Genomic DNA, 144179 nt, shown 5'->3' on the forward strand with positions numbered 1-144179 from the left:
CTGTCATGTAGCTCTATTTTCTTGTCATCTACATCCTTTTTGATAGTGTGTCAATATCTTTCTCTACTCTCCAATTCCTCTGGTTTCATCCCCATTAATTTCTTTGGTAAGGGCTATTAAACATGTAGACAAATTTATTCAAGCCTTAGGACTTCAATCCATTTGTTACTTCATAACTACATCTATACACTGTGCCTTATTATGCCCTGAAGTTTGGAAGGGACTCAGTTACCTACAGACCAGGAATGCATTTTTTCCCTTTATATTTTGGCCAACTGTCTTTCCTTATTGTATTTAGGAGCTTTAGTAGATGAAATATGTTCTCCATTTTATTCCATTTATATAAAAAATATTTTTCTACAAAAAATATTTCTATTTCTTAGGAAGCTACACAAGGATTGAGTTTCACCAGGGTGTTTCTTTCCCTTGCCTTCAAACAATTGACAAGTAACTTCCCACATTGACATTTTTCATTTCTCTGTAAGTGTTGATGTTAGAGGTATATGCAGTGTACTGGCATCAGTTTCACAGAAACCCTGCATCTTTGCATCTACTACTCTACCTATTTGATTACTACTCTATTCACATACTTCAGAAAGTTAGATGCATTGTTGTTAGCATGTAAGCGCAGATTTCTTTTGAATTGCTGGAAGGAGCTTAATGGTGTAAAACTCATGCACATGACACTGTTTTTTATGATCTCTGTTTGCCGTCCTTTAACAACAGCCCAGAATAAAAACCAGTTCTGACTGGGGCAAAGTCCTCAGCTCTGTCAATGAACCAACAGATTGTGGAGGTGAAAAACAGCATAAAGAGTAAAAGATGGGGAATGAAAAACTTTACAAATGTTCAGGCTGTTCTGATAGCCTAAGCAGACACCAGGAACCTAAGCATTTTGATCCCTTCTTAAAATCAACCATATATTTCTCATATAAATGCCTCTAAATGCAAGATCACCTGCACAGAATTACTAGGAATTTCTGGATTTTTGCAGCTGCAACATAAGCAAAGCTGCTCAGAAAATCTAGCCCTTTATTTTTAAAGATATCAGAAATCTATTAAGCATATCCACACAGAAGCTTATAAAAAATATTTGAATAGTAAATCAACACTTTGGAAGTAGATTTTGTATGTAGGTGTTGGGGTTTAGGACTCTTCCTTTTTTTTTCTTTCTCTCAGGGAACTGAGACAAAAGAAGTGGCCACAGCTCAGAGGAGGGGTCCAGCTGGCTACTCTCTCTTTTTGTGGTGGTGTATTTTGCTCATGTTTCTGTATGATTTGTTCGATAAGATTTTACATGATGGTTTGTTCTGTAACCCCCTATGTTTCCCCCTGTATGGTTTACCCCATGTTCAGTTTTATGTCACTCATTGGTTATATAACCTTCTGGTCCTGTCTGTCACTCTGGGGCCTCTCCCTGTGTCCAGAAATTTCCAGGGAAGGCGTCGAGTGATTGGGCAGGATCCAGACTTTCCCCTCCTATTGTGTTTTGTATGGTTGTTGCCCATGTCTATTATGTTAAGAGCCACACCTTTACTGTACCCCATTGGTCCCTGACTGAACCCTCCCCTGTGTCACACCCCCTGTTAAGAGTCACAGCACAGAGGGGCTCGTGTTCTCTCTGAGGCTGGTGTCCTGAGGTGAGGACTCCACGTCCGGAGCCTCCAATAAACTCGGTTGGATTTACCCCTTGAGAGTCCCTCCTTTCATTTCCTTTGCCACAGCCACGCTGCACTCCCGACAAGCCAAGAACCACTGTGTTGCTGTGGTGCCAGGGCTGGCTGGACAGGTGACACAGGCGCCCCCAGCAGGCACCCCCGCATCTTTTTACCTGGGGGTTTCTCTGAGAGGGACAGAGATACCAGGAGAATTGGGCTGGGAAAAAGGGGTTGAGTGCAGCTCCTACCTCTCTTGTGCTCTCAGCATTTGGAGGGGAGAGACATTATGGTCACTGTGAGGAGAATTCACCACTAGTGCTGGGCTCCATCTCCTGCTGCCTTTCTTCTACCCTTGCTGATTCCAAGGGACCTGCTGGGGCACCGGGATCGGGTGCCCCTGGGAGTTTGTAAAAAAAGATTTTCTTGCACCCCTTCCCCTCTTGGGCACCATTACCGCTCCCTGAGCCCACGCCACAGCGCCCCCTGCAGCCGCGGGGGAATCATCGCACTGCCCTGCCCACCGGGAGCCACCAGCGCCCCCGCTGGCTGCGACCGGAACTGCACCAACGGGAAAAGCAGTGTAGGAGTAGGAAGAGACTCCATTGGATTTTCTGGTTTTTGCCTTTTGTTTGTTATTGCTGCCATCATTGTTGTTTGTTTGGCTTGTTATACACATACATACTAGTAAAGAACTGTTTTTCTCATATCTTTGCCTGAAACCCCCTTAATTTCAAAGTTATAATAATTCGGAGGGAGGAGGGTTGTATCTTCCATTCCAAGGGAGGCTCCTGCCTTCCTTGGCAGACACCCGTCTTTCAAATCAAGACAGAAGGCTTAGCTTTTTTGCTCTTAACTGGAAATAACAGAAGCAGAAACTTGAGTGAGATGTTCACACAAGAAAATATTTTCAGACCTGACTGGAAGTGAGGAACTTATCCTAATAATTTCCCTCTTATTATTTCGAGAGAAGAGTTTTACGTCAGAAGTTTCTTGTGTCTTGTATTTCCTTTGTGTCAAACTGAGTGGAATTGTATGGCATTCTTCTTGATAAGAACCAGAGAGGAATCTCTAATTACCCTTTCCTAACCAGATTCCTGGGCTTCAGCTTTCCTTCCATCTCCCTGTATATGTGGATACCCACACTAGCAGGTTCCTATTTGCACAAGCGCTGACCCCAAGGATATCAACTGTGCAGGATTAACTGTTTGGGAATACTGCTAATGCAAGACACTTTGACTGTTACTCGTTTTCTCTGTGCATTTGAGAAGCAACATCTCAAGGCTGTCCGTACACTCTAGATTGTCATTACAGACCTTAGTATGGGAAACCTTTTAAAGCAGATATGAATTATATATTATTATGGAAAATACATGGAAACCTATTTTGGACAAGTTTAAGATATAATGGGTATTATGTAGGATTATGTCATCTGCCAAGTATTGATATGCAAAACTGCTGTAGAATCACACCGTGTTTACTTGTTAAAAAAACCCAAAAATTTCCTCATTCTGTACTGAATCCTGTAGAAATCAGTAATCAGTTAAAAACAAGTCCAGTCATAGAACCAAAATAGTTGAAAGAGACAGGAGACGCACAGAGCAGTGCAGTGCTAAATACAGGCAAGAGTTACAAATAGGGAATTTTTAAAAAGTGCTTTTCAACTAGTTCCCTGCTGTCTAAGCACCCACAAGAAAAAATTGAAAGGCTACATAAAGCTTTACAGAATGTTAAGCAGACAAGGATGAAGGCCAAATGGAAGATAACTGCTGATGCTATTCTAATATACAGCCAGAAGAGATGAAAAGTAGAAACTATTTTTGGTGTCCTCTGAAACATGAGTTCTCAAGGTTTACAGTGAATATGCAGGAGAGATTTGATAACAGGAAAAAATGACAGCAAAAAGAACAATCTTGATAACAGAGATTCAGAAATTGGTATTATTTTATCAACATTTTCTCCTTCAGGGCAATCTTCTTAAAAAGTAGATGTTCATCCTCTACATAAACATAAGTTATCCTATGTAAACCATGAACAAAATATAAAATTAGAGGTGTTGTTTCAATCTGTAGACTGGAAAACTGCACAAAAAGTGAAAAAGACAAGGTGCAAGTTGTACAGTAATTTTCCAAAATATCAAAGCATCTATAGACACTATCTTATGTAACAGGGTCCTGAGGGAACTAGCTGATGTTTTAGCCAAGACGTTTTCTATCACAATTGAAAAGCCATGGCAGCCAACTGAAGTTCACAGTGACTGGAAAAATAGAAACATTTTTCCCATGTTCAAAAAGTGGAGAAAGGAGGACACAGTGAACTACAGACTGGTGAGCCTCACCAGCTTGGCAAGATAATGGAGCAGATCCTGCCAGAAGATGTGCTGAGGCACGTGAAAGACAAGAAGGTGATCTGAGGCAGAGAGCACAACCCTTTCCTAAGGACACATCCTGCCTAACCAATTTTGGTAGCCTTCTATTACCGAATGATGGCAACAGTCAACAAGGGATGACTGACAGATATTATTTGTCTAGACTTTGGTAAGGCCTTCAATATTGTCCAACATGACATCCTCATCTCCAATTACAGAGTTCACTGATGGACAATTGTCCTAGGCTGCAAGGTAAGATGTAACCAAAAGCATGTATTCTATTACCATCTGTTAAAACCAGGTGCTACAGTGTTTCTTTATCTTTTCCATTCCTCATAACTCTGGGAAGGGTATCTTTTGTTAACGGGCCAGCTGTTAAAAACAGATGGGGCAGTGTTCTTTATCTCTTCCATGACCCATCCTCCCTCCAGGGGGATATCTTCTGTTAATGGGCCATTGAGTCTCACTGCATGACTGATAAAATTACATAATTCCGTTGTGAGACACTCCACCCAGGAGGAGAAGCCAGTTATTCCTATCTGGACAAAACCTGAGATTCAGAACACCATGGCAGCCTGTTTCCACTGGATTCCCAGAGGAAGACCAGACCCATCTCACCAACACTGGACTTTCAGAGGAAAATTCTGCCTTCTCCAGGATCATCTCTGCTCCAATAGAACCATTTCTGTCAGACCTGGAGGACTTGTTTGGACTGTGTCCTGGTTTAGGGCAAATTTGGGAGGAAACTTCCGAATGGGGTTCCTCTGGAGAGAAAAACCCTAACGGCCCCTTTCTTCAGCTGGTCCGGAAAAAAGAATTTCCTCAGAGAAAACTGGAAAAAACTATTTATTTAACAAACAAAATGCCCACAAGCATGGAGAATGAAAAAAATGAAACAATATGTATGAAACAGTATGTCCAGAAGAGGATCATGAAGATAATCAGTGGGCTAGAGCAACTCTCCTATGATGACAGACTGAGAGACCTGGGGTTGTTTAGCGTGGAGAAAAAAGGCTTTAGGCAGACCTCACAGTGGTCTTTCAGTACCCTAAAGTGCCTGATAAAGTGCCTTATGAAACAGGCGAGGGACATTTTTTTATGGGCAGAGCATGACAGGAAATGGGTAATGCATTTAAACTGAGAGAGAGGGCTGGTTTAGACTAAATATCAAGAAGAAATTCCTCATTCAGAGGGTGTTACAGCACTGGGACAGGTTGCCTAGAGAAGTTTTTGAGTCCACTCATTCCTTGAAATGTTCAAGGCTAGGTTAGACAGGGGTCTGAGCAACTTGGTATAGAAAAAGATGTCCCTTCTCTGTGGAGAGTTTTTTAGAGGAATGGCTGTGTAGTAAGGGCCACGATAAAATCAAGCTGGGTAAAGTGCAGCCATCAGCTACGTGACTGGTGGCAAGTATACATTACCCTTGAGAACGGATGTTAGTTAACAACAGGGATGTTGAAAATACATAGTATGCAGAAAGATACATAAAGCCAAGGAAGTTGCAACAGCAAGGCTAAACACAAAAGCTATATGCGTCATAGAAAGTATAAGCAATAATGAGCTGTATTTTTGCAATATGCATGAGCTAATTACTGTCTATATAAGTATGATAACTTTGGAAGCAATAAACTGAGACTTGTTGACCATGATAGCATGAGACTCGTCTCCTGCGACTCATTCCAACAAATGGTAACCCCAACAACGTCCAAAGAAAATGGGGGAGGACGCGCTACCACGGTTGGAGGCTGCGTTGGGTTCGGGTTCTTCTCTGCAGCCAGAAGGACGACGAAAGAGCACTAAAAAAAGGAGCTCCACGTCCCGAGTGACCACAGCGGTGGGCTCGGCCGATATGTGCCGCCGAAGCTTGGAGAGGCTGCAACAGCGCTGACGTAAGTATGGACAGACAAGCGGCATATAATTTATTCACAGCCTTTTTGAGGAAAAGGCAGATTAAAGGAATAGATTTAGACAAAGAACTCCCCTCCCTCCTGCAGTATGCCACTTCTTATAGGTTCTTTCTAAATCCCTATACAATCCATGAACTAAGAGACTGGCGCAGGTTTGGTGATAAGTTACAGGAAGCCCAGCACTGTCCAGCTGATACAAGAACAGCAGACAGCTGAGAGCCTGGAGGCGGGACCACCCGCTTTGCAAAGTGGAGCCGCGAAAGTTCACATTGAGTAGAGAAGACGGCTACAGTAAGCTGAACTTGCGAAACAAAGAAATAAAAGGGAAAAGCTATGGGTAAAATGTTTCAAACAGCTACCTAACTCATCTCAAATATTCTCTCTAAAAGAGATGAAACGATTAAAGACAATGACTGCCCTATGGGCTAGAGTGGAGAAAATAAGAAAAATACTGTGGGACTGTATAATTTGGAGGCGGAAAAGACAGAAAAACAGCTCGGGAGTTCGGTGTGGTTTGGGAAAAAAAGTTTAATTACCTGAGGACTTTCTCGGCCGAAAACAAAGGCTGCCGAGACTGCTAAAATCGCCATTCAGGTAAGAATGACGCAGTGAAATGCAAAAGTCCTCCAAAACTGCAAACTTTTTCAGTCTTTGTAACCCCTGTCCCAACAGACCACGTGGCTTTAGGAACAGAAGTTCTCTCGCCAGCTCCAAGAACAAACTGATCGATCAGGAAGTGGCGCAGCCGCCAGACCTTGAAGGCGTAGTGAAACACAAGAGGTCAGGCAAAGCGAAGAGTGACAAGGGGGGCTGGCAGCGAGAATGACACAAGAAGCGGAATGTGAGCTGGCGGTGAACGAGGAGCCCGGCCCCCTCCCCTCTCCCGGCAACTGGGATACGGCGAAGAGCAGGAAAGGGGAAGGCAGCGGCGAGGGAGGCAGTGGCTGCATCTCCCGCAGCGGTGGCGGCGAGAGAAGTGGCGGCGCAACCCCCTCGATTACAGCACAGCCCGGCACCGCAACAAAAGAGGGGGAGAGAGGCAGCGGCGAGAGAGGCAACAGCAAACGGTGTTCCCTCCCCCCACCATGATCACCCCCCACCATGATCAGGAATGGAAGAGTTCCAGCTTTTCAGTTTCAACACAGGAGTTGAGCCCCCACTCCTCATATATGAGAGGGAGAAATGTAAAAACCACTACATGCTTGCAATGAAGGTGCCATGATCACAAGCAAAGTACACAAAAGAAAATGCAGTAATCATTTATTTTTGTTGAAATAAAAGTAAATTTTTAATTGTAATGATTTGATGTACTTAAATCCAAGTTAGATTGTGTTTTAGTATTTTAGTAGTATTAAAAATTATTTTTATGTGGTTTGTTTTAGGTTTAAGGCTTTTAAGTTTAAAGTTTAAAATTTTTAAGTTTAAGACTTGTTAAGTATAAGTTACATTTAGGATTTATGAAGTTTAAGTAATAATAAAATTGATTTTAAGTTTAGGCTTTCATAAGTATAACTTAAGATTAAAGTTTTTAAAAGTTTAAGTAATAATAGAAGTTTAAGCTTCGATAAGTATAACCTGAAATTTAAATTTTTAGTTAATTATAAAATTTTTGTGTTTTAAGATAAAAAGTAAGTTAAGATAAGTAAAATAAGTAAGTTAAGTTTGAGATGGGTATTTGAAAAACATGACATTGACTGATTGAGTATTTTATTGTTGCTATTGGTAAGAGTTTTGTTTTACAAATGTTTTAAGAGATATCACTCTAAGATAAAGCCAAAGTCCTGGCCACACTTTGACTTTAACTAGAGAAGATGTTTTCATCAGCAAACCCAAATATTTTCTGCACAACAAAAACTAGTCACTTTGACTTGACAATTTGACCTTATATATATGACAGCTGAACAGACTTTTAAGGTAAACTTGGAAAGCCTTACTCGAGGAGGCTGCCTAAGCCCTGCCTGAAAAAAAGTTTTTCAGCTGTTGGAGAATCTAGGACAACGAGATAATATTTTGATAATTGACAACCAGAGAAAAAGGAACTTCATGTAGTCAGACACTTAACTAGCTGCTTTGCTGTAATGGGAGTATGTAAGCAAATAAAAACAGACAATGGGCCCTCCTATATTGGTCAGAGAGTTCAGAGATTTTTAGGTCAATGGAGAATTAAACATTTGACGGGAATACCCCACAATCCATGAGGACAAGCGATAGTGGAACGGGCTAATGGCACTATCAGGAGATATTTGGAAAAATTTAAGGATCTCTCGGATGTGCAAGAAAGATTGTCTAGAACATTGTTCGTATTGAACTACCTTTGCATTTTTAGGGCATCGAAAGTTCCAGCTGCTGTGGCTCATCGAGCAGACAATTCTATCAGTAATAAAAATGATCAGGCAGAGATGTGGGTCAATTACAAGTGTCTTAAAACAAAAAATATGGAAAGGCCCAGCTAAAGTACTCTATTTGGGTAGGGGTTATCTTTGTGTTTCCACCCCTACAAGTACTGAGTGGATCCCTGCACGCTGGGTCAAGCCAGCAAAGCCACTGCAAAGTGGAGACCATCAGGAACATACAGCTACATCTAAAGCTACTAATCCAGCCACATCGACCCTTTTTGCAAACCATTTTTAGCCCAGCCTTGGTGGACGTGCAGACACCGGATCAGCTGGATTACTTGCTTGCTTGGCTAACTATCGTATTCAAGAGCTAAGTCGTCATGCGTGGTTAAACTGTTGGGAGCAAAGTCATTGTGCTTGGTTGCTAATATATTGCAGGGGGTGTAATCAGAAGCTGTAAGTTCACCAAAGAGTGACTGTTGGGAAGACATGGTGTGCTGTGTGTAGAGAGCAATGAAGACGCAACACTGCTCGACGAGCACTTGAATTGAGTACTGGGTTATCGTTTGCTATAACAGTCCAGTTATTTGAGAGCCCAGAGCAACAAGCCTTGGCATATGCTCGTTGGGAACTTAGTCATTTGATAAGAAAAGCTAAGGCCCATAGTAAGTCCCAAGTGTTGCAGAAGCAGTGTGATAGCACCTGTAAAATCCCCCAACAGTGGATGGTGGAACCTGAGGATTGGGAGCGCCTTTGCCATAAATTTAGACAATTAGCAGCCAAAAGGCACAGGCAAAGGCGTAAAAGAAAGAGCAACAATAAAAATCACACTGAGTAACCTGATTCTGCTTATTATGATATTACAATATTGTAGTCTCGCTAGTGCCTTTTGGATACCCCCACAGCCAAAAGAAAACGTTTGGGTGACTTTGGCAAATAAAACAAAATAAGAAACCATATGTTTGGCGCTGTCCTCACCAGGTAACCCATTTTCTACTTGTTTGGTAGAAGTGCCCTTGGATGAACTGCCCTGTCCATCAGTGCCAATTTGTCAGCCAAATAACACAAAATCTTATGCTAATCAATAGGACAAAGTGATACCCTACTTCCCTGCAGCCCCCTTAGAGCCTCAAAAAAATTGAGATATTAAGATCCTTGAAAGCAGATTGGTGTATATATTTCAATTGGACAAGTGTATACCATGCCGGACCAGGGAGATCAGGTGTCAATCTATTACAACCAATAAATGTCAACTCTACATTGTTAATATACAAGAATGACACTCAATAGTGTAACTATACAAGTACCAAAATATCGAGATCATCTAATAGTCCCATAGCATTACCTTACAGGGTATTCCTCATCTGTGGTGATCGAGCCTGGGCCCAAATTCCCTCTAAATTGTTGGGAAGACCATGTACTTTGGGCCGCTTAACACTGCTTACACCAAACACTTCTGTGATTCTTCAAATGCACAAAAAACATCACAGAGTAAAAAGAATAGTGCATGCTTTTGCATCGAACTGTAATAATAAGGTAGATTTTTGGTCGACAAAAGAAAGGATAATAGGATCCCGTCTCTCGTCAATTAGTACAGCACATGCACTGTCTACACTAAATAGATTAGGCTGTTGGCTAGCAAAACAGTCAAATGCTACCTCAAAAGCATTATCTCAATCATTAATGAATGTAAACTCTGTAAGACATGCCACGCTCCAAAACAGGACTGCAATCGATTTTTTATTGTTAGCACAGGGCCATGGCTGTGAGGAATTTGAAAAGGTGTGTTATATGAACCTGTCAGATCACTCTAGCTCTATACATGCACAAATACAAACCCTACACACGTTAACCACACATTTGCAACAAGACAATAGCTTTAGACTTGATAATTAGCTAAAAGGATTAAGATTAGGGCCTTGGCTAACTTCTTTGCTACAACATTTGATTACAGTAGATATTGTGATTTTTGTAATATTGCTATTGTTACCTTGCCTTTTTAAGTGCCTGCAGAATGCGTTGATAAAGATAGTCACTGACAAGTAGAACACCACTCTGCTAGTGCAAAAAGAAAACGGGGGAAGTGTGGAGAGTTTGTCAGAGGAATGGCTGCGTAGCAAGGGCCACGATAAAATCAAGCTGGGTAAAGTGCAGCCATCAGCTACGTGACTGGTGGCAAGTATACATTACCCTTGAGAACAGATGTTAGTTAACAACAGGGATGTTGAAAATACATAGTATGCAGAAAGATACATAAAGCGAAGGAAGATGCAACAGCAAGGCTAAACACAAAAGCTATATGCGTCATAGAAAGTATAAGCAATAATGAGCTGTATTTTTGCAATATGCATGAGCTAATTACTGTCTGTATAAGTATGATAACTTTGGAAGCAATAAACTGAGACTTGTTGACCATGATAGCATGAGACTCGTCTCCCGTGGCTCTTTCCAACACCTGTCCATGGCAGAAGAGCAGGAACCAGATTATATTTAAGGTACCTTCCCAAGACATTTTATGATTCTGTGGTTCTACAAGACCCTGTATATTTTAATCTGGGTCTAGGATGACTTGCTGTCTTGCCACATCTTTAATTACAGACATACTCAAGAGCGTATTGAATATTGCTTGCTAAAACTTATTTTTCTCAGAAAAAATATGACTTATTTTGTTACAAACTGTCTCCAGTGGCCTTTTTTCTTAGAATACCGAGTCAGAGTAAAACACCTGAATAGAGTAAAAGTTTTAAATATTTTTCTAAAGCTAGACATACTAGTTTTTTTCAGGGTTTTGTTTGTTTGGTTTTTTCCTACTGAAACCCAGGAAAAAATGGCATATAGAATACATAAACAAGTAAAAACAGCAGTCTTTTTGCTTCAGTAGAACACTTTAAAACAAGATAGCAGCAGAACACTGAATTTATTCATTCTCCATTTTGGGTCAAAAGCATGAATTTAACAAAGAAAAGAAAAAAAAATATCCAGTGCTGAGCCATTTATATGTAAGGAATTAAAAATCACATTTAAAGGTAAGAAAAAGTTATCTCTCACAAAAAGGTAGAAAATATTTTGAAGCAAGGTAACGCCTCTTCTTTGACAATAACATAATCTCATGGAGGAAAAAGAACACCAGATAACATGACATAGATGATTTGGCCTATTTATTAAGTGGACCAAACCAGCAGGATAGACCATTAGGAAAAGGAGTGTGCACACATGTGCACATGCACAGAGTTTCATACTAGAAAGCTGAGGATGCAGAAAAAATTGACACAATCTAGTGGCTCTATGATGGGCTCTGCCTGAGGTCTTGGCAGACAATGTTCCAACAGCTGAATTCTGGATGTTCTGTTTCTTCATGCTGCCAGAGGTCCACATACCAGCTTCCTTAAGTTCTTATTGCTGGGGATATTTTTAGCCACATGCTGTCTCAAATGGATGCACAATGGTATCACACTAGGGCTTTCCAGCTGTTACAGAGATTGTTCTCCTTGCACTTTTTGATCCATGGTCTATACTATGTTCATTCCACTCAGTTGCTTGCTTGCCTGCCACCTGTGGCTTATTATGCTTTGGTACCTTAGGTAAATGGTTGCAATAATCCTGCAGCATATTAAAAATACTTTGAGACAAAATATCAAATATTTGGAAAAGAATGAAAATTTAAACACCTGTGGAAACAATTTGCTGTCTGCCACCTCAAGATATTTTGCAATCTGTACTGTCCAGAAGTTTTAAGAATCTATTGCAGCACAGAATATCCAAATAATCTGGCATTGAGACTGCACATTCTTTGGAAACCCTGTGTTTTGTAATCCAGAAGAGTTTAACTGTTAGGAATTCCCTTAGTTCTTTAGGAACAAGGAACAGGCTGATACAATTGCTGTCACTAATGATGCTTTGAAAGGACCAAGGAATAAAGACAGCAAAGATTGGCTGCTAGAAGGGATTTTCCAGAGCTCATCAACAAAACATTTCTACTCTGCACATTCATAATACTTGCAAGGAATGTGCTGACACTGTCATGCCTGGAGCAGAGCTTGTAAGCCTTCCCTCCTACAGTGGTGTGTGTGCTGGTGGGACCAGAAGCCTGTAACCATGGAGCTCTATCCCCACTCTTGTGCTCTTCACTCATTTTTCTTTCCCAATTAGGACAAAAAAAGACCTAGTTTCTTTTTGTCAGACTATTTTGTTTTCTTTTAAATCAATTCTAAATTTTAATGAATTCTAAATTCGTAACTCTAGGAATAGTGAAAGTCTAGGGAAAATGTGTCTCTGGGTGATGCTGGATAAAGACACATTTTACAAAGCATTGGCATTGATGATGACATTTGGCACTGAAAATGACATCTCGAGTGGAGTCATGCAGGGAATCAAGACAATGATTTGCTATTATTGCTCCTGTACCTTTGACATCATGTGTCTTTTCTGCCTCATCTATACCAAGTTTCCAGTGCCTTAATTTATTAGCCTCTGTCTTTGAAATTAATTATTTAATTAAATTATTTATTTAATTTTTAATTTATTATCCACTCACTTCTTCTGCAATTGGGCATAAGTTTGCTATGATTATAATCTAGTTGTGTGGATGGTTTTAAGATTTCTCATGAGGGGTACTTATCTCAGCATTTTTAAGAGGTATTTTGACCTTTGCTGTTCATCAGTAGGAATAACTTTAAGAATGTCCCTGGAGATTCAACTTTACTCATAAAACCACTTATTGTTCCTTATTCTCTCACTGGTATCTGGCAGTCAAGTTACAAATTAATTAAATTCTTAGACAGTATTAGTTCCCACACCTCCTCCTATTTGTAATGCATTTTTAGAGAAACAAAAGAAAACACGTTTGAAATTACCCTATGCTCACAGTGAGCACTGAGACAACAATTTCAAAACACACTTTGTAAAGAGAGGTTTTTAATCACTTATTCCTCAAGGGCTCAAATATAAACTCGTTACAACAATGAAAAAATTCTGCTACTAAAAGGGACCTCAATTAATATATGTGAAATATTCAGGGAACTTCAGATAAGAGGTGCTATGAAGTGTCAAAATTCTTGCTTTCTAATATATTCCTTGAGACAGTTTGGCCTAAAGTAAGCAACTGTCCTTCTAGCTTAAGGCTGACAGATGAATTTTGTGACAAATAGTTTGCGCATGAATGAACAATTTCAGAAGGTATTTGGATTTTTCTTTTTTATTTCATGTTTTCTGAAGGTGAATATCTGCAATTCTATTATTATATGGGGCAGAGAGGAGAAAAATCTTAGTTTAAGCGTGTATCTGAAATAATGAAGTTTTGTGCTGGAATGATTTGTAGTCAGCTGACAGCTAAAAATAATTATATACAGGACAGATTGGTGATGTGGATGCTATTCAACTGTTTTACTGGACTTTCCAACCTTAGATGGGTTTTATTAACCAATTCTGAAGGACAATGTGGCAAAAAACCTGCCTACATTATGAAAATGTGACAGATGAAAGTAAGTAGGTTGAGCTTTAGCAATTACCACAGCTTCGGCTTTTGTGTTGTCTAGGGAGTTTAAAATTCTATTATTCAGGTTTTGATTATATTGAAAAAGTAGACTTTCAAAATTGTCATTGTACAATGACTATTTTCTGTAGAAATCTCTATGTCTGCTAACAGTATCCTTTATCCTTTAAATACACTATTTCAGAGAGATAGTGTATCTAAGTTAGGAACACTAAAATTCAATGTCAGAGGGCCCTCTAATGGCTCACAGTAGTAGCACCAAAGTGCTACAGTAACAAAGATGAGGCATTTGTAATGCACTGTGGTCCAAAATAATTGAATTAATTTCAAGCATCTTGTACTTGTCAAAAACAGATTTACATCCTTCCCACATCTTGAAAAGGTGGTGGTACATAGGTTGTATCCAGCTTGAAGAAATAGATTGGTTTCTCCAGTGGCTGCTGAGTGCATGTCAGAATGAACCACAATCATAATGCATCAACAAGCTGCAAGGTTGTGCATCATCAACTGACAAAATGCTTTCCTGGGGATGAAAATAGAAACCAAGCATGTTCTGTTAAATTTTCTACATCTCGTGAGAGCCTACAAGTTCAGCAAGGATTGTGAAAATCCTGCTTCTGCATGATTTAGCTCCCCACAGGAGCTATGACAAAAATGGTCTGCTGACCTGTGTTAAGCCTAGAAAAAGGTGGACAGTTGCACATTATCAAGAGGGAAACAAACCTCGATCAAAAAAAGATGCCAAAGATACCAAGTGAACACTTCTTGTGCAAAACTTTTCCATTCCAAAATGGAAACATACGATCCAAAGTGGCAGCAGCTGATTGCAGACTGTCAGCATCCAGTGACTGACATGCAGAGGAAGATTTTAATACGTCTGTGCTTCCAGTTTCTACCAGGGTTTTAGTATTAGTATTAGAATTTGTATTTGTATTAGTATTAGTATCTCTCAAAGTGTACATGAAAGCCAGATAAGCAGACTTGTTTCTTTATACCTTTCTTCATACTTCAGTATTGCAGAGAAGCAGGAAGTGGGAGATTTTCTTCAGTTACAGAGAATTTTGGAATTCCATAAAGTTCCCTTAGACATAAAGAAATAAAAAATATTCAAGCTGGGCATTATTTATTACTTTTGCAAGCTGAGAATCAGAATAGAAAAGCACACTGATGCTTGTTGCAGTACTATTTTACAGGTCTTCTGACATGAAGGTGTGGAGAGCAAATCACCATTTAGCTGCACAGCCTAGTGAAGTGCTAATGTTCTGACCTCCAGATAACTATGAAATTGCAGTGCATTAATACTTCTTTGTTGCCAAACAGTATCCCAGTATTCAGTGGAAGACACCTTCAGCTTAATTCAGTTTTCAGACTCTAAGCTGAAGTTTAGAGTATGAATTCTTTCCTAATATTCTTAAACTGTCAAAAGTAAAATGCCTGGCCTTGAATAAATGCAGAAATTTTGTTCTGGCAGGATCAATACCATAGTTTTACAAAGGAAATAACAGATTTTTTTTTTCTCAAGTCCACAGTGTAAACTCTGAGAGGTTTATGCACATTCATATATATTGTCAACCACTCTGTGAAATATGGAATTGCTATCATCCCTATTGCACAGCTGGAGAATTAGAACTAAATGCCTAGGCAACAATTCTCTGTCAGCATGGGAAATCAAATCTATACTGAGTTCCATCCTAGAACCTAAAACTGATCAGCTACCATGTGACCTTCTGATTTTGGGAACCCCATGAGACACTGCTAGATTTCCAGGCCAAAGCAAACAGTGACTTCATGATGCTCCAAAGTGAAAGCAAGGAGTTTCTGGGAGAAGGAATGCTGAGGATATGGTGAAATGATATAAAATGTCCTACTTCTGGAAGCATACTCATTTTTAACAGCTATCCCAGATTTACACATAGCCAAGATACCAGTTCTATTCTGTCATATTGGACATTGTGATGTACCAGGCTTTCTATCCTCTTGATCAGAAGCATTAAAATGATGGGACAAACATTCCAGCTGCCTTTATTTCCTTTATATCTGTAGTTTGTTCTACTGCTGGAAGATGATACTTTAACGCAGCTGCTTAGAGGAGTTGCAGAGATTGATCTGCTGCCTTAGCACCGCTCTTCCCCATACCCCACAGAGGAACTGGGTACCACATTCCATCAGAAGATCACTGTAGGAATGATCAGGCTGATGCATCTGCAGCTTCCTCTAGGCTAATCACCACTGTGTGGTGATGCCTATCTTCATACTGTATCTTTTCCTCATGGTCCAAGTTTCCATTATAGTAACTGGAGCTGCTTACAAGCTATTGTGGTCTAATGCAAAAGGACTGCAAGAGGCCACATTTTTCCTCAAGCTGAAAAATTAAATTATGCTTGAAGGATTTTCCATTTATGATTATTTTTCTCTTTGTGCAGCTTTTTTTTCTAGGAGCATCACCTGATCATGTTTCACTTTCAGGCTAAAATCAGAGAAATTCCAGGAATACACATCCTTTATCTAGAAGAACAGAAGAGAAATAAAATTTCTCCCTCTTTTTCTTACTCTGCTCTTCCCTTATGATTTAGGAAGGGAACATTTCCAGCATCACCTGAATAGTAAACAATAAGAGAGTTCTGGTAAAACTTCCTAATTGCAGTTTGAACTTCCTTTCTTCCTCTTCTAAAGCTAAGAAGGCCTTGTTCATCATGGAACTCCATACATGGGCTGAAGCTCCAGGCATATGACACATTCCTACATATTCCTCCACATTCCTGGGTTCTTCCTACTGTTCCAGGCAGGTGAGGATATGAAATGTTTAACTGGGACTGCCCAGTTAGATTAAGTGCTACAATTTTTGCTCAACATTTTAGATGAAGATCAAATCTTCTCAAATCTTTGTTGAGATCAAAAGAGATCTCAACATGAGCTAAGAAAATGTAACTGCATGCTGCACTGAGTTTTACTTGCAGAACTGGCAGAGGATTATCTAGCTTATCAATTGCAAAGGGTCACAGATGAGTTTTACCAAGCTGTCACTGCTTCTGAATAAAAAACACAAATATTTGTGGAACTTTACAAACAAAACCTGTCAATGGGCACTTCAAGAAACCAAACTTTAAATACAGGCACTTCAAATGCATGTTAAATGTTTGAAACTTTGCCAAGGTATTTGTGGAATTCTTCTTCTGCAGTCAACTTGTGCAATTATGCAAGTTTTATATTGTCACATCCACCATTAGATGCCTCAGTACCCCTCAAATACTTCACAGTCAGCCATTATAACTGTAACAGTCACACAGAGTCATAATGCATAGCATATACCAGCTAACTTTTACAGTGCTATGAAACAGCAGAAACAAAAGATGTTCTTCCTCTCTTAAAATAAATTGGGAAAACTGTACCTCCAGCTGATGTATGTTCAAGACTTAACCAGACATGGTACTGAGCAGTATTATCTAATCATACCTCCTCTGAGAAGGAGGTTGAATTAAACTCAACAAATTTAAATTTTTTCCTTGGTTTTATGAAAATTTGTTTTCACCAACTAACATGAAAAGAGATTACATACTTAACTGTATTCAATATTTAAGAATCTTGCAATCATTTAAGTATCAAAGTGGTTTAGGATATCATGGTCTGCTCTACATACAGATAAGTGCTACAGAAATATATGTAATTTATTAGAGTCCTTTGATATAACATTCTCTGAAGTTTTACATCACAGTAGTCAAACTGATAAACTATGTCAGGGGACAGTGAGGCAGGTGGAACACTGAATGATTTGGCCCAGACAGCTGTGTTCAGTGGCACTGTGATCAGACATGAATGGTGTACACCAGTGACCATTGGTAATGGGTCCAATCTTGCTCAATTTGTTAATTTTCATTAAAGAAGGGCTGGAAGAGGGTCATGAACACAGCCAGAGGACTGGAGCACATCTTCTACAAGGAAAGGTTGAGAGGGTTTGGATTGTTCAGCTTGGAGAAGAGAAGACTCTAGGGAGATCTTATTGCAGCCTTTCAGCATATGAAAGAGGCTTATAGTAAAGATGGAGAGAGATTTTTTAAAAGGGCCTGTAGAGATAAGACAAAGGGCAAGTGGTCTAAATTGAAACAGGAAAATTCAAACTGGACATAAGAAAGTAATTGTTTTACAAGGAGGATGGTGAGACACTGGAGCAGATTGCCCAGAGTAGTTTCCTCATCACTGAAATTATTCAAACTCAGGTTGGACAGGTTTCTTAGCAACTTGATATAGTGGAAAGCCCATGGCAGGGTAGGGCTTGGAACTAAACAATCTTCAAAGCACCTTTTAAACCAAAGACATTCTATGACATTGTAATTTCATTATTAATAGTTTGGAAGATTAGGCCCTCTCCATAACTTTGAAGATGATACAAACCAGGGAGGAGTGGCTGATACAGAGGGTTGTTCTGGCATCTGGAGGGACCTGGACAGGTTGGAGAAATGGTCTTCATGAAGTTCAAGAAAGTGAAATACCTTTCAGATGGTCTTTGTGGTGTGGAAGCACAGCACAGCTAACAGCTATAAGAAGTCACTCTTGCAGCCCATGGAGGGTGGTGTTGGTGCTTACCGCAGTGGGGAGGTGAAATGGGAAATAGCTCTGGGGTGCCAAGTCCAGGGCACTATACCCATAGTCCAGGTGTGTGGAGCCCCACAACACCCTGGCAGAGGGGCCCTATTTGAAGCCATGCTTTCTCTCTCTCTGCATCAGTCCTCATTTCCTTAGCAAACTTCTTGAAATACCTTGTAAACCTCTGGTCTGGGAGGAGACAGAGTGACTATAGGGATCATTAGAAATGCTACTAAACAGCTGTCTTGGTGCATTATAGCTACTGCTTACTGAAGGACCTTGCTGCCCATGTGATCCTCTGACCACAGGACATGCCACAAGTCAGTGACTTCTGAGGGACAGGAAAGTCCCTAGATAAGCACTGTTGATAGTAGTTGGATCAATTGCTGAATCCTCCAGTTTCGGACAGTGACCCAAAGAAGTACCAGCTGTATCTGTAGGTGGTGGGAAAGCAGACCTTGTCAGAGAGAGGGCCAGCCTCTCCTGGAACCTGTCATTCACAGATGTGGAGTGTCAGAGGACCTTGAACCCCCTTATCTTTCCCTGCATTGTTAGTGTTTCTTTTCAATCCCATGTTTTACAAAAGGTGGAAAGTGAAAGACACAAGCTCTAAGCACTGTGCAAGGGAGAACAAAAAGCATGATGCTGGCTGCCACTACCCCACCAAATGAGCTGTGGGCCAGGAGATGGCTCTCACTACAAGGACTTTAACTTCTCCACTGTTTGCCCTAGTGGCACATGAAAGGGAGAAGTATTCTGTGCATGTCCCAAAGCTATCAGAGCTTTCAAGAGCCAGCAGCTCTAAAAAGACATAGCAGAAGCTGCTGTTTCTTTGACTGCTCCACTATGCTGTATCTCCAAGTAAAAACTAACAAAGATAAACAGCTTAAAAAAATTTCTGTACATTACAGTGTACAGCAAGAATATGTATGAAAAATTTGTTCCCATCTTCTGCAATATGTTAGATCAAATTGCAAGGAAAGACAGCAAAGCCTTCTGGAAATTTTACCAAGTCAGTGCTTGAACTACCAGAGTGCTAAAAGTTCAAAAATGATAAAATAATAATTACAGAACATTCTAGACATTCTGAGCTTAGGTCTAAGACAACCAACTGTGCTTTACAGAGAATTAAACATATCTATTGAATGTACTTGCTTTTAATCTGAGTGTATGCCCAAATTCATTACATCATCTGCCTATCACAAAGTCAGCCTACTCCTGTGCTGGGAAGAAGATCCATCTCCACTGACCTACACACATCTGAATCCTTGCCCTCATGAGATATGAGAAACCTAAGATACATTCTGAAGCAGAAATATTACTCAATATACAAGTGGCCATAAAGATTTGCAAGACCTAGAAGCATGAAAAACTCACAGCATTTTTCAAGTCTTGTCAAAGTAGTTCATGTGGGAAAAGCCATATGACTGTCTTCAAAAGAAAAACTCTCTGTAAGCCAGATTTGAATACAAATTCTGGATGTTACTACCATCTTCTTTCTTTCTGGAGGGAAGAGGCTTTTAACATTCCAAAAGAAACATTTTAAAATAAGAAAACCCCCACATTTTCAATAATTTATTTATTTAAATGGAGAATAGTTTAGGGAGCTGTTGGGGTATTTTGCTATGTTTTTCACAAAGATTAACTCTGCAGTAAATAAAGCAGGCTAAGAACCTTACAGTTCAACAGAAAAGAAGAAACCAACATCAAACCTAAAACATTTAGCTATATTTGGCAGTTGATAGCTCAGTGCTGGCAGGGTTCCTAACTTCCTCTGTGAGGAGCAGCTCTGCAGCAAAGTTTGGTAACTAGGAACCCATATCATATTTTTATAATATTTCTGAAAACATACACAGGCAAGATGACAGTAAGTCTCCCAGAGAAAAAAGATTTTATGCCTCAACAATATATCTTATGTGATTCTAGAATGAAAGAGTCACAGAGCTCCACAGGTAAAGCTTTGAACTACCTCATATGCAAAGCAAACACCATCCTATTTCACTTTTTGGGTCACCATCTTTATCCTAGTACTGAAGATTTAGATGCAAACCTTTGTCAGCCCTTGTAATTCCTCTCTTAGCCAAGACAGATTTTGATCTTACATCTCAAGAATAAAGCGTTCTTTAGGTATTACCTGCAGGAGACACAGAACAGAGCAGTAAGGAAGTGCCAAGAATTGTGCAACGTGTCAAGACCAGGCCCATGTCACCATGATTACTATTCTGTACAATCCTTCTGGTCCTAGTCGTTGAAAGACACTACCATTCTCTACATCTTAAAAACCAGGGCCCCTCAGAAGGGTGGGACAGCACTACATGCCAACCACCTTTTTGCTCCAAATCATGGAAATTTATCTCTGAGTTTGTTGCCCTGTGGTTGCATGCTCTCCACAAATGCTACAGAATAATAATCTGACAAAACAGAGGTGTGCCAGTGCAGTACCTGTGACTGCTAGGCCTTGATAATTAACACAGTTAATAGTTCTGTAACTGTTTACAGTAATATTTAAAGTAACTGTAGTATGGCACCATTAACACACCTGTAAAAAGGTTTCTGGTCCATTGAGTTTGAAACAGATTTCCTCTCATCACTGACAGAAACTTCCTTAGTAGCCAGCCATAGGATATAGGACTGAACTTAAAAAGTTACAGTAATTGTATATGTATCTATATTTTTTAAATAGTTAAGGTTGGAAGAGACTGTAAAATGTCACCTAGTCCAAAACCCCTGCAATGAGTATCTTCAACTACACCAGTTTGCTCAGACCCCTGTCCAGCATGACCTTGAACTGAGCCTTGAATGAGGCTTGAATACCATCTCTGAAAGGCGGCTCTACTCTGTCAGTGTCTGTCAACATGCACTGGGACATGAACATATGGCAGAGAGCAGAAGAGAGAAAAAATAAGAGTGAAAAATACTCTTAGCAGAAGGAACACCAAGGTTGAAGAACGATGAGGTGGAGACAGTCCATGACACACCAGTAGATATTTGCAATGGATTCTGTGCTCAACTCACCACTTAAAAACGGGGAAAAAATGAGGAGGGAGAAACAGCAGAGAGGAGCTTTTATAGACATACTGTACACCTACAAGTACCAATGCCAATGAGCAGATGGTGGGGAGAGTCAGGAGTGAATTTGAGCTTGGGAACTGGGACAGGGAAAGTGAGTCTTTTTGTTCTTACTGCACAAAAATACTTGAATTGGTTTAAGTTAGTTTTTCTCCAAGTCCAGTCTGTTTTGCCTGTGACAATTTCTCTGGTTTTACTTAAAACCATAAATAAATTGTAAGTTACCAAGTCTTTAAGCTTCGTTAGCATTGCGGATACCAAGATTGTTTGATAAGAAATAACTTATGTCTACAAGACTGCATGCTAGTCATTGAGACATTAATTTAATGTGGTCAGTGTTAAGTTCATCCTGCTTGTAAAGGCCATTTTCTGCATGAGACTTGACTGAAGTAAAGTGATAATGCCAGAAAAAAAGAGAGATTTTTTGCATTTGCAGGAAATGAGGAATATGCTTCCTAAAATAAAATTCTTATTAGCTGAAGTTATCAAAAGACATTATAAAGCAAGAAAGCAAAAATCCACAATATGATTCTAGTTATTGTCTCAGCATTTATTTGAAATAACAATACTTTCCATGATATAGTTTATACATTAAGCAGTAGGGAATTGTCTTCATTTCACATCATCCAGTACTGAAGTGGCACATTCGAAGCAGCACATTAAACCTCTGATAGAGTCTGTACAATTTAGATAAATAGAACTCTGGATAACTAACAGAACTTATGCAACTGTTACCAAAAGAATGCCAAGAAGCTAGGCACAGCACTGTACACACCGAGTGCAGGGAGGAGGAACACAGGAGAACCAACTAAACAGATGGGAAATGTTTTTTGTATATACAGCCACATGTCTTCAGTTGCTCAACAAAAAAATAACATGTTTTATTTTATCCTCATTGAGGAGAGAGTATGCACAAAGGATGTTCAAAGAACACATGGCAGACAGAAACAAATTAAATGAGGGTTGTGTTTGGTTGGTTACTGTATTCCTCAGTGAATAAGTTAACAAAGGGTATCTGGTGCTTAAGCAGCAAGGTTTTGTGCCAAGACTTTACAAGAAACATTAAATAAATGCCAGTTTTATTCCCCATCTTGCCCATTTACTGGCATTTTGGTGAGCATGCTAAAAGTTCCTGAAGGGCAAATTCAGGTGGTTCGTGGTCCAACATTTCTACTACAGGAATCCCCATTTGATAGCTTACAGTTTACCTCTGGAGAGAAATAGGCCTTTTAACAATAATTAAGAATATAAAACTTAGCAGAGAGCAGCAGGACACACAGTACAGTGGTTCACTTTCTAAGAAACCAGAGGATCTACACTTATGCTCTCTCTGTGAGAACAGCCAGCCAGTTTGGTTGGAAGATACAATTCTGGTTAGTCAATGTTAGACCTGTGTGAACTGTATCATTAGAAAGGGAAAGATGGAATGGCAAGAACTTCTCCCTCTTTTTATAGAGAACTAAGACTGAAAAAGTAATACGGTGGTGACAGGCACCATCTTCCCACCACCACCTTCACTTCCTGCTACTGCACTATGAATTACCTGCTTTGCTTGCCATCATCTTCCCCGTTTCATCTCACTAATGGCTCTGGTTACTACCAGGCCAGCACAGTCAATAAACTAATCCACGCTGTGCTGGCTCTGAAGATACAACGCATTACCACCACACAGTATGACAACACGTAAACCAAAGATGCTCATTAGGAATTGGTAACTCTAACCACTGCAGTTTGCACTTGTAAGGTGTAAGAAGCAGCATTTTGAAAGCAGTGGTACTGACACAGGTATGTGTCAGAGGTGGTGGATCGGCATTCCTAATTGGGTAATGGAACCAGAATATCGACATAATTGATGGGGAAGAAACCTGACTGGCCATGAAGCATCCCCTCATACCAGTTTTCATCAATCTGGTTAGTGAGGGTAATAATATCACCCTCTTTAAATCCCAGCTCCCCTTCATTCTCTGGTTCAAAGTCATACAGAGCTCGGCAGCATGGCTGATCCATGTGAACACCTAAGGAGAAGAAACACAAAACCAACATGCTTAAAAATCTCAACACTTGAGAGTACCCAATTTACTACTGTATCTATGATTTCGCTGTTTCTGTTATCACTCATATTCTGATGACAGTTCTTCAATAATGTCTATATTTGGACTGCCAAACTTTGTTAGAAGAGAACTATTAGCTTCTGACAGTCTTCAGTTACTGTCAGTGCCCACTGGTAAAATCTGAGAATCCCAAAAGAACCAAGCTATAGTCAAGCCCAGGCTTGAAAGTACAACTATGATCAATTTGGGATCTAATTTTTATCTGTTTATAAAATGCAAAAAATTAAGCAAAACCCCCAACATATTTCCAGCTTTACTGGCAAAGAGATGCTTTGTCTATTTTCCTCAGGTAAGTAGTGTAAGTGGTAGCTGAAAACAACAGTGAAGATATAATGGTGTGTTTGCCCTTTGTTTAGAAATTTCACTGGTACAGCTATACCACTTCTATGCTCCTAGTCCTCTGAATTTTAGTATCACGTTTCCAAAGACTTTATTCCCCATTCCCACAAAACACTTTATTGCAGGGCCATTGGGATAGATTTGGAAAAAGCTGGAAATTGAGATACTGAGTTCATGAGCATCTGACCATCAACTCTTTAGGATGGCTAATGAATACAATTATAAGTCATTAGTTTGATTGGATTTTCATACTTGAAATCAACAAATACACTCCCTCTTCCCTCCCCTTGAAGTCTCTATAGCTTCAAGCCTACCAAAACCAAAATTGTTACTGGTCAAAATATTTAGGCTTTAGCAGCACTAAACTGTAAGAAATCATATCCTCACCTGAATTTTCATAGTAAAAGCTCATGCACTTCCATGGGTATAAATGAACCAACACATGCCACACCATGATAGTTCTAAAAATATATATTCTAGTTTTTCATGAATACTGGCTTTAAGATGAGTAAGTTTCAGATTCAAACATTCTGCATATTCATTTTGAACACTCACTCTGGTTAGAAAGCCCATGCTTGAGTTATGTTAGGACAAAAATTTGCCATTTCTGTAGATCTTAATAGAGCAAGTTTTCCAAATACCAGACTTAATTTATTAAATTCTACAGTGAAATCTTATTTTCTATTTTATCATCCAGTGTATTTTGGTTTCTTTGTCATAAAGACTACTGTGCTGACATCAAGCACTACAGCGTGTTTGGTATCCTCACTGCTACCAGCTGAAATTTAGAAGAATTAGCAAATAAACTCTTTGAATTAATCAGCCCAAACATATATTCAAGAATTTTCAAAGAAGGTGTTCCTCTGAAACCAATAAACACTTCAAAAAAAAGAATAAAACACCAATAAACACTTTCAAAAAAGAACCCCTATTGAAGAAAATGTTAAATACTGCTCTTTGAAGAGGGAAATATAAATGCTGGAGATATATGCATGAATATCAGTCTGCTCTGGCTTACCACAGACAAGTGTTCATAACACTACAAAAAAGGAGTGGAGAAGAAAATTACTGGTGGAATGAGGAGAACTCCAGCATGCAAGACTCGAGGCACACTCTTGCACACGGAATCTCTATTATATCCTTCTCCTTGTTAGCATAGTGGGGAGATTGCAAGGAGATTGCAAGCTTGTGTATTTCCAGTTGCCAGTGCCAAATGGAGATACTGTTCCTGTCTATATGTGAAAAAAATCAAACATTTACATCAGGATGTGACTGAAAGAAAGGAAATCCTGACTAAAGACTTAGAGAAAAAAATCTTGTCTTGCAAGGTGGAATGTGATAGCAATTGTTACTGAGGTAAACTAGAATAACTAAGATCAGAGTCTGGAAAGAGGCCAGCCCTCACCCTACCATGGAATAGCAGATCAATATTGTGCAAAAATCAAATAATAAGCCTTCTCTGGTATGTGCTGATATTAAATAAACTATTCTTTAAGACAGTAATTATGCACACTCATACTAGTGCTTAGTCTTGCTTGTACTGCTCCCACTCAGACAAAGAAAATAGCTCATATAGCTTAGTTTTTCATTTCAGTTATTTTTACTTTCAGGGTCATTGTTTTGTAATAGATGATTTTAAAATGCAGGATAGGGTTATGGAGGTCTGGCTGGCCTTAGGTTTCTGTATTTTCATGGAAAATTCTCAGCTGTTATTTTGGTTTTCTAAATGCCTATTTTGTAAAGATCTCAGGGTATCTCAGGGTAATCTTCTACAACAAAAGAAAATTTTCACCAAAAGACACATTTAAAGCAGTGGATAATCCATCTCTGTCCTCCTGCCTGAGGATATGAACGCTTCACAAACAAACAACAAACATTCAAACATTTCTCTCCTATATACTATCTCCTTTCTGATTTTCCCTCATGGAAAAACTAATCTTGAGAAGAAAGCAACTTCTGCATCGACACAAAACTCTTAACATTACCTGATGGTTTGGGTGTGGTGGCATGGGATATTCCTCCATTGTGCTGTGTGTTGTCACCAGTTGAGAAATCCAGGCTCATACGGGGTTTGGGCTGGTATTCTCGCCTGGGCTGAGATGATGCCTCTTTTATTCTGCCAAAACATGAAGGATAGATGTCAAGAGTTAATATCTTGTTAGCAGATTAGATGCACCAAATACCTTTATTTCCAAGGCTGAATTTCTCATCCACCAACCATCCATAGTAAGCAAGTTGAGACATTTGGAGTAGTTTTTTGTTTACAACAGTAGTTGAAATTACTAAAACCAGTCGATGTGTCATGAAATTGTCAGTTCTCCACCCCTTTTAGAAACCTAGCAATTTGTCTATCTTCCTTTCGCCTAACAAAAACAAAGAGCTCGTAATAAAGAAAAACTTGTTACGTGAACATCAGTGCTTAGAGAAGGGCTTTACAAACATTCATGTCCCCATTTTTAGCATGACTTTTTGCTTCTAACCCTTGCAAGCATTAATTATTCAGTTGATTGATGCCGACTCTTGTCATTTTGCAAGAAGACTCTGTGGGAATGTACTGACATCAGCTGCTTGCTTCATTAATTTGCAATTTGGAATACTGGTTTCACAAAGGGAAAAAAAATCCAGTCTTCCCGACTCTAAAAATAACCATTTATTTGTGATTAATTTCAACTTACTCTTGTAACTGAGAAATTTAGAGTTCATAGGGAAGGGTCTGTTTAGAGATTCCAGGGTAAAATCCAAGGAAGTAATATATAGAATGAGAACAGCTTATGCAGAACCACCACATGTATTTCTAATTCCACATATGAATAACATTTGATCTGTACTTAAAAAAGACAAGTTGATTTCTCTAACCTTTTCTATATCTACCCTGGACTTGCTGCTGGTAGCACATTTTGATTTATCTATTAAAAAGAACTGCATCTAACTTACTGACTTTTGATCCTCATAACAAGGTTTTCCTCACCATCCAAAATACCAGTATAAGTCAGTTCCCAGAAAGTGCTTTTCTTCCATATTAAAAAAACCAAACACATTAAAAAAAAACAACAAACAACCCCAAACCCCAAAACACTAAAATAATTGAAGTGGTTAAAATAAATAAAAAGCCTTTGTTTCGTTTCACTCTTTAGCAAAAGTTCTTTTTTCAAGACTTTTTGAAAAATTTTCAAAATTTTTAACAATTACTTAAACTAGTTCTGTTACACTTAATGCTTTCATGAAACAAACACTATATTTTTCAAATTATGAACTATAAGGTGACAGTTCTAGTGACTTGCTAAAAATTAGCCAAAAGGTCAGCATAAGCCATGTTTCTTAAGAAAAAAAATACGTCCATGGAAACCATTCCTGCTTCCCAGCTGCTCAGTCATGATACTGTGTTGGGAAAACTGCAACCTCAATTCACTTGGTGAAAAAAGGAATTTAAATAAGTATCTGCTGACCTTCCAGCTTTCGTTTATTTTACTAAAAGTTTCTCAATGTTTGCCAAGCTCCTAATGTTTCCCAGCTCCTGGAATCACAGCATTTTAAGGAAGTTTATGCCTTCCACTAATGGGTAGAAAAAAAATTTAATTCTTTCACTTGTACTTCCTGAAGGCAGTCTTGAAGTCTAATAATCTAAACAGCCCAAAAAGAACAGAAAAACAACAGAAAAAACAGAAGACAAATGCATTTTAAAAATTTTCATAGTTTTTGCAGTCTCTCTCATACTTTAAAAAAATATTTTGTGAATATGTTACACAGGATAGTCTTGGTAACTATAAGACAGTGTCCACCATGAACAGGTTCAATTTACTCTTTTAAAGAGTACCTAGAAAATGGACAATAAATGCTGTAGACATTACTGACAGTCAACAGTAAAAAAATTTGCTCAGCTTAAAAGTAAATAATAATTTATTTTCTGGTCCCTATAGTAAAAAAAACCCAAAACCCAACGAAACCCCTGGGGTTATGGGGTTTGTTTGCTACCTGCCTATTACCAGCAGGGAAAGACTAGTAGTTTGGATAGTAACAGCTCTACATCCCTGACTCATCTCTGGCATGAAAACATCACAGAAGTCAATTTGTGTCCAGTGGTGTGGATAAAGTATGATTTAGCCAGCAGCCTCTTTACAATTACAGATGCAAAAGTTAGTTCATTAGTTCAACTGAATTACCATAGCATTCTGATGCAAGGTCCTTGAAAACATAAATTCATTCACAGCTGAAACTTGAAGCAAAAAAACTGACCAGTTAGCAGAAATTTTGAAATGGCTAAGGATCGTGGGAATTGATACAGGAAGAGAAATCTATTGTAGAGATGTATATTCACTTAATGGCATAATTTATGGGCTACAGATAAAACACCTGTTCCTGAGGAATTTTAAATGCTTTTAATTTTTAATGCTTTTTTTAAAATTCCTGAGGAATTGTTTTAAAAAGTGAATTGCAGTACTCTTTTGCAAGTGCTAAAAATTGTTCTGTTAGCTGCTTAAACAGTAATGCAAACTGTATCCAGAAACAGTCAGCTGGACAGCCCATCCACTAAAGCAAGCACTGCTCCTAGTCACAAAGACCTTAAGACTCAGAACTGAATGAGGTTTTCAGGCCGCATGCTCTGAGAAAATTAATACTGACAGACCCAGCAGTATTAGCAACTTGATCTATACTAATGACATCAGAAAAGAGCTGCCTTCACACAGTATATGAACATTATCTCGTCTTGCAAATTATATCCAGATTTTACTAAGAGTCTGCCAGAACCATAGAGAAACTTTCTTAAATATTAAATTTCTTTGAAGAAGGATGCATGTGTGAGAAGCTGATCAATCTGTTTTGAAGGAAACAAAAATTTTAAAGTAAAAATTATGAAACTCTTACAAAAAAGATGTTGTAGGAATTCTGATAACATATACAGTTATACAAATGAAGAGGTAGCTCAAGTCATATCAAGTTTGATCTGATAATAGGAGGAATATTTAATAAAGTGGTTAATAATGAGGGTCTCACTACTGGCTCAGGAAGATCTTCAGGTAGATAAGAATGCAACAAGATAATCTTTTCCAAAATCTATTTTTAACATTTTTCAGAATGAACACACTTTGTGAATACATGCACAAACAGTAAGGAACCCAAAGTTGCAAGTGTCACAGAATTGAGTATTTATAAACACTTACTTTCAGCTAACTCATACTTAATAGCTTTACTCAGCTGAGGTGCTTTCCTGAACTCATACTCAGAAGTAGATGCATCTCCTAAACATTCAAAGCTCAGCTTGCAATCACCTAATGAAATGGCCCTTGATTTCACAAAAGTATGAATTCAAAGTCAAGAAGGATATCAGCATTACATTTTACTCACAGGTTTTCTACCTCTGTAGAACTAACAAACTTTTGAAGAAACTTTTAAAAAGTGCATTACCTATCTTCCAGTTTAGAAGTAACTCGCTGTAGGATCTGTGTGGCCTGCTTATGGTACTCCAGCTGTGCTTGCACAAGGGCAGAAAGTTGGCTCACTTGCTCAATCTGAGGATTGACATTAAAACATCAGATCTTAGGTGAATACTAACAGCTCAGGCAATAGAGAATAAAAGACCACTGTCCACTGAAAAGGCAGTTGACCTTATCTCTCTAAAGCCAATATTCATATTTGTAGTTAGAAGTAAATATTTGCATATTCTATTCAATTTTTATTCATTTCCACATCTGGTTATGACCTGATCTGGAATGGTAACTGCAACTCTTCTCCACTGATCATCGCTCCATGGATGATTTGCATGAAAAGCAGCCTACAGACCTACCACACTCAGCAAACGCTATGAAAGTAAAAACAAGACTGTAATGAGGGTATCATGCACCTTCTGCACCCCTGCCTTTGAAGGCTGCAGAACCATAGGGAGTATGGTCACGCTCCTGTTGTATTCTGACCCGTGAAGCAGACCAAAACAGAAAGATACTACATACTCTGGGACGCAGAATATCTGTAGTGCGGGCAGAGAGCATTCCACTTCATGAGGGAAAAAACACCCCGGCCCTCACAAAGATTAGAACAACAAACTTTTTACATTTCTTTCATTTCCATGTAGCTATATTTAACTCCTATGTAAATACTAAGTTCTATATGCAAATATTTTCAGGTTTGTTATAGCTCCTCTACAGCAATCTGGTAACAAAATGAGTAACAAAATGAGGAGTTGGAATAGGTGTATACTTAAAATAAGTCAAATAATTCACATCAACAAAAATACCTAAAATTAATTTCTGTTGACTACATACTCTATAAGACAGATCTTAGCTGATGTGTTATAGAGATGTTTTTTATAGAGATGTTGCTTAATTTTACAATTTCAACATTAACTATAAATAGAATATTAGATAAATCTAGGAAATGCTTAATCCTAACCAATCTACAAGCAAAAAAGCCTTGGCACAAACCCAAACAAGTAAACATAATTCGTTATATTTACGTATTTCAAAGAAGAACGATACTTATGATTTGTAAGTAATGCTTTGCAGTTAAGAAGCACATCAATGCTACAGAACACTTACATTCTCAAGCTCAGTTACCTATAAAATACCTAAGAAATACCACAAATACCTATTTGTTCCTATATGAACAAATACCACAAATACCTATTTGTTCCTATATGTTCCTATATGAACATACTGTACATTAATACAGCTTCTGAGCCTTTCACTGTGTTCAATATGGAGGGAAATGCTTCCACAATCTTTCTAAGGCTCTGGTTAAAGATTAACAAGTGTTATCTCACATCCATCTCCAGAAGGTTAAACATGCTTGACTCAGCAATTTCTTTTGATTCATCAAATTTCTCCAGAGCTTGACGAAGTTCTTCATCAGGGAGCTTGCCCTGTCTTTTCTTCTTGTAATCAAAATCCAGGCGTCGACCCTCCATTTTCTTCAGGTGATGCTAAAACACCAAAAACACACAAAAGCAGACAATAAAGGAGCTTCTCCAACTCTCCTGATATTGCATAGCAAGTAGGTACTCCATGCACACTTGGAAGCATACGTTATTTGTTGTCTACTAACCCTTTCTCAGTGGAGAGAAACACAGAACAATGAAATACATGAGTTATGTATCATTTAAGAAGCAGTGGCATCTAAATGACAGACCAGCACTAATAAAAGGCCATGCAGAGTGGACAACTTCAATTGCGATCTGTATAAAAGATATGGAGGTTTCTTGCTTTTAAGCTCTAATGAAGAATTACCTGAACACCATGTGTTTTTCCCTACATGTTCAGGAGAAAATTCTTTTAAAAGCACAACTTACTACATTTTTGCCTGTGTAACAACATTCATAAACAAAGCAACATGGAAAATATTTTTATCATTTCTATCAGATCACTGAATTATCTTAATGCTATCTCATACTGAAGATTTCCTGAACTGTTAACTGAGCTAACTTTCAGGTTCATCTGTTTAGTGGCTGCCATGTACAACTGGCATGTTGGAAGTTAACATTAACTGGAAATAAATTAACTGGTATTGACTGGAAGTTAATGCTACTGGCATGACCATGATTACTTGAGGTGTTTACTTTCTCTCAGAAGAATCAATTTATCATCCACTATGATATTTATAACTATTCATTTTCTAAATTATACCAAACAGTCCTAGATACCTTTCATCCACATATATTTAACAGTACAAAACCCTCACTGAGCTGAGAAGAGCAGCTACTTATGCAGACAAGCATTTGCCATGCACTAAAATGGAATGTAAACATCAGTACACCTATTTTGTGAAATGAGCTTTCAAATGGCAAGATACAAGTACTATGTTCATGCATGCACAAGACTGAAAATTTTGCCATCAAAAAATGTTCAAATTTTTCTCTTTCCCCTTCTAAAGCATTAACAAGAGACACAGAATTGAAAAGGAAAATTCAAGCCAAAAGAGACAAAAATCAGGTCATTTTGAAACCTGAATGCCCCATTGGAAACTATACAACTAACAAAAGTTCTAAACATATAGACACATTTGGCATTATTAAAATGCTGCATTGAGGGCAATACCTGTATTTCTCTCAGATCTTTGTCATGGAGATTTTGAAGTGGGTCAATGAAGTTTTGCTTCACTTCCATGTCTAATGAGTCCTTGACTTCAGAAAGCTCCTTCATAGCTTCTCCCACATCAACAAGTGCTGGTCCTGAAAGAAAAGATGCAGTCAAAATAACTTAGTTTTGAATCACAGTAGAATGAAACTGAGCCACGGAAACTTCATGGGAACTTCAGGTAGTATTTCATTTTAGGTCTTAAGTTTAGGAAGGAAACAGAGGATGATGCACTATTTGAAAAATCAACAGAGATTTTATGCTCCTGCAGCCATCAGAGTTCATTCCTTGTAATACAGATGAATTGGTGGTTCTATGCTGTGTCAAGACAGGCTCCCCCACATCCCTTTTTGGGATTGTTTATCGTTCATTTATTGCGATCCCTTATCGTTCATCCCTCACTCTGTTGAAATAAATATGCTAGACCAGAATTAATTGTATTTACTCAGTGGTATCATCACCACACTAAAAAATAGTTTTAATTCAAGTATAGGTCTCCCTATTTCTATTAGTGAGACTAGTGATAGTACAAAATGTGAAAATTCTTAACAATTTCATAGATTTTTTTTAATGAAAGTTTTTTTTTTATGAGACTATAGACTTCATAATACTACTACATTTGAGATGCCTACTACACAGACTACTCAAGCATAGGTGTATGAAGGTCATAAACTTCAATATTCCTACCTGCCTTTTGAAATTTCCTCCAAGATTAACTTGAGGGTCATAAAAATTACCACTCTGTTTTACTTCTGCTGCATAAAAAGAAAAGCACGAAGCTCAAACATACCCTCCCAGTTTGAGGCATAGGTTAGGGATAAAAAACCCAAAAACACTTTCAAAGAATAATGAAGGGTCTGAAAATCAAAATATGTGAGAAATCAGAAGAAGCATTGTCTCCCAAGCAGCAGATGCCAGTAATGTACTGCAAAATGAGAGAAACTTTCAGATTTGGACAAAGAGTGACAAACAGCCATAATAGCTCCTGTTATATAATAATGTGAAAATAATTGCCATATCTATTCTGCTGCATGGTAGTGCAGTTATCATAGAATATAAAGCAATTTGCAGAAACTAGATTATATTAGTTCTTCATTTTTTTTAAATCTGTTCCAAATTTAGTAAATGAGAGGCAACCAATTTAAAAAAAATCAGTAGTATTTAGTACAAATCAAACTACATCTGTCAAGCTTACTAGTGAATTAAATAAAACAAGTAAGAAAGTACTTTTTCCATTCTAAATGTCTTCATGTCAGGAAAAAAATTTATGATGGTTCAAATAGAGAATAGGATTTTTGCAGTCCCATTTGCGGGTCCTGTATGTTGTCACGTAAAAATGGCCACAGAGAAATCCACATAAACAAGATAGAAAAACAAAGAATGCTGTTGTGAATATCATCTTTTTATAATCACAACTCTACTGTTGAACATAGTTTTAAGAGTCAGTTTAACATATGTAACACAGACAGCTGTAAACTCATTTGGGCTTGGAGGGATAAGCAGTTAACAGATCAATCAGGAGTATTCACTAGTGCCATAAAATGTGAAATTTGGTCAGGAAAAAGGACTAAAACCTATTAAAAATCTTTTAGTTTTTATTCCTTGCCTGCAATGATGACAGTAACAGTTTAAGGATCCTGAAGATAAAAGCACTTTGTTCTATATATGCATAGACAACAATAAAATTTCTGTACATTTACATATTTCAATCCAACACAGCCACAGTATCACAATTTATGACAGAGAGCTAAAGCTGATGGGTCCAAATGGAAACAATTTAACTACCATTTATACAAAAAAATTTCTCTAGTCGAAATCTTCAAAAGACACTCAAAACAGGCCTAGACCAACCTTAAATGAAAAGCTGGATGAAGCGGAACTCCAACACTTCTTGCAGATGTTCTTCCTCTATAAGAGTACAGTCCTTTAATAATGAAAGCTATATGAAAAATTCCTACCATTTTTATTGCATTTTTATAACAGTAAGTGAAGTAAACAACTTACCAAAGTTGCATTCTTCACCAAGTTCTCGGCCAAATTTCAGCATTGCATCCGCCAGCAAGGCTTCTGCCTGAGGATAGCCTGGTCCCTTTTCCTGGCCTCGAATTTTCGACATAGTGTTGATCATGCTGAGTTTAGCTCTGGAAGCTGAAGAAGGCAAGTGACAGAGGTTACAGACATGCATTCGTTTGCCTATACAGGCATGAATCCATTCTTGTGTTAAATTTATCTGAGCAACTTAAAACTTATTTAAAAGACACTATGTAAGTGTAGGACTAAGCCCTGCCTTTCATCAGTTCTTTTTAGAGCAAAGGAATGAAATGTTGTTGGCCAATATAATTTTTATTTTCCTGGCAGACTAGAGAAGATTCTATCCTGAGCTTTCAAGTCAGAGCTTCCCTTGAAATGACTTGGACAGAAGTAAGCCCAGGAACATTTCCAAGACAGCACATTTTACATGTGACAGTGAAGAAAATCTTTAAGATATCTCCAAATTCTTCTTAATCATAAAATCTCTAGGTACCACGTGGATGACAGATTGAGCCAGCCTTTCCCTCAAGGAAAAGTCCAGACTAGGTATACTCAAGAATAAACTTGGGTGGTACCCGCCCATTTTTTAAATATTTGAAAGTTTTCCTGTTGTGGAACATTAAGAAAAGCCTATGTCCCCAAACATAATGTGCAGCAACCTTTGCACACTTAACTGCTTTTTAGGGGGATGTAGGGAAACTTCTACTTCAGAAAGGTTTTCAACTGTACTTTAGCTAGCATTTTATTTCAGACACACAACTGAAGAACAAATATTAAAAGAAAGGACACAAATATCATAATTGATGGAAATGAAGATAGCAAATATGAAACAACTAATTTGTTTGCTGATGTGCTTTAGTGAATTTTTGGAACTACAGCATGTGAATGGCCTGAAGAGTGTGAATTAGATAATGCCACTTGACTTCAAATTTCTCCAGCTAAATCCTATTGCCAACAATGCAGAGCATGTTTCCTATCTACATTACTGTGCCTGCTACTGGAAGGCTATACAGCTATGGAGGGCAGCTACCTTCCCCCTTGCAAATGCTTGACTTTTTAAGGTGTTCTTAAAATTAGTTTTCCCATTTACAAAACATTAATAGTTCACACTGTTGTGTGCTCACTTCATTGGTCAAAATTCAGCCTTGCACATATTACTTCAGCAAAATGAAATATTAGCAGATTGGAGTCAACAAATGTTTTTCATATATTTATTGTTAAAAGTGCAAATCAAGAGAGAGTTCTTGTTGAATATGTTGAATATGTTTCACTTTGCAGCTTATGTATCTGTTTGCACAGATACAGACACGGAAACAGACACAGGAAAATCACACACATCTCACAGTACTTATTTTGCCTGAGAAGCAGTTATGAAATAGCAAGGCATTTTTAACATTTGGTAATTATGGATTTTTTTAGGTTTCCCACTACCCTTGAGGGCCATCAGATTATCTCTTTCAACATCTGAATTTCTCGATGCCTTCTGTTTCTACCCACGACAGAACTACAGTCAGCAGACTTGCTGACTCTTCAGTTTAAGAAACTGCATTTTAATGACGTTGAATGTCATTGAAATGATGGTGGCAATAAGAAAATACAGAAGCACAAAAACAATAAGGCACAAACAAAATTAGTCAAGGGACTGAAGGCAGCAAGCTGAATTAAATCAGGAGCAAACGGGAGTATTTTCAAAAACTAAAGAAAGAAATATAAGAGGCAGTATGAAAGAATGAAGTGGCTACATTTTGGACACCAAGGTAAGAGTAGAAAGCAAAAGTTAGACAATGATGTATACTTCTTTTATTGATGTTTCAAAGCACCATGGACTCAGGTGATCTGTAGTATCACAGTACTATCTTATCCAAGTGTTTTCCAGGCACATCTGATTTATCAAGGAATGTGCGCTACATCCAAACTCCCCTTCTTCCTACCAAACCCAGATAAATTTTTAATCTTCTTTAAAATACTGATGTTAAAGGGTTTGTTTGCTGTTTGTGGCTTGTTTTCGGTTTGGATTGGTTTTTGTCTAAATTAAATTCGCTCCCCTTTCCCAATGTAATATTCCTAATTTTAATGACAGCGAGAAAGCAAATGGGAAATAGTAGAAACTGGCATTTTTGGTGACCCATGTAACAGGTACTACAGCTGTAGGAAGAATGTTCAAGAGAAAGCTTTTTATTTCATTGCAAAAATAAATTACAATTCTTCTCACTATAGGGAGCCCTTTTGCAACTGATATAAAACAATCTAAGATCAGGTGAGTGCTGAAAAGATTTAGTCCTCCTTTCCTCTTACCTGTGAAATGAACAATGTGAAGTGTTGAACAACAAAAGTGAATCTTCCTCCTGCCTATTACAATGTTAATTTTTTGATTCTACTTGCATCTGCCACAAGCAGATGAAGAGACATGAAGTTAGACTATGGAAACTGTTCTTTCAGGCAGCACTGCAAATTTACATCTGCCTGAAGTGCCTAAAATCACAACCCTAGCTACCTGCATAAATTTTACTCTCTGCTTTTGCTGTAAGCCTGTTTCCCAATTCACAGCAATCATAATGACTCAGATGTGTCAAGAAGGCAGTCAGAGAAGCACTAAACAGCCAAAGCTGATTACTCAGTCTACACAGTGTTGCTTAACAGCAGTTTGACAGCAGTTAACAATTTTATCACTATCCTCATAATGTTTGCCAATCCTGTTGCTTTTCCTGCAGTGTACATTGCTATAAGCAATGAAGCTGTGGACTCAAGTCATAAACAGAATTTCATCTGCTGGTATAGAAAGTCTTCTGTACATTTACGTATTATTATTATTTTCTCTCTAGCAGTTCTTGAACTTGTAAATACGAGTCCTATGTTTTGTTTTGTTTTATTTTATTCCACTGTCAGCATAATGAAAATATTATTTTTTCTTCTGTGGTAAAACATAAAAATATCACAAATTAATCTGTACCAGCAATAGTCCTTCAGCATACCACACTGGAGTTGAAATATTTCAGAGCAGTTCAGATTTATTTCCAGCTATTAGGAATGAAATTTCTCAGTGTAAATGTGTGAATTTGGTCTGTAGTTCCATGAAACTCTCAGTCACTTATGGTACACAGAAGACCTAACTTTACCTTCATGGAAGCAGTCCCAGAACCAGCCTGACAGAATTTGAGAAATGTTTGTACAACACTCTCAGGCATATGGTATGACTCTTGGGGATGCTGCTGTGCAGGGCCAGGACTCAATAATCCTTGAAGTTCCCTTCTGGGAACTTCCCCAGAGTTCACAGCTCTGGATATTCTGTGATTCTCTGGTTTATCACAAGCTAACTCCATTGACCTTACCAGTAATGCTGGCACTGATTTGCATTACTATCAAAACACTTATGTTCCTAGATCACTACAGAGATCTCCATAATATTCACTGTAATGGTTTACTTGTTTATTGCAGGTCCAGATCACCTCTCCCTGTGAGAAACCTTTGGCAAAAGAGCAACATGTAATTCTCCATCAGCCCAATCAAACGCCTTCTTTCATCTCCCTATGGAAAAGACTCACTGGTTTCTGTTTTGAGGGCTCAAATTAGACATGTTTGATAACACTTAATTTTCTGTTCTTTTCTCCAGTATGGCATCAACAGCTCCTTCACACCATCTCTTTTCTGTAATAAGGATGAGAAATTGCCAGAGGACCAGAGGAAAAGTGGTATCTCTTCTTATGCCATGAAGGAAGTTGATTTAGAACTTCACTTTTCCATGGTCTGCAAGGACTGCCTGGTTCCTTTTCCTTCACATGGCAAATGACTGAGAAGGTAAAGGAAAGATCTGCCTAATGCAGACAGTCCTACCATGCTTCTCCTGATCCTCAGGTGTGGGTTGATGGTGGGTCTTCACCTGCCCCATGCCCACAGCTTTGCCCAAAGCCAGGGCTGTAGCTGCCCAGTACCTCCAGCTCCTGGCTGGAGCCGAGGGATGGGTTCTGGCTGCAGGCCCTGCCCTGCTGCCCTGGGCAGCCACAGACATGGCCAGCTTCAAGGGAGTCCCCATGCTCATAGTATGGGAATACAGCTAGAGAGTGGGACTCAAAGCACTGCTCAGCTCGTTACAAATGTGCTAACCTTGGCGGGCCGAAAGCCCTGGCAGGTCATGACAGAATCTTGAAGGAGGAAGCAAAAGATAACGGTGTACTTTGTCTGGGACAAATCATGCAGGACCCTACATGGCCTGTGTGAGTCTGTGCAAAGCTATGATTTAGAAATGTTCCTAAGAGACGTGATTGTTGCTGATTTTAGCTATAGCTGAAAAGGTATATATATTAAGCTAGGTAATCAATAAAACTGGCTTCATGCATGCAAACCGTGGACCTCATCTCTTCAGTCGCCAACATCACAGTGCTGACACGCTGCTTCCTACAAGTGCACCTGGTTCTTGGGCATGTGCTGCCCACTAACCTAAAGAAAGAAGAATCAAAAGGGAAACAAGCCTTCCAAAGCCAATCTCCATTCACCATTATACCCCAAGATAGAGGCCTATATTCATCTCTGTAATTTGCTTTACAGCAACTTCACTAATTTTGTGTCAACCTTACTTGCACCAGCGAGGATGAGATCTGTCAGACTTAAGACTGGTGAGAAAAGCGTTTTCAAAAAGTTCTGTGAAATTGTAAAATTGTGAAACTAGGTTACCTGGATTTGGCTGAAGATACTCTATTGTCTTTGCCATAATTTCCACAACTGCCCTGCTGGTAACATCCACTTTCTAGAGGACAGAAAGTTAAACAAAAAGAAATATAAAAATTAGACAAAAGGAAGAAGTTTTTCTCTCATTTTGTTCTTATAAATTCTTTGAACTCTTCTTATAATTTTATTTTTATGTACTTCAGAACAGGCCTGGTACCAGAACGGTGGTAATACCCGAAAAAATACTAAAGCATGAGTCCACCATTTCAGTTTATAGCACATCCATTCTCAAGTAAGGCCATTACTAGAGTACCTCATAATGTGTTAGGAATTTGATATGTTGTCCAGTGTTATTAATATATTTGATCATTGTACAGTGCTAATTCTTTATATCACCCTGGGAACCATCCAGGTGATATAAATACCAGAACACTTTTTGATAGAACAGTGACTGACAACATTTTGGAGAACTATCTATCTTTGATTGTCTAATAATTGGCAAAATGAGAGGAAAGCAGAAATCACTGCTAACAATAAAGTGGACTGCTTACTCTTTCCAGAGGAAGGTCTGGTAAAATTGGGGTAAGGAAAACTAAATACCACTCAGTTCCCAGTTTCAAGAAACCTATCAGCATGACCGCACTGACCATTTATTTCTCCCTGGCTGATTCCCATATTCAGGATTTAAAAAAACTTAGAACTGAATAGCATTACTTTCTTCTACTTTATTTTGTAGTAAGAAGTCTTTCTTTCTTAGGAGGCAGTCCCCATCCACATCCTAGACTGAATGTAGCAAAGTATGCCACTATTCTTACTCCCAGAATCAGGTCTCAGAGAAAAAATTCTGCTTTGGCAGATCGGGGGATCCCGATAATGTCCTCTACTCAGTATTTAGAAGGACACATTGCATTTCTCTGCAGGGTTGCTTGTGTCCCACAGAGTGAACTCCTTTATCATAATGGCAAGTTCCTATTTTAAAAAAGAACACCTGAGATAGGTTGGTTGCAACATGCTGTCCTGATGTCTTTCTGTTTCCTGTTGCCACTGCCATCTGCCGGGTCTTGCTCTCTCCTTCACACAGAGAAGCAGGAGAGGTCTGCCAGACTTTGGTGAGTAAGTAGCTGAACTGCCTGGCAGGGAACACAGAAATGCCAGGAGGCTGTAGAGGATAGTGGGGGCGAGGAAACAGAAGGCCAAGGACATGCAGAAGGATCATGTCCATTGCCTGCAGGAAAACTGGCAGTGGACACAGAGCCAGGTGAGGAGTGTGGAGGCAACTGTAAGTTTACTCCACTCCCTCCTCAGCTTTCAGTGTTTCTGTCTCCTGGGCTGCCAACCCATCCTGCCCACAAGCAGGATGTGGGACCCACACCTGGCTGTTGCAATGTTTTGTTTTCCACTCTAAACTTTACTCAGTTTTCTGAATCCTTGTAAACATCTTTCAATAGGGATGCCTATACATTCCAACAGAAACTGAGGGAGAAATCAGCTCTATGCTCACTTTATTTTCCATCCAAGATTTTTTCCCCATCTCATTATACAAACATACAGATAAATAGCTTCTTTTTCTCTTAATCAGAGAAAAAGTACATATATCAGATATGTACTTTACAAATCCCCCAGGGCAAGCTTTTATTTCAAGATTTGGTAGTACCTTTCAAAGTTGAATTAGTGAAAAAATGCTGCCCCTACCGATCCTTTTAGGTGAATTACTGTCAATGCCACACATAGCTGTGCCTTTTTTTTTTTTTTCCCTCCACTGAGACACTCAGTGCTATCACTACTGGCTCACCAAGCAGCCTGTTGGAGGGTTAGACCCACCTACCTGAAGCATGTTGCCAATGAAAACTGCCTAACAGGACCTCTGAACACGTGAATGAATACCCCAGTGCCACTGTCAAGCCCAGTGCCTTGATACTCAAGGGGCCAAGAATTACCAACATCCCTTGCCACTTAAATGGCTGTCTTGTAGACTGACTCAGTTTTCAGAGATCCTCTACAATAATTTAAATGCAGCTAATTTGTAGCTAACTTCAGCCTCAATCTCTGAATGAAATATTTGCATTATAGAGTGCTATATGTTACATATCCTTTAGTTAGAAAACAAATAGAAAATGGGAAACTCAGCCCTCTCAGGCCCTGCTGAATAAAAGTTAAGTACTTCAAAATCTTCTGAGTGATTCCAGGACAAAATCTTTGAAATTCCTGTCCTAGAAAGAAAAAAATGCATGGTAATAATGAATATACAGTGTATTTAGACTTACCCTTTCCATTTCTTTAAAATCATCATCTAGCTTTGTTCCTTCTGCACCTCCTACTTTTTCACTCACTTTCTGCAAATATAGAAAGAACAACAAACAGATTCAGCAACAACTGAAAAATCTAGCTGCAACATTTACTTGCAGAAATGCTAGGGTTTTTTCCGCTAAGTCAGTACAACACTCAGACTTATTATTCCTTCTGATAAAACTTATTTCAAACACACTCTAAAGTTAGACACTTAGAAATAACATATTACTGCTTAAGCCTCAGAGACCCAAATCTTTGACCAAGGATGGAAACCACACCTAAGCACAAAGCAGTAAGAAGCTCCCAAGATGTGGCTCTAGCCATCCAGAATGCAAGAGGCACCCATGCCTGAGAACTTTCAGATATTGACTCAACCTGAAGTAGATCATCAATAAAAAAATCAAGAGTTTATATACAAACTTGATAGATAGAGGGATTGATTAAAAAAAAAACAACCCTATATTCACACAATGAAAGAGCTTGAGTGTTATGTAAGTAATACATAAAATACACAACTCACTTATCTAGAAAGAAAGAAATAAAGGGAACTCTGGTAGTATGACCTTAGCAAATACTCTGAGTTTTTTATAAAAAATTCAGTTTGAAAACTGATTGGAAAATTATATTGTGCTAATTTTTCATTTCCATGATACAATGTAATACATTGAACTATGTTTCCCTTTACAGTCAGTAATATTGACAATAATAGACTTGAATGGTAGCTGTTATGCAGCAGCATTCAAAATGGATTTTAACAACTGCATTGTCAGTCATGAAGTCTTTTAGTGGTATAATCCCTCAACTAAATCAGGTGCATATGACTCAGTGAATGTATTAATCTTTTACTGGGATGACATTTGTCATAAGAAATTAATCACCATGTAAGTTATTAACTACTGATTTCAGTGAAATCATTCCAGCAATAAACAAGAAGAAGGAAAAGAAAAATTTCACTTTTCCCCTCTTGATTGAACTGCTGTGGTAAGTTCTTTATACTATTTTTTTAGTATAAAGAGAAGTATCCACCGTCACTCACATGCAATTAGTAAAATCTAGACATCTGTATGGTTTTAGATTCACTTCAGTTCGCTACAAAAAAGCTGCAAGTGCATAATGGCCAAGCACTTACTAATGCAGGCTGTAATTATCTGTGCAATAGGAAATAGCTATGAGCTCTATTTTCTGTCAACATCTCACAAATTAGAAGCCAAAATGGTGCACTAATGAAACAACAATTCTATGACAAAAACAAGGAATCGTATTTATCCCATCTTTCCCTTACAAAAGGGATGTGCAAAACCATAGAGGCACCCTCTTATCAATAATCTGGATACAAATGAATTTGTGTGGTCTGTATTACCAAACTTGTGTCCTTCAGAGATAAGTGAAGAGCCCCAAGAGAATCAAACACAGTACTGTTAGGAGTAGTGGACAAGGGATAGTTTCAGTTTTCTAAAAGTTTTTATTAATTTTTAGTTTCATGAATGAATCTTCTGCAAATGGATATCCTAACTACAGACAATATGGCTAAACCTGCACAGGAGCTTCCTACCATAAAGATTTCACATCCCTGAAAATAACAGTATGGTAATATGCTAGCACTTAACTATTTAAAATAGATTTTTAATATTTGTAGTTAAACTCTAAGGCTAGAAAGTACTCAAAAGTAATTAATCTCCCAGCCCTTTTTGGCTGTAGCTCTGCATTTCATAATTTTGAAATATTTTCATGGTTTATGAGGATTTGCAAAGACATGTCTTCTCATCCCCACAGATGCCCTAAATGTCCTAATTCACATCTATAAACCACAGCAATTGCTCCTTTCTTTCACACTCATCACTACTCTAGCTGAGGAATGTATGACACTCAAAAGAACAGATCAACAGTTTTCTGGAGTGGTCATTGCATAGTCAAAAATGCAGGTCACCCCTCTCTTCTAAACTTGCTTTCAGTTTTTGCTCACCTTATCAATATTAGCCTCACAGTTACCATCAAGAGTCATTCATTTAAGTGGATAAAAAAACCATATGCTAAGCAGAAAATTAATTTGTAAAGCTCTGTGACAAGTACTGTTACTAACAGGGGTGAGTCAAAGCGGAGAGAGAGATAAGCTGTTAAGTCTTCAGGCCTTCTGGGCCTAGGAGTCTATTCTCTCAGGAGAGTTGCATCACAGGCCCTCAAGGGACTGTGTTCACCTCCATTACCCAGACAAACCTCTGGTTTGGAGAAGCACTGAGAGACCTCAGGAAAAAAACAGATGAACCAAAATGCCACTTAAAAATTTAAGTACTATTTGGTTTTGATTTTTTTCCTTGAAGATTACAGTCACTCAAGCACTCAGAGATGAGAACTCAAAAAAAGAATTCAGATTTAAGGATAAAAAATTTTTAAACCCTCAACAGTTCTTGTGCCTTAAGGTAGAAGGGGATAATCTGCTCAAAAGACGGTATCATACCCCCTTTTCAAGGTCAAAATCAAAAGTAGTCAGCTGGGACCTTTGGGCCTGAGAAAGGCATTTGCAATAGGGCCTACATCTACGCCATTGTAGTAGTATTGACTAAATTTAGATGCATTTTTCAGTCTGTTTATATTCATCCTCCAAATCAACTGTTGAAGCATTTCACTAAGGCTACCACTCTATCAGTATCTAAGATTGTCAGATTTGGTTATCCATAGGTAATGAAGCCACGCCAGCTTCCATCAGCTCAGGATCTGCTCTTGTGCCAAAGATTTCAAAAGCTCACAGGAACACCGTCAGCTAATAGCTACACCTACCCACAAACTAAAAGTCTTCCTAGTCACATCATTTCAAGGTATCAAAATTTTGGTTCTTGCTTTACAACAGATATAAAATTAGGCTCTTTAAGGAAGGAGGGAATATCCTGAAAACATTTTTATGAATCAAGAATATACAGACTTCTTCTACCCCTAATAATGTCATGTTTTACTGTTGGTAATAATACTTTATTTGACTGAAAACCAGTGGTATATAGCTGCTTAGAGTAAATTCCAATTTTATAAAGATCCTATTTCTACCCAGGTAGAATATGAACATCTGCTGGTCAGAATGGTTTCAGTAGAAACAAAAAAAATTAGCATGATTCTTACACTTAGGGGGAAAGAATAAACTTTTGTTCCCTGGTAGTTAATATTAAGAACACAGATTTTGATAAATGTTGACAGGAGCTGGAACATAAGGACAAAAGGATGCTCATGCACTCACTATGAATAGCTTGAAAATTCCAGTAACCTTCTGTGGAATACAGTGATGATCACCTACTCAATATCTCACACAGCACTCCTCTAAAGATGTGTTTGTTTCTAATGCTGTCATCTCTCACTAGTCACAAAATAATAATATAAATCAAGCACGCATTAGAGAGCTATTCCAGGACACTGCATTGTACCAGACTTCTGAACAACAAACAACCGTGACCAGAAAATCCTGAAGAGTATGGTATGACACCACCCAAACTTGAAGATGCAGTAAGACCTGCACTAAACTACACTAGAAGTCACCTGAGTTTGCAGCTCAATTAATTTAATGACATACTAGTTTGGCAGCAAGTATAGATAGCAGCTGTTGTTTCTATAGAGGAGGAGAAAAACAGCTTTAAATAGATTACCAGCACAATACACTGCCTTTCCCTATGATGCAGATTGAATGCTCTGTTTGCAAAGTAGTCATACCACAGTAAGACTGAAAAGTAACAGTTTCTTTATTGCATGCATTCCTAACTCCAAATACATATCCCATGGCACAATTGTCTATTCCTCAAAGGAAGGCTGTTGACAGCACAGTCCTATGAAATTGTCACACAGTGGACAGGTTGGTAGAAAGAAATTTTTTATTACTATGAAAGCTATGGAAAAAAGTAATTAATGAGGCTTACAAATTCACAATGGAGAAATACAATGCTCATGTTCATGCTCATTAAACTCAGGTCACCCTATTGACTTCTAATTCCTGATTGCTCAGTATTTCTTCCATAGATTTCTACAGCTTTTTCTTCTGTTTTCAACATTTTGAGTTTTTTTCTGTCACAACAAGGAAGCACAGTGACAGAATTATCTTCAGGTTTGTTAAAAATTTTCAAATAGGCTCTAAAATAGTGCGATGCTTTGTGAGCTTTTCAAACACAATGAAGGATATGGCTGAGTTGCAAAAGAAAGTAGTGAGAAGTACACATTTTAATGGGAAGAAGTCTGTGTATATACAGAGAAGATTTTCCAACATTGCAGGCTTTTCAAGAGAAAACAGTTGAAAAGGAACATTTTTATTTCAAAAAAAGCACAGTCTCTAACCAAGACTTTTTTTAAATTCTGTCACTCTACACACTACAGTAAGAAAAAACCTGCCACTTACAGGCCAATTTTTGTATCCGGCTGATCCTGCACTGTTTCACATTTATGGTATCAGTATTTGTTATCACAGAAAACATGTAACTTCTATGATTTAGATTTATAATCATGACCCTGGTTCATTGTAGGTTATGAAACCTCTTGTTCCAAATCATATTCTCAGCAATAACAGTCAGCAAGACAGGAGCTCTTCTGCTTTTTCAGATAAATTACAAGAGGAACTGTAAGAAAAACCCACTATAAAAGCACATGTAAATTAGCTGCATTTTTTTATTTTTTCATTCTCAGTTGGCATTAAAATATAGAATAACAAAAGCATTTTTTCAGATTAATATGGAGATACCTTATCTGAGAAACATTAAGAGGCTGTAGAAAACATCAGTGTTGATTCACAGCCTTCATCATATACTGAATATTATTTCAGCTGACATAGAGCAACCTCACTCGATTTTTCCAGAACCATCTAGATAAGGATAGTCCTCATTTATAAGCCAAACAAATGTGATAAATCTCACAAGAAGCCAAAAATGTGGGATAAGCCTTACATTCACACTGTAGTTATTTGCTAGTGAAATTGGGCAACCCCCACACTTCCATTAAACACAACAGATTTCACAAGTAAAATTTATCACACTCAAAGTTGCATTTAAAATTACTTGAATTTTATTCTATTTTTCTTTTAAATATGTAAACAACTTGTGCACTACAGAGACTGTCAATAGAACACAACACAAAGAGTCTAGAAAAGCCACTTTACTACCAAAAGTAGTAAAATGGAAATAGGATCCAGATTTAACCCACTTTTAAGTTACAAGGAGCCAAGGAGCCTTGTACATCTACATTAAGTTACAGTTATGTCCATCTACATTAAGTTACAGTTATGTCCATCTACATTTCATTAGTAAATTTCTCTTCTTCAGCTGTACAGCCACAATGGAAGGCCACCAAGCCAGCTGGAGCTCAGCACCAGATCTTTCCCATACAGAAATGAGGAGCACAGTGACACCACTGCTATCATAGAAGCTGTAACGGGTCATGAAGAGAGTGTGAAAGACAAAAGTAAAAAAGAAATACTAGAGATCTAGGAATCTCCAGAGAACTCAATTTTTATTTCCTGCTTTCACTGAGACTCTGATCACGCCTCTGCTTCCTCCACGGCAAAATGAAGAAATGCACTTATAAAGCACATAGGAAAATGGTTAGCATCAATTTGCACCTGCTACTGTTTGTCATCAGCAGCATATCTAACAGAAATGTTTATGATGTATTTTACGTAAGCATCTGCCAGACAAGCCTGAGATTATCTTTTCTTTTGCCCTTCTGTCACTCAGTTGATATATTTAATCAGGGAATAATATACTCTGTCCCCTGATGGAACTGAAATAATTTTCTTCCTGCTAGAAATCTTTGTTTGCTGACATGTTCCACCACAACACCAAACTAGCCACAGGCTGTCTAGCTTTATTCACCCTTAAAAGTTCCCTTGACTCTGCTGTTGGATTCAAAGTGTGAAGAATAAAGTGTGCTATTAAAAGAACAGGAAGTAAACTGAATTTTGGAAACTCAAGCAGGGAAGGACTGAACTCTAAAAGGCTTGCCTTCTTCTCTCACAAAGCATCTTCTAAATACCCTTTATTTATATACAATAGCTTCGCCTTGCTAGTCCTCACAGCTGGTAGTAGTAGGACCCATAGCCCTGTTTATGAGTTCCACTAACAGTCTGAAGGCAGGTCAGAAAGCCAGGGAAATTGGCTGCAGATGTGACATACATAAGACGTAAGAACTGTCAGTGCAAAAGACAAGCCACCGCTAAAGCCTGTCAAACCATGAATGAAACTCTTTGTGGGATAGGCTCTCCAGTAATGCCAGTGTGGAGCAAAAGCAAAATATCTCTGCTGAACCATTTCTCCTCAAGAAGGATACATAAAGGTCAGAATTCTGATCTCCCGCATTGTTAATAGTAAGAAATACGCATTGTGAACCTGTCTCATGTTCTTACTCTTTCCATTTAGATTCAATCCCTTTTTTCATTTTTAATCTTCAGCTAGAGTATTCAAAGGGGAGGGAAGAGGGTGGCTGGAACAATCCTTTCTTCAATCTGATGTAGCCTTTAGCTTTCTAACTACTGCCAAGGGCCATACTGCAGAATTTCTGCAACGCCAGCAATACAGGGGAAGTCATTCACATTCAGCGCTAGTGCACAATGTGAAAGTATGCCGCAAGCTTCTGCACTGACAGGAATTACTGCAGTCTCTGCTGCAATGCTGCTGCATTACACTGGAGGCTGTCCTCTGCTAAGTGAATAAAAGAGGGTGAGGGCAGGGAAGAAACTGCTGAGGACGTGCTGGTGTAGTACTGCCCCATGCTGTATCTCAGTAAGGGAAGTCCCTGCCTAGAGGCACTCACACCATGACAGAGAAGGAAGGTACTGCCCTATGGCTGACAAAAACTGAAATCAGTGTTACGCACTCCTGTGACAGAAGTGGGCCAGTAGCAGAGACACTGCAATGCATCCACACTAACAGAATTCATTTAATGCATTTAAACTTATTACTGAAGTCTTGTCTGTTTACCAAACACACACTTTAGGAGGCTGGCTCTCTGAGAAGTTTAAGTTCAACCAGAAAGCTGGTCACAACCCCAGCACCTCTGAAGTTTAGAGAGGCCCTGGGAGCTGACAAAGAAAAGCTGGCAGAAGCTCAAAAGCTGACAGAGAGCTGAAGACAGTCAGAACACTGTGTGCCTTTTTCAACACTCTCTGTCCTCAGCAGGACACCAGTATGAGAAAAGGAAGAAATTGGTATTAAGAAGGTGGCTGTTAACTGGAAGACAAGCCAATATCTGCTTTTTGCAGTACAGGAAAGGAGCAGAGAATCTATTATTTTATGGTATCTCTACTTCTGATTACAACAGTACCATGATTCCGGTCAGTCTTTATAGTGAACCTGTGGGGAATAAAATGCCTGCAAGATTTTCACTTTTGTGAAAAGGGATCTTAGGTCAGATCCTCATTTCTTACAAATTCACCACACACCAGTAGTGGGAGCCCTGTCCCACGCTGCACTGCCACAGAGAAAGAAGACATCTGTGCTATATTTCTCGAGTGACAAAAGATTTGGTAGCTACCTGTGCAACTACCAAATGTAAGTATGTAAGTAGCTCATTCAGCTGGGTGGTGATAAGGAAATTCTGAATGGCAAAACTAGTCCAAACCCACTAAAAATTTCTGGAGTTCTCAGGTTTCTTTCTTAGAAGAGTGCACACCACTGGCTTTCTCATCTGGAATGCTACCAGTTGCCAGCTCCTGACCTATCATGCTCTACTATCATGTATAAATATAGAGTTTGTATTTTAAAGAGCGTTCATCACAAAATTATATATTTATTCAAATTTCCATACCTCTCTCATGTCTCCAAAGCAATTTTATGAGGCTTTCGAAGGAAGCTGCTTCCTCTAGCTAGATAGAATTGCAGCTTCAAATTTTGTTGCTGTACTTCTGTGCAGATGAGTGGCACAAGTACAACATGACAATTTATGGAGTGGAAAAAGAGACAAAAAAGAACATGGACGAGGTATCCATCTAGTTAGCATCCTAATCTGGAGCACGTTTACGGGTTATGATCCATCTTAGCTAAATTACACACAATAACACATTTGCTTCATCCATGTAGTTTCTAAATTCAGCAAAAATAATGATCTCTGCCATCCCACTTCAATTTGGCACATGCCTACCTTATCACAAAGCAGATGCAAAACAGGAAATTGAAAGCATCCCATGCTTTCTTTAACTATGTCACCACACTGCTTGTCCTCACCTACTCCATTTCAGCACTGTGTTTCCTGCAGCAGTGCTTTAAGCTGCCAGCTGGGAGGCTGAGCTCCTGCTCACTCTTCATGAAGAATGTTTAGTCTTGGCTACTGATCCAGCTGACTTATATGTGCTAGACATCAACTTTGAAAAACACCGAAGTATTTCACAGGCAGTGAGAAAGAGTCATAGCAGGTAGAGACTGGTAGGGCACAGTCTACAGCTTGCTAAGATCTCCACAATACAGAGTCCAAATATTTGATCAGCATTATGCAAGCAGTGATGCAACAATAATATTGATTGGTAAAGCAGACATGACTTTGTTGGGCAAATCAACTGCCCATTTTTAAAGATCATTAAAGCAATGTAATTTTTCTTTCAATACAGGAATGAATTAAACTTTGCAGAAATACATAGGGCATAACCTGGTAAAAACAAAAACAAAACAAAACCAACCAAAAACCAGTGCCACCACCAGCAAAAAAAACCAAACCAAAAAACCTCCAACAACCAAAGAGCAGGAAAAACAACAGCATGAGAAATTTACAGCAACTAATTCCATTTAGGTCATACTTTACACCTCTACGTAATGTATATTAGTCTACATGCCTTCTGATGGGTGAAAGTTAGCCTAGTCTTTAACATCTGGAAACATGAGAATGCAGGGAACATTCAGAAGCTGCTAGAGAATAAGAGAACATGACTTAAATTTGATCCATCAGTTTAGCAGCCATACAAACTGTGCTATTGTGAAGTTGCTCTTGCTAAATTTGGAAAAGAGTTTGTTGGAAACTCGCACTGAATTAATTGTTATCCATCTAAGAGAAGATATTAAAAGAAATTTGTGAGGAAAATCCTGTCTTTAAGCTTTTGCTAGTACTCGTGTATCTTTTATTTCTGGTTTTCCTATTGCCACTGCATCTAAAAGGCAGTCTACAAAGCACAGCAAAGTGCCAGTCCAAACTATTTTCTTATGTTGATGGCAGTCAGTTTTGACAGCTTATTAACTACGTACATAACAAGCCAAACCCATCCAACACTTTCAGTTTGATGGCAGCACATTTAGAAATTTTTGAGATCTGCTTTAAGCTTCATTTTTTGGTTTTTGTTTTTTTTTTTTTTTTTTTTTTTTAATATGAGCACTATATAAATTAAACTGAATGCCTTCCCATTAAACTGATGTCCTGTGTCTCAACTCACCATGTAAGGGCAATATAACTCAAAGCACTTGCCTGTTCTTGGAGCTGGAGAGCACTACAATACAACAGTAATACTCCATCAGCCGCTGGGCATTTCTGGGGTGACCCCCTTGATGGACTGCAATGGTGGCATGACTTTTTGTGCTTCTGAGATGTATGCAAGAGAAAAAGTAGAGAAGGAGGACTGAGTGAGCTAGGACTGGATGAAACATGCCCAGATATAAGAAAATCACTGGAGGCACCACTTACTCTGACACTATACTGTGTTATGAGCATACTACACAGAGCAGAGGCAGCTTTTCTTTTGCTATGGGAAAAAGTAATGAATGAAGCTTAAAGCAGCTGCAGCAAGGTCAGCAGAGGGATTCTGTCAGTATCCCTGGCATAGAGGAAGAGCATACCCTTCCTACCAAAACAAAGGCATAGCCACAGCCTTAGAGATTAATACCTAAATTTGAAGATAGTAATTTTCCTCCTTTCAACACTGTGTGTATCAGCTACTGATGATAAAGGCCATTTTAAAATGTAAGGAAACAAAACCAGCATAAATAAACAAGAGACCCACCAGAAGCACCTCTGACATCCATGCAGCCACACAAACATATCTACATTAAGCTAAAGCAGAGATGAGTCTGCTGCTCTCTGAGTTACCAAAAAATGAGAAAAATGATCATAAAATCCCCGTGAAAAAAATAATACCGTAGCATTGATCTCACCAACTGGTTCTTTACTACTGTCACATCTGATCACAATGCAACACAGGAAAACATAACAAACTCTGCCCTAGTTGCAGTAGTGAGTCTATGGTTCTAGCTTGTATTCAAGATTTTCCATATCTTGTATTCTTTCCATCTTGTATTCAAGATTCAGGTTTTCCATACTGGTGAGTATTAAAGTATGTCATGAACTTTATGATAAAAACACATTGCTGTCTGCACAGGATACCAAAGCATGTATGATCCTTTATATTAATCTGCTAATTAAATAGAGAACATTTATGTTCAATATGAAATTTATCACACGTCCTTCTGTGGTTATGTAAAAGTAAAAAGTAACAAAAATGCAAACCAGAAGACGTTTTCAAATGTCAAAATTTAAACATCACAACCACAAATAAAGATACAGCAGTAGCCTCTTAATGTAATTAATGAATGAGACAAATTAGCCTAATTATCAATGTGTTCAGAGCTACCGTCCATTTTGCAGACAATTAACATGTTCATTTCACCCAAACAGTTTCACCTTGGGGAGGTGAGGGGAAGAATAAGTTGGATTGTGTTCTTACAGCCTCAATACATGTAGTTGGCAATAAAAGAAACACAGAGATAGAAAGGCCACTAAATACTTCACTGGTTTCCTCTGCCTTGGAAGTTGCTTAGCAGTATACACAATCTGAAGTAAAAAGTAATTCCTGAAAAGTCCTAAATGTTTTACACTGTTGTTTCTTGCTTTAAAATACTACATTCAAACTAGCTTCTGAAAGAAACGTGCAAGCTAAAATTATATCCAGAAGTGGTCAGCTTTGAACATCTTCATATGCTTTGTCAGTCTTGAACTGCCTTATCATCTTCCACCTAAAGAAAATCCTAGACCAGCCTGCAAAAACCATACAGTGACAGACAGAATACATATATTGTACCACCTGAAAGCTGTTGGGTCCATGAGGATCTTAGACTTTGCACTGTTATTTGCTTGTGATGTGTCTCATGTACACATGATTTAAAAAATATTTTAAACTCATTTATCCTCAAAGTCTTCAGAAAACCATTAAACAAGGAAACCCTGTATTACAGCTGAAACAGACATACTAAGATACCACTTCTCATATGTGGGTGGGTGCCACTGTGTTTGAAATGTTTTTACAGTGAGGTATCTCACTGAATGAGCATAATTCAAGCCAAGTCCTGTAATTACTTGCAACCAGATTTCAGCACACGCACATTCTTCCCTACACACCAGCAGAACGATGGATTAATGAGGATCCCAGTCACCACCACATCTTGGACTTAGAATGATTGTGAAGTACAAATTTTCTCAGTAGAAAGGCAGCAAACCTTGCTTCTTAGGAAACATGCCAAAAATGACCTTTTACCACAGAGATCAGCAGAAAAATTCTCACTGACATTAGAAAAGGAAAGCAGCAGAAGTGATGCAGTGACCTCCTTCGTGGATGAGGGAAGAATGAGCTGTGGATGTTGTCTGTCTGGACTTTAGTAAAGCTGTTGACATGGCCAGGAGAAACCAAATGGGTGCATTTTTCACTCTGAAAAACTGACTGGATGGCTGGGCCCAGAGAAGGTGGTGAATGGAGTTAAATCCAGCTGGTGGCTGGTCACCAGTGGGTATTCCTCAGGGCTCTGAACCAGGGCCATTAATATCTTAATGACAGGATTGTTTTCCCTGGTGAGTTTGCTGAGGCTACCAAGTGAAACAGAAGTGTTGATCTGCTGGAGGGCAGGGGGACTCTGGAGAAGGATCTCAAACAGCTAGATTGATGGACCAAGGCTGAGTGTATGAGGTCCAACAAGGCCAAGTGCTGGGTCCCGTCCTTGGGTTACAACAGTCCCAGGCTGGGGACAGAGTAATACAGGGATTACAATACATATCAACACAGATGAATGTTTTTTTTTTTTTAAGTAATTAAAAACCATATATACTATCTATGATATACGTATAAAAGTAGATATGTAAGTGCTAGTATTCTCTCTTCCACCATTAGATAATGACAATTCAAAATCAAGGGTTTTAGTGGTTGAAAACTATCTGGAAATAAAACTAGGAAGTATGGAGACAGATAAATCATATCGGATTTTGCAATATCTCATTTTTCATACTCCATTTATGCCTAATATGTCACTTATTTTGAAGTTGTGTAGACTGGTGGACAATACATAAGCTATGTTGTGAATATGAAAGAGCTGTGAGTAACATTTTTCCTGTCACCCAATTCTTTAGCTACTCTGTGACTGGTAAGATACAGAAAAATAAACCATTTTTGTATCTTTTCCTTAAAATATGCAAGAGTTGCAATGGATTTAGAAATCTGTCATGTTGTGCCTTCTGACTAAGGTCCACAAATCTCATATCCAGACACTCTATGCCAATATAAAAGTTGACAAATGCTAAACAAGAGGTACAAAAGAGATTTTGACACATAAGTTTAACAGCCCTTTTCAAAAGCTAGAAGTACATCACATATAACAACACTGTGAAAATTAGCTTGATAGACACAATCTGACAAATCAGGGAAAAGAAACTGTATGGATACATGAACTACTGATGCTTTCAAGACTTACTTTTCACTTCTTACTCTTCAATCCTTAGGTTCTCCACTATGAATATGTGGACCATGACAAGGTGGGCCCTGATCCATTGAATCCTGCTTGTATTAGAAGCTTCAAAAGAGACATATGGGAAAGCAATCTGTGGCTGTTGCAGTGGTTGGAAAACAGGAGCTTGGAGAAGACTTCCTTCCAGCACCACAGAAATGTACAATTGGTTCTGCCACTATGAGAAATGAGACAGTGGTATGGCGGGGGGAACGGGGCATGGGGTAGAATTAAGAAAACCAAAGCCAACTCTATCTCCTTTTAAATATGTCAAAAGACGTTTAAGATGCACAGCCCAAAGTCTTTTTTGTAAGGGAAGAAAAGCTACCCCCAGCTATACACTATCTCCTGTACTTCACAAACATGAGGCAGAATCTATTTGTGGAGCTGTCAGAAAAATCATAACGAGCTTTGTTCTGGTGGTCACCCAACTATTTGCTTTTATTTCCGATCACTACATACCACAGTAGAATCTGTTAGTGCATCAGTTCTGCCAGAAGCTACCCTGACTTTGTTTTTTACAGTTTCGCAGCAGCAGCACAACCTTTGCTAGGATAACCTGGCAGTGCACTCCACACTCATGACTGATGACCCATTTTGTTTAGTAGAAAGTGGGGGGATGAAAAGGCTTTGCTGCTCTAGAGTTTCTATTTCATCCTCAAGCTTATCTTACCACAGCACAGCCACTCTGAGGGATAATGCTACTTTAAATTAGTGAGCAAATTGAAGAAAGAATTACTGTGCTTAATGGAAAAGAGGATGTAATTTGCTCTTATAACAAACATTTTACTTATCTTTAGGAGTAACTGATAAGTTTCTAATTCTTATTTGCTGTATAAAGTTCTTCTGTGAAGTTGGGATTTTTCCAATACACTTTTTCTTAACATATGATGCTGCTTCTGTCAAACAGAGCAAAATGAACAGTTAGAATTGCAAATGAGTACTCCCTTCTCTTATACTGTGGGAGTGTCAGAAAAAAAAGCCCTAAGTTTTAAGTATGAAAAAACACCCTAAAGTAAGGACATTATGCCCTGAAATAGCTTTGTCAATAACAAATTTTACAATCCTCCTAAAATTTGAAACTGGAAAAATCAATCAACAGCAAACAATATCAAGTTATAATTTTGTTCTCCTGAAACAGCAAAAAAATCCCACTTAAAATTCTGAGAATTTTTACCCCTATATACTGCAGGACTGTGACCAGGTTAACTCACAAACTGTCAGAGCTAGCCATTTCTTGAAATGAGACTGCTAATATTTCTATGTCACTGTTCTTTGTGTGAAGAGTAGTATCTACTTCCTCAATTTTTCTCTCTTTTGTATCCTGGAGCTGTAAGTCTGCCTGGGGAGCACTGGGCCTATTTTTATACACAGTATATACATCATCATGCTAGTTAAATCTGTCAGAACTGTATGCTTGCCACTGCTGAGGCACTAGTGCGGAGAGGTATGCCTCAATTTTGACATACCAAATGCAGCAAAAGGATACCTCTAAAAATCTCTCATATTCCTCATGAAGCTATAAAGCCTCCTGCAAGCTGCAGACAAAAGCAATAAAACTGAAGCTTTTATGACACTGGCCATCTCATGTGATACAATCAAGGAGATGACTGATCTGAGCTCTGTTCAAACAGGTCAAACAATATAGCATGATGATGTTTTGTTCTTCCCTGCAATCTCTTCTGCGTAATAGCCTCTGATTCAGATTCCCTTTGTAAAAACAGGAACACACAAGATCAGCACCATTAATAATTGCAGAATGATTATTGTACTTCAGGGCATCTGAACAATACTTATAAAGAGTAACTGCCAGTACACTATAGAGTAGATTTAGGCATGTATAGGAATTTCACAAACAGTTTGAATTGAAACTTTGAAGCAAATGAAGGGAAGAAGGAACTCACATAAACTGGAGGAGGTCCAGAAGAAACTATTAAGATCAACTAATGCACAGGAGAAATTTGTGTTGACAGTACATATTCAAGTAGGTTGCTCTCAGCTTTTTCTACAAAAATTCTCTGCTGCCTCAGAACTATTTTCAGTGTCATGCAAGTTAGGCAATCTTCTGTTATCTTGCAAGGCTGCATAGGGCAAGAAAACCATGCTCTTCCTGATTTCATGAATTTATATTTTACAGTGTTTCCTGTGTTTTAACAGATCCTATGGAAGACACCTTGCACTAGAAGTTGGTGACCTGTTAATTCACCAATCCCTTTTCTACCATGATATTTGCAGTAGCGTGAAGCACTCCCCCGCAGCCCCCCGGGGCTAGCTCTGTTTCTTGAGAGGCTTTGGGGGAAATGATTCGAGGGGACCAGGGCAAAAGATTCCAAAAGAGGCTCTTACCCCCAGGGTTGATCCAAGACGTTTATTCCATACGGGGAGGCGAAGGCAGGAGGGCCAAGAGGCAAGGGCCCAGAGGGTAGGAGGCAGGGGCCCCAGGAGGCAAGAGAAGGCCCCAGGAGGTAAGAGGGCGAGAAGAGGAAGAGCAGGACCTTATCAAGGCTCCTGCCAGGGGGAATGGCTGGAACTCAGCCAATTAGGTCCAGAAAGGAAGGAAGGGTCAAACTACAGGGTTACAAGCTCCAGGGGCCCTGGGGAAAAAACCATTCCCCAGAGAAATACAACAGTAGTGAGAACTAAGTCATCAGTAAACATGTGTGGGTTATAAAGTAAGGTAAGAAAGGCAGAGGACAGCATTATAAATGGAGAATGTGTGAATCCATCCACATATGTAAGTAAATACCACCAAGTCTTGTTGATTTATCATAGCATCAGTGAGATTTCATCTAGTGATTCCCACTTAAAAAGGTACCAGAAAATGCTAAGTAATTAAATACATAAGAGAGACAATTGTTTGCAAAACAAATATACAAAGGAATAGTCTCTATGATCCATGAGCTTAATGATACATTTTACCCAATAAAAATCCATTCATCTATAGCTCTTGAGGAGTTGAATGACCAACCATTCTTGCTTAGGTAAAGGCATTCTGACTGTCATTACAGACTTTGCTGCTCCTAAGACACAGCACATCTTACTTTCTTTTGTAACAAAAATATAAACTATGTATTTTGGTTGTGCTGAGATGTTAAAATTACTGCATGGTAGCCTGCTTACCTAATTCAAGGTTTTGCTTTTACAAAGGATAAAGTAATAGTGGTAATTTCGTATTACATCTGTCAGTCTTATCAATGAAGAAAATGGTACTAAGAGTTTTCAGACCAGTCTTGCTGCTTTGTGGATATTTCAGACAATTTCATTAGTATAGTGCAAAGGATTGCTGGGTTTTATCCTAGGCAGTATTTGAAAAAAAAAATTTAAGGACTAAGTTAGTTAGTGAAACTTTCATGTCTAGATATCCCACTCCCTTGCTTTCTTTTAATTTCTGTATTCCTAGTTACCTCACAGAAATACTTTCCCCAACAGAGGGAACAAAACTTGATTATGTTAAGGGCATTGACAAAGCTGCACAATTAAAATTAGTATCAAACATAGCCTGTTTGACTCCATTGGGGCACATGTATGTCTGTGTTGCACAATGCAGCCCCAAGACAAATATACTCAGCTGCTTCTGGGAATGCTGGCTCATCAATAAGAGCCAGGGTATGATAGCAGTGATTGCACAGACAACAGTACAGGAAGGCAGAGGAATGCAGCAAGGTTGGCACACCTTAAAGGGCAGCCACTTCTGAGCACAAGTAGGGTCTCCATATTGAGAACAGGCAAACACATCAGGTGTTTGGCTTGACTAAGTACGCACTCACAGCTGAGCTTCTACACACAGGAATAGGCAACTATGAGAGGCTGCAAAGAAGGAATGTATGTTGACTGCATATACAGGGACAGCACTGGAAATCTTCAGAGCTCAGCTGAAGCCAGAACTGGTGAAGAACACTAGGAAATGTAGGAAAAGCTTCTTTCATTGTGTTAGAATAAAGAGAAAAATGGAGGCCCCTTGCTGAACAGGGTGGAAACAACTGTAAGGGGTGTGGATAAGGCCAGAATGCCTAGCATTCCTAATAATTCTAATGCCTAATATTCCTAATCTGATACTTTTTGAGATTATCCCAGGAAATAGTCAGAGATTCTACTGTCTGCCTGATCAAGCAGATCAATGAAAAAATGGCTCCATCAGTCTCACAGGCTAATGGTTCATACTCTAGCTATAGGCTGATAACAACTGGATGTGATCAAGGGTATCCACCACCTTTAAATAATAAAGTTAAATATTTAGAGAAGAAGAATTTTTAAGAAAGCCACATAACTAATCCAAAACTGCAATGCAGAGCTACAGAAGCATCACCTCAAAAATGCAAGCAGAAAAAGAAATCTGCTGGCTTCAAGGCTGACAATCACTAAGCACCACAGGTTAATACAAAGTTTCAGAAACACAGCACATTTTTACTGATCTATAAACTGAGCGTGCAACAAAAAAAGGGAGTTCTAAGATCCAAAATTATGGGCAGTTAAAAATCCCCACAAACACCACTTTTTTAACATTTGTATTTCTGATACTGATGCCTGCTGTAAACCCTAGGAGATAAGACAGGTCCCCGAAATGAGTGAAGAGTGAATCTTTTCATGGTTTTCTCTTAAAAACCACTAATTATTTGAAGAAATGTTGAAGTCTTGCCAGAAAGCTCCCTGAAAGCTTTCAAGAAAAGCAATGGAGTTATGTTATATTCTTAAAATCTACCTGTAACCAATTTTTTTATATATATATATATATATATAGATGTATATATATATACACAAACAAAACCCACAAAACAACAACAAAATACTCTTAGATGTAAATTGGATCTAAGTTAGGACTGCATAGACAGTATTCATCATATAGAGGTTTGTACCATGTATTTAATAACCATTACTGGGCAGAATTCAGCATAGGATTTTATTGCAACAACTCAGAAATAAAATGTACCATCATTCAAAATTTGTTTCACTTTTTCTTACACTTGTATAATTTTATGCTTTATAAATATTACTCTTTCAGAGAAAAAATATACTACTGACAGAGCAGTATAAAGGCTTATATCCACTATCCACACCACAACTGAGTTTCACTTTTCTGCAAGCACTCTCAATGGCAGCTAAAGAGCAGAAGAGTCGCAGGTATGCTGTCAGCTATACATCCATCCTGACAGCTTTCTCACCAGTGTTTGGATTTAAGGGATATTCTCTGAGGTATCATAATCCAGTCTTACACAAGCAGTCTCACTCTCACTTCCCACAAAAGTGGCATTTCTTACTACCTAGTCCAACTTACTATCAGGTCAGCTTCAGCTGTTGTAGTTTTGTTTGGGAAGATGTCAGGCAAGTCATGAGTCATAGGAGAAATATTATACAATGCTGTGAAAAAAAACCCAACAAAACAGGATGAAGGAGAAAAAAAGTACAAAAATACTTAATCTCTGTGGATAATTTTTAAAGCATCTTGGAACAGTCCCAGTCCTGATACAAAATGGATCCTGAAATGGTTTGTGTGCACAAACTTTCCTGCTGCTCAAGTAATTGTTTTCTGACCTTTTCTTATTCCAAGCAGGAGGCACAGGGTGTCTTTAAAAGGTATCTTTGCAGAAGAGGCAAGATAGCAGGTACTATAAGAATACTTGACATTCAGCCCATAAATTTTTATCTGTAGTCAGCTCCCTTAGCTGTCAATGCTGTACCACTAGCCTATGGTAAAATAATAATCCAATATCCAGTGCTTGCGGAACTCTAGTCTTCCTCCTGAGTTTCCTCTGTAGTTTTTTTACTGTCTACACATAACCATTCTGTTTTCAGCCATTCCAAATGCTTACATTTCCTTTCTTGGAATCCCAACTGCTCTGTACTGTAGACATTTCTCTCCCACCCTCTCAGAGGTCTTTCTCTCTAAACAAACAGGTGAAAAAAAAAATTATCTGCCACTGATCCCACCTACTGGAATATTTTACTAACTACAATTCTGGTCAACAATATGTACAGCAGAAATTGCACTAGAGAAACAGAAATCACAGACACTGAAGCTCCGAATATGCAATTTGCTTCTCTGATGACACAGAAGAAATGCACTGAAATCTTTAGATTGGCTGTGCACTTTGATCATACTTATATATGATTTACACCAAATAGAGAGTTGCAAAGACATCTGACAGATTTTTATAAAATCAGAGCTTAATATGGAGAAGTTTCATAGAGAAAGAATAATAAATTACCATAAAAATATACATATTAATTGTATATCTGAAACTTTTACATGTACATGCTGTAACCAGCAACCTTAGTTATCAATATTAAGTCACTTTATTTGTTTCCACTTACACATGGAGCATGTGTAAGTGGAAATTCAGGATGCCTACTTCAAGATGACATTGAAATATTTTAATACCTGGGTCAAATCTCAGCCAATCATCAGTGCTGCATTCATTGCTTTGGCACATTATTCACCTGTGGATATTAGTTTCTCAGTTCCAATCTAGACGAGAGACAGTGATACCTTCCACTAGACCAGGCTTCTCAAAACCCCATCCTATCCGGCCCTGAACTTCACCGAGAAACCTGTGCCAGCACCTCATTACCCTCACAGTAAGATCCCTTTCTAATATCTGATCTAAACCTACTCCCTTTCAGTTTGATGCCACTTCCCCTTGTCTTGTCACTATATGCTCTTGTAAACAGTCTCTCTCCATCTTTCTTGGAGCTCCCTTCAGGAACAGCAAGGCCATAAACAGGTCACCCTAAAGCTTTCTCCAGGCTGTTCAATCCTCTCAGCCTTTCCTCACAGGAGAAGAGCTCCATCCCTCTGATCACTTTAGTGGCAGTCTTTCGACTGTCCAATATGCTTCCTGCGCTGGGGACCCCAGAGCTGGACACAGCACTCCAGGTCGGGTCTTGCCCTTGGTGAAGCCATGCTGGATGTCTGAAATCACCTCCCTGTCCTCCCTGTATCTTAGCATGGATTCTAGGAGGATCTGTTCAGTGATCTTCCCAGGCACAGAGGGGAGACAGAGGGGAGGCTGACAGCGTCTCATTTCTACCCTTTTTGAAGAGAGGTACAATGTTTCATGTTTTCCAGTCCCCTGAGATTTTCCCTGACTGCCACAACTTTTCAAACATCAGGCAGAGCAGCTTGGCAACTACATCAGTGAATTTCCTCAGGTCTCTGGGATTCAGTTCAGCAAGTACCATAGACTTACATATACTCAGGTTCCTCAGGTGATCATGAATCTGATATTATAGTTGGGAGTACTCAGACTCCTCAGCCCCATCCTTCTGTCCATCTCCTCAAGAGGTGTGGGAAGATACGTTGTCATTGAAGACTGAGGCAAAAAAAAAATTTTTGTTGAGTATCTCAGCCTTTTCCTTATCCATAGTTAACAGTTTCCCAACAATGGGAGGTGGGGGATGGGGAGGGGAGGGGGAATGTGTCACCTTCTTTGATCTTTGTTTTCTGGTTAACATACCAAAGGAGCCCTTCTTATAGTTTATCTCCCTTGCCAGTTTCAGGTCAGCAATGCCTTGTCCTTCCTTACCCCATCCCTATACAACTGAACCTAGGGATCTCTATACCCTTCCCAGGTTACGAGTCCTTCTTTTCACTGTCTGTATTGCTTCTCTTCCTTTAGTTTGCCCAGCAGCTCCCTACTCAGCCATGCCAGTCTCTTGCCTTCTTTGCCTGAATTCTTGCTCCTGGGGATTGCCAGCTCTCTTCTGCTCTCTTTTTCCTGAGTTTCCCAGGGGATCCTATTGACTATCGCCTTGAAGAGCTGAAGTCTGTTTTCCTTAAGTTCAGGGGCCTAACCTGACTCACATTCTTCAGTATCTCACTCCCTAAGACCCTTCCTTCTTTCCTCTTCGCAGACGCACCATTACCAGGAATCTCTATTACAGTCAGTTCCTCAAAATAACTCTGTTTATTAAACTTTAAATTGCATAATAAAGATTTACAGTCTGCAATGGCTGTTGTCAATTTTGTCAGTTACTATTAGCAACAGGGAGACCTTGTAAGTATTCTTTAATATTCAAGATGATGAGAAGATCTTATTTTCTTGGACAGTACCAACATTATGTGAAGCTATTCATTATTTTAAAGACACAGATCATACTTTGTTATTGTCTGATGTAGATATTAGAGGCATGTTAAAAGTCTTTATGTCTGAAGACTATTCAGAAGTAATCCAGTTTGTTTTGCAAGATGCTGTGTTTGTACCTGGGCAAAGCTAATCCTTCACTTGAAAAATGGTAACATATCTCTGTACACAGTTTAGCTTCAGCTACACCAGATACACAAACTTTGGTGGAGCTATGTATGACTCAGAATATTATCTTTGAGCCTTTTTTCATAATGAGGACACAGCTCTTTCCTCATTACAGATGGTGGTGGGTATTCAGACTCTTGGATGTGCCACTGATTCATCTGAAGTTCACCACATTGCTAACATCTAACACTGCTAAACTCACAGGTTTTTTAGAACCTTATACACCCCATGTAAAGACTTTTCAGAGAGTAGCTATAAAATAAAAATTAAAAACAGCAATGCATGTTTAAATGTCATTCTACAACAGACAAAGACATAGGCAGTGTCTCAAGCTAGGTTAAAGGATGGTTCTATCATGCCTTTCAAACTTATAATGTCATTCTAAAAATCTTGAACTGTCAGTAAAGTCACCAATAATATTGTTTTTAAGAAATACAACCTAAAATTCTTCCTTTTCTTACTTATGAAATGGAAGATAGATCTACTGGAAAGTACAAGCAAAAGACCACATAGAACAGAACTGTAAAGGCAATAAAAACAAAACCAAAGATACGTATAAAGACAAGCAGCTAGTATCGAACAAATGATGAAAATTAGAACAATCAAAACAAGAAAATTAAACCAGTGTAGAAACAGAAAACTGAAGAGAAATTGCTGGGCACAATAATAAAACAACTGACACAAAACAAAAGAAATGCCAGTGCATGCAGAGAATTTTCAGCTACGCAAATCTAAAATGGAAAAGGATAGCTGAAACTGTAATGTAAGCATAGAGCTGTGCAGCTCCTGTTCACCAGCATAAAAAGTACCAGTCTGGGTGGTTTGAACATAAGGAAGGAAGGTCCCAGAGAGTGTAGAAAATGACAGCTAGTGTTTTTTAGGTCGGGAGGCAATATAAGCAAAATCTCAGCTAGGTTAAGAGATTATGTACAATTATCTAGACTCTGTGGACAGAGCTGAACTGGACAGGAGGGAGAATTTGAATTACTTTCATTTCAAAGAGAATCTTTTGGGGTGAACTGAACCTCTATAAATGGAACAGCTATACTCCAACTCATAGTTCACTAAGAAGCTAAATCCACCTTTGTAACAGGCATTAAAATCGTTGGGTAGTGAGGAAGGATTGGCTGCCACTCAGCTAGAGAAAGACAGTAATACCTCCAAGCAGCCTGACCTGAGACCTGCAGCACCAAGGACATGACCCAGTCACACCTGCCTACAGAAATATGTGTTGCTCATACTTCCAGGAGCTAACACAACAATTTCAAAAGTGTGGGAGACCACAGAGCTGAATCTTTCACATGCTCCACACTCCAGTTTTCATTTGTGACTGAGTTAACGTTTCTAGAGAGGCACCAGTAGAATTAAAATAATTTTACTAAGTAGAAAATAAATAGGAAAGGTATGTGTTGACAGAGTCAGGAATAAAGGGGTTTATTATTTAAAAATCCCCAGGTCTATAAGATCAGAATCTACCAACCACAGAGATCAGAATTTTTTTATGCTATTACAGTAGTCACATACAACAGAGTACATGTTCGAGAAACATTAATTATTAACTTTTTAAACTTGGATCTAAAATGAATAAATACTGTGTTAAAATGCTCTATAATGCTATTAACAGAAGTCTTTCTCTCTCACAGTAACCACTTAAACCAAATTTCTAATTATTCTTTTTCCTCAGTCTCACAGTAAGTCACACCACTTTTTTTCTGAGCAGTATCTAATGCTACTGGGCAAGGATTATATCCCAAGCAAATATTCAATATCCTGAATGGATTTGAATTTGTTTCTGCTTCAGATTAATATCCATGTGCACCAGCTGGCTGAATAATAGCAAAAAAAAAAAAAATGTTTGTCACAGTAACAATATCTTTCTGGGGTACTAATGTTAGGACTTTTGCATAAAGAAGTTACTAAAGTAATTCCTCCAGCTGTACCTGAAGTATATTCAAATAAACCACCACATAAAACATTTTTCCTTTTGAGTATGAAATTAAATTTGTCTAGCTCTTTTCCACTATATAAATATTTTGTTGTGTTGCTTCTCATTGTGGAAGATATCTTTCTGGCAAAAAAAACAATTTTCCAAGACCATGCACTGGAAGAGTATTTCAACATCTGCCTTCATCTTACCTTTATCTAAGTACTTGGCAATGGTTTTAGCAACATGTTTTTATTGATTTCTGAGACTTCCCACAAGAGGAGTAATTATGCATGCAGTGGATGGAAAGTCTCCAGGTCAAAGAAAGAAGTGTTAACTTTTGAAGGGACATAGACTGGAACAAAATAAGTTGTGCAAGACTTCTCTAAGGAAAGGATTTCTCTGCAGTCAGTTCAAAACACAAGGGGAATGTACTCCAATTAGTTAGTGAGGTGAGGTATTTTTTTCTTTAAATCATCTTAGATTTTGCACTAAGTATAATGACCCAACATTCCCCCTCTGATGACATTTATTTGGTATTTTATGGTGACAAGTCCCTGATTCAGTGTACTTTGCAGTAGGTTAGAAGGACTCCTGAGCCTGTCAGTATTCCTCTGACCTTTTCTTTATCCTTGGTAGGTTTTTTGAATTTATTGTGATGAGCAGTTAACTAGCAGGCTAACTTATACCAGTTCAGCAGCTGCTCACTAGAGTATACATGTTTTTTCACAAATAAATCACAGCATGCAACTTGCAAGAAGAACAGAAAAAATGCCAACCCAGATTTGTTAGACCATAAAAACTTCCCCAAACTTTTCTCCATTACATACTTGAAACCTCACAACTCTACTATAGTGTTTAGAGTATTTTCAATCCCAGAGTATGCTAGCAAGAAATTTTATATCATACCAATGTGCCAAAACAACTGACTGCTAACTCATGAAATGACTCCAAAGCATCACCTATACAACTGGCCTTATCGTCACTTGTCCTGCAGAAAGCACCTGCAAACTGCATCAGTTTGCAAGTCCATAGGGTTTCAGTTCAGAAAATAAACATTGTGGCTCCTCCTTGCTACACTGATACAACAAGTTGAGAGGCAAGTGAGGGCCACAATAAACATTCTCTTTACCTACTGACAGGTAAAAAGATACCTTTGTAACAAAATGATGCAGTGCCTCCACACATCACACCTACCAAAAGCACAGTTTTCTCATACCTGCATTCTGTTCCAATTCTGCAGTGTCTAATGGCATTTCTATTAATCAAAGCTGAATATCTTCAGTTTAATTTATAAATATTAAGGTTAAAACTTGTTTATGTATTTCAGCAACTAAATATACAGTTGGATTAATTTTCCTAAATCATATTAGCTTTAATGATAAATAATTGTCCAGTTGTTACAATAAGTCTAGCAAATGCTGGGTCTCTTACCAATTAACTCAGCAAAGGTCAGTTCTATCAATTATAAAAATGTAAGGAGGTCTAGGTGAAAAAATGCAAAAGTGAACAATATATTTTGCATTCTGCAGTGTAAACAAAGTATTAGAATATGCTTCCAGCTACTACCAATCCCTTTGCATAGCAGAGAAACCTTGGATCTATATACAATATTGCTGAATAAAAAACCCACAAAAATTTGAGTCATTAGCAAGCAATTTCAATTTATGAAACTGGCCCAGGGGGAAAATAACTTTAAAAACACTGCCCTTGTTCTGTAAATGTTGAATCAGGTTATTGATATAATTGTACATTAATACATCATGCAAAACAAATTCACGTCACAAATAGCCATGAAATTATACTACACTACCTCACTCTATTTCTAACAAAGCCCAGGCAAAACCCTGCACTGAATAATATTTTTGACACAGTAGAACACACAATCCCAGAGTTATTATTAAACAAAACCCATTAGAAATAACATTTTTCTATTATTAAATTGAAAATTTATATAAATTGTAGGAAAACCTGTTTTTTTCTAGAGTCATAAATTCCTGGACTGCTAACAGGTGAAGTTTGTTTATAAGATGCTATGTCACTCAGTGTTCATAGCAACATGTCTGGGAGTTAGAAGACTAATTCCTTGAAGATGGTCAGATTTATTTTAAAGCAGGGTAGTGGACTGCTTTGCAGCAGACCAGGAGCATCATTACTTTTAGCTCCATCTACACAATTCATCTTGATACAAGCTGGTGACTTGCAGATCAAACTCTGTTAACCTCCTTACCAGTACTGAGTTATTTTAGCACCTTGAGACAGATAATTTAAAATGATAACCTTAATAGTAACCTTAATAACTCATAATAACATATTTACAGATCATATGTCACCCTAGGTTACATTAATTGGTTTATTTTACATCCACTTTAGAGAACACAAAATTATCCTTAACACAGCTTTCCTGAATTAATTTCTTCAAACATGTAAGCTTCAATTCAACTTATCAGAACAATTTTACATATTTTTCCTGTACATACTATAAATTAATATTGCTTATAAATTTACTATAAAATTTATATTGCAATATAAATTAATATTGCTTCTGTAGCAGTGTAAGAATTAAAACCTTTGGGTTTTACTGAAGTACAAAATCAGAAACATAATTCTAATTTGTTCCTACCACTATCTGAAAAAAAGAAATAACCATGATCACATTATATACAGAATGTACTCCGCTTACAGAGACCCACTGTGACTGCTGATGACATAAAAGCTGAGACAGACAAATCTTTGTTTGTTTCTTTATAGTATAGACTCTAAGTCTTAAGTCACCTTTTCCTCATATCAAACAGATTCTTGCTTCAATAAACTTTCAGTCCTTGTTCTCACTTTATAAAAATTTTCTGACTTAGATAATGGAGATGCTGAATTCTGAGCCCTAAAGAGGTTTTAAATTCTGCTTTGTTTTCTCCAGGAACTATCTGCTTCCTCATAGCTCTCTAGCATAGGACTGAGCAAAGCATTTTAATCAATTGCAGAATTCTTTCAAGCTGTGGCATCTATTTGGCACTGCTCTGAGACAGTGATTTGACAGTCTGCTATTTCTCAGCTTTGCTACTGCAATTCAGTATTTGCAAGGCTCAGAGGGACTTTGACAAGCTCCAGTTATACATAATAGAGCTCATCAGCTCCTCACCAGGAACAGCAAGTCAGGTCTGTTCTCTCTCTTCTGCTGCAGTTTTGAACTACTTTTAAGATGAAATCATTGTCTTGTGATACTATCAGTGATGGAGGTCCCACATCTCCCCTACATCTTTGCATGGTTTCACAGGAGTCATACATGTCACAAGGAAATAGGTTATTTGAAAAAACATATAGAATCCAGTAAGACATGACAGCTCTTGCTCTAGAGCTCTACACATTGCTTTACACATTGCAAAATCAGAATGTGGCTCATTGAGGTTCAGTTAATCCATGAATCCGTGAATCTCATGTGATGTGTCTCCTATGCATCTCCAGTGCAATGTTGCTCATGCAGATACAAAGCAGAGAGGGTAGATGGGCATTGGGAGTCTCTGAAGCAAACATTGTCCAAGGACAGATGCTTTATACCTTCAAAACAGTGAGAAAGCAGGCACAGATAACCAGAAGCCAATTTTGAGTTTTGAACGGCCTTATTTTATCAACAATTTTCCATGGTCTTAGGTAAATTACTATTAAAAATACATCTTTTTCACAGGTAGTCTCAGAATCATAGATTCAATTAGGTTGGAAAAGACCTCAAATATCACCATCAAGTCCAAACTAGTTAATCTGACCCTGTCAGGTCCACCACTAAGCCGTGCCCCTAAGTGCCACATCCATATGATTTTTGAACATTTCTGGGGATGGTGATTGAACCCAGGCAGACTTTTTCAATGTCTGATCATCCTTCCTGTGAAAAAGTTTTTCCTAATATCCAATCCAAACCTCTTCTGGTGCAACTCGAGGCTGTTTCCTCTTGCCCTGTTACTGGTTGCCTGGGAGAAGAGGCCAACACTCACCCCACGACACTCTCCTTTCAGGCAGTTGCAGGGAGCAATAAGGTTTTCCTTGAGCCTCCTTTTCTCCAAGCTAAACACCTCCAGATCCCTCAGCCACTCCTCACACGACTTGGGCTACAGACCCTTCACCAATTTCACTGCCCTTCTTTTCCCTGAATTATTCAGAATAAATAATGTAAGATTGCTGCGTGCAGCACAGAGCGTATGTCTATAGAGACATCCAACTTCAACATTATTACTTGTGCCATGAACAAGGTTTACCAGCTTTCTAATAGAAGTCATTACTTGATCATTAATAAATCATTTGTGTTCTAAATTTACTGTGTGAATTTGTTAAAAGCATTCAAGTAGGTGGAATTTGAAAGAAATATTTCACACAAGAGTTAAGATACAGATAAATTCTTCCAGAATAAGGAATTCTTATAAAATGAGGACTTCTCAAACAGCTATACAATTAAAAAAAGAAGAAAAAGAAAAATTCCCCTGTCATTTAAGAACTACAGGATACTTTGCATTATCATGCTAGAATCATTACCAGAGAAGTACACTGACTTCCTGTCAGTTAATATAATTTATTTTTGAACATGTTTTTTTCCACTGTTGTACCTCAGCATTGTTCTAGGCTGTTTAATAAACTTCCTGAGGCATTCATAAATACTCAGAAAAATGTCAGAGCACTTTATTTTAATAAATTAGCTGAAAACTACAACAACAAAAAATACACACTAAGAAAACAACCAACAAAACCCCTTTATGGTTTTCCTTTCAAGAAATAATGAACTCCTTACCATCACAATGCATAGGATCTCAATATATTCCTGTACTTCTCCTTTTCCACATTTTGTCCTTCAGATTAATGTTCTTTTTAGCTTATGAGACAGGTTTCTTTTAAGCTGGTTCAGTTGGATTTATAGTTAAAAAAATTTTAAAATTACAGCCTTCAAATAAGAGAGAGTCTTGTAAATTAAAAAAAATTAAATACAGAACTTTATTTAAGTGTTTCAGAAGAAACACACTGAAAGTCGGTAGTCCTGAATAAATGTAATATTGGGAGCAATTCTTCTATCACGGATAGATTTAGACATGAACTATCACTGACTTTCTGATATGTACAAATGCCAAAGAAAAAGGAACAGAGTAGTCACGTCTGCCACAAGTCAAAAGAAAAACCCAACTATCACCTTCTAGAATAAACATAGTGTAGTCCATGCTCACCTTCCACATGCTCAAATACTGTGTACCTTAAAGAAGATTTTCTGCAAATACAGAAATTGCTGATCTATCTTGAAGATATGAAGTCAAACATACCAGAACAATTGACACGATTATGTCCAAGTTCAGCAAAGAACTAAGGGTTATTACATATCTTAATATGCCAGATGTACTACTATTACCATCTGATTAGTCAGTTTGCTCACACTGTCATGTGAGATACAAACATGCAGCATGTAACTGGCCTATGCAGTGCATGAGAATATTCTGTGCTGATCACAAGAAGCTCTCCTGGTACCAGATTTGTATCTTAATTTGTAGCACCACCCTAAACTGCCAGGCTCTTCTTCATTTCTCTGGGGGAAAAGCTGCCACGCCAAATCTGTCCTCACATTACATCATGTGAAATGCCCCAGTGAACCTAGCTCTTACCCAAATTCTTCCTCCCTTCCTGTCTGGAATTTCCCAGCTGTTTTGCTTAGCATATATAACTTTATTAAATGTTCATGGTCCACGTGCATTACCACCCTGTCCCCTGCCCTCCAAGACTGTTTCTGAGGACTAGAGCAAATGCCCCACATTCTGCCTCTAAGCAGTCAAGGTCACCAGGCACAGGCTCAAGGACAGGAGACCCCACATCTCTGCTACCTCAGTAGAGCAAGAATAGAATGTCCTCAAACTGGATTCCCTGAGAAGCAGGTGCCACCAGATCCTTAAAGGGGAGGACAGTTTTTATATTAACCTCCTCCTGCCATTTGAAAGCTATTGTAATACTTACATTCAAGTACAGAGGTCATTTCTTGTCAAAACATCTTGCTTTACACTGCTGTCAGTGCAGCTTGATGTGTACACCTGTAACAATACAGGCACACATGAACTAACTGTTAACTTCTTGTTAGCTGTGTATCAATGCAGAGGAACTCCCACATTAACCAGAAATCCAGACATATGAACAACATACAAAACAAGTCGTTTATGTAAGTTGTTCTTTTTTGGTCAGAAGATGGCTTCAATATTGAGTAAGTGGATCTAAGATACTGTAAAATTATTAAGATCTAACATGCTGTTGCCTGGATACAATTTTTCCCTGTTTCATTCCCAAGCAACTTCATAAAAAATCTAGGTTAGCTTTGTTCAAGTAGTCCAACTGAAAAGTAAAACTTCCTTAACATTCAGAGACATAATGCAGCAGTTGCCTTAACTTGAAGATATGTATTCTTTGACTTGATAAATATGTATATTAAATTTTAAATTAAATATACTTTAAATTTTATAATATTATGCAAGTTCATAATAGTATGAACCATATTTACTGTATTTAATAATAAATTGTATTTCTAATGAGTTATTTGCTATCGCAATTTATATCTGAAATACTGTATCTATATTTATTGTTAAAATACTGTCCATGTAAGTGTATTTTAGAGACATAAAAACATAAACTAAACCACATGCATAAAATTGTTTTAAAGATAAGGAAGGTTTTATACATGCATTCAAAAATACAAGAAATGGCACAATTAGATTTTCTAAGTAACTTTAATTTAGCTCCTAATATGCTCTCTGTATATATCACTAAAGAGTATAAACTTTAGCAATCTTTGAATTAGTTGCAGTTTCATCATCAATTTCTCATTCAATACATAGAAAGGGCAGCATTAATTTAAAAAACCCATGGGTCTCACTTTGTTTCAGCTCTACTGTGCAATCTGTACAGAGTTGTCTTACAACCATAACCTGCATAAAGATTAAATTCTTCATAACATCATTTCCTACCATATTAATTATTACCTGAGAGATTAAAAAAGTTTGAATTTATTTTGATAAAAATTCTGTAGAAAACCCATTTTTTTAATGTTTGCTAAATAAAGTTCTGATATTCTTTTAATCTGGTATTTATAGATTGACAAGCATACATGATCATAAATACCTTTGCTGTTATGTACAATGTTTAAACCCTACTCTCAGAATTGTTGTTTTTTTTTTTTGCAGTACACTTAGCGACAGGGGCTTCAGAGTTTCACTCAGACATTTCCAACTGCATTGCTGAATACTGATGGTGCTCAAGAGAACATCACTCATCTTAAATACTGCCTTGGTGAGCCCCATGTCCTCAGGGAAAACACATCTTCAGAAAATGTGTTGTATTTTAATTCTGAAATACTTAAAGGTAGGTATTGCAAGACACCTCAATTATTCCAATTCACTGCAGTGAGAATTATGCAGTTAAAGATCAGTACAACTTAGATGGAGTTAAAAAACATGTGCATCTTCCAAGTAAGTTTTTAAAAAAGTCTATTTACTTGTTTTACAAATTCACCAGTGCTAAGTACAAAGGATGATCAAGAGCAGAAAACAGAGAAACAGAAAAAAAGAAAAACAGAGAACTAAGAAAAAGAAATGGAGGAAATAAAGAAAACTAATAAGAATGTGAGAAGAAAACTGAAGATAGAAAGAAATAAAAAGAATAATCCACAAAGCATGCCCTTTTTAATACACCTTACTTCCACAACAATGTCCTTATCTGTTTGATGGAACAAGCACAGCAGAGTCAACTAATTTTCTGAACTTCAGCTTGCGGCTAATTTATTGCATGACCTAGAAAAAGTAGTCTTTAATGAAGTCATAAGCAATTTTACCATGCACAGTAACATTTCCTCCAGTCACGTGCAGTATGCGTCCAGCGACACACAACAGACCTTGTACTGCACCCCCAAGAGTGAGGGTTGTCATGGCTACTGCTACTTCAAAAGTCTTGACTTCTTATGACTAACATCTTAGGTTTAAAAATAGTATTATGACAAAATATAAGAGATAAAAACCACATCTTTGGGCATGGTGCTGTGAAAACACAGTAAAAAATACGTCTCTTTTTTAAAAATCTAACCCTTTACAGTCACACAATATGAAAGAAAAAACTTACTTAGATTGTTTTTCCATACATCTAACAAAAGCACTCCTTAATGTCCTTTAAAAACCACAATTTCTAAAATCATAATGGAACACAGGGTAATTAATGTCCATTTTTAATAAGATGCCCTCCAAACTGAAAATTATCACAGTTAAAATAGTTGGTACTGAATGATGTGGCTGTGGTAAAAATATGTTACACATACATATACATGCGTTTCATTTTTTTTTAACGCCATGCTGAGACTTTATAAGTTTGTGAAAATCTTGCTTAATTAAGAGCCACAAAATCACAACTAAAAATAAACTAAAGGAAAAAAAAATACTTTCCACAACTACGGTGCTTTCACTTCATAGAATGAGTGTATTTTATTCTATTTTTGGCATGAGGACTCAGCTCTGCTTACGCAAGATGAGTCATGGGGATGTCTCCCTGATGGAACTGCCAGTTTTGGAGCCTTCATTACCTTTTAATGCAATACGTAAAAGCTTGTTACTTGCTACAGCATTGAGGTACATTAGTCTATTCTAGGTCTTGACCCTAACTTACCTTTAACTCTTTTCAATGCACATTTCTTTCTCTTAGGGCAGCTAAATTCAGTAAAAAGTGGGTTTAGAATCTGAGAGTCCAATTCCCAGCTGAAGTTCTGTGAAACTCTACCCTGTGATATCAATTTAAGTGATATCACTTTCTGCATCAGTTGAACTCTGATGGAGTCTCAGCTGGAGAGATCATAAGCCCACTTTTTTGGTTAGGCTGGTTACTATTTATGCTATTTTATTCTTGTTCCTTTTTGAAACTTTCCCTTGCCTTAATGGCTGAAGGTATGTTCTGCAGAACAATGAGTAAGAGCTGTGCAGAAGCATTTCTGTGAGTTTTGGAGGGCTATCTTTGAGTATTAAAGGAAAGGTCAAGACCTTCTCTTCTCTTCTTCCTGGTCTGCAGTGTGTTCTTCTCTTCTTTCTGGTCTGCAGTGTGTTCCAAACCAACATCAGAAGGATTATCTAGCTGCAAGAAGAGTCTGCTACCATACGTGGCTGCAGTTTTTATAACATTTAATGGAATTTTAAATGAAGTGAGTTACAATTATTTAAACCAAACAAAAACAAGTCTTTCTTAAAAGAGATTGTGTTCCAAAAGTATTGTTGATCTGTGACTATACATATAGATAATTTGCAGCAAGTTTATAAAAATAATTATTACTTGAAGGATGTACAGCACAAATCTTTGAAATATATTAGGATATTATGGCTGCTAGACATCTGCAATAACCATCATCTTTGTTAGAGGGATATTTAACATTGACATGCAGAAAGCCTGAGAGATACTACTCAAAAAAGAACATGGGTATTTTGAGGTGAAAACAAATCACTTGGGGTCAAGATTTTGTTAAATTTGGTAGATGCATGTTGGACTTTACAGGAAGGTCTATCAGAACCATCTAACTTCAGCACTAAACGGCTGAAAAGCAAGCTACACTTCTGAATATGATTAATATGATTAATGGAATGATTAACTGATAATGCAGTATGCTTTTTACAAAAGCATATGCTTTGTACTTATTGCTTTTTTAAGCTGTGGTGGGTTGACACTATTCCATGCAGAAGCTCTGTTTCCTTTCTTGTTCTGTTTTCTTCTGGTTTAGGGGATGATACCCCAAAGCACAGAAAAAAGAGACATGCTAAATAAAGGTGCAGCAAAGCTCTATTTCTTCACTGCTTTAAGACTCTTAGCATCTTATACCTCAATAAATTTTAATACTTACACATTTTAATTTCTCATCAGGATGTTGCAGTTACCAACTGTATCAAAAGGGCAGCCTGTTCAGCATGCATCTAGCTTCAGATTGATCAGCTTTAATAAAAGCTAGTTTTGTAAATGCTCCTGATACAAACAGCAAATGAGACTCCTAAAAACTAACTTCAACTGCCACTCCTGACTTTGGATGAAGGCACAGGGTACAAAGCAAAGCTGATTTTGACCCTGAATGTTCTTTACAACTTCACCAGCACTGTGCCAATTTCACTCATTATCTTACATGATCATTTGGTATTTGCTCCTCACATCAGTGCAAAATACCTTTAGATACCATTGAAAGACTGTAACAGTGAACTTAAGCATTGCTTTGTAACAATATAGACCACAGGAACTGAGTCATAGATCACAGGAGGAAGAAGACAGCAGAGAATCTGGGTCCATACACCCCATGGGAATACTCAGATACAGAATTCAGGCCTACAAATATTGTATCTGCCTTTGCTGCAGTTACCCTTGGCAACTGCAGTGTGACTGTGCAGCTCCATCTGGTCCTACTGAGAGAAACTGCATTGCAATGTCCCATTAGACTGTCTGGCTTGCGTGCTACTGTAAAGTGCAATACGAGTTACTGGGTCCCAAATGTCCTACTGCAGCAGCAAAATCGTAGTTGTTTCTTAAGTCTGCTAACAACAAATCAACACAGAGATACTGTCATTCTCAGGATACTACCGGAACAAATATGAACACGGCGCCCAAAACCAAACCCTCATTTTCGGACACAAACTAATCCAGATAGCCACCATGCAACAGATAAGAGAAGTTTGCATCCTAATTAGCTGTGAATGTCCTAACAAGGTAGTACCATCAACAAAATAGTTTTTCTTTCCATATGTAACTCATCTGGACAAAAACGTGCCAGTTCATACTGGCCATTACTGGCGGTAAAGCTGTGGGCAGATCTGCACATACTCCATGAAATGTGTGTTTTCTTGCTATATACACAACTACATTATCTTCTATTAAAAATTTCAAGCATTCAGCTTAGGCAAACTGACTCAGAAAGAGATCATTTTGGCCATGGTCGCCTTTTTCATCAAAGGTAAAAATCTCACACCATGAAGCAGCGTGGTGCAAGAGCTGGAACTCATGGCCAGGAGCAGAATCTAGCAACGTATAGCCCAGGCAAACTGCCCATTTAAATCCAGAATCAGCTTGAAGGATGCTGACTGCTGCTCAGCTGAGTTTTCAGCCTTTGAGATACATATTAAAATATGTCCTGGTAAGCCATCTAGGTAAGCCATCTGCAGTCTGCAGGTGTAGGGCATTGTGCTTTGCAGCTGTAGAAAGACCTTGCACTTACACTGGTCTGATATAGCTCCCAAGGGTGTCATGCTCAAAAGAGATCTGATGTCATCATCTCCTCTCTGAAGGATGAATGACCAAATACCTATTCCACAGTTATTCTTTCTTAATGGCTCCATATGGAAATATGCCATTCATCAGAGTAGCCAGCCACAATGGAAGCCAGTGCTTGAACTATAAATGTAACTAATTTACAATATATAATACAACAACAGATATTCTTTTCATATCTATGCACTTCCATTTTAAAGATGAGGCAGAACATGTTTTCAAATTTCCCATAATTTCCCTTTAATTCTAGAGTAACACAATCAAAATAAAGTGCAATAGGTGAAAAACAAACACTAAGGACACAAGGTATAACAGCAAGAAGTGAAAAAGCACCACTTACTAGTACTCCATGTTTTTCAGAAGATAGGTATTTTATTTTTCCTTGAAATGAAACAGATAAAATCTTTCTGCTAAAGACAGATCCAAAAGAAACAGAATACTTATCAAGACTGTTTACATAACATTATCTTCACACTATGCTCTCCTGTGATATTCCATTGATAAAATTGCTCAACTTACTTATTTTGGAATATTTGGTATCTTTAAAAAACAAGTAAAAATTTAGTTTGTGGTAACAGGTGCTAATACTCTCCACTGATCTGAAGAAACCTAGACACAATCTTTAATTACACAGCATTATGTCTTCATCATAAGGCAATTCCTATGATCATAGTCCATCACTGACATCCCCAAGTGGCATAATCTGTAAGCAGGGTGGACATTACTCATGTTCAATTTCAAAGAGACTGATTTCTTAATGAGTTTTCAGTGCCACCTATTAGTTAATTTGAAACTCACTTATCTAGTTCATGATCATAAAGGAAAAAACAGAGAAAAGAGAGTGGTCCTTTTGTCACTTGTTTAGAGGCTATTTTTTGAAAGTTTTAAGGTAGGAACCAGCTTCAGAAGTTGTAAATATTACAAAGAATCATCAAAGTTAGACATATTTTATTGCTTCTGTTTGTTATGGATGATACATATATAAACATGAATAATCAAAGTCAGGTCAGGTACTTACAGATCCTATTTTTAAAGCAGGTAGAAAGATAACTAAAAGTTTCACAAAGTACAATTTTCTTCTTGCAATATACTTCTTAGGGTTATATTCTCTGGGTGATTAAATGAAATAAATGTGAAAACTACTGCAGAATTTAATTAACAGCTTGACGTTCTTAACACAAGCTGTTCACTTACACGCAACGTCTGTTTATTTGGAAAGGAACAAGTGTATTTGGGCATTTTACCAGGGATTTTGACTAATACAGATGTAAGTAGCTGTGAGATAATCACACCTCCACTTGTATTCTTATGTCTGTCCCTGAATTCCTCTGAAGACAGATTTTATTTGGCCCACAGTGCTCTTTAAATAAAACTTCTGTTAGAGTGATCCTGTCTGGTGCTAAGTTTATGCAAGTTAACTGAAACAGTGATAAATGTGCAGGTGTCTCTGTGATCATGACATCAGTACCAGAATGGAAAAGCTCAATTTTTTATCAAAACTAGGAATTAGTAAGAAAGAGTCCTTCTTTCTCCAAATACAACTGCTTTAAACTGAAGGTTGAAACATTATTAGCAACATCAATTTCCCTGTTAAGCTCTTCACAAGTCCAGGAGGGTAAAACTAACATTGTAGTAATCTTTATGTCATTAATCTATTCTGCTTTTTAACTCTACAGATGATACCGTAAGAGCAAAAGCTATATAAGAAGTATCTTCTCTGCCTGCACATAAGCAGCAATGATATACCTTTGCTAAGTAAACCATGTTTATTAGGGTTTTCTACATACATGGAAATGGATTTCAGTAATGCTGCGTCTAAACTCCAATGAGAGCTCTGCATGACCCATTTTCCTACTAAAAACATTAAAAAAATAGCTTTTGATTTTACTAATTTAAAATACACATCCCATTCAAATGATACTTGCACAGAAGAGCCAGGGAAATTTGCTGTACCATTGCCTCAGTTTCCTCATCTTTGAAAAGAGATAAAAATCTTTTAGGCACTGTCACAGGAAGCACTAGGAGAAAAGTGGTATTGCTCTATGAGAGAGTATTTGTTCAATTAAATCTCCTAGTGTTTTTTGATGCCATTTTCTCCACATTTCTCCTCATTTTTTAAAAACAGCCTTTACAGAAATGATTGGACATGATTTCTAGAAATTTGTATCCACAAATACCCACAGAAGCAGTGAAAAATACATAAAGCAAAATGTGAATGAATTTAAGACTCAGCAGACCTTATGTTACACACTTTCCTGTCAGAAAACAAGGAAAAGTGGTTGAGTTCTACTATAGTAGCCTTGCTACACCAGCATGATAAAAGAGCATGGGAAAGATACAAAAATCCCTTGCTTGACTGTTTGACAGATAGGGTACCTTTTGGGTCAGTGGATCTGGACACACTGATGCACATTCTATAAACTGACTTCCCTCCTTGTCCCACTGTCCTGCTCCTATACTGCAGCAGATGTCCCCAGAACATGTGTAACTTTACTGCTCTAAATGCACAGGATTAACTGTAACCAGTTGGTCTAGGACACAGTTAGCATTTTAAATACTGTTGTGAGGAAGCCAAAACATTACAGTTACATCCCCCCACCCCAATCCTTCTTCTCTTACAGCACTTACTACTAAAACCTGCTTTACCTCTACAGATGCCAGCAGGCCCTAGTGTTCTGTGGAATTAATTGTTTATGATGTTTTGCTGAAAAGGAAAATGTACTGATTCACTCATCTGGAGACCACTTGAAGCTCCACTAACACCCACATACACCAGTGTAAGCACAGTTTTCAAACTACAATTTTTGTTTGTTCTTCCTGTGTTTCACCTTCCACTTGCAGAACAGCTGACTATCAAATTGCAGCTTTCAAAAACCTCAGAGAATATTTAAGGGAAGGAAGTGCAGAAAAACATTTTCAGTAACTGTGCATATCTGTGGTTTATGTTAGGTTTTTAATTGTAACACTAACCCTTAAGGCCTTCTGCAGAGTCTTGGTTAGCGTTAAATTAAAATTTGGTATAACAAAAATTATGTGGCATTAAAATAACTTAAGCAAGATATGTTACAAATATTGATTCACTGCCCTACTCTCAGTCCATAGACAAATCTTCCAAATCCAGTATGGAGAAACCAAGCAGGAGAAGATCACATCTCACAGCCATGTTCCCAGTCACTCAAAAGATCACTTGTTTGCTTGTAAGATCTGATTCAGAAATAAGGTATAATATTCCCATTTTGGTGACTGAAAGACTGCTAAGAAAAACAGGAGACACAGACGATGAACATCACTAGTCTTAAGAAGAATTCTCCCATTTTCTGAATGTTTTAGGTCCTGGTAAGAGAAGTGGTACAACGAATCCACCACAAAAAGAGAGATGACGGTCCTACGGTGAGTCTGAGACTAAATCTTCTTACAGCATGGAAGGCATGAAGCATTGACTAATTCAGACAGACAAGAGTCAAATTTTTTAACTCCAGTTCTCTGAATTATAAGCAAGGTGCTCAGCTATCTTGCTTATATACCTAAATTGTCTAAAGCTTAGAATTCAGCTGGTTGTTTTCAGAAACAGAACCAAAGTCACTGACAGACAGTCGTCAAAAAACTAAAGACTAGGTGACACAAGGTTTTAAAAGCCAGTAAAATTTTGCAGGCATTCAGGTGCAGGAGTAAGCAGAATAGGATTTTTCAGGATTTAAAGTTTGGAATTTGAGGGACAGATTTTAGCTACATCTGCTTTCAGATCCAGTTGTAAGGGCAAAAGGCCTTCAATACACATAACATTACCATATATCCATATGTACTGAAGAAAAGAATTTGTCTGAATTTATTAAAATAAGCGTGACATTTTAAAGTAAGAAAAATCACTGCCAAAAAAATCCGAACTATAAAAGACAATTTTAGAAACCTTATGAAGTAAAACTACAACTGCGCTGTAAACATCTCCTTACGTTGACATGCAGCACCTACACAAAACTTAGTCAAGAAGTCATATTATACAGACAATTTCATTCCTTCCATGCACTCAGAGAATGGTAAACCTGTACAGGAATAAAACTGGCTTATAAATTAAGCTGTTATCCCTGATGTGCCCCAAATGAAAAATAACAGATGGCTCTTTCATTACTGATCTTTGTGCTCATCAATGCCTGAGCACAAGCTCTTCAGTCAAAGAGAGTAAGAGTGACTTTACTCTAAGAAGTGCCCAAACATCAACCGTCAGGCAACTGTGGCTGACTCATCTTCTGACTGGAGGAAGCAAAAGTGACATGATTTCACCCAAGTGATGACCTATTGTCCAAGAGCAGTGCAAATTACATCCAAACAGACAAGTAAAAATTACAGGGGACCCAGCCCAGTGGCTGAGACAGGGTTTTTTCTGCTCTTATCCCTCAATACCAAAACATCCAGAGTTCTCTATTATTTCAAGTCCCATTGGATTTGCATTATAAACCATTGTGCATTATCAAACTTCTATGAAATCCTAAATTTTTATTCAAACCTTATGCTTAAGAGGACAGTTTGCTTCTATAAGTAGTTTGAAAGCAGAATTTTTACCATCTGAGAAAGAATTATAAGCATTTATCCCTTGAAATGGAAAATACAACAATTTAAGGAGATTCACTGACATGAGGCCATGACAATGCATGCTCTAGTGAGAAATTCAGATTGAAGAAATGGTATTATAAGCAGATGAGTGTTAGATACAGGAACAACTAGGTGAGATAACTTATTTTAAGTAACCCAAAGGTAATCATAATAAGAATGACTATGAGTTCATTATAAGCCTAAGTACAGGCCAATATGCATTCAGCTAGCAGCTGTTGTCTGCTTAATATAGAAGCTAACAAAAAAACTTGAAAGCTTTTAGAAAGAAAAAACTTGCTAGTTTTGTAGCTAGTTTTGTAGTGAGACAATGATTTACTGTGGGTTCAAATATTTTTATTCAATTTATTTTGTATTGTTGAAATACTGTCATCAGCCAAGCAATAAACTCCATATCACTTTCTCCATAGAACATTTTTATTTTGCTGGATAAAACTCTGACTATCTCAAAAATACACTTTATTTTAGTCCAAAAGAAAAATAATTAATTACGTCATAACAAGTGATGGATCCTCTGACATAACTTTTAAGTCATGTTCCCTCCTAACACAATACCTATGGCAAAAAAGTTTCTTATTGTAGAGCACAGAGATCTGTTCTGGAGTACCAATAATGTTTCAAACTTTTCCCTCCTTTTTCTTAATTCAAAATGAGCATTTACCAAAGTCTCTAAATGATAGAAAGTCTGGATCTCAAAGGAGCCTAGAAAAGACTGCATCAGATGATGTTAGTATGTTTTGTACTTGTAAACTTCAAACCACTGCTTGCTTTGCTTGCTTTTCAATTATGATTTGTGTCTGAACAATTCTTCCTTGCTTTTCAATTATGATTTGTGTCTGAACAAAAAGCCCCAAAAAAAGACCATGCCTTCATTGCCTCTTTACAAAAACAAGCAAACAAGCAGATAAAAACAAAACAAAAACAAAGCAAATAACAACCAAACAAAAAACAACACCAAAACCTACAAAATTTAAAAATTATAGATAAAAAGCCCAAAATGGTTCTTCCGTAGTTCTCAGGAGCTACAAGAAGGCTCAAGATGGGTACACTTAGTTTTAATTGCTTAGTATAAGCAATTAAAATTACTTATCTAGCAGATCTATCTTGCTGCATTCCTCAACATTTCCACAGTATCATCACATTATGCTATATAATGAGGAATTTCATTGAAATTACTTCTATGTGCATTTTTCTTTGCAGAAAGTGGTAAAAGCCTCATTTTAGAGGTACAATGGATGACACCTAAGTATTAGTGCAAATAGGATTTCAAGATGAATTATTGTCATCCCACTAATTTTCTAAGTGGGAAAGTGGAGGAAAAGATGGATGACTTGGTTTCCTCTTGGATATAAAATCAGCAGCATGCCATTAATAGATCCCAATACTGAGTGCTGATAAGTTTTTTTCCCATTTGCTGGGGTTCTTTATTACCTCCGTCTGAATGAAGCAACAGGTAAAGGCAGCTCATGGCAGATTTCAAATATCTTCATTTGCGCAATTTAAATAATTCTATACTCAACACTACATCCCCTCAAAATACCCAGGTTCCAACAATCAAACATGTTCCCAAGTATTGGAATACACTTGACCTCTAAGTATGGGAATGAAAATGTGACAGATACGCACAATGACTCTGTGATTTTGCGGGTAAATCCAAAGCTGCTGTGTGAAAAAAACCCCAAAAACGGCCAAGTCTCTTTTTAAGTCTCTGTTTCTGTAAGTGTGCAGAAGATAAATGCAGAAATTACAGGATGGCAGACACTGAAAGACATCTATGTGACACACTATTTTTGCAGCTAATATATTTCAGGAAAGCAGAGATGACACAGTCATTACTTTTCTGCATATATTGAGAAACAACTCAGCAGCAAGGAAAATACAGTAAAATGCTATGTCACAAACGTGGTGTTTCCACCACATTACCAGGTGATTTAAACTCAGAGATGCCCACTCTCAGCCAAATAAATTGTCCACAGTTTTTCTTAGTTACTAACTGGCAAGGTTTTACTGAAGCAAATTGTTCTGTTTTCTGTATAAAGATTGAAAAAAGGCACTAGTCTACAAAGAGTTTTAAAAATACTTTAATTCAAAGGACTTCATTATGAAGTAACATTTACATCATTTTTGAAGTATCATCTTCATCTTCCCCATCTCGAATTCAATAGAACTAGTATACTTAAGAAACAAAGCTAGTTTTACTGTCTGATAATTACCTTAAAATGATGTTCTTATAAACATCAGATCAAATATAGTCAAATACATTTTCTTTACCCTTTGCAAGGTAAGAAACTCAAAAAAGGTATTACAGTGTCCTTAAATTAAATTTAAGAGCCTCATAGAGCCCCTCCTTCTCTGGAAGGCTCTTAAAGCAAAGCAACTCATAGCATACCAGACCATACCCATTTTCACACAAGTTAGTCCCCCATAAGAACTTAGCCCACAGAGGAAAACACACAACTGAAATATATCTCCCAGAGTTAAATTCTCTGAAATTTTCTAATCATACTACTTTATATTTAATAAAGAAGCTAAAATTTTACTTAAGAAGCTGACAGTTCTTGGGAAGGTGAAGTCTACCTAATAGTTTTATTTTTAGGAAAAATTAAAAAACTTCAGCAGAAATTGAGTTTTACCATAAGCATGCCAACTCCACTTGTTTTATCCCATCTACCAGCTTCACTGAAGATGGTCTGTAAATTAATTTCCAGAGAACACTGATCCTGCACTAAGTCAAAAAAGTAAAGAATCCCCACCCAGTCAAAAATCCAAAATACCACCTCTATCCAAATGCTGAGGGGAAAAATAAACAAACCAAAACAACCAATCTTTCTTTCTAAAGACAGTTATTTGTGTTTGTAAAATAGAAATATCCCAAGCTCTATAATCACCATGTATTCTCTCCAGTAAAGAATACAAACTGTACTGTTGTAAAGTGGAAAACCTGTATGGGTTTCCATACATCTAACTTCTCCTCTGACTACGATTTTAATTAAGATGAAACACAAATCAGAATCCTAGAAAATAAGGAGGAAAAAAATCCTCTTGCGGCCCTGTTTATTTATATGCAGGTTAAAAATTTAACGGAGTGGAAGAGTCAGACTTTACCAGTAACTAGAAGTCATCACTAACTGATAAGGGATTGACAAGCAATCCACATATTTCCTGCTATAAAACATAATTTCAAAATGAAGCTCCATTGGGAAATATAAAATGAAAACCAACTATGGGAAAATCTTTTCAAGAAAGAAATGGACAGGAGCTTAGGCAGACTACAAAAGCCCTTCTAAAGGAATGTTGTCTTAAACTGCATATCTCTTATAGGTGAGATATGAGATTGCTGGAGAAACATTTATTTCCACATATAGACTCAAAAATAAAAACTAAAAATTTGTACATTTTTAAGTCTAGAAATCATGCTACATTAATCCAAAATGTGGACTTTCTGGAATTACCCAAAATCTGTCTTTAATTTAAAAAATAATCATAGAAATTATTTGGAGATGATGTTCCATTTTGATATTAGTTGACACAGAGAACCAGACAGGGAAGGGAAATGGCATCTTTAAGATTGTCCAGGGATGTTGCTTTTGGCTAGTTGCAGAGATTTCAAAGTTTATATTTTCTTTTTTTTTTTTTTTTTTTCCTTAGGAAGCACAATTTTTAAAAGTTTATTCCCTAAGGAAAAAAAAATTAAAGACCTATGAAGAAGACATGTAAAGAAAAGTTCTCATGATGAGTGGCATCATCAGAATACATCAGAATTAGAAGGCAGTTGAAACAACTTTACCTATTTGGCCCAGATCATCACCAAAAATTAATCTTCCGGTACTGTGAGGCACATACCAGAGTTTTGCAATTTCCTTTTCACTGGCATGGATAATCCCCAGGAAGCTTCTGCCGAACACATGCTTATTCCAGAAACTGCAGCAGTTAAATAACAAGCTAAGACAGCTGGGTTCAATTTAGGTTGCGGATTACTCATACACACAAAAAGATAACCACTATTAGGCTGGTGAAAGCAACAACTGTTGCCATTACTGAAGTCAGTTGCTATGTCCAGCTTTTTTTCTATTTAGAACATTATCGAAATATTTCTAAAAGTCTACTATTTTCCAGTGGAGAAAAAGACATTACTTCCTAAACAATGACAATTCTTTATAAAAAATAAATATTATTCTTAATGCCCTTTTAATCTCTCTTAAGGAGATTAAAAGCATAGAAATTTGACATTCTCAACTTTTGTAGAGCATACCTTGTCTATATTTTGCTTGGTAACTGATTTGTTATTTCCCATCTAAAATCTTTGTACATAGAGGATAGACTTTGCGAAGGAACTATTGTTACAGAAAATGTGTTGGTTTTTGTTTGGGTTTTTTTTTTTTTTTTTTTTTTTACTTAGCTCTAAAATGTGTTCTGGTAGGAAATAAGTTTACTTGAGAATGGGTATGGCCTCCAAATCTATGTATTTCGATTTTCTAGCTCTCTCAATTTCAATGTCTATTGAGCCCCTTCCTGAGAGAAATCTCAAATGGCTATGCACTGACTTCCACAAAAGCACTAGATTCACTGCTATATTTCCGGTGGGATGTTTGAAAAAATCTTTATTCAAAGTACAAGTCCTAGAGTTTGATATGGGTCCATCTACTTTTTACAACAATCTTCTGATTTCTGATTTTAGTAAGATTTTTTTTTTTCACTATCTGAATACAGCAAGCAAGACACCAGATTCTGCTGAAATAGTTAAGGACAGCCTATGGTAAAATGTGTTCATTGATTACTCATATTTGACTCCAAATATTTTCCACATGTCTATCTTCACTAGACATTTTAATTTATCAAGAGTCCACATTAGTGTGTAGGCTTCATCCTATCACAGGTAACTCCTCATAATATTTTGACATGGCTGAGAAAGGAAAAGCACCAATACTGTTGCAAGACTATACAACTGCTTTACTGAAGTTTGATTTATTTGTAGATGATATTTTAAAATGTTGGAGCGACTGAATAAAACTATTCCATGGCTAAAGCAACAGTTCCACACAAAAAATGTGGCTCCTGTAATTTGATCAAACTGTAAGTGATGGCTGCTTTTCTTATATGGACAGAATTTTTTGTCATATCTTGAGCTTCTTCTTTAACTTTTCACATCTTCACTGCTTACTCATCTTTTACTTTTTCATGCAATCATGATAGCTACTTTTAGGTTATCTTATTTGTAAATCTTAAATCTCCATGCTTGCACATCAATAAGTTGTATTCAAAGCATCAATTAGTAAGCCAGTACCTTAAGAATCAGATTACAGAATCCATGATAAATTAGAATGTCACTTTGGTGCAGTTGCAGCTTGCCAAGTTTCCATATATTCAGAAATGGAAACAAATAGTCTTTCCTGTATTAACTGGTTTCTGGGTCTGAATCTGAGAATCATTTAAATTACAGGATGATAATTATTTTTCACTACAAATTCTTTATTTTCATTTTTAAGTTCTACTGGCATTTCCCTGGAAACAATGATTTTAACAGCATCTGCATAACAGAACCTTTTCAACACAAGAATGTTCTCTTTCAGACAGAAAGTAGTATATTCATAACATAAATAAGCACTTAAAATCACACCACAGAAAGCTCACAGGTAAGCAATTCACTTCCATTTGAATATTGTAATTTTCCAATGACCACTAGCATTACAGCTATCAAGAGTCCACCTGTCAAAACCTGATGAAAAGAATTTCTACAAGATCGGAAAGCTTTTGAAAAATGATCCACCCTACATAAGTAGGGGCAGAAAGGGGCACTGCTCTATCATTGCTCATGGCTGCAAAGGAAATAATCCTACGAGAAATAAATGTTTGCTGTACACTGGTAACTTGCTGACTATTGATTAACTGGTTGCATTACAGTAGCAAATTCTCAAATTTTTTGATCCTTCACAGTAGTCACACTGGTATTGTGATCTGTGGATGAAGCATCATTTTCTAGTAGATTAGGAACCAGGAGAAATTCAAGCGAATGGCAAAACCCAAAAGATTTAAAGGACATTGTCAAGGCTGTCACATTGTCACAGAATCAATTAGGCTGGAAAAAAGCTCTGGGATTACTGTACAATCTGTGATTGAACACCACTATGTCAACTAGACCACGGAACTGTATGCCATATTCAGTCTTTCCTTTTACACCCAAGGGACAGTGACTCCATCATCTCCCTGGGCAGCCTATTTCAATGTCTAATCACCCATTCTGTGAAGAATTTCTTCGTGAAATCCTACCTAAACTTCCCATGGTGTACCTTAGGGCTATATTCTCTTGCCCTGTCACTAATTGCTTGGAAAAAGAGGCTGACCCCAACCCAGGTAGTAGTTAGAGAGATAAGGTCACACCAAGTCTCCTTTTCTCCAGACAAAACAACCCTAGCTGCTTCAGCCAAGCCTCACAGGACTTGTCCTCCAAACAGCTGAATTTTCCCTTCTCTGGATACACTCCTGCATCTCAGTGTCCATCCCGAATTGAGGGACCCAGAATTGAACACAGGATTCGAAATGCGGCCTCACCAATGCCAAGCACAGAGGGACAATCCCTGCTCTGGTCCTGCTGGCCACACTATTGTTAGTACAGGCCAGGATGCCATTGGCCTTCTTGGCCACCTGGGCACAGCTGGCTCATGTTCAGCCACTGTCACCAGCACCCCCAGGTCCTTTTCTGCTGGGCCACTTTTCAGTCACTCTGCCCCAGCCTGTGGCACTGCCTGGGGTTGTTGTGACCTAAGGGCATAGCATCAGGCCTTGTGGAACATCATGTGGTTGGTTTCCAGCCTAAACAGATCCCCTCGCAGTGCCTTCCAGCAGATCAACACTTCTGCCCAACTTCGTGTCATCTGAGAATTTTTTGAGGGCACACTCACTCCCTTCATCCAGATCATCAATGGAGATATTAACCAGGAGTGGGCCCAGCACTGATCCCTAGGGAATGCCACCTGAATTCACCACCACTCCCTAGGCCTGGCCATCCAGTCCAGCCATTTTAACACATTGAAGGCTGCACCTATCCTTTTCCAGAACAGTGCTGTGGGGGTGGTGTCAAAGACATTGCTGAAGTCCAGGCAGACAACAGCCTCTTCCTTGTCATCATTACAGTAGTAGTATGTCATAAGATGCAGTGTTTACAAGAAATGTATTTCAGAAACAGTGATTTTTCAAAAGGTATACAATCATAGGGCAGTGTATACCAAGCAGGAGAAAAATATGCATTGAAAAACATTTCCATATACAAGCTTCTAACAGGAAAAATGTCTTCAAACAGCATCCAAACAGTATATCATTTCATATTACTGTTCTCTTTCCATACCTATTGTTTGCCTTCTTTTAATTAAGAGCAAGTCTTCTAAGCAGCCTTTGAATACTTTAAGGAAACACTGAATTTGCCTTAAAAACAGTGCTTTATAAAGAAAATAAGATAAATTAACTGCAGAAGTAATACCAAGTTCATAAATACCTACAATGATACCTGATTTGAGTTCACTTTTATTAAACAGATTTTTTAAAGGTCAAAGGGCAGTGCTTATAAAGCACAAAGAAAACAGCTTAAAAATCCTGTCAGGCTTAAATTTCAATAATGATCTTTATGTCAACCATTAGAGAATTCAGGTTTTAATTACTGAATGCTGTATCAGCTTTTGGTAATGATGCTCTTAAATACTTAAAAATGGGTCTCATCAAGGTACATGCAAGTTGAGGAATGACAAAGTACTGATAACAACTATATCACCTTTTTACTTTCTATGTATGTAGCATTATAGTTTTTTTAAAAATGGAAAAGAAGGTATTATTCCAAATGCCTTGGCTTCTTAAGAGTTGTCCTTAGCATCTTTTATAAAGACCGTATAAAATTGAAGAACTGTTTCTAAATAAATGGATAAATACATGCCACGACAATAGTGCTACAGCAGAAGCCCTGCACAGCCAGCCCAGGTCCAACTGAGACCCCAGCCTGTGTTGTGGGGCATTATGTAACCTACAGGTAAGCCATATAGAGCTTCTCATAGCCAGTGACTAAATACAATCTTAACAACCTATCAGACAAATCAAGAGAATAAAAGTAACTTGAATTGCTTTGTGAGCTGACAATAAATCAATTCAGGAAGGTAGGGCACAAGGCTTCCCAACAATGGCTCATATGCCAGAATTTCTCTGATCAGGCAACCTCCTGCACACGATCTGCTGCCCATGCCTCCCGGGACACTGCATTATATAACCACTGTAATACTCTTAAATCAACTGGAAAAGGCCAGACATCGGGTGAAGTGTGTCTCCCTTGCCCCGCTTCTCCCTGAGCACTTGTAACTGATGGTAGCTGAAATTCGTTAAGTGGGGGCCTGAACTGATGCTGTACAGAAGTCACTAAGCAGCTCCCAGCTGCCAAGGAATGCATTGCCACTTCCCAGCCATCAGTCCTTGCTTTCTGCTGCCTCACCTCACACCAAACACAGGCAAAACAGTGCTCACAGTGCAAGACACAGGAAATAAATCTTACACAGGCATAGACATTGAAGGCATCAAAGGTGCCATCTTTAAAACTTTCCTAACAACGCTGACATACTGCACAACACCCTAAAAATAGACCAATGTGGATCTTCAAGAGATGAGTTTAAAAGATTTAAGCATAGCTGTAACTCCTAGCAGGAGAGAACACTTTAATTAGTGCTACTGACACAGCCTCAACAGCATATTTGACTGTCTGGAGATGAGGATGCTGACAAAGTATTTAGAGCAGAAATACGTTTTGAGTACATCTCATCAGGAACTGAATGACTTGTGCCTCTTAGGAAAAATGATGGCAATTTTTTTTCTGTTGTAAGCAACCCAGCTTGAGCCAGCCACAAAGAGTACAACGTTTTTTTGAAGGAATTAATAGAATGAATCAGCTCTGATCCAATAACAATGGCTCCTTCCTATCCTGTATCTCTACATCGTGTAAACTGACAATAAACCCAGACAGGGAGCCTACAGATCCAAGATTAACCTAAACCATCTTGCATCTTTAGTCACAGATGTTCCTCATTTACAGTCAGCCACGATAGTAATCACCATTTAAGCAGGAGTCAGAGCCAAGGTTTCCTGGCTGAGACTGTAATAGGCCTTTCTATTTATATGCATATAAAATTAATTGACCACTTAACACTGAAAAAGTGATATTTTCATTTCAACATATAGCCTAGAATGTGGTGTTAATCGAGTTATAGCCAGAAATTCAAAGAGAGGCAAAGTATTGCAGGGAACTCCTTTTTCTTTAGTGACTCCTCGCAGGAAACAGTTTATCTAGAATTCCCAAGTACTTCTGCTTCCAAGCTATGAGTGGCAAGAAGGTCAAGGAATAGCAAGGATGTAAGGACCAGTAGATGTTTTCTCTGCATCCTGAAAATGCCATGTCCGAAAAGTGCAATTAACTTTTCATGTCTTTGCAAGAGTGTGAGGTTTGAATGGAAAATAATATTGAACAACTCACTTACACTGACCATGTCATTGTTTCCCTCAGGGAGCCCCAATTCACATAGCTGTTCAAAGCACTAGCCACTCTTGTAGTCAGCTCCAGTCCGTTGCAATATTATTACATGTATATAGACTTCTCAAAATCTGACTTTTCTTCTCTTAGCATATAATGTTTTCTGCTAATCAGTACTTTTACAGTGCCTTCTCACAGTGTTGGGGGAGTTCAAAGGAAAGATGGAACAGAGAAATACAAGACAGCAGTTCCTTGAGTGTCCCCTCTTTTAGCGGACATTTTAAATATGTCTAAATGGGAAAAGAATGTAAAACGAATAGTGTTCTGCTGGAAGGAAGGCAAAAGTAGACTAAAGACAAACTTCTCCACAGAGAATTGTTCCTTAGGCTGAAATAAACAAAAGCAAGAGCTGAAAGTAAGTGAAGCTTCTTTGGAGAGGTCACGGGGGAGCAATATGCTCTGGGATTCCAACACACAGCCCACTCTATTCTGAAAACCACAGATTTGATGGGAGTGCCAGAACAAGCATCAGTGTTCCAATGTCAGTGATGTCTGCGCAAGCAAGCAGGAAAGGAAAAAACAGGGGAAGACTCAATTTTCAAATCAGCAATGTTCTGGGGAAGCCTAGAAGAAATGTGACCTTGAAATGTCCCATGGACAGGGATCACTACCATAATGATACAAATTTCAGGTCAGTATTGGCTGTTCTGCTGAATATCTTTTGCAGTGATTTCTCAGCTGCCAAAAAAAAAGCTCACATTTTTATAGTCTTGTTCATAAAGTCAACAAATCAATGTACTTTATTTTAATGGCTCATTTGAAAACTCCTGTGACAAATGTTATAACCTTTTTCTGTATTCCTCTACCTTTGGGCTACAATAAATCAGAGCTCCTTTAACTCTTAGTTCACTGATAATTCCTCTACTTGGAATAGCAACTACCTAAATCTGAAGAATGCACACTGAGAATTAGGTAATTTGAATATGACTGAAATATCAAATAGACTTTTCTATGTAGAGTTCAATTACAAAGCTATTATTTTTTATGTGGTTGAACATCCAAAATACCACACAAAGTATTCCCATTTCTGTCCTGATTAGATATGACATACCTACAAAACAGCTTTCTTGAATCTCCCATCCAGATCTACTTGCTTCAGATTTCCTCCGTAGGCCTCCACACAGTGGAGCCTTGAACAATGACCAACCTCTTTGACAGTGCAGAGATTCTGCAGAGTACTCAAAAGTTTAAAGTAATTTACCAAATTAAGTTGGATGGGGCCTGTCAAAGAGTAAAAGATGAAGTACAACAGTCACTGTGGCTTAGCTGTGCTGTGGCATTTTGGTAATGCGTATCAGTGACTGTCTCACTGCCTGATATGCGTCAGAACTTAAGCCATCATCACGTCACAAAGGAACTCTCATCACACAAAACAAGACTTATTGAAAGACCAATTGTTTTTGGTGTAATTCAGACTGTACAGTCAAAAGTATTTGTCTATTACCACACATAACTGATTTCTTAACTAATTGTTTACTACTATATCCTAAAGCTACTTGAGTGAACATTAAGGGGATTATTGTGGCATATCAAAAGTTCCTATAAATACTGCATCCCCATTTGGAAATGCATCAGCATTTTTCCTGCCTCAAAACAACGCTAAAAAAATGCATTTTTAAATCCCAGAATTTGTCTTTAGAATGTTTGTGTTGCCCTTTTATTCAGCTTAGAATGGAAACATGAATTTTAAAGAGGTCTTTTTCCTCTTTCTATGAAAAAAGCCATTATTTACATGAAAGGACTTACTCAATATCACTTTTTTAGTAAAATTAAATCCCTAGTTCTCATATTTGCACAACTAGAGGGTTCCACATGAGGTGCTGAGAAGAAGGATAATAAATACTGTTATTTGGCTTAAAATGCCAGTGAGGCTTCAGTGATTTACCAGCCCTGCCCACTAATCCTCACTGTTGTGCTCATCATTAACCTGGTTTGTCTCCTGACAACAGTGTTTTCCAGAGTGATAGTCCATGAAGCCTTCTCCTTCTTTTCTTTCCTTAATGATTCTGCTGCTGCTTCCATCCCTGATGGTGAGGGGGTCCCTCACTTGGACATCTGAACTAAAACTGACTTTGCTGATGGCAGCAGCATGAAAACTTCAGGCAAAGGTCCAGATGATAAGGTCCTTTTTGCCATTGTGGAAGGAGAGACAGAATTTTTAAGGAGGTAAGCTCCTTTGCTCTTAAAACACTACAGACCTTCTTGCTCACAAGTAGGCTGTATCACTGGAGGTCGTTCTTGCTTTCAGAGCCTTTCACTTATAAATTAAATTACCTCTTCTACTCTAAGAAACTGAACTTGATTAAGACATAAGAGCAGAAAATCAGTGAAACACTGGCTTACGAACTGCTTGAAACACAAACTGAAACTTCTGTTCCCCAATCAAATTCTCATAAAGGCTTTATTCTACATCCTCTACATCTCATCGATAAATACTGCAGTTTATTAATATCTGCCAAAAATTTCGTGAAAATCTGTATTTCTTAGCAAAACTGCTCAATTCTACAGACAGTCTTAAAACATTACTCCTGTATCATGTGATTACTCATTAGCAAGAGCCATCTCTACAAGACAATCATCCAGTGGCTCCTGCAGCAAAAAGAAGAAACACTGAATTAGGAACTTAGTCAACAGTCAACTTGTATTTCACATAGACATAAAAAAGCATACTCAATCTCCCATACATATCTGCACTTTAAATATATCATTAAATATACAAGGCTTTAACTATTGCTCGATTATCACTTAGTAGTGAAAGACGTCATAAACCTTTCAGTTTTACATATCCTTCCCCTCAGAACCACAGACAATTGTTCCTACTACAATCACAATAGCTGGATTTATTATTTCCCATCCTCATCAAATTTTGAAAGTATTTGGGTTTTTAACATTCTTTAACACATCTGAAGCTTAAGAACCACTTACTTGAAAATTCAAGTTCAAAGAAAACCAATGTGCAGAACTTCAGTTAGAAAATGAATGTATTTTCTTTCCCAAGCTACATAAAACAGAAGTTCTATTACACATTATAATAAATGAATGATAAAAATTAGCATACTAAGCACTTAAAACATCTGCATGTTTTCTGTAGTTGGAATTAATTAAGCTAGAGAAAGTGTCTATACATTAATATTTGATATGTTATGTATAAATATCTATGCCACAAGCTTCGATTCACTTCAATGTACATATGTCTTCCTAGCCTTAAATCAAAACCTTTAACCTAGATGAAAAATCTGAAAGCATAACTGAATATTGCAGAAAGCATCCTTTCTGAAAAGGAGGAGTTGTTTTGTTAACTGCACAGTATCTGAAGACCAGACCCTGCATCCTCCAAGAACCTGAAGATGTGTGTCGATCCCCATGACACAGGCTGACACTGTATCGCTCAGCAGCCTCCTACAGCTTGGTTTTCCCCCCAAGCTACTCATAACTCATTATTGCTACTTGCCCTAACATAGCGAAGTGTTGGCTGGGAACTGTCCTGACTCATGGTCTCCAGACCTCTGCCAAAAGAAACCATTCACACCAAGGAGCAGCAAAGCAATTTTTTCTTCTACTGTTCATTTTACTTGTAAGAGCTTCACAATGGCTTTAAAACCAGCATGTTTTTAAAACAGCAGTCACAGTTATTTATCAGTGCCACATGCTAGTATTTCCATACTGGTACAGTGACCATTCTTTTGCTAGTGCCTCCCTTTCCCTCTGTCACTGAACAACACTCTACAAGCAGAGTATGTGCAGCTGTCTCTTTCTCAGTGCAGAAAAAAAATGCAATACTTTCGTTTTTATAAAACCACTTAATTGGGGTCAAGATAGCACCCAGCACAGGTGAGTCATCCCTGCAGTTGTAGACACGGGAAAAGAATTCCCAGAGTAGAACCAGAAGACATCAGATTTAATGCAAATTTTATAGAGCACTCAAGAAAACTCTTTTTTTAAGTGTCTTAAGAACTGGCTGAAGAAGTTTCACATTCTGTTGTGAATATAAATAGTTAAAACATGTTCTATAATGGAGAGAATGTGATGTATATCACTTAATGAAAGCATTCATTATGCATGAATAATATACCATCTCTCACAGTAGCCTGCTGGATAAAATGTCCAGCACACAGCTAGGAAAGTGGATAGTATTATTGAGTGAGAAACTGACTGATGTGATGATTCCCATCCACAAAATGATTCGTGAGTTGGAGAGCCAAGGGGTGGTCTGTAAAACCCACTCACCCTTTAACAGCCCCATCTGGCCTGTGCGCAAGTCGGATGGAGAATGGAGGTTGACTGTGGACTACAGGGCATTGAATGAAGTGACTCCATCGCTGAGTGCTGCCGTGCCGGACATGCTGGAACTCCAGTATGAGCTGGAGTCCAAGGCAGCAAGGTGGTATGCCACTATTGACATCGCCAATGCCTTTTTCTCCATTCCTCTGGTTGCAGAATGCAGGCCTCAGTTTGCTTTCACCTGGAGGGGTGTGCAGTATACTTGGAATCGACTGCCCCAGGGGTGGAAGCACAGTCCTACCATTTGTCATGGATTGATCCAAACTGTATTGGAAGAAGGTGAGGCTCCAGAACATCTGCAATACATGGATGATATCATTGTGTGGGGGAACACTGCAGCTGAAGTGTTTGAAAAAGGAGAGAAGATTATCCAGATTCTCCTGAAAGCTGGTTTTGCCATCAAGAAGAGCAAAGTTAAAGGACCTGCTAGAGAAATTCAGTTCCTGGGAATTAAGTGGGAAGATGGACAGCGTCAGATTCCCACTGATGTCATCAATAAGATCACAGCGATGTCTCCACCAACTAACAAGAAGGAGACACAAGCTTTCCTAGGTGTCATAGGTTTTTGGAGGATGCATATTCCAGAATATAGTCAGATTGTGAGCCCTCTCCACCTGGTAACTCGCAAGAAAAACATTTTCCAGTGGGGCCCTGAGCAGCAACACGCTTTTACTCAGATTAAACAGGAGATTGCTCACGCGGTAGCCCTTGGCCCAGTCAGGACGGGACCGGACGTGAAGAACGTGCTCTATTCTGCAGCCGGGAGCCACGGTCTGTCCTGGAGCCTTTGGCAGAAGGTGCCTGGGGAGACTCGAGGCCGACCACTGGGATTTTGGAGTCGAAGTTACCGAGGGTCAGAAGCCAGCTATACTCCAACAGAAAAGGAAATTCTAGCAGCCTATGAAGGGGTTCGGGCCGCCTCAGAGGTTATAGGTATGGAAGCACAACTCCTCCTGGTACCCCAACTACTGGCGCTAGGGTGGATGTTTAGAGGAAAGGTTCCCTCCACCCACCATGCCACCAGTGCTACCTGGAGCAAGTGGATTGCCCTCATTGTACAACGCGACCAAGTTGGGAAATTGAATTGCCCTGGAATTTTGGAAGTAATTACAAACTGGCCCGAAGGTGAAAGTTTCAGTGTTGCAGATGAAGAACAAGAACCAGTGACCCGGGTTGAGGAAGCTCCGCCATACGACCAGTTGCCAGCAGAGGAAATATGTTACGCTTTATTCACCGACGGTTCCTGCCGTGTCGTAGGGATGGGTCGGAGGTGAAAGGCAGCTGTATGGAGCCCCACATGACAGGTCGTAGGGGTCGTTGAAGGAGAGGGTGGATCCAGTCAATTTGCTGAACTTAAAGCCATTCAACTGGCCCTAGATATTGCAAAGAGAGAGAAGTGGCCAAGGCTCTATCTCTACACTGATTCTTGGATGGTAGCCAATGCTCTGTGGGGATGGCTGAAGAAATGGAAAGAGGCGAACTGGCAGCGTAGAGGGAAACCAATTTGGGCTGCTGAAGAGTGGAAAGATATCGCTGCCTGGTTAGAAAACCTACCTGTGAAGATTCGCCATGTAGATGCCCATGTCCCCAAGAGTAGAGCTAATGAGGAGCAGCAAAATAATCAGCGGGTAGATCAAGCTGCAAAGATAGGGGAGTTGAAGATAGATCTTGACTGGGAGCACAAGGGAGAGTTATTTCTAGCACGATGGGCCCATGATGCCTCAGGTCACCAAGGTAGAGATGCCACCTACAAGTGGGCACGAGACCGAGGGGTGGATTTAACCATGGACAGCATTTCTCAGGTTATCAGTGACTGTGAAATATGCGCTGCCATTAAGCAAGCCAAGCGGATGAAGCCTCTCTGGTATGGAGGGCGGTGGTCTAAGTACAAGTATGGGGAGGCCTGGCAGATTGATTACATCACACTGCCTCAAACCCGCCAAGGCAAGCGTCATGTGCTGACCATGGTAGAAGCCACCACAGGATGGTTGGAAACCTATCCTGTGTCTCATGCTACAGCCCGCAACACCATCCTGGGCCTTGAAAAGCAGGTCCTTTGGAGGCACGGCACTCCCGAGAGAATTGAGTCAGACAATGGGACTCATTTCAAAAATAATCTTATTAAAACCTGGGCTAGGGAACATGGCATTGAATGGGTATATCATATCCCCTACCATGCACCAGCTGTGGGTAAAGTGGAGAGGTACAATGGGCTGTTAAAAACCACCCTGAAGGCGTTGGGTGGAGGGTCCTTAAAAAACTGGGAGCAGCATTTAGCAAAAGCCACCTGGTTAGTTAACACTCGAGGTTCCACCAACCGAGCGGGTCCTGCTCAGTCCCAGCACCTTAATGTAGTAGATGGAGATAAAGTCCCAGTGGCCCATGTTAGAGGTTTGTTGGGAAAGACAGTATGGATCAACCCTGACTCGAGTACAGGCAAACTCATCCGTGGAGTTGTCTCTGCTCAAGGACCGGGTTGTACATGGTGGATAATGCAGAAAGATGGAACAATGCGATGTGTTCCTCAGGGAGATCTGAATATGGGGTAAGATTGATATGTGCTGAATGTTACTACCATTGTCTGCATGTTAGATCAGTTAGACATGAAACAGAAGGAAATGTGTAAGTGTCGAAGGTCTGAGCAAGTAAGACGGACAGAAATGTGTAAGTGCTAAAGGTCTGAGTAAGTGAGATGGAAGTTTTAATTGGATGGATATATGGGATAAGGGGTGGAATGTTCTGGGTTGAGCTGCCTCCTATCCCATATATCCATCCCATATCTTGGATATGTTGTTATGTCTCGCAGCTGAATCCCGCCCTCTTGGGCGGGAGCCTGCAGTTCCTTCTTTTTCTTTCTTGGCTGCTTTCGGCTCTTGCTTCAGCTGGCTCAGCTGCTTTTGCCTTCTTCACTTCGCTTTGCTTTGCTCTGCTCTCTGGCTGCCCCTGCTGCCGTTTTTCTTCCCCCCTGCTGCTTCTGTTTGGTTTTTTTTCCCTCCTTCCTTTCTCCTCCCCCCCACCAAGGTTTGAACCGGCTCCGGACCTGACCTGACCTGAGAAGTTGGAGAAGTCCCGGGGCTTGCAACAGATGCGTCAGCACCCTCCTCATCATCACAGTAACCTGTCTTTTCCCACTATTCGGTGTTGGGGAGTGTATTTTTGGCAATAAACCGGTTTTTCCACTTTCCTCCGAGGTATTTTCCTTCCCAAACCCAGGGCTGGGGAGGGGGGAAGGAGTGGTGGAGGTTTGGTTTAGGGGACTCCTTTTGGAGGTTCTTCCCTAATTTACTCCAAACCAGGACAGGTAGGGCTAACCATAATACACATCACATAAGGCTGGCAGACAGTCACGAGCAGGCTTCATAGGGCTCAGTTCTAGGGCCAGCGCCCTTTGATGTTTTTATAAATTATCTGAACAAAGATATTGAAAGTAAGTCAAGTACTTTGCTGATATTACCAAAAGAAGAAAAGCTGTGAACTTCCTTGGAAGCAGAGAGGCCTTACAGAGATATATGGATAAAACTACAGAGATGAGCAATCATCAGCTACATGAAATTGAACAAGAGCAAGTGGTGGATTTTCTACCTGTGATGGGGTAATTCAGGGTGTACATACAAGCTGGGGGGACAAGAGCCTGGAAATCAGCCTCATGGAAAAACAAGACTGACTTTGGATTGATGGCAAGTTGAATATGAGCCAGCAGTGCCCTGCCAGCCAGGAGGGCAACTGTGTTCTGGGGTCCCTCAGACATAGCATCACTAGCTGGGCAAGAGAAATTACTCTCACTCTATACTCTCTGCTGGTGCAGCCTCATCTCAAGTTCTGTGTGCAGTTCTGGGAGCTCAGTTCAAGAAGAACATCAAACTATTAGATCTGTGACCAAGGAAGGTGACCAAGGGGGTGAAAGATCTTCAGAGAAAGTCTAGAGCAGGTGACATTACTTATTAGGAAGGTCATTATCCCAATTCCAGCACTGGGAAGAAAAGACCATATATAACACTTTGTCTGTGGAGGAATTCACTTTGATTATGAAATGCTTGTGATTTTTTAACTTTGAAATCTTGCAATTTTATTTACTATTTTCATAAAAGCTTCAGAACTTGGAGGCAAACAATTTACTTGAAAATATCTACCTCATTGAGTTTTAAACTATACATTTGGCCCTTGCATTTCTTGAAAGGTTTGGAACCATGAACAAAAAAAATTTCAAATACAGAACAATGCAAACTCAGTCTGGTGTATTTTTTAAAATCATGCTTTTAATTCAGCCTCCCAGTATCATAATGACCCACCTCAAGATTTTTAAATATTCACAGCTGATTACACTATATATCAAAATAGTACTGCTTGTCTCATTAAACTACCATGATTTGCTACTTGGATATAAAACCATAAAATATTAATTATCACTTTAGAAGGCACTTTCATCCCTTGATTTGAATGCTTAAGTTTAAGATTGCTACAAAAACTTGATGATCTCTTTACTACTAGTATCCACATCTGCCTTTCTGTTTACATGTTTGCAGCACATATTTATACAACGGAAACACCATTTTCAGATATTCTGCACTGGCTAAATGGTAACAATAGCTAGGCATTTTCTCTGATGTACCATACCACTTCATTGCCTTCAGATTACCGGGATAGGCTGTCTCTCTATCTAAACATCTCCTATGCTGATCCATAAATAATATGGACATATGCACAAAATTACTTATCTCCTTTGTCTGAGGATTACATTCACATCCCTAATGGCTGGGACTGTTTGATACATAACTATACACAGATATGTAAACAGGGAAGCACCACAATAATTTCACTGCTAGTTTGACAAGGACAAGTAAACCAAAAGAACATAAAATGAAAAAGGGCTGCATGTCTACAGGGAGACTCTCATTGGATTAAAAAATTTCAAATTCATCTCCAAATGCAGAGAAGCAAAATCCACAGAGAATGAGTATGTGAAATTAGCAGGAAAAATTCAGGTTATGTGGGCAGAAGATATGCTATAAACCCAAATATATTTATAATATAAGAAAGCAAGTACGAGTATTGTATTTATATGGCTCCTAAGTGCTTCATAGTTCCTGAGATAGAGTGAGGACCAGAAGAAAAGTAATTGCCACACACACAGCACCCCAGAAGCAGGCAAATACTAACACATCTGAATGTGGCAAAGCTAGGTTAATCTCAGGGGGACAGCTACTGCTCATGATATCAAGACATAAAACCATGTTAGTGTACATACATGTTCAGTCTGAAGGAAGTGTACTAAGAAAGTGTCTGTCACAATCTAGTTTTGCCTGGTTTTGTCCTCCCAGTAGCAAGGACACAGGCAGAGGGCTAGGTGTATATGTAGGATTCCACTGGAATACACCGATCCTTACAGTTACTTGCAGCATCAGCTATAGTAGTCTGATGGCAAAGCAATCTCTGTGTTGTTATTTAGACACATGATCTTGGACCTTGCTGTCAAACACTCCACTGAAAAAATACAGCACAAGTTATTCAAGTTATTATAGAAAAGTTGTGGTCTACTCCTTGGACAATTCTGTGTGACTATTAGTTCATATTAAAGGATGATGATCACTTGTAATGCTGCTCAGTGATATCATTAGGTATGATGGGAACTATAGTTGTAACAGACCTAGAAATACAAGTAAACAGAAAGAAAAGAGCTCCCACAAAGGCTATTTGCATAAGTAGAGATAAGAATCCTTTCCACATTGTGACAGTAAAGTACACCAATGATGACATTTGCTTTAGGAAGATTTAAGGGAAAAAAAAAAAAAAAACAACAACTATCCACTTTACATGACTGCTCTCTGTAACAAAGAGGGCCTTCTGAAAACTTCAAAAGTCCATGCAGCCTTGAAAGTTTTGCCATGCACATGCCCCTACCAAGCGAGACAGAAGAGATACAATGACCCTATTGAACCAGACAGATATGCAATGACATGAGGAAAACTATGATAAAATAGGAGTACACCAACCAGTTTAAATATAGAATGGCTCTCACCCACATATATGAGCAAAAGTATAAATTCCCTGATTAATTAATGTATCATTCATGAGATACAGTATTTATTACAATTTATCAGGCTTTTATGTGAACTTTGAGAAGTGTAGCCAAACAGCCCGAATTTAAAATAGATGATGAGTTATGATCAGTTCATTCTCAGTGCTGAAAGTCTACTCTTCCAAATACACTCTTTTCATTTAAATCTTCAACTCTTCAAAGACATTAAATGTAAGGCCTTAAAAATAACTTACATATACATCTTTCTGCTACCACACAACAAAATCAGGTTGCAGGGCAAATAAAGAATTTGAAGGTGGTTGAAATACATGGCACGTGGCTCTGAGGAAGTGCATTGCTTTACTGGGAGTATCTGGAAAGATAAGCCTCCAGAGGCCAGGAGGCATCAGGTTCTTGACTCTTCAGAGGGATGCAGAATCCAGGGTCTTCCCATACTCACCTAAAATATTTCAGTTTCAAAACAGCTTCACCTGTTGAGTGTACATTAAATTCATCAGATCTTCCAGTCCTACTGATTACTTGATCAACAGCAAAACTATAGTTGTCATGTCAAGGAGAAATCACAAGTCTATCTTTATCTACAAAGCGTGGTTTTAAAACAATGTATTTCAAATCACTGACAATAAACAGGTGTGGCAGTACTATTACACACTAGCACTGCACACTTGGGTAAATTAGCAAGTCAGAATTACAAAGCATGTATCTTCAGCAAGACCAGCATCCGTCAAGATCGTACACCACTAGTCATTGGGTTCTGACTGCATGAGAGCAATAGCTCAGATCAGCAAAATACAAAGAAATACAAAGCAAAACAAGCAGGATAAAGAGACATTTCCCTTCAGGGCCACATTTACAACAGCTACCCTCTTTGGAATATCCAGATATCACGAATTCACAGTTTCCTCATGAGTTTGCAGCTGCTTTTCCACTGTCACAACTTCTGCACACTGATGAGACAAAAGTGGTGCAAAGAAGGGAGAGGAGTTCTGAGCAAAGCTTGCACTGCCAGTGTGGAACCCTTGGTTACTACAGCTGCCTACTGTCCAGCTTATGTCTGGGTGCACAGAAACAAAGAGGTTCTTTCATTTCTTAGGCCAACTATGGCAGACATCAAAACTCACGACGGAGCACAAAAGTGGTTCCTCACAGCCTCCTGGACTGTATAGTTCAAACCTTGGAGATGTGAACAATCGGCGCTGCAGCAGGTTTCCAGAACCAGTTCCTCAGTTTTCCTGAAGATGACACTCCTAGATGGCAAATCAGCAGTGCTACCAAGACCACCAGAGATCACAGAAAGTGTTTGAGCAGTTCCATCTCGGTCTCTTTGAAGTCACATGTTTTCTGTGCCTCAGAAAGTACAATCTAGTTCTTTAAAATGAGATGAAAGTAAAGAAACCTGTATTGCCACATCTGTTCATTATTACACCATTTCTTAAAATACTGACCTCTTGGTTCATAAATCTACAATATTTCTTTTCTGTGTGAATGATGTTACTTTTCTTCCTGCACCTACCTACCCCCTTACTTGCAAAGGAAGTTAGAAGTAGCCAACCAATTTACTAAATTTAAAACTCAAGCCAGCTCTTCAGCTGAACAGATAGTTTTTCACAAGAATCCGAAAAAATAAATATTTGCATGACATAGGAAAACCCATCTGGAACTGGAATATTTCTTGCAATTTTCACAAGCATTTTGCACTGACTTTCCAACATAGGCACCGCCTCCGAAGTTTAGGTCAGTGCTACATCACCACGTCTGAAAGAAAGCTAGAGGGAGAGGCGCAATCACATATCAAAGATATGGTACACATTTTAAACTGAAACAACTCTCAAAGGAGATAAAATTTAAGAAGACAAAATGGCTCAGAGGAATTACTGATGGTTCTTTGCAGTGCCTGTCATTTATCTGCTGTTATGTGTTCTTTGTCCCTCAAAACATACAAGTCTTATAACCATGTCATTATTAAAAAACCCCTAGATTTTGTTCTTGCATTACTAATTTTAAAACATCTGGATTCTGTAATGTCTACGTAATGTTTGGGATTACATGCTGCTAAACACTGTTAATAATAATAATAATAATAATTATTATTATTATTATTATTTAAAAGCTTGGTTAAAAATGACCTCTGAATGATTAACATAAATGAGCAATAATATCCAGATCCGCAGAAGTGAGTCTGCAGAATATTTTTTTGCCGCTGAGTAAAGGCATATACCACATGCATTAATGAATGTCTCATATTAATAACAAGGTCACCTCCATTGTACATTTGTATCAAGTCTCTTTTGAAAATAAAATACTGGGAAAATTTTTGTAAATCTTGATTATGCACTGCCTGCTTGCAAGACCTGTGATAAAACAAAAATGCTTTCTGCTTTCCTTAACTGATTTATCCATATTTTAAAATATTGCATTAAAGAATTAAGAGCTATACTACACTGCTTTATAATTTAGAGCAATTAATGACAGGACTCTTGCTTTTTAAAAACAAATGAGGTATCAAAACAAACCCCAACCTTCCCAGCCTGCTAACCAAATACATTATTTCACTAGAGCCAAGGAGTCACAATAATAGAAACAATGAATTAATTCCTTAAGTCTCATCTCCTTGCTCATCCTGACCTGCTACAGAAGAAACTAGGCCTACAAACCCTACCAGAAGTTCCTCAGATGTCAAAGGATGGCGCAGAAAAAGAGCAAAAAGCCACTTTTTCTGCCCTCCTGGTCACTTTGCAGCAGAGATATGGGAAAAGGAATAGTTATAGAAGAGGGCACTGCAGAGTTTTTTTTTGTTGGCACAGGCTCAGGAGGGTTGTGGCAGGAAACAAAGTACCTGTAAACATACTTTAATGTGTCTTTTCCCACCACCACTTCTATTCTTCCCTGGAAATTTCTGTCAGACACTTACATTTATCTGTGTCAGGACAGAATTCCTATACCTTTCTCTCACGTCTTCCTTGCAGCTTAGCACAGGCACCAGAAATGACTACTACTTTCTTCTTCAATGTATACAAAGTAACCTCCAAGGCAAGACCATGAAAGCAAAAAGAGGGCAACAGCATTTTAAAGCACTCTCATCTCTCGCCTGGGAATACTAAGGAGCAGGTTGGCATTATCTCATCCATGCTTATTAATGCTTCTAAGCTTTAATATTTCACATATTAAACCTCTAACCACAAAACCAGTCACTCTAAAGGGCAACAGTGGGGACTTTAGGCCAGGCAATGGACGTAGGAGACACCTAATGATTTCTGATAGTGATACAGCCATGGTGTGCTGTGGTTTAGCAATAAAACTGCTAAAACACAGCACACAAAGACAACATCTGATCCCACTCTCCCCACGTGCGGTAGCTCCCTGCTACCTGCTCCATCACATGCCTCAAAATTCCCTAAGTTTCTAGTCCTGAGCCCTCTGGCTCAGCCACTCACAAGGTTATCACTAATACTCCTGATCTGGTCTTCATTAATTAACAAACAGCTCATTTGACATCCATGGCTTCTCCCTCAGCTGCCTAATTTACCTTCCCAACTTTAATTTTACTGCAAGAAAATTAATATAGCATTTAAAGGAAATGCAATTTACTGTAATAATACTTTCCAAAGATTTTAAAGAAATATCAGGAGAAAATCAGGAAACAAAAAGGCAACAGCAGTGAATCTGTTTGTAGGTCAAGAAGTTTCCCTGGGCACACATGCAGTTAATCTGCAAACAGAAATGAGAAAAATATGGAACTAGAATAGGCTGGTTTATGGCAGTTTCATTAAATTTTCAAATCTCTCTGGCTCCAATGTTCTGTGAAAGAAAAGAGAGAGAGAGTCTTTTACAAGGAGCAAGATATAACAGCCCCATGTCTGTATGCCTCTAGAGAAGCTTTTGAATTTACTTAGGAAGACTGCCTGGATTTTACAAAAGTTGCTAGAAACCCCATATAGCTGTTTTTACATAAATTTATATAGTAAGAAATTTATATAATTTAATATAGCTGTTTTAATATAAATTAATAATAAAATTTGGGAAGGGGTCTTGTTCTTAAGATGAGAGGAGTAAATCAGCAATTACCCTATCAGCCCAAAAGAAATGATTGTAAGGCCAGCCCTTGGGCATCACATGAATTTTCTCCTACAGTCGGGCAGACATTTTCAAATAGAAAGCCATCCACATTTCAATCTGTTTTTATCTCAGGAACTTCTTTTTATTATTAGAATAGATTCTACAGTGGAACTCAGAAGCTCAACCCAAGCATGCTTGTCTCCTTCCTTGGCTAATACATTCAGGCTGTGTATCAAGAAACAAGACAGCCAAACCCCAGCTCCTGCTGTCAAAACTCCCCAGACCTCAAGTGCCACAGCTGCACACATGTCTAGAGACCTTTGTTCTTCTGACAAAGGAGCATATATATGGTTCAGTCACTTAAGGCATGTACTGAACAGCACTGAGCAGAAGGACAGCTCCTTTTTTACAGATACACCGAAACTCATCTTAGGAGTCTGCAGCAATGCTTTCTCATGTTAAAGAATAAGGGTCTTCCCCCTCCTTCAGGGTTATGGAGAAGCAAGACACACTGGAACAATCTTGCCTTTCTTCCCCAAAAGCTATAGATCTGCTTAGTCAGTATGTGTTACTGCATCCTGCCTTTGCAGCCTGGCTGCATACTTCCAGTCACTGACAGCACCTTGGGCCCCACCACACTACGGCATTGCAAGGAGCCCCAGGAATATGCCAGCCCAGAGCTCAGCTTCTGCCTGGGAGGGTTTTGAGCTTCACTGGACTGTTTGAATGAGTCACTGATTTGACGCAGGGACTTGGCTGATCAAAACCTAGCAGAACCTTTGGCAGTCAGTGCTGGGGGAACTTTCCACACACAAAACATAAAGACTCTGTCAGTCTACTCAGAACAGCAAACTCTCCCGAGGGAAAGAAAAAAGCACTAAGTCATGGAAATCTTATTTTTCAGCGGCTGCCCAGCACTTCTTTTTAAAAGACTATCCTGAAATCAGAGCAGCAGAGGAGTTTTGCCTTTTTCTTATTCTTTCTCCCCGTGAGACAGGAAATCTGCAATAGCTGGGGTTGTCCTCTTAGAAACAATGTTGGCTTTTTCCCTTGTTAGTCACATTCAATTCCACCTAAACTGACAGACACCATTAAATTCACGCTGACCTCGTTAACCCGTCGGTGATACGTAAACTGTATGTGTTTTGGGAGCAGTAGTCTTTTCTCCTGGGCTGGAACAACACACATTATTACTGTGTCCAGATCAGGAACTGGAATCCTGGAATTAGTAGGCTTATGAATCAGGAAACAGCAAGTGCTAGCTTCACTGACTAACATCTGCCATTCCTTCTCCCTCTAGTCAGTCAGCCATACACACCAGAGTAGACAATTTGCCTCTGCTGTTTTGAAGATTCCTGTTGTGCACTTCTCCAGTCTTTCATCCTCACTTTTTTTCCATTCTAGTAATTTACTGCCACTCAAGTCTATCATTAAATAAAAACCAGGATACTTTCCAGAAGCTGTGGAGTTTTTGATATTCTATTTCAAGTGTTACAGATTTTTTGGCCATAAAGGCATAGCCTTTCTAAAACTTACCAGTTTAGGCCTTTGAAAAGTCACAGGCCCAAAATCATCCTTACTTACATATTTTTGAATGAAAATATCGTAAAACAAAGAAAAAGGAAGTTATTTACCTTTTGACATTTTAGGTACTTTGATGTTTTATATATTTTTGGCTCTTACTCTCTCTAGTAAGAAAATCCTATTCCTACCATGCAAAGCTTAACTTTTGTTCCTATATGCCTTTCTTGCAGCAGTTCACACAGGTGAAACAAAACAGAGAAAGTCTGATAGAGGAAAAAATACGTTTATGTATTAAAAAGCTAAAGATCTATACCTATGCTTACTTCAGCTTTCAGTAATTACATCTTCCTATGCTTCAAAAATCCATATTTTACCTGTCTATACTTATGGCAGTCTAGAAAACAGGCATATTATGTTTACTGCTTGCAACAGTCATATCCACATCTGACAGTGGTAAATTTGCCTCATATTTGACAATATGTTTTTCAGCAATTTTGTGACAAAGGAATATTCCCTGCCAGCCTCAGAATACTATGTGCATATTTGAAACCCAAATTTAGACTTCAAATAATAACATAAGATCCAACCACGCTTTCTGAAAGACAAACTTCCATTTGTTAAGACTAGTTAAAGGCTTCTTGGATGAGCAGTCATGGTTATTCTGCACATCAAGGTCCATTTCCACATTCAAACATTCTGGTTCCTAAAAATGTTTGCATTTGGTTGGAACATTCCTCATGTCTCACTCTGTTTCAAAACTTCTTAATTCCTTTCGTAACAGTAGAAAATAAAACCAAATTCCATTCACTCTTGACCAATGCAAGAAAGGGGATGAAGCAACCAACAGAAGACTCAGTTAGGACCTGCTAGTAAGTACTGAAACCACCTTTCACTTCAACTGAAGCAAAGCAGTTCTAGTTAACTGTGTTTGGATGGCAAAGACAGCATCCCTAGAGAAAAAACAAATTAGTAGAGAAATTAGTGAATTAATAGAGAAAAATACTCTAACTGGCCATCTCTAATGCCTTAGCCAGTTCTGTGCAAATATCTTCATTGCAGTGGAAGCATGAGGCTTAGTTTGATGCCCTCAACTCCCTTTACAAAAACAAACAAACAAACAACAAAAACCCCCACCAAAAACCCTACAACCAAACAAAAACATACACACACAAAAAAACCAATTAAACTGAAAAGCTGCTCTTTTACAAGCAGAAAGAAACCCATCCACTGCAGAGTTACACTTGTAAAATTGCAGCATTTCCAATCCAGCCCTTAGATTACAACACCATAACTTTCCAAGGCAGACAAGCTCTAAGTGACTCATCTGGCAAGGCAAACACCATTTATTTTTGACATTTATACCTTATGAATTATTAATTGGTTTTCTGCATCTAGGTTGATTTTGCATGAAAAGGAATTCCTGGCACATATCTTAAAGCTGAAAAGTGTACATATTGGAAAATAACTCAGCAAAAATATCTATCTGTTTAGTGTTGCTTAAAAGAGCAAATCTTGTTAGTCTACTAAAAGTCATAAAAGAATATATCAAGAATATTTGCAGGAAAATTTTCTTTCTAGAGAAAAAAACCCACAGCTTTTATCTCTAATGAAACTTGTTCTCCTACTACCTTGTTTCATTGTAGTTGCACCCTTTCCCACAGACACAAAACAAAAGCAATGTCTAGTGCTTAAAGACACCTTAAATTGAAAGATAAACAGCATATTTGGTGTTTCTGCACAACAGACACTGAATTTCATAACACAAAGGTATAAAACAAGCTCTAAATCAAAATGTTTAGATAAACTCTTTTCACACGTAAAGACCTTTTGCAGCCAATAGCAACTGGAAATTAGGCAATCAAGAGTAACAATTGAGATATAAATAAAACAAGTTATTAAAAACATCAAAATGAAATCCACAAAGAATATGACAGAAACAGAGAGGAAGCAAACATTTTAAGTGTGAAGTGTTCTGCCGCCATAGAATTGTGAGGGGAAAGGCAGGGAAAGACAGTATTTTTCTCTGTTTTCGAATTTCTGCTCACAAAGGATTCAGCATCGTATCCAATTTTGATAGTGATAACAAATCCAAGGAGTACAGGACCGAAACACAGCCCGATGAAAATCATAGCAGTGCTGACAAGGATCCCAGCTATGGCACCTATCTAATCTGAAATAGATATGCATTCAGTTCCCCAGCCCTCCTCCAATAAGAGGTGCAATAGCCAAATGAGTGGTTGAATTGCCTGCTCTTTCAGAAGGTCCTCTGGCATCACACCAAACCACAAGGTTATACTGCTGCTGCCTCAGCAGCACCTTCACTGGGATCGAATAACATTCCCTTTCTGTGGGGAATGATGATGGGCAAAGAAGGTGAGAGTAAACTGCTGCACTCAGCATGCACCATAAGATGCTGCAACAACTACGTCAGTTTACAGTCCACAGAATTAAAAAAAAAAATGAAATATGTTTATTAATAAAGAGATGTCCTCCATCATGGACACAGGGACATCATCACTATCACATCAAGTGCAACTACATACCCACAAATCATTCTTTCCAGGTCCATCATATTGATTTCCATCTGCAGACAAATTGAAAAACATACTGAACTTCAAACAACCACTTCTAATTTTTCATTTTCTACTATGCAGGTCCCTCAAACCTCCATAAAGGGAAATCTTATGAAAAATGTAAGCACAATAATAATAAAATAAATTTTTTCTACACTTTGGGAGAAAAAAAAAATTAACTCCTATCACTTCTATGACAGATTGGATGGATTCCTGTGGCGTGATACAACCTCGGATTACAAAAGTGCTACTATTTTGTCTCCAAGATTAAGTGCAGGATTAGATAAGTACTGAAAGCAAGGTAATTGTGCAGCGGCAAACATCATCACAATAATACCATGCTGTAGCTCAATATTCTTTCATCAGATTATCTCCACATACTTAAAAAAGGATAAGCACCACCATTATCCATCAAGTACCACTACCTGAGAAAAAATTGAGAATCAGAGTCACAGAACTTTCTAGAAAGCAGCAGCAGGAAGACCTAAGAGAAGAGGTCTGGAGGACGTTTTGGCTGCCCCTGAACATACCAGAGATTTTTACTAATAAGAGGGCCAAGAGTCTGCTTCATCAGGGCACTTCCCACTAAATGCTGTCCACACAGTTTTCTGTTCAGATGTACTCACAGACTAGCAGTAGCTTCTTCGGGCCTGCAAAACAGATTTTCAACTCCACCCCTCTTGTCCAGCTTTTAAAAGCCAAAGACTTCACAGGTACACTACTAGGTTGTGACAGTCAACGTTCAAGCTCCCAACCCTCCATCCTTCACAAGAAATATGTCAGAGCAACCCAGCACCTCCCTTCCATTTGCAATTAGAAGCCACAGAAAACGACATAATTTTCTGTGCAGTAACCTCTGCAAAATCTTCTTCAATTAAAATTGGTTATGCTGCTCCAGCACTTTTATAAAGCATGCTATTTAGTCATGAGGACACATTTAAAACTCAAAGACAGTTTTGCATGAGTGACCAAGAGCATCCAGTTCTTACTTGCTATGTAATAATTCCAGTTAAGATGGAAGTCAAGATATGAAACAAAAACCTGGTGCAGGCCGTGTTTTGAGCTCAGCACCCATGGGTATTTTTTGCCTCCAGACATCACTGAGAGAAAACTTAGAGATGGGTGTCATTCAGTACTTCAGCTTTTATATACATATATAGAAGTGGAAAGTGTATCCACCAGTTGGAAAGATTCTACAGTAATAGATGTCCAAGAAATCTTTAAAAAAACCCAAACAACAACAACAACAACCCACAACAAACAAACACCAAAAAAGCACCCCCCAAAAAAACCAACAAAAAAAACCCCATACCCAACAAAAAACCCTACACGATCTTTTTAGTACACAAAGCAGCAGTTCCTCCAATCAGATTTAGAAACAGGGCTTGAAACAGGGCTTGAGACTGTTTAAGCTATCAACAACTCAGAAGGGTTACAGAGTATCCAGCTAAAGGGCAATTTAGATTAAAGTCAATTTTCCACCCTTTCAATTATGTAATATCAATAAAAAGACGCATGGGAATTATGCCAAATGTGAATAATGTATCTGGCAATCAAACTAGAGTGCACAAACAAGGAATTTCCCTACCTGCTGTAGAAATAATCACCTCTGCATCTAAGTAAGTATTTTTTTCTAAAAACATTCTTTATTTCCAGATCAAACATTTGCTCCCCTTGATCTCAAAAGGTAGTGCTCCACACTGAGAGAAACGAAGGCTGGTGGTGCATGCCTCTCAGGCAGAGGCTTCTAGCAGCCTGTTTGGCCACTACCCTCAGAGTCACACCACCCTGCACACAGCTCTCCTGCCTTCCTCAGACTGCCACAGGTTTACAAACCACAGAAGAAAGGAGCTCATTAGGTTCCACATAAGTGACACGCAGTGCAGCATTTGCACTAAGAAAAATATAACACTGCCCAGCTTTCCAGACCAACTCCTACAAGTACCTTCACACACATAGGAACGTTATTTGGTGGGTGAGACTGTGAGGATACATGGAAGGAGAAAAGCAGACCCAGTGTGAGTACAGCTTCAACCACAGTCAGCTGGAAAAGACAGGTGATGTCCTATCACTGGGAAAGTACACGCAGCTCCCACTCAACACTGTAGGACAGTCAGGAACATGTTATGAATATACAGTGTGCTGGAGATTAAGGAAAATATTGATATCAACAGCAAACAGTAAAGATGGTTAGGTGCAGTTTGTTTAGTAACTGGATTGCACCATACATTCCAGGGAAAAACATTTTACACATTTCTGACCAAGGAATTAAAAAAAACATGCAGGCAGATGGATTCTAATATTCTCTTTTTTTACAAGAGAACCTGCGTAGACAGGCTCTGAATCAGCACAGAATCCCTAGGAAGACCACAGAATTTTGTGGAAAACAGCACAGCTAGGCAGCAGTCTCATTTGCTTCTTATTAACCAGCAGAGTCACTCTCTTAACTGCGCCATTCACAGGTTACTTTGTTAAAGACAGAAGCATACTACTTTCCACCTGAAGTAAGGGCATCTAACAAGCTACTGACAACGGCGAGCGGGGAAGTAATTTCTTCAGATGTTTCTTTCAATATGAAACATTTTTTCTATAAAACTGTATAAACTGGTTAACTTGGTCTCAGTGTTGAGACAAATTTCATCATGATGCATCATAAAAGCAGAATACAGCGGTAGAAAATAAACTATATTACAGGCTTTTGGTTCAAATCACCACATTCATACTCCTATTTAAATATGTCAGTCACACTTATTCATTTGTTCCAAATGGAACATCAGATGTGGCCATTCTCAGAATTTTTATTAATCTCTTTCCCTATAAAATTATTACTTTCTGAATGTTTATTTTCATTCACATTACTTTCTGAAAGATTTTGACTGTGCCTCTCAAGAGCCATTTTATGCAATCAATGCAGTCATGTGGAAACAAAGCTAATGCTATTTTAAAACAAGTTGTTTAAATGCCCCAGACTGTCAAATCTGTATCACCCAAAGTGATTGTGGTAGTTTTAAAATGGTACATAAATCTGTAGGAAGCAATATTCTCTCAGTCACACTGGCATAGTAGCGACTGGCAAAGGAGTCTGGATACCTAAAGAAAAAGGGACCATTTAGTGGCACACCACTCTGTTGCCTATTTCTGTCACTCTTTAGACCAATCTTCCTAGCTTCAAGATGTATGATAGGTTTGCAGCAGCATGTTAACATTCAAATGGGGTTATCTCTCCTTTTAGGTACTTTGTGGGTATTAGAAGTAAATGAATTACCTAATCTGCTCCACACTGGTCAGTCTAACATCTTGCAATTCTATATTAATGCCAGGACTTCCAGACTCACCCTGCTTTAACAATCTTAGGAAGATTCCTCTAAACTTTATTTCTCTGCTGTACAGAGGTAAACCTATTCGTTTTTCTGAAAGGCAAAATGGTGAACAGTTGACTGATTGCAGAAGGTGCAAAGTATCCTCCTGCTTTTCAGCGACTCACTGCTGTTGTAGCTGGTCCATGAAAGTTGACAAGCACTAAGTTCTTCAGCATGGCTTCTAAACTGACAGTACTTCATGCAGATTAGTCTAACATTTCACAAGTCAGAAAACAAAAAATGAAATAAAATAAATTGTTTACATTCTATAAAACAGTCCACATGTGTTCTTGATATAACTTGGGACTCTACTAATAAACAGCACATCATATAAATGAACATGAATAAGAACCAAATCAATAATTTAGAAATTTTTTAAACTTCTTATTTGTCTGGTCCTTTCTGGAAAGCTTCATTCATGCCAGCAATGTCAATCTGTATTTCACCTGGGGCTTAATCCCTAGTCAAAAGGATTAGTCCCTGGAGCAAGGTCAGCACAACTATGTCACGGATTTCTCACTCATAATGCAAACAAGCCAATAAGCAGATCTGCCTTCAACATACTTTGAGTCATTCTCATACATGAATGTGTCTTCATGGCCTGCATGAAAACAAACTGAGAAAGTCAAGGCTAGGGCCAAAAATCCCTGGATCATCAGATGTCAAGCTGCTAAATCTGGCATCAGAGACTTAAATATTTTAGTTCCAGACAGCTAAAATTCTTCCTCTAAATGACAGTACTGCTGACAATCAGTGTGAGAGTGTCATCTGAAGGACAAAACAGCACGCACAGACCTTTCACACCATGCTCCCTCAAAAAAAGATGTTTATCTCTGCTGCTGAAGTTGCATTCTCATTAGCTTACATTAACGGAGAACTGAGACTTCTAGTACTAAAGCTTGCCTGCTTCTTAAACATGGACAGTACAGACACTGAAATTTGTATTTTCAGTACCAGAAATCATTGCAACAATGGTGATTCCTGGCTTCTCATAGCACCCCAGGTAGCAGGGGAAGAAACAAAGTAAGCAGCAGCAGATGGGCACTGCTGGATGGGCTCAGGTACCCTTACCCGCTCCTTATGGCATCTGTTTAGAGTGCAGCCGTTTTCTTGTGAGGCTTATTTTACCAATGATGCAGCACAATGTAGTATGAAAAGTGAGACACAGTGTTATTAAATGCCTGCTTGCACCCATGAAGGACTTGGCATAAAACCATTAAATTCAGAGTTATAACATGTATTAGTGTAACTGCAAGACATGGAAAATCAGGATTTGGGCAGATACTTGGATTAAGGATCATTCTTTCAGGGATACTTCCCCATAGTGCTCAAGAGATGAGATGAGAAAGGGGAATACACAGGTGTTGGAAAGTCTTACAGCTGAAAGTATTATCTTGTGCGGCCTGCATCTACAGAGTGCTTACAGTGACCAAGATTCCTACCTGAAGATGTCTGCAATGGCAGGTAGAAGGAAATAACTGGAGATTTTGTATTTAGTTAAGAACCAAAAAAACCTCAAAAACAAAGCCCCCCAAAAAACCCAGCAACCCCTCCCCCACCCCACCCCCCCCCCCCAAACCCAACAAACCACTGCACAGGTCTAGGTATCAGCTCTCTAGATCCAAAGCAATTCCTCTGACTTCTATGAAACCATTTTAGATTTAGCCCCAAAGCACACTGAGTCAGAAATTGCACCCTTGCAGACTGTAACACACAGATTTTGTATTATGAAACAACTCAGCTACTGGTGAAACATTCACCCTGACCTTCCTGCAATATCACACGGTGCCTAAAGCAACAGAATCAAACCTCGTTACTCAGATTTCAGCTGTGGTCTAGACACACAAAACAAATTATTGCTATTTTCCCAAAGTCAAGCTAAAACAATGCCTATGGAAACATGATGCATAGACCTCGGTAGGCAAGGTCCGAGCCCACAGCGAGTATTTATACCAGCAACTGCCCCCGCGGGCTCCAAGCGCGGAGGTCCAGGCATTCCAGGAGCTACTCCCACAGCCCAGGACCCCCCTGGCCGCTGCCGCAACGCGGCCGGAGCCGAGTGGGGGGAGGTGCGGCGGCCCGGCAAGCCCCGGCCCTCCGCAGATGGGTATCCCTCGTAGACCCACTGCCCTCCGTGCACATTCACACGCGGCACACATCCCCGCGCACACCCGTGCGGACACACGGCCCCTCGCACGCTCACTCAACACGCACGACCAGGCGCAGCATCCGCGCAAACGCGCTCGCCCTGCACTCACTCGAATGGAGACCGGCGCACGACCCCACACAGCATACACGCCTACATGCCCACGCACACGGTGGCGGCAGCCCAGCGGCAGCCCAGCGCTCCCCACGCGCGGGGAGAGGGCTCGCTACCTGCGTGGCTTTGTGGAACTGCTTCTTCAGCCCGGCCACCGACATGGCGAGGGCAGCGCGCTGCAGCCGTGAGGAGCCGCGCCGGGCCGGGCCGGGCCGAGCCGAGCCGAGCCGAGCCGAGCCGAGCCGAGCCGAGCCGAGCCGAGCAGAGCAGAGCCGAGCCGGGGGACGCTCTGTCCGCACCGCACCGCGCCCGGCGGAGGCTGTCAGACGGCGGCGGCGATGCGGGAGCGCCGTGACGTCAGGGCGGGACGCGCCGCCCCCGCCCCGCAGGTGGCCCGGCAGCGGCCGCCGTGGGGCTCCCGGGGCCGCCGCAGCGCCGCCGCCCGCCCGGGGACCCGCGCCCCCGCCCGCCCCCGCCCGTGCCGGGCAGCGCTCGCACACGCGCGTCCGGCCGGTGGAACTGAGCGCTTGTCCGGTGCCGACGCCCCCGGGTGGGCACCCGCTCCTCGCCGCGTCGGCCCGAGTCACGGGCGTGCGACTTCTCCGTCCTCTCCGCCCTGCGCGGACCTCGGCTCAGCAGCCTCCCCGGCAGGGATCGGGATACTCCTCCCCGCGGGACATCATCCGTGGAAATGAGCCCGAAAAGAAATTGGCGGAGCGGTAATGGGGACACGAGAGGAAAGCAGCAGCAAAGGGAATATGTTGGCCAGTTTTCTGAAGAAACGTTTCTAGCCACGCCAGCTTCTTTGGGCCTGATCGTGCCTCGCTGGAGCACAGTTGGTAGTCAGACCCCGGGTAACTGGGATTCTCTCAACAAATATTTTCTTCTCCCGTCAGATTGTCAGTGATGCATAGAAAAGCACTTTTAAATCTTGGCCCGTTCCAGCCTGATGGCTGTTGGCCGGAGAGTAAAAGCCTAGAACCCAGATAAAAGTCATGTACTTCAGCAGTTCAGTGTTACAAACACTAGCAGAACAGTAATTAGCAATTATTAGGCTCTGCCAGCGAAAGACTAAACAACATGAGCAATGTGATCCAAACACAATGATCCTTCTCTGCAGGCTGAACCAGTCACTGCGTAAGTGTGCTGCAAATTAGCACAACGGAGATGCACACTCACAGCTCGTCAGCTGTTCTAAAGCAGCCATGCTACACTGGCGTTTAGTTCCATCACAACAAACACCCATCACACGAGCTAGTTAGACAGCATTTTCAGAAACACCTAAAGCTGTTTATAAACTGTGTGAAGGCTTGCCATGGTGCTCCACGGAGGCTTGTTGCACCTAGCCAAGCTGCACTGCTGCAGTCTTCAGAGGCACACATACCATCTCAGCGTTACTATGTATGGGGAAAGGGACAATAGCACATTTCTGGGCATCCAGAGGCAGAGCCATGCCTCCGGATCACTGATACAGTGCAGTTCCTGGAAGTGACTCGCAGTGAAGAAAAGGATCTGTAATGGAAGTCCTGTGAGTTTTTTTGGAAGCATTATAAAGTTGCTCATTGTCAAGAATGGCAAAATGAGAGTACCTCTCTTCTTACTGGAGAGTGGGAGATGCTAACAACCTTGTCCTAAACATAAGTAGGAGGCACTGCTTTCTGGCCTAGTCCTAGGTTTCTGCACAGAAACATTTCCATCCACTTTAGTAGTTAAATTGTTTTAAAGGATGAAACATCAGACCATATGGAGATGCTAGGCAGAGAGTGGGAGTCTTGTGCCAGCCATTGTGCTTTTAACAGAAAACTCCCATTGTACCTAGTACTTGGGAAAGGGAATTTCAGTCTGAAAACACAGTGAGAACTAAAAAGTAAACTGTTGGGCCTTAGGTTTGTTCCTTTTTACTCTAAAGATTTTTTTTTCCCATAAGTTACCAAGGAGAATGAGTGTCAAACTTAAGACTATTTAACAAAGAACGAAGGGGTGGTCAAAGCTCAGAGGGGGAGATAACGCGAGTTTTGGGGCAGGTAAAGGGCAGGGCTTGAGGCAGCTTGGCATGCTGGGCTTTTTTGGCATTTGGGGAGAGAGAACACATGATGGAGTTGCTGCTCGCTGCTGGAAGAGTTCACTGTCTCTGGAGGAGTCCAGTCCTGGGAAATCTGCCATAATCTGCTTTCCCTGGAATTCTGAGCTTCTCTGCTGCCCTGCGAGAGCTGGGCCAGCCCTGCCCCACTGTTGCGGTTTTGTTGGCACTGCTCCTCTTGCTACAGCGTGACCCTGCACCCCCCTGCCCTGCTGGGACACCCTGCCCCTGCCTGCTAGGACACCCTGCCATCCCAGCTACCAGCCCAGGACTTTTCCACTGTTTGCAGCTTGGTGCTCTGAGCATCCTACAAAGGCACCGAGACCAAACTGCCCTGGGCTTTTGTTAAGCAAAGTCCTCGATGTTCTTGGTACTGTTTTTGTTATCAATGCTATAGTTGTTTTTTTTTTTTGTTGCTGTTGATTGGTTTGTTACACATACTAGTAAAGAACTGCTATTTCTATTTCCAAAATCTTTTGCGTAAAAGCTTTTAACTTCAAATTTATAATTGGAAAAAAGGGGGGTGGTGATGGTATGCATTCTCTATTCCAAGGAAAGCTCCATCATTCCCTGGCAGATACCTGTCTTCCCAAACCAAGACATAAACCTGATATTTATAACCATGATATTTATAAATGTCATAATTCTAAATTATTTTTATAATATTAAGAATATATTTTTATGTTACTGAATAACTGGAATTCAGTAGTAACATCTCAGGATCTAAATTTTGCTGGCTATTTCAAAAGAGTACATTCCTGTCCAGCACAAACTTTATGTGAAAATTTTATACATAAATAATAGATAAATAGACATATAAATGTCCACCAAATTCAGTATTGGGGTAATGAACTGGAGATACAAGGTATACCTCATTTTCAAGTGTATTAGACCCCTGCTACTACCACTGCCTGATGATTGAATTCACAGTGTGATGTCTGGTTTTAAGTCAGCCCAAATCTTAGTTTAAGGCCCTGACTTACCTATATTATTGTCTCTCGGGGAGGGTTTTTTCATCTGAGATTTAGGTTGTTTAAAGTCCTTGACCCTCTAAATGCCCTGAGTAGCGTTGGTATAAAAAAGTAGAGTCTTCAAGGTTCTGTTTTCAGGTCTCTCATGGTGTTTATTATTTGATATTACAGAATTTTCTCTGCTCCCAGCCGAGGTCCGGACGGCAGCTGGGACATGAGGTGACTGCCCACGATGGGATGTCCCCTTACATTTACACAGATAACTACGGGTTGGTTATTTTCTATTTCATACCAATGCCTAGTGCTCACACTAAAAGGGTCATTTCTACTTTGACCCGATCAACTCTAACTACCTTGTGCCATCACCACCTCAAAAGATGGAGGACAAAGAAGAAGTACCACCCAAATTCCACCATTTTGTCCCCCTATTCACCTCTACTCTATGAACCCTAAAACTACTGAATTTTGCATCTTCTACTGTGCTAAACTACTGTTTTCATATCCCTATGGTTTGCAATTCCTTTCTCTGTGTCAGAAGCCTCTCCTATAGACTAAAATCAAACCTAGTGTTTTCCTGGGCTCTGTGCCAAGGTCTCTGAGCCCCCTGGACCGGCTCTACACTCCCCTGTCCAAAGCTCAAATTCCCTTCCGCAGGTCCCAGGTCATCCAAGGGGATGTCCTGGACTCCAACAATTGTCTATGTATTCTCACAGCTGAATCTGACACTTCTATTCACACTATTTCCCTTTTGGGTTTGTTTGTGGTTTTTTTCCCCCCTTTTTCTTCTAGAATGTCTATATTCCTGGAAAGCAGTATCTTTATTAAAACACAGTTCATGTGTATCAGTGTCAATGGAATTAAACCCCCTTTTGTGTAAATTAAATAGTGACACATTTTGGACAAAGAGAAATTAATTTAGTGCCTGTTTTTTGGTATGTTATGTCATTTGTGATTTCTTCTCCTGGAGAAATCTAAATAATGCTTTGAAATCATCTTTAGTGTCATTTGGTTTAAATAAACTATAGCAAACAATAAACAAATTATGTTTGCCTACAATGTATAACATCTGATTCTAAAATATTTTTATGTATTTATGAGATCTCTACCTATAAGTCCAAACCCCATTTTAAAATGAATGAATATCCTAGGCTAAGCACTTTCTTTTTATTCCACATGGGGAAAAAATCTAATAACTTAAGAATTTAGTAGATTCACCCTTCCAAATCATCTGTCCCTAGTCTCATGAATATACAAATTCCATTTTCTTTCTTAATAGATGAGGTTTCCTACAATGTCCAAGAGTTCTTCTTTATAAAAGTACAAAAAGCTTTACTCTCATAGTGGTCTTCCATTGATGCAGCTGCAAGAAATAACCAAGTGCAGGAAGAACAAAGACTTTTATAGGTGCAAGCCTAGTCCTTTTCTTTCATGGACTGTTATGACATTAGGTTATAAATCACTGTAGTTCTTATATAGCTACAGTTGAATCTCCAAATTTAGAACTGCATTCTCATTCTGACAGTCATTTAGTGAAATAAGTGGAAATATTCACTTCAATAGGTCTTAAAGAACTTGATTCATACTTTAATTGATACAGGTTTTTAGAATTTTTTCCTCTTGAAAAGCAGCTAGGTAATATTTCAACTGCACAAAGTCATGTGTAGCATAATAAAATCCACTTGATAATTTGCCTACTGAAATAAAATAATATGCTAATAATACAGTTAAAACATTAGCAAAAGTGTTTACAAAACAAAAAACTAATTCCAGGGGAAGATAGCATGGATGCTAAGTCCTTGCAAAAATTATAGTGGAAGCAAATCACTCTGTTCAGCATTCAAGTAGTAAAATCACACTGAAAAAACAAAAGTAAATATAATGACACACACAAAAAAGAATCCAGACAGCATTATGAATACGAATTTTTCCAGATAAGTAACATAAAAAAACCCCCCAAAATTTTCTTAGAGCATTCATATTCTACTGGGGAAGAATTTGGGTATTTATAAGGTTTCCTATGGTGCTATGTCAATAATTTTACATGAAATATTTGTTGATATTTTCACAATACTTGCGTAAGACAGAAGAACATAAACATCCATATGAATAGGAAAGGCTTCACAGGAGGTTTGGTCAATACCCACAACCAATCAGGAATTTTTTATCTCAGTCAGAAATTAAGCCAGAAATTAAAAATCAGAACACTCATTTGAAATCTAATCTGGGCTACACTACTACGGGTCAGCTGGCAAAGACATCTAAATCCAAGCTGTGTAAATCAGCAGGCAATGAATAATTGCATGAACATTAAAATAATGCTGACTTTTAAAAAGGGGGAATAATGGCCATGTAAGGGTGAGACATAAACGAAGCAAAAAAATTGTTATTGTATTATCTTTTAAAAAAAGAATTCCTTTACTGATTAGGAAATATTTTGTCAGCTTGTGAAGGTAAAAAGGTGCACAAGACATAGGTAATAAGTTACAAGCAAGGGAAGATGGAAACATTTAACAAGGAAAGAATCAAGGCAGAAAAATATCTAAATCCCCTATCCTTTTGTTTGAATTACAGGAACCCTTTAATTTCATTTCACATAAACCAATAAAATAAAGAAGGATTAATGGCATTGTCCTTATCAGTTAAGTATTATTACTCTTCCAACCGCAGTACTTATAGATTGAATAGCTGAAATTTTGTGATTTTCAAGCATAACATAGATTATCCAGGTTCGGTAGATTCACCCTTCCAAATCATCTGTCCCCAGTCTCATGAATGTATAAATTCCATTTTCTTTCTTAATAGATTATCAACAGATGAGGTTTCCTACAATGTCCAAGAGTTCTTCTTTATAAAAGTACAAAAAACTTTACTCTCACAGTGTTCTTCCTCAAGCACTGTTCATTAAATCACTGCAGGCTTTTTTGTCCCCATGCTCTAAAGAAAACAAGGTCTGTGTTCTTTCCATGGTACCTTAGTAACAGCACTTTTTTGTTTGTCTTAACTGTTGAGACCCTTTTATATCAGGATGCTTTTGGTAAGATTATTGTTAATCTCTGTTCCCAGAGATACTTATTTACTTCCACTCCATGTTTTATAAGGTGTGCTATTTATCCTGCTGTTCTGCATGAAGGTTGTGCCTGGTCCATTATAATTATGTATTTGAAAACTGCAGGACAATGCAATTATGAATCATGTCTTTGTGGTTTACCACCAACAGTAAATTAGTACGTTTATTGCTCTATTAGCTAAGAAGAGAGAGCATGGACTGGTTCTTCTCAAGCTTCAAATCTCCTTTAATTTTGATTTTGTAAGAGGTCAAATAAGTAGTTAGATTTCTCATTTACTGAATACTTCCTAGTCTGGATAATAAATAGATCTTTAAGAATCAGATCTAAAATTAATTTTCAGCCCCCTTCATTTCTTTAAGTAGGAGGATTTAGCTACATATTGTAGGAGCAGCCATTTCAGCATGAAACCCAGAAATATCAGAAAAATACCTGCAGACAAGAAATAAATCTAGAACCAGTTTACAGCTAGGGCATCCAGCTGCACAGAATAACCTGGATCAATCTCAGAGATGCAGGAGCACCTTACATAGTTGCTGATATACACGATACATTGTCTATGCATTTGTGTCTTAGTGGCCAGAAGCCTGAAGTGGATTTTGGACATCTTTGGGTTGTTTCTGGTGTGGACAAGAGGTATGCACACGTATGTCTCTGTGTGCACAAAGCAGAACAAGAAGCATGCCTTAGATGTGCAGCTAACTTGGATTTTTGAATCAAAAATTTTAATCAGCAGAACAGTTAGGCTGAATTGCTCATATTCTGTCCCTTGTCGCCTTGTAACAGATGATGAGCTACTGGGCTGCACAGATGCCAGCATGGCCACATCCCCGACTCCCATGCAACTAAGCACATGGAAATGTAAGCATCATCTGTCCTTCAAAAAATTAATGAGTGCCCCTTCTGCTCTCTGTATTGGTAAGCAGCTCCCCACAATAACATATCAGCAAGATTGTCACAAACAAAGCACTGCAGCAAAATCTATTTCAGATGACTAAATCTAATGTGGATATAATGATATATTTCATCTGTTTGCTTAATAACAGCTTCATTACATATAGATGTATAAGAATATGTTCAGATAGAGATCATACAGAGTGATAACTTATCACAATTATATTCATGTTGAAAAATTCTTACTCAGTTTTTCAATCCTGCGCTGTAATTCCAGTTGTACCAAAGTGACTGAAGTTTTATATTTACTTTTATTTTTAGTCCTAGTAAAGATATTTCTAAGTATTTTTAACTTTTAGGTACTTTCAGTCTTCTCTCTTTGTCTCATTATGATGCACAAGCAGCTAACACAAGCCAATGCATACCTTCTGAAGAAAATTCTGGCTTCTGAGACTTATGAGTCTTGCTTAAGAATCAATGGCAGACTATTTTTTCCCAACTTGGTGAAAAAAACATCTAAGAACATTCCAAATGCCATTCAGAGGGACCTGGACAAGCTTGAGAAGTGGACCCAAGGTAATCTAATGAAATTTAACAAGGCCAAGTGCAAGGTGCTGCACCTTGGTCAGGGCAACCCCCAGTGTCAGCAGAGGCTGGAGATGAACAGATCAGAGCAGCCCTGCTGAGAAGGACTTGGGGGTGCTGGGGAATGAGAGGCTGGACATGATGCAGTCCAGCCAGCCAGTTGTATCCTGGCCTGCATCCAAAGCACCGTGGGCAGCAGGGCAAGGGGAGATATTCTGCCCCTCTGCTCTGGTGACATCCCACCTGCAGTGCTGCATCCAGTTCTGGGGTCCCACCACTGGAGAGACATGGACCTGTTGGAAAGAATCCGGAATGGGCCACCAAGATGATCAGAGGGATCAAACACCTCTTGTATGAGGAAAAACTGAGAGAATTTGCCTTGTTTAGCCAGAAGAGAAGGATTTGGGTGACCTAATTATGGCCTTCCAAACACCTGAAGGGACCCTACAAGAAAGATGGAGAGAGACTGTTTACAAGTGCATGTAGTGACAGGACAAATGAGGATGTCCTCTGTTCAAATTGAAAGAGAGTAGATTTAGATTAAATATGAGAAAGAAATTCTTTAATGTGAGGGTGGTGAGACACTGGCACAGCTTTCCCAGACAAGTTTTGGATGCCCCTTCCCTGCAGGCATCCAAGGCCAGGTTGGACTGGGCTCTGAGCCACCTGGTCTAGTGAAAGGGTTCCCTCCCATGGCAGGGGATTTGGAACTAGGTGATCTTTACAGTCCTTTTCAACTCAAACCATTCTATGATTCTTTGATTCTGCTCATTTTCAAATTTCTTTTCTTTTATGGAAACATAGGTTGTTTAGTAAGGACAAAACATTACAGACAACTTATGTTGGGAGATGTGTTGGGAGGGAATTACAGAAATACTAGATGAAACTGCAGAACCTTCTAATGTACTCTTTCTTAGGGACTTCACTACAGTTAAAATAATATTCAAAGATTCAAATATCCAGTGAGGTGAGCATGAAACATCCAAAGTTTCATAACAAATTATATTAGAATATGAGCTTTAAGTAACAACAGATCTTTCATCTTTGCAGCAGTCACTGAAGCAGTGATTTCTGGTTTAGTGATGTGCCATTAACTCTTAACCTCTGTCATAACAATTTCTTGCTGTCCTGGGTTGTAGTACAGGATGTGTTCTATCACCATCTCCATGAACTGATGAATCCAATTGTTGGAGCAGTGCTTTTCCCAGGCCCCCCTCCCTCTGGAGTGCCTTCAGTTAAGGGCCCATCAATGCTTTGTGCATGACTCATAGAAAACTCCCTCCGGGAGTTCCCTCTCTTTAATGGGCCATCAAGGACCCCTGTATGACTCATTATCCCATTGTGAGATGCTCCACCCACGGGGAGGAGCCAAGCATTCTCACCTGGATATAAGCTGGAATTTGGGACAGTACAGGCAGCCCTTACCCACTGGATTCCCAGAGGATCAGAGTTACCAGACCTTTCTATGGGATCACTGCTTCAGGAAGACCACTTCACCTGGACTGCTTCCATCACCCTGCTCAGGTGTATTCTGACTCTGTCAGTGTTTTTTTTTGTATTATTGTATTTATTTTATTTTACCTTTTTTTCCCCTTTTCTTCTCATTAAATTGTATTTCTGACTTAGAGCCTCTCATTTGTTTTGCTTTCAAACCACTACACTTGCCCAAATATTTGTGTTTCAATAACCACAAATCTGTGTGAGGTTTTGGCACCAACTGGTCTTTCTGTACTATTGAATATCCAGTAACTGTCAATCTTGTGTCCAGCTGTTCATCTTGCTCTCTACAGGTTTAGAGGCTACCCCATCTGTACTTATTTGGTGTACTCGAAGAATTATCTGCCACCCTTGACAGAGATTAGCAATGAAGTTTACAGATGTTGAGACCTATTCCCAGTGGTCCTTACTGAAAGAATAATGCAAAGACACTAAAGGAAGTCCATGGCTCCACAAGCTTGAAAATTAACATGGGGTTGACCTAATTGCAGAAAGATAATTTCTGATACTTTTGAATGGATCAAGAAGGACAGACAATGGACAAAAGAAACAATGCAAGGGTGATTGGTGCACTCAAATTCTTCAGCTGAAATAACACGATCCTTGAACATCTTGATTTTGACCTATTGCTTTGCATGTTAAGTATTGTAAGTAATCCCTTTCCCTCCATTCTGAGTTCATGTATTTGAATTCATGTATTTAATCATGTTTGTATTTTTCTTCCCACTAGTTATCTAAAGATTAAGAGCTTCACTAAAAATCTTGCAATAATTATCATCTAATAGTGCTACGTACTGTACCATGTAACTGATCCCAGATAAGCACTGAGCCAGGGACCTCAATCACAAACACATATGCCTCGAGTTCTCTAGCCCTGATATTCAAGCTGGAAAGAAAGAAGCCTTTGTACATCATGCCCTGATTAAGTGGACTGTTCTACACTCACTAGGCTTGCTACTGTACAAGCACTAGTGTTAATAGGAGCCTAGAACATCCCAGGTTCCCTGCCTTGTGTTTCCATCCCCTCACTGAGTAAGAGAAACAGGGAGAGCATCCAAACCATAGCTTGGCATCACCCACACACCTTCCACTTTATAGATTCCTTTCTGTTAATTAAATAACCAGTACACTTCTCTCAGCTATCAAGATGATTCATATTCCTTTTCTTCCCTGCAGAAGAGGGGCTTTCAGAACTCCCTTGCAGGTTATTTTTTGTCCATGATTTGTATGACTGGGCTTGAGTTATAACAGAGTTTGTAATGTTGTACGAATGTGACAAATTGACTGCCAAAGCCTCTCTAGTGGCCAAAGTTAAGTCATACAATCAACAAATTTGGCTTATTTTAATTGATTTGGAAACATTGTTTGGAATAACCTCAAGGCTTAAACTAGAGAGAAGAAGAAAAAGGAATCAATTTTTCTGCCTCTACAAACATAAAATGGGCAACAAACAAGTCCCCCTGCTCCACTGACTATAAAAAAGCCTGAAAATCAGTCTTACCCTACAGAAACAAAGATTACTTGTCTCTTATCTGCAGCTTCTTCTCTGCAGGCCCTCTCATTTGAGAGCCTCTCATGAGGCATTTTCCTCAAAAATGTGACAAAATAACTCACAAAAATGTTGTGGGATTCTCATAACCTTATTTCTCATAACCTTTTCTATACCTGCATGAGGGACTCAATGCTACCTCAGAAGGCAAGACAGGGTGAAATGAGCAAAGTTCCTGGTGCTTCTTCTAAGTTTGCACTGTGTTGCAGGCAAGATAGAGCATCATAAAAGCAGGCAGCAGACTCCTGTCAAAGCACAATATCTTTGCAGAAAGGTTCCAGTCTTTAGCCTTTTAGCATTTAAAATGCAATAAATGTAAGTGCCCCACAAGAAGTGGGAGTAGAATATCAATGAGAAAAGAATGGATCTTGAGAACTTTTCAAATTCTTCAACCCATCTCTTTCTGAGTAAAAGAGACCCCCAAAGGGGTCATCGGTGTTGCCTAGACAATATCTTATATAATATTACATCATCTCTGGCCCTCTGTGACACATGGCTTCTTTGAAGTGCTGGCTAGCTCATTTCGTTCCTTCCTGTCCAGATTTTAGCCAAAAGGTACAGTTATTTTCTTTCCTGTTTTATCTCTGACACAATGATCATCCTTATCCCAGAGAGTGATAGCACTACTATTGAGAACAATTCAGAAATTGGCTAGTTCTCATGGACATGCTTATTCCAGAGGTTTAATATCCAGCTCTTGCAGGTAATCACAACCACTTCCACCTGTTATTTGAGAACCATGCATTGTTTTCCACATGCTCTTTCACATTTCTCTGTTCTTTCAGAGTCTTGTGTATGATATTTGAACCACCAAGCCTTGCGCAAAAACAAAATGTTAGGGAAAAAAGTGTCTTTTGCAAGTCATTGATAAATTATGTCCAAAGAGACACTATTTAGCAAATTCATAAGCATCTTCCCAGGTTTTTCAGTGTAAGTAGCCTTCCTCTACTTTGTCTTTAAGTCTGATGTCATGAAGCTAAAGCTGCATTACATTTTTAGTACAACTATGATTTACATGGAACTGTTGCAGTATATGAGGCTATGGAAATCCCTAAGGTGAAACAAATGAACCTTGAACTAAATGAATTTCTTCAATTCCTGTAAGCAAATTGCACTGAAAAAAGAAAAAAAATTGAGGAATAATAATCTCCTCACCTAGCCTTAGATATATACAGGAGAGACCTCAAATCACAAAATGGGTTGGAAAGAACCTTAAAGATCAACTTTTTCCAAAGCCTCTGTCATAAACAGGGACACCTTTCCCTTGATCAAGCTGCTCAGAGCCCCATCCAGCTTGGTCTTGAACACTGCATGGTTGGTCTTGATGGTGCATCCACAGCTTCTCTGGGCAACCTCACAACCTCACAGTAAAGAATTTCTCCCTAACATCTAATCAGCACCAACCACTGCCCCTTAGCCTACAACTACATGTCCTTGTCAAAAGTCCTCCCAGCTCTCTTCAGGAACTGGAAAGCTCCTATAAAGCCTTCTGTTCTCTGGGTTGAAAAACACCAACTCCTTCAGCCTTTCCTCATAGGACAGGTGTTCCAGTCCTCTGGTCAGCTTGGTAGTTCTCCTCTGTACTCACTCCATCAGTTCCACATCCCTCCTGTGCTGGGGACCCCAGATCTGGATGCAGCACTGCAGGTGGGGTCTCACCAGGGCAGAGCAGAGGGGCAGAATCCCCTCCCTCATCCTGCTGGCCACACTCCTTTGGATACAGCCCAGGACATAACTGGTTTTCTGGGCTGTGAGTGCACATTTACAAGTCATATTCAGTATTGTGTCCATCAATACCCCAAGTCTTCTGCAGGGCTTCTCTCAACCCATTCATTTCCCTGTCTTAAATTGTTTGGGTTTGTTCCAAACCAAGTGCAGTCTCTTACACTTTTCTGTGTTGAACTTCAGAAGGTTCACATGGGCCCACCTCTCAAGCCTGTCAACTGTGCACCTGGAAGGTATCTCTTCCCTCTAAAGAATCAACTACATAATTCAGCTTGGTTTCATCTGCAAAGTCACTGAGGGTACATCTAAGCTATCTCTGTATCTCTCTATTTAATTAACAAAGAGACAGATCTACTTCTAAAGCAGAAGTTAGCTGATTCATCTGTCTGTTTTCAGATGACAAGACTGCCTTCTGTCAGTAGTGTCTAAAAGATAACTAGATTGTCACCTTAGATGTGGACTCTTTAGTAATTAAATGACTAAAATTAGCATTTTGCTAATTATAACACTGCAGGGGGCAGAATAGAAGAGAAGACTGCATGAGTAGAGGGAGGGAAATACATTTGTTTATTGTATTAAAAAAAACACCAAAAGAGATGCAGAAGACAGATTGTTACAATGGGAGAGATATATTCAGATATTTCCATTTCTTACTAACTGAAGGTTGTATAACTAAACCAGTTGTTGACACAAACACAGCAGATAATGTTAGGTTTTCAAGACATAGCATTCACAGCTTACCTGATAAATCCACAGGATCTTCCCAAAACTTTTGTTTCCCTAGAGACTGAAAACTGCTCTAAAGAGATAATTTAATTTCTACCAAAATTAGCCTGAAAATCTCATAATGATGGAGGGGAAAAAGAGAGACTGGAGAGCTAAGTAAAAAAATAGAAGAGGCAGAAGCTTTTTAATTTGAGTTGACTATTTTATAATGTTTGGGGAATTCTTGTAATCTGAAATTTCCTCCCCTTTTCATTAATACTTCTTTTTTAGTTTGCATCCATTTCAGATACTCTTAATAATTTGCCACTAGAAGACTGTTGAAAAACTCACTTGTCTTATGTTTTTTAACTTATAAGTGACCTTTACTTCTTGTTGAAAGCAAGTTTAGAGGGGCAAGTTTTGAAGGCTGCCTTCTAGATGAAAAAAATTCTAAAATAAGACAATAGCTTAAAAATTTATGGTACTTTTTAAGCAAGGATTTCTTTCTAATCATCTCTTTTCCTCATGGCTTGAAAGAAAGATAATTTGTGGGTTTGTTATGTTTGCAACATAACCTCTTTGCCAGTAATGCCACATTCACTGCAATCAGTCAATTTGTCTTTTAAATGTAGCAGCAATTTACACTGAGGCTTTGCTAAACTGCCAAAACAATATCTCAGAATCAATAAAAATATGTTGGCATAAACATTCAACATTTTAAAAAAAATTTTGCTAGAAACTATTGAAAATATTTTCTAAATTAAATATTATATGGGAGTGAGGAAGGAAAAAGAAAACTGGTTAACATGAGAGCTATCTCCCCTCCCAGTTAAACAAATAGAGGCATGCTCTGCTGAAATCCCAGAGAGATTTCCAGAAAATGCATACGTAAAAAGCAGAAGTAAACTGTATCTACTGTATGTATGTACAGTACTGTATGTACTGTATTAGTTATGTACAATATTTTGTTGAAATGCACACAGACCATATTTTATAGGTATGTTGTTAGAACAAAGGATAACACTGGTAAAATCAGGCAGGTTTTTGGTACATTAAAAGTGTCCATAACTTTTTGCAGAAGGCTTATTTTTCCAAGTATGGCAGTCTAGATATACAATATAAGGGAATATCTTTCCCTGCAGACTTGAAGGACCTTCTAAAAGATGACTTTAAACTTTCAGGGGTGCAGTCCTTGCTCAGCAGATTAACTAAAATGTATTACTGACCTTCTGCCCCAAACTCTCTTTCTACTACTTCCTGGTTTATAATTCTTAAATGAAATATTTATATTAAAAGTAAGATCCATTTTAAGAATCTCTATTTTTGTGCACAGTTTCATTTGCAAACTGAAATTTAAGATTAGTGAGAGTCAGACATGCTGCAGAGGAAATAGAAATTGTGCAAATTCACTTTTATCTCCCAAATTTCATTTGGCTTTATGAATTTAAATGTAAAAAATCAAAAACAAAAACCAAACCAGAACAATTAAAAAAGCAGATTCTGCAATAAATTCATCCAAGTATTAAAAACTAATACCTTATTTTCTTTTGAAGAACAATGAAAAAGAATAAGACTTGCCTTAGGCCTGCTATAAAGAGAAGCACTTCCATGCTTCTTACAATCTGTTTTTTGGTCTTTCATAACCCCCTAGGGTCTTCAGAAATGCTTGAAGTGGAACTGCTCTGCACTTGCCTCTGTCATAATGTATAAAAATTGGAAGCTTACCCTGGATCATGGGTCATGTAGCACAGTGCTGTCATCAGACCATTCTCATTAATGTAATTTTAAATATTTCAGCAACATTAGTGAATACAAGGCAAAACAGGCCACCTGCTCCTAGATGTTGATGAAATGTCAAGAGTCTAAGCTGACACTCAGAAATAAACAATTGAAGGAAGCACTCAGTGCTTTCCTATTCAACATCCAGGACTTCAGACAGTGCCAAACTATAAATATCTTCAGTTCAAGCTGCTTAATGTCAGTGCATTAGCATTAACAATAAAAAAAACCTCAGTGCATTAAACTCCCATATCTTCACGATTAGTAGACATATTTAGAAAGCAAAAAACAGTATAGAATAACTGCCACAGAGAAATTAATACTGAAACTGTAGATTGTGATTCTCTGCTCAAAGAATATTAGGCTAAAAATTTTGCAGCCTTGCTCTTACAGCTATTGACAAACCCTTAGACCATTTCCAAAATCTCAACATCATGCTTTCAGAAGTTATTCATAGCATATGGGAAAAGACCAAACATAATTGTTAATCTGTGGAGTACTTACAAAGAGCCCCAAATCCAAATCTTTCCCTATTCCTATTCTGATCTCTCTACTACATTATTTTTAACATTATTTTTATCAAATGTTTAGATAGTGTTAGTTATGCCACTGTAGAAAAAGGCTAAACATATACATCATATCAGACACCCAGCTTGTAATAATCATTCAAGGAACAGTCTTTCACATACATTTTCAAAGCAGTCATTGACAAATTCATAACGATGAAATCTGTTTTTTCTTGTGTATTTCCTCCTGATTCTCATTCACTAAACTATTTTCTTTTTGTCTTTTTCTCTTTGTTCTTTCATAATCATTTTTCCCTGAATATTTTATCTTTTTGGTGCACTGTTATACTTTTGATTCCTCTTGAGAGCTGTTTTGCTTTCTAATTTACATGTTAGATTTTACTTCATCTGTGTGCCACCTTTGATCTTTCCTTTTCTTTCCCTTCAGTCACAAGGATGCAGTAGGAAGTTACCTGCACCTGGGATGATGCCATTCTTTCTGATGGTAGGTAGAAAAGAAACTAGAAAAATTAATGTCCAGGTCATCAAACAAACTTCTTAAAAATAATGTCCTGTGTTTATGGGTTCATTTAGAGATAAAGCAGTGGCATTAGTGGCACCAAACACATTATCATCTAAAAGAAGTGGATTATTGTAGTGCCTGGTCTCACTCATCCCATGAGTAAAATTTTCATGTATGTACTTCTATCAGATGTGGTTACCAACATATATTTTTATAATTCTAAATATAATAGCCAATGTATGGAGAGGCTTCAGGTGGAAATTCAAATATTACCTTATTTTGGATGAGAGAAAGATTAGTGAGGGATATTGAATACTGCTAAATATTTCCTTAAATATAAGGAATAGCATATTATCTCTGTAAAAGTGAGTAATTTCCAAAGTGGGGGGACGACGACACATTTACAGGAGGGTTCCCAAAGTGGTCTCCTCTTTCATTAGTGCAGTGATCATAATCTGCATGAAGTTTCCAAAGAGAAAACTTAGCACAAGAGAAAAATCATTTGCCAGCTTTGAATCCACTATGAACTAGTGGATAAGCAACCTTGATTTTCAGCTGGAAATACAGAAAGAAAACATTTCTATTTCCCTTTTTAAACAATTATATGAAGAACAGTTTCCCTCCATTTCTATTCCCTGCATATTTACAAATTCTGTAGCAATGTCCTGTGTTTAGATTTCAAATTAAAACAGCTGGCTGAGTCAAGAGCAGTTACAACATCATTAGCGAACCTCAAGGCACTCTTTCTTTCTTTGTTTCATGATCTTTACAGTAAACTCTTCACATATCCTTGGCACTCTAATATATTTCTCCAGAAAAAAGAAAACCAAACTGATGCACCCTTCAGGTGTTTTGAAAAGGGATCTGAAAGGAAGCAAAGTTCTACAGATACAAGCAATATTTTTTGTCCTGGTAGAGTAAAACAGTTTGAAACTCTGTGTCACAAAGTACTTTTTACCATTGCTGTAGCAACAGCAGGGATTTTTCTCATTCTTGCATTTACTTGGGGTTGGTTTGTTTTGTTTTGTTGGTTTGGGTTTTTGTTTGTTTGTTTGTTTGTTTTGGGGTCTTTTTTTGTTTGGTGGGGTTTTGTTTGTTTGTTTGTTTGTTTTGAGATAATGCAGTCACTACTTCGAGAACTTATTCAAATAGCACTTTGAGTGCTACTTAATCCAAAACTTCCTGGAGACAACAATCTTCCTACTGAATTTGAGGCTGATTTGCTCTTTGGTGAACTAGGATCTCACAGGGCATTTCTACTTGATGGTTCACTTGCAGAAGGCACGTGAAAAGTTTTGTGATGCTCCTGCTAAACTTTTGCCCTTTGTCTTGGGTTTGCATGGCAAGGTTTTGGTTGTTTTTGACTTTTTGAGAAACTGCCAGTACCTATCCTTATGTCTGACAAATCCAGTGCCATCCCACTGGTGACAGTGGCAGCTCATCTGGGATAACTTGTGTAAGAAGTGGAGAGAGGGGGAGCAGAGAGGGGAGTGAAGTCAAACTGTGCAACAGCAACTGCAGCTGTAGAGAGGAGTGAGAGCATGTGAGAGAAGCAGCCCTGCAGACATGAAAGTCAGTGGAAAAAAGAGGGGAGATGGTGCTCTGGGCACCAAAGCTGAGATTCCCCTGCAGCCTATGGTGCAGACCATGATGAGGCAGCTGTGACCCAGGGTGGAGGAGATAGCCAGCTACAACCCATGCAAACAGCACTTTGCCCATGTCATATACAAAATAATTTATTTTCTACAGATTCAAAGTTCTGCTTGCAGGATCTTCTGCCAATGCTCTAAACATGACTAAACAGATTGAAAGGTGTTAGGCACACAACAACCATTTCTGTGTTGCCCAGAACAACATTATTATATTTAAATCTTTATTGTATTTAAATCAAAAGGGATTTTACATCTGTTGTCAGAAGTCTTGCCACAGAAAAAACTGAATTTAAAAGCTCAGTATTACATCTGAATCTGGATGAGGCATCCTGCTGTACAAGGTGAACACCAGGTAAATAGATTTCTAGCAGAAAGATTAAGACAGAGTTTCTGAAACTTTTTACTTCTCCCCAGGCCTGTGGATTTTCTGCCTTCCCTCCTATGTGCTCTTCCCTCTATGCTATGACAGACTAAATTTCTGCATCTGTACAGGAGTCTGGACCAGGAAATTTACACAGTTAAAAAGGAGCCAAAGAAAAGGAAAAAGAAAAATATTGAGTTTGATTTATGTAGATAGCTGCTAGCACCAGGCCACAGACAATAGCAGGATGTGCAGCCAAAGCAGGGAAGTAACAGAGAGATCATTACCTTTACTGCAGCCAGTTATTCTGTTGGTTTAGGGAGATTGTAAAACCACACTGCCTGGTCATCACTTACAGAGGAAAAAAAGAAAACATAGTGGGAAAGATGGAGCATCTAAAAGCCCAAATATTGCTTAAAATCTGTAGAGATGAGGAAAGGCTTTGGGGCTGTAGACATGGGTGTTGAAAAATTTTTAAACAAAACCTCACTTTGCAAGCAGAATAAAGGATGATATTTGGTTTCGAAGCACATGATAAATTAAATGCCATTTAGTTGTTGGGCAATGGTAACTGAATTTCACAAAACCAATGAGAATAGCACTTCATACAAAAAATGAAATGTAGGAAAAATGTTCTATTTTAGGGAAAGTGCAAAAAAAAGCACGTGGCTAACCTCATTTAAAAATAAACGATCTTATGATTTTGAAGGACTGAACACCTATTGATAGAGCAGATCAGGAGTAGATTTTGGGACAAGTTCAGAGACATCATGGATCAGGTGAGGTGGGGTGAACACAATGCATTTCTGACAGAGCAGTATGACTGTCAGGGACAGGAAGTCAGAGTCTGTAATGAAGCTATGCAAGAGTTCACAGCACCCTGTAACTGAGCATCCAATTTGACAAGAAACAGTATCTGAAGATAGGCGCCAAGTTTAACCCTGGTGAGCAGATGGATCCCAAGCTGCTGATCATTCACTGCCACTCTGGGGGGATGAGGGAGAGAATTGGAAGAGTAAAAGTGAGAAAACTCATGGCTTGAGACAAAACCAGCTTAATAGATAAAGCAAAAACTGTGCACATAAACAAATCAAAAAAAGGAATTCATTCACCACTTCCCATGTGGTATTCAGCCATTCCCAGGAAAGCAGGGCCCCATCACATTCAGCAGTGACTTGAGAAGATCAAATACTGTAACATCCTCTTGCTCCCTCTTTTCCTCAGTTCTTACCACCCAAGAAATAAAATTAGTAAGTTTACAAACATTGTGTTTGAACAAGCATGTTCATTGTACATACATGTGCTCAGATGAGCTCTGTCAATGGAAAAGGCTGTACAATTGTGGCACTTATGCATCAGACACTGGAGGCAAAAACAGTGTGACAGCAAAACAGGAAGTATGATAAAGAAGGCAAATAAAATACAGTGATGAATCTATCCTGATGTAGCAATACCATGAGAATTTAAATAAATTAATTATGTTCTTTGCACTTTCCCCTTCTGGGATCTCTAGTATCAAAACCAAGGTGTAAATGAACATCATTTGTAGGTTGAACAACCAGCAAGGTATACACAGCTGCTTTTGGTTCCCTAAACACGAATATCTCAGCATTATCCCAAATTCAAAATGAACACAAAATGTCCTGTGACTTGGGTTTGATTAGGAATCAATACCTAAAGCTTAGTTCTATTCTTCATTTAAAAACACTTCTTGCTGATTGTTTTGGGTTTACAGTGGGTTATAAAGTTTTAATATAAATACTAGTAAGAAGTAAATAGTAACATGATCAGCATAATTTTGGTCAAATGATTTTATCTAGGTATATTTTTTATCAATGAAATCTGATTTTTCATAAGCAGAGTTAGGACAGATAGCTTGAATGGGTGACTGTATGAAGCCTAGAATATACATAATATCTAGAATACATCTTAATATCAAGTTCAACTCCCACTAGTTAGCAAAGTATTTATGCTGATCCTTTTGTTTTAAGGTGATTGTTATGGCAAATGAAGGCTACAAAAAGATGTTTTAAGGTGATTGTTATGGCAAATGAAGGCTACAAAAAGATGAGCTCATTAGGAAGAGTCAAGGGCAGGCAAGAAAGAATGTACACATGTATATTTCATTAAGCCAATAAAAATGATATATAAACCACTGCTATGTCAGAAACAATTTAAGGCTTCTCAGGGTTGAACTACACTGAAAATTTCATGAGCATCGATCAGGATTATTTTCTGGGACAATCTATAGACATGTTCCAATTCATTTATTTTCCTCTCCCTAGTTTGATAGACTTCTATGTAACCCCTGTAAATGCCATTGGATATTTTACAAGAAGGAAGGCTTGTTTTTCTGTCCATCTACACTTCCTTTCAGACCAAGTAATTGTTTACTTAGAGACATCAGCAGCTGATGAAAAGGTGAGCCACTTCTCATTCACTCATAGGGAAGTCACTGTATTTTTAGCAGTGTTTCAGGATTTACGACTTCAAACTACAGACCATAATGAGGGATATTAATTTTGGTCGATGTATGTGGCATTTCACACACTATCAAAAAATATTGTGCAGCAAAGAACCACACACAATAACAATGAGCCACTATTGTTTTTCAATTGGCAGGTTTCAGAAGAATAGAGCTTAAAAGTGAATAGCCTTGTCCCTGTCCTAAATCTTTGTAAAAGTTTTGAGGGAATAGGAAGTGAAGGAATGACTCACTGATGTTAGAATTTAAAATTGTATAATCTAAAAAGTATGTAATGACATGTTTGCATCTTACTTTATGATTTATATAAATATATATATTTTTAAACCATATTCTATATTAGTGTGCTCTTTTTCTTGGAATGGTTTGTTAGACAAATTCTTAACTACTAAAAAGTGCTTCTAAGTTTATCGCCTTGTTGGACAGTTTTCCCATCCTTATCACAGCATCTGCAAAAACTTCCAGTTCTTTGATCATAGATTCAAAACAATCTCTAGCCTTCTAGGTCAGGTATCTTATGTACAAGCTCCCAGCAGAGGAGACTGCAACACAGCAAGACAGGAGAATTAAAATGTAGGAAAAGCACTGTGAGTGCCCATCAGAAAGAGGAACTCCACAGACTGTAATATCTTATTATGATCTGTGACTGGTGTGGTGCAGCAGTGGAAAACACAGCTCTGGTTTTCATGTCTGTCTTGGACTACGACTGGCTCATTCTACACCTCTGCATGGACACAGTAGTCCTGTCACCAAATTTCAGTTTTTGGATGCAGACATAAATATTACGAGATCTTATATTACTTGACGTGTGTGTTGGCTTTATTCAGTCAGTTTAAATATTAATTACTAGCCAGATGCTGATGCTAATATGGTTCCAGATGCTGCTGCCATGTGCCATTCATTTTCATATGACAGTCTCCATCACACAAGATAAAAACTTACTGATCTGAGTAATTTGCGGGCAAAGGTACCAAAATTAGGCTTTGATTTGTTTATGTTACCAACACAGAATTCTTCAGTTTGAAGTCATAACTAAGAAAGTGTTCTAGAGGCCATTGGAAGGTTGTTCAAAAATAAACTTTGCATAAACAGGAAGCTAGGACACCTCATCCAGGTAATGATTGCTATAAAATTTATAATCTTAATATTATTACTGGGCTATGCTTACTGTTGAGGAAAAGGATTTTCTTTGGTATGAACTAGGCAGTCTCCGATACTTTATGTATTCCTGACAAAATATAGGACCATACTCCAAGGTAAGACAAACATCAAAACTAACAGCTTGCATTTAAGGAAAAGACTAAAAATTAACCATTATGGTTTCAAAAAGAACAATAAAACAAGGAAAATACTTGTATTCCTTACAACATCAATTATGTATTTTCCTTGTTTGAAATATTATGGGTTTTTTTAAAGGGAGTTACATGAAGTAACCAGCCCAATTCCTGCAGAGGGCCTCTATGTCATAGCAAATGACAGGGGACTTGACAAGGTCTTTGACATGTACAAAATAGGAGGGGTCCTGCCCTGTTATTGCTCTGCTAAACACAAGACTTCTGAAGACACAGAAATTCTAAGAGTAAGAAAAATGCAAAACTTAAAATTCAGGCTAGATGATTTCTTCAAAATCACCCCAGGATGGAATGTTTTGGGACATTTATTCTGTAGAATATACAGTAGGCACAGATATGAGAAGACAGGAAGGAGACCTTGACAGTCATCTGATGCTTGCATTGCAGCATCATTCTTCATTCTTCTCACATGGTCAGCTCTGAAGCAAGAGGATATTTAATACCCAGAGGGCTTCTAGTGTGCTTAAAATTCAGTGCATGCTCAGTTCATGTCCTCATCTGGGTTGCACCACTGCAAATTCTTCATATTAATGAAGACTGTAATTTCCTTCTTAAATAGAAGGCATATATTCAACTCTCAGCAAAATGCATATGTCAGTAATACAGGTTCACAGGAAACCAGACAGAAACTTAGCCAGCATTTTGTCAGGATAGAGTTTGCACCCTGCCTTGAATTCTCAGTATAAATTTTTAAATTGTCACTATATCAACGTGCCTGCTAAGTTTCTGTCATAATGCCAGGATAAAATCTGAATCAGACCTCACGGACGACTTAGAAATCCTCTTTGCATAGCACCTTAAAGAGATGCTATTTTGGGAGAGGTTAATACCATGAAAATCCCTTATCCAGTTAGTTCCATGCAGAATGAAGCTTTGTAATGGAACTTAGCCACTTCCTGTACCCTACTTGGCTTCATAGTGTGTACTTCAGAGCCATCCAGTGTTTGACATGAGGTCATTTACCTAAAAAAGCAACCTGATGCTTTAATACTTCAGTTCCTAATTTGCCTTTCCCAGTGTACAGCACACATGTCCAACACACACTAATTTAAAATCTTGTAGAAACATTAGTTTTTAAATTCACCTACAAAATTGCAAGAGGTAAACATAGAAAAGGTAGAGGACCACAGTGATCTGAGAAATTCTGTGTTCTGAAAAAATAAAAGATCGTTTGACTCCTATTTCTCTTAGTGGTACCTCATATCAGTTGCGAACAATGTGCTCCCTGTTCACTCATTGTTTCGAGGAGAAATCTGTATTATCTGCAGGGAATGGCTGTCTCCATATTAGAAGGCTGAGAACCTACTCTGTGGCCACTTTGTTCCATAGGAAGGCCCACTAAAAACTTCTTCTGATGGAGAGAATTTTGTTGGCAAAATATTTAAAGAATTATCACTGCATATTTTCCCTTTGAACTTAATCTCTTCTATGAGGAAGGGACCATGGCATTTCATTCTGCTGTCTTTAAAGATCATGATCTTCTGTCAGTGTTGAACTGATGTAATGGATTTTTTTATGATCTCTAGTTCAGATTAACACTTCACAGGCATTCTTATCAAATATAGATTATTTCTAAAGTAATAAATGAACGCAACAATAGCCACAACAACATACAAATGCTCATTAACTTCACAGCCATAACTGTGAAGGCTTGGAAAAACAGACTGGAAGCAGTGCAGGAGCCAAGAAAGAGCAAGGAATCAAAGCAGAGCCAAGAGAGAAGCAACACAAGGGAGCCTGATGGGCTGAAATGGGAAGTGAAATCTGCTCTGCAGGAAAAGCAAGAAAAGTGCCTCAGCCCAGGCAAAGCTATACCCCAGGATTTCTTGTCTCCAGTCTTCTCCTGTTTGGCATTCCTGGGCTGATCCTGGACATAAGTCCCACTTCAGTTGCCTGATGATTGTAGGCTGTCACTCAGTGCGTGGCTGTCAGCTGTCAGCAGCTCTCACAGCTCCTGGGTCCATGTGCTGGAGGAGACTGTGCTCCTGGGAAAAGCACATCTCAGGGCCCAGGGAGGCCAATGGGTGAGCCCCAGCTCACACAGTATCTCCATCAGAACATCAAACTCTCTTGTTCTAAACACCACAGTTCTCCAGAAATGGATCATGTCATGCTTGTGCCAGCTAGAAGCTTCACAGGGTTCTTAGACCTGGGAAAACATGCATGAAAACAGAGAAACTGACAAGAGAAATCCCTATCTTGAGCCAGATGCTTGAGGGTAGGCAGTATGAAGAATACAGAATTGCACTCCCCAAATCAGTAAATTTCTGATGTATATGATGTTCTGCTAGAAAAACAACAAACTTCATTTTTCATGTATTATTTTTCTTCAAAATTTAAAAATTCTAATTTAAAAAACAAGTTCAGGATCAGCAGTTTCACTACATTTCAAGTTCAATTTAATAAAGGTAGTGAGTTACATAAATAAGCATTCAACTAACTATTCACCCAAGCTTTTCTAGAAGATCAATATTGTTCTCTAATTTGCATTCACAAAAGGTAGATCATTAAAAAAAAAAAATCAATATTTTTAGTGTAAAAATAATTACCTTTTCGACCGACACCTTCAAACCTTCACATGGATTTTCACATGGATATGATAGAACTCTTGTTTGCTACAGTTATTTCTGATGTGTAGTTATCAACAAAAGAAAAATTCCTTATAAGGAAATTCCTTATAAGGCGAATTCCTTGAAAAAAACAGTTAAACATGGGCTCCTAATGCAAAGTTGTAGCTTAAAGGGTAAATGTAGTCTATGCATGGATAACTAGATAAAGATCAAAGAAAATAAGGAAATAGCACTGCTATTTCAATAACTATCATTACACACTGAGGTTATTACTGGACACATATTTTAAAATATTTTTTTCTGTAGAATGAGCAATGTGCAATGATACATCAAAGATGTATTGTAATGCTGGAGGTCCACTCATGCCCTTCGTCCCCACATGCTCACCATGATTTTTAAGTTCTGTCTAGCTCACAGCCTTCATTACCAGCGTGGGGGGATTTCTTTTTTTTACATTCATAAATATCAGGCTTTGAAATGGAATCTAGAAAATTTCAATGGTAAATGTTGAGCTGTGAGAATTTTTGATCATAGAGCTACTCTATTGGGTTCTCTATCACATAATTTCTTCATCCCAGCTTGAGTACTATTTTTAAATAGTGTTTTATGCTAAAAGTTCTGTTTTCCTCCACAACAAACAATCATGAAAGAAAGTATTTCATCTCTCAAAATCCAGGATTTGTCAAATTACAGATAGTATTGTGTGATTCCTTTATCAAGGGAGTTTTCCTACACCAGAAAAATCTCAAATTTATGCTCTGCAATAGGTTCAATAGTTCAGAGTCACTTGAACATCTCCTTTATACTGTCTGATAGAGATTTAAAAATAGGCTCTTAATCTGATAATCTTATTCTTTCATAAAGATGGGAGCCTGAAATTTCCCCAGCCTGTTAAACAGGCTGTGAAGTAACCCTCACAGAATGCTGAACTTATATATAGCTGAGCAAGATGTGAATACTTCACTTATCTCAGAAAGGTTGTTATCTTGACCTAAAGCCCACGATACTGAGTCAATAGTCTCAAAGAGCTGGACCCTTTGCTTTCCTGTCTCTGGACCCATTTGGAGTAATATTCCCCTCAAATACTAGTTATATATCCATTTTAAATCACATGAAGCAATCCAATGGTAATGCACAAACTGTGTACAATGGTGCACAACTAAGGAAATTAGCTTTTGTTTTCCTTGTTCTGATATTTAGCTTGCAATGTAGCTAGATATTAATTCAGTTGTAGAAGTGAAGCAGAAAATAGAATTAAACTAGCTTAAGGTATGACAGAATTAAAATTCAGACCTTTCTGACTCCATAGCCTTTCTGCAATCCTGAAGGAAAAGCCAAAAACTTAACACAGCCAGCAACACAAATTAATTGATTTCTAAATACGTGATTATAGCAGAAGTCAAGAAGTTCCCAGCTCTCTTAAAATCTTATTCCATGTATGAGAACACAGACACTACAAAGGAAAAAATAATGCTTCAAACAAGTTCCTTCAAGAATATAAAAAATACGTTACATGATGGCTACATAAATACTTTGAGATGTTTTAAATCTCTCCCTGAACTCTTCCTATTAAGTTTTACACTTACACTTCAGTCTCATTTAGAATACCTAGCCTTGAAAATTGCAACCCATTCAGACAATGAGGAAGTCCAGAGGCAAATGGGGAGATACACGCAGTGCCTTCTCTAGTAGAGAATACTCAGTTCAGAAGAAAATGGATCTCATTTGTATAAGAGATCTACATTTAGAAAGACTTTACCATCAAGGTAAATTGGGATTTGGGTGGATTAAACAGATGGCACTACAGAAACATAGTATGAGAAGTGACTATTGCAAGATACTTTGACTTTAATTTTTACATTTTAGAGTACAAAATGATAGAATGGTTACAGTTGGAAGGGACCTTAAAGATCATCAATCCAACCTCCTGCTGTGGGCAGGGACACCTTCCATAGGTTGCTCAGAGCCCCATCCAGCCTGACCTTGAACAGTTCTAGGAATGGAGCATCCACAACTTCCCTGGGCAACCTGTGCCAGTACCTCACTGTCCTCACAGTAAAGAACTTCCTCCGAATATCTAACCTAAACACATTCTCCTTCAGCTTAAAGCCATTCCCCCTTGTCCTACTACTAAAACATACCCCTTTTCTCCAGCCCTCTTGTTGGTTCCCTTTAGGCACTTGAAAGGTGCCTAAAGGCTCTAAGGTTTCTCCACAGCCTCCTCTCCTCTACACTAAACCAACCCAACTCTCTTTCTTCACAGGAAAGGTGCTCCAGAGGGTCTCAGTTATGCCCAATCCCCGCAGCTGGTATACGGGAATGTTTAATTAACTCTGGGCAATGTGGTAAATTTTAAAACACCAACAAAGTAAGTAAGGCACTTCACAAACTTGAACTTAGCAAACTTACAGTTAGCCAGTTTCAACCTACCCAGACACAACAATGCACTTCCTAAGGCGTTGACTGGAATTTTTTAGTCTGGTTTACAATATATTTTGAGAAAAAGTTAGGAGAAGAAAACAGAGAAAGAAAGAGAAGTAAATGATAATGGCAGAAAAACATCACCATCTGAGGATCCATCAATGAGAATCCATTGCTGCAATTTCGATGTCCATTGGTCACAGTGATGGTCACAGTCTTTATCAATCTAGGGTAGGGGAAGACCATCAAACACAAAATTCACTGTTTAATATACAGTCATGTTGAGGTGGAGTACCTCAGTTGAGGTACTTCCCCTGGGGTGCAGACTTCTACATTGTCTGATGCAACACTATGAATCACATTGTAATGCTGTGGAGCATGCCCATTCCTCTAACAGAAGGCTCCAGAAATGGCTCTATAGGGGCATTTTGGGGGTCTTTGATGGTTTATGACAATTTCTCTCACTCCAGCATAATAGAGCCAATTACACCCCATCAAAAGGGATGAATAACGTGAATGTCCCGGTAGCTTTTCCTGGCAGGAGCCAGTTGTGCAAGGGATGACACTGCTGGAATTAAAAGCATTATCCCACCTCGCAGGACCTGCTTATCAGCTTCTTCCCTTATCTAGCTCAAACCTTAGCTTCTTGTTAAGCAAATGTTTATTTGTCATGGTCATCCTCTGGTGCTCACACCCCCTGCACACGGGTTGTTTCCTTGAGCATTGATAGCAAAACGCGTGATTGAGACATTAACCGTTCACGTTTCAGTCTCTCCCACTCTCATGTGGACCTGCTAGTGCACAACGATGATTTTTGAAAGGGCTAAACATTTAAACAACTTTGAAGCACTGTAAGACTTTTGCATATTTCATATTTAATGAATGCGTGTATAAACACCCACACACACGCACACACACGAGTTTGTGTACAGATATACACATACATTTTTGTATGAATATAAAAGTTGCAGTTTTTCGGGGCCTCACCCTGGTGTCTCTGAACGTAATGACCGTAAACAGCCGGTTAATTTCACAGGCACAGACGGCAGCTGTTGCTGCCTGAGGGACATGCCTGTCTACCGCAGAATCTCAGAGGCTGCAGGATCAGAGCACCGAGCCCATTTTTTGGGGAATACGGCCATCTAGAGGCCGTATCAGGCAGCACCAGGTGAGAAAAACTACATAAACAAAAGAAAAACAGATTAAGTGGATTTCCTGGAAGTCTGTAGGCATAGTTAGTTAAAATGAGCACGGCTTTCTTAGCAATATCGTTTTGAAAGTGTTGAGCTAATGCTTTTCCCTAAATCAGAATCAGTTCTTCACTTCGTGTAATGAGCTTTGTTCTAGTGTAAGGGGATTTTCATAATATTCATAAAAGATAACCAAAATAATTAATTTTAATCTTTTTACTTAATGTCTTAAGAAACATCTGTGTCAGCAAAAGGCATACATTTATTTTCTTTGGAGTATCATTCTTTTTGTTGTCCTTACAAATATCTCTCAAACTACATGCCTTTTCATCTCTGAAAAATGTTGATTGGTATTTCCATTTATTTTTATTTATGTCAAATTAGAGAAGAAAATAATTTTTGAATGAAAATACCATTATAATGCCTTCAAAAGTTAAGAAAGATCTTCAAAGATATTTGGCAAACTCTCCATCAAAGTTTTAAGAAAGACAGTAGCATTACATTTTCAGGAGCATTTGTGCACAAATCTGCCTCCAGCTGGGTTTAAGGACTTCATTTTGCTCTCTCTTTTCAGATGAAGTAGATAATAATTTGGTTATGGAGTGGTTTTGTTTGCTCTTGCATAAAAAAAAAGACATGTCTTTGTACCCAGTCACCCAGGCAATATAGAAATTTGCAGGGCCAGTAAAGCAAGATCCTAAAGTTATGAGAAAAACATAGCTGTCTGGAAAATTCTCTCTTTTTGGACACATTTTCAGGGTGAATTAGCTGATGCTCCCTGCATTTTCACTATGACAAAAGAGCAAGTGTTATAGATCAGCACCAAAGACTTGCATCAGCAGGTGTTTGGCAACACGAAAATCAAGACAATGGGGAGAGTTTTCAGAAATCTTTGGCCTCCTGAAGCTCTTTTCACTAAGCTGCCATTTTGTTGAAATTATGTTCAACTACATCTTGCTGGAATTAGTGAACAAGATAAAGAATGGCTTCCATACGTCTTGATGGATTTATCTTCCTTGATTTTTTTTGTCATTATTTTATTGGCATTGGAGTCCATGTGATTTTTTAGCTTCTGTAAAACCTCAGGCAAACAGTTCCAACAGCTCAGTTTAATTTGCATGTGAGTGGCATTCTTTTGCTTACTTTGAATGTATTTCACATAACTTCTTACAATGGCCCCTATTTCTTGCATTGGAAAAGGTGGTGGTAAACCATTCCTAAGGATGTGGCAGGTTTTTTAGAGAAGTTTAGTTCCCAGTCTTAATTTACAGGAGCAAGTGGAGTATGCTTGCATGATTTTCTCTAATTAAAAAAAAAATTCTCACCACCCCCTGTGCTCACCAGGTGCAACTGAGCAGGCATTTAGAGATGTCTTCCTTTTGTCAGAGACACTAACTAGTGAACTCCATAAATTAGAAGATACATGACTACATCTTAGGAAAAGCACTGGACTGACATGCAGAAAACCTATTTCATACTTCATTTAAGTGAACTTAGCCCAAATAGATCTTTATTTGGATTTCCCACCCAAAATGGATAATGATATCTGTTGTAAAAGAACTTGATATGCATAAATGAGACATATATAACAGCTAAACATTATTAACATGTGAACTCAGGAACTTGTGTCTTAATTTTTTAGCAGATGGGTTGGTCCAGAGGAGTGCAAAGTCTAGGAACAAAAATGTGAAGAAGCAGCAATGATTTGTTAGTAATCTTGGTGGAAATAGCTGACTTAAACTCTACACGCCTTTCCCAAGGCAGGTGAGAGCTTGTAGCTGCTTGTTAGCCGAGAAAGAACTGGGTCTACAAGTAAAAAAAACCCCATAATTAAAAAACTTTATTTTATTGATTTTTTTAATACATTGCACACATTATGCTCCAGTATGCTCAGAAGAAAATACAGCTTTTCCTGTATTACTCCTGATTCAACAATCATTCATTTCTTCTAACATAAAAGTGTATCTTTTTATATAGCATATATCATGAAGTTGGGCTTTACAATGAACTGAAAAGAAATTAGGTATTCAAAATCCCAGTGATATTCTCAGTTTCTTTGTAAATCCTACTCTACCATTCTGATTAGTACAATAAGGTTTAACTTGGCTGCTTTTTGTTCTTTTGCAATTGTACAGATGTGTATTAGTCATAACAAAGACATTCTCTCTCTACAAAGCCTGCACACGTGTTCACTGCCAAAGCATTTCAAGGAAAATAATTTTGAGCTTTGCATTGATTTGCAGCAATTTTCCTCTTCAGGAATCAAATACCACACTGCTTTCTAATAGGAATTTAATTAATTCCTCTTGTTCAACAATTAATTAGTTCATGATTTCTGTGTATGTATTGAACATGCATATTGACAGTTCCTTATGAGAAGATGAAAGACATGAGGAAACAGCACACACTTTTAGTCACATTTTGCAAATACAAATCTTAGCAATATCATAAAGTGTCCTTCATGAGAGAACTGTACTCTTCTACCAATTTCTTATTCTCATTTAATTTTTGCAGAACAGCATCCAATAAGTGTGAGGCAAAAGGAAACTGAAAAAGAAACAGAGTAAGAAAAATGATCATTGAATTTTATATTTTTCATGCGAAATACATTTATTAAATATCTTTAAACTATCAGATTTCACTTAGTTCTGACAACTACCACACACATATATCTGATCTTTAAAGTTCATCTACCTGGTTGTGTCTGAAAATTTGCTATCATAAAAATGATAAAAGAGCAGTGTAAAATGAAAAAAGATAAACTCCTTATTGAACAATTCACGCTTTACTGACCATGTTAATGATGTAAACTGCAGTACCAGCATCTCTGTCATTTATCTTCAATCAGCTGATCAATAAAAGGTTACAGTCACCTTTAGGGCATGCAGAAATGGTAGTGTATGAGTGTAAGTTCACTACTCTCAGGAGGATGAGACAGAACTACCAGTGTAATTCCCAATGCTGTAGC

At 38.6% G+C, this 144179-nt stretch overlaps 2 protein-coding genes across 2 annotated transcripts in view; both read right to left on the minus strand.

Moving 5' to 3' along the window:
• Nucleotides 1–21936: 21936 nt before the first annotated feature.
• On the minus strand, nucleotides 21937–113488 carry SH3GL2 (SH3 domain containing GRB2 like 2, endophilin A1). The gene is made up of 9 exons (XM_066338948.1): nucleotides 113418–113488; nucleotides 40878–40946; nucleotides 38620–38692; nucleotides 33925–34068; nucleotides 31882–32015; nucleotides 30612–30770; nucleotides 29261–29364; nucleotides 25843–25973; nucleotides 21937–23422 (listed from the first exon to the last, which is right to left on the minus strand). The coding sequence occupies exons 1-9, from the start codon at nucleotides 113460–113462 to the stop codon at nucleotides 23223–23225; spliced, it is 1059 nt and encodes a 352-aa protein (XP_066195045.1). The 5' UTR covers nucleotides 113463–113488; the 3' UTR covers nucleotides 21937–23222.
• A 30168-nt stretch (nucleotides 113489–143656) lies between these two features.
• CNTLN (centlein) overlaps nucleotides 143657–144179 on the minus strand; it is a 168571-nt gene continuing 168048 nt past the window's right edge. Inside the window, 1 exon segment of the mRNA XM_066338871.1 lies at nucleotides 143657–143758. Within this exon segment, the coding sequence (XP_066194968.1) occupies nucleotides 143657–143758 (102 nt within the window).

This window comes from Sylvia atricapilla, chromosome Z (genome assembly GCF_009819655.1).
Source record: "Sylvia atricapilla isolate bSylAtr1 chromosome Z, bSylAtr1.pri, whole genome shotgun sequence".
NCBI lineage: Eukaryota > Metazoa > Chordata > Aves > Passeriformes > Sylviidae > Sylvia > Sylvia atricapilla.

What these genes read in the sequence shown, in the direction of transcription:
- SH3GL2 (XM_066338948.1), bottom strand. Translation starts at nt 113,462, where the DNA reads ATGTCGGTGGCCGGGCTGAAGAAGCAGTTCCACAAAGCCACGCAG. An exon ending in AGTTCCACAAAGCCACGCAG is followed by an intron (nt 40,947 to 113,417) that starts GTAGCGAGCCCT and finishes CTATATTTGCAG; the next exon opens with AAAGTGAGTGAAAAAGTAGG. An exon ending in TTAACCTTCTGGAGATGGAT is followed by an intron (nt 29,365 to 30,611) that starts GTGAGATAACAC and finishes GTCAATCCTCAG; the next exon opens with ATTGAGCAAGTGAGCCAACT.